The sequence below is a fragment of the Hippoglossus hippoglossus genome, chromosome 23 (assembly GCF_009819705.1).
Source record: "Hippoglossus hippoglossus isolate fHipHip1 chromosome 23, fHipHip1.pri, whole genome shotgun sequence".
NCBI lineage: Eukaryota > Metazoa > Chordata > Actinopteri > Pleuronectiformes > Pleuronectidae > Hippoglossus > Hippoglossus hippoglossus.
Window position 1 is genome coordinate 7,693,720 of NC_047173.1, and position 121,910 is coordinate 7,815,629.

The following is a 121,910-nucleotide window of genomic DNA, read 5'->3' on the forward strand; positions in this document are numbered from 1 at the left end:
TGAAATTCAAACGTTCAAATAAATAATAGGCTTTATATAGAATTGAGCCAAACTTATTTATTGTTTGACCAATAATGTCGACCCATATCAGCCTTTCACAGACATGTCGGTATCAGTGTTTATGTTTGCCGATATGAATTTTTACAATTAAACAATGCAGAAAAAATGCAAATGTTTATTTTCGTTAAACTGTAAAACATCAGACCTCAGTTACATTTTCTTTGTCATATGGTTTTGATGACGACATCTCAGGAACTTATTGCAAATTTTTTGAATAAATATGTATCGTATTGGAAGTTTTTTCCTCTCTCGTTTGTAAAAAAAAAATCCATCTTGGTCAGGCTCTTACATTAAAAATATTTGTAGCTTCTATTTCCTGTCAATAATCTGAATTGGACTCAGGAGTCATGCTCAGGGACTCAGCTGTGACTCATGGTCGTGCTATTGAAGAGGTTGATTGATTTTCAAGTTTTAAGTTAAAGCTTCACATTCCCCGTGTTACTCATTGGCTCCATTTCAGGAAGGATGTGGTTTCATGTTCTGGAGCTCTGCTATGAATACACGCAAGTTAAATGAGATGTGTTTTCTTTTTAGTTTTGTTTACAAACTGTTTTCATCTGTCAATAGATTTGTCTCGTTTTTTAAACTCAACATCCATTTATTGTGTGATTTCTTTTTCCATGTTGAGTCTTTAAAGATCAAAGGAATCAGTTTGTAAAATTTAGAAACATGGGTATTGGCTGAAAATAGAGCGGAGGGGAGGTGTGTCTAGAGGGGGGCTGGGTTGTGTGTGTGTGTGTGAGTGTGAGAGGGTGAGTGTGTACTCATATCAACTCCTAACTCAGCTGACTCAAATCCGGTGCGAACTGACCTCAACTGCTTCAGCCTCCATCTGAGTGGCTCTGTCCCTGAAGATAGAGCTGGGAGGGGGGGGGGGGAGACGTGGCATCACGATCTGAGATAATAGATAATCGATTGCATAACTTCCTTTTCCTCCCTCGGCATTTCATGCAAATACATCCCTGCCACCTGCTGCTTGTGCACGGCTACAGTTTATCCTTCCACAGGGATGGAAGATTTGTCTCTTAAATTCCTTATAGACTTCAATAACGATGTCTCTGCAGGTCATGGGCGTATGGTGTATCTTTACAGGAGGGAAATACATGAAATCTAAAATCGTAACCTCACACGATGACCTTATCAATGTGTCTTCAGCAGAGTTCCGATGTTCCAATGTAATCTGATGTGATTCTTGTGCTGTGTCCCCTGATTAAAACCACCCAGTGATGGCAGACGATAGACTTTGCTCTGAAGGGGGCAGACCCAGGGAAGCAAGGTGGGGGCTGGGCCTAAGTTTGGCATTACAAACCTCGCCCCTCTCTCCGCTTGTGTTAAATACTAAAACTTCAGCATTTTTGACAGATCAAATCTCCCGAGACTGCAGCTCCGGGCTGGAAACGAGAGTTCTGCACGACACAGCGATGAAGGGTGAGTGACGCATGTCAACAATTTCTCGTAGAAATAGATTTGACTGTTTTCACAGATTTTAGTTTATTTCTTAAAATTTGATTACTCCGTTTGTTTGATTTAACTCACAAGGATTGCATTGACCTTGCAGTAGTTCATAATGTACGCTAAGGTCAGAGTTTGTCTTCTTGCGATGGTTTTTTTCTACAAATTTCCTCATTAATGACTTGCTCTGCATTTACATATTTAGTTGCCGCCTCTGCAGCTGCCATTGTTTGGTGCATGACTAAGAACAAGGAGATCAGCTTTTATTCAGGCGACATCCTGCTGTGACACTTCCCCCTCTTCTCTGAATCTGCAGGAGACGTGGCCAAAGCAGGCGTCCCCAATGGTACGAGCCAAGCCATTGACCTGGTGCCCCACTCCGAGGAGAAGATGGAGGAGCGAGGCCAGTGGAGCAACAAGCTGGAGTTCATCCTGTCGGTCGCAGGCTCCATCATCGGCCTGGGCAACATGTGGCGATTCCCCTACCTCTGCTACAAGAATGGAGGAGGTAAGAGTGGGATGAAGGAACTCAAGTACTTCATTAACCACAGTGATTCTTCCTTTATTTTGGACGTGGCGGCGTGGCTGCGTGGCTGCTAAATTGGACGTCTTTGTCTCTCCCCCTCTCTCCATGGGGGGGCAGGGGTCAGGGGTCAGGGGTCAGGGCCGAACAGGGTCAGACAGCTGTTGTTGCTCCTTGCTCGCAGCAGCTGTCCCTGTGGAGAGACGGAAATCTGAGCACAGCAAACATCCTCGGCCGCCCGACGGGACGTCAGCCCGCGAGCTGAAAGAGAGACATGAGAGACAGGGATTCAGGCCCAAATATATTATACTATAAGAGAAAAGAGCACTAATGAAACATGTTTATAGAGTTCTTCCATGTAGTTATTAATACTTCTTAGTATTCGAGCTAAAAGTCGAGCTGCTGAGTTTTGTACAGACTGCGGTCATTTCAGTATTGTCAGGTTTAGAGCAGAGAAAAGGCTGTTGCAGTAATTAAGTTGTGAGATAATAAATGCATGTTTATAGTTTGTATCTGTGTGTTTGTGTTTTAAACTTAATCTGGTTGAAATCAAAGATCATTTAAAGGCAATCTCACAAAAACAGCTGCATCATTTAAAGAGATTAAAAGATGTAAAATTAGGTAAAAGAATGAACCTGTTTGACAATTTAAAAATAAGTTGAAAGAGAGAAACAATAAAAATGAAATAAATAGAACTGTGCACAACAATAAATTGAAAATAGAATAAAACCTGAAAGATACTCCAGGGGACTCATCATTGGCTTTTAGTGTAAATCCACATTTGTCGCGGTTCGAGATGACCATGGTGTGTGTTTTTATTTCAGCTCTGACTCGTCGTCCTCGTCGGGGGTTCCTCTAGATGCTCTGATTGCTCTGACTCCACTCATTTGGAATATTTCTGAGTATGTGTAATGTTGTACTTCATGCTTCAGTCACCTTGAACCCTGAATCCTTGGCTCTTCCTCCCCTCAGGTGCATTCCTCATCCCCTACATGATCTTCCTGTTCACCTGTGGCGTCCCCGTCTTCTTCCTGGAGACAGCCCTGGGCCAGTTCACCAGCCAGGGAGGCATCACCTGCTGGAGGAAGATCAGTCCCTTGTTTGAAGGTAAGAAGGACACATGTGTCACCTTCAGCCGCACGTGTGTTAGTGAATGAGTCTCCTGGACACACACTCAGGGGCACAAGGGGCCAGGGTGCCCCTGTGCTGGAGTAGGCAAACTGTTAACAAGCACACTACCACAAACAGGTGAGACAAAAAATGGCAACAGAGACAACAATCAACCGCAAAGAGAAACAAGACAACCACAAAGAGACAACCAATAACCACAAAGAGACAACAAACGACCACAAAGAAACAAAAAAAACACTAAAAGACACAAAATCACCACAAAATACTCTATACAACTTCGAACAGACAAGCAGTGACGACAAAGAGATTAACAATGACCATATCTTCTCAGTCTGGGGGTAGATATATGGAACATTATCATAATTATTTATGTTATGCTCTATATCTGACCTGTGAACTGTATTTACTCCCTGCAGGACTGGGCTACGGCACCCAGGTGATAGTGACTCTGCTGAACTTCTACTACATCATCGTTCTGGCCTGGGGCATTTTCTACCTGTACTATTCCTTCTCCTGGGACCTGGCCTGGTCGTCCTGCAACAACACGTGGAACACAGGTAACACATGTGCGTCAAAACACGACACGGGGTCCTCCCAATGTCTGTGACACATTTAATAATACTTTTTCTTTCTTTTTTCCCTGTTAGAAAACTGTATGGAGTTCCAGAAGAGAAACTTGTCTTCCAACTCCTCACTCAACGCCACCTCTCCTGTATTGGAGTTCTGGGAGTGAGTTTTCAGACTAACCTCTCACTAACGATGTATTACTTATATAATAATAATAATAATAATAATAATAATAATAATAATAATAATAATACGCCTCCGTTGCCTCTGCAGGAGGAGAGCGCTGAGAATTTCCCCCGGCATCGACCAGATGGGCTCTCTGAACTGGGACCTGGCCCTGTGTTTGTTCATCGCCTGGATCATGTGCTACTTCTGCATCTGGAAGGGGGTGAAATCCACAGGAAAGGTGGGTGAGGGGTGACTTTGGGTCTTGACCTAATTTGCATCTAACTGACATGTACAAATACATGTATTATAACAGTTCCAGGATGACATCTGGTATTTATTCTTCCTAGTTGGGATGTTTGTTGTTTCCATTTATAACGTGCGTCTGTGTGTGTGTCTGTGTGTGTGTCTGTGTGTAGGTGGTCTACTTCACTGCGACCTTCCCCTATCTGATGCTGATCGTGCTGCTGATCAGGGGGCTCACTCTGCCCGGTGCTGCGATTGGCATCAAGTTCTACCTTTACCCAGACCTGGGACGCCTGGCGGACCCACAGGTACCAAACGAGAAAATCTGTTGAATGCATATATCTGGTTTGTGATTACTATTAGGTTAACTAGTGCTGCGTCGGTTCTAAACCTGCCTGTTTGGAATGGGCTGCTCTCTTGTCCTGTGTTTAAGTGCTGGAGCGACTTCAGACTTATTCCCTGTCATTAGTGAGTCCTCCTCAAACAGTTCTACAATGTTATGTCACTGTTTATTGTTTCTGTGCTGGACTTTGTATGCAGAGCTTTTTTATAAACAGTCTATGGTGCAGAGTGAAGTTTGAAAACTGTGTGTTCATCCCACCAGGTTTATCTGCAGTGAAGAATTCATAGTCAGTGCTTTTCATTAAATTAAACAGAATTTGCTTTATTACTGTTCACGTGTTTGGTTCAGATTTACTGAACTGTTATGTTCTTATACATTGCATGTTGGCTATTTCAGAAATAAATAAAAGACACAATCTTCAGACCCAAGTTTACGACTTTTTTAAAGTAAAAGCTCTGAGTTCAAAAGCTCAGTATAAAGCATTGCAACAACAAAACAAACGTTGTGCTCTTACTTTGAAGGCAAATTGCTAAAGAGGAATTGATTCTAGGAAAGTTGCTGACATGACGGAGATCAGCTCCGGTGAATGTCTGACGACAGGGAGAAATGAAAATAATCCATTTATCAAAATGAACTTGTGGCAATTTACAATACACATGTGAAGTGTGCAGCCGATAAGATGAGCGGAACGTGACATATGCATCACATATACACACAGATTGTTTATACACTACTTACATCCAACCACAAAATCATAAAATCCCGAATGAAGGGGCCTGTGTGTGTTCTGGTCCCTGTGTGCGATGGCGCACCAGGTGCAGGTCTCCCATGGTTCTCTGCCGGGGAGCCTAGTTTCTGCTGGGCCCACCTGCTCTTCATGAAAGAGGCAGAGACCACAGGGATCGAACACAGGGCCAGGACGCTGCTGGGACTGTAAACATGAAGCTCTACCAGGACTGAGCCGCACACAGTCAGCTAACCAGGCTCAGAGAGAGTTTCAACCGGGCTCAAAACATTTCATAATTTTCTCCTGTTGTTAGATTCCTTTTTTATTTCCTCATCTTAATCTGGCTCAGTCTTGTCCCAGTTTATTATAGGGGTCAAAACCATGGCTGACATGTAATTTGTTTATTCTGTATGATAAAACATCTGTTTTCCTATTGAGCGCTCAATCACAGATCCTGCACTTTCTATATGTATGGAAACTTGGTTTGTTAATCAGTGTTTAAGACAGGAAGAGTTTCACCAGTTACTATGGTGCAGCAGCTGTGGTCAATGAGTCCATGTGTGACAACCAAGCACGTGAATTCCTTTGGATTATATAAACACTGAGCAGCACGTTTGCGTCCATACATCAGCCTGAGTATATTAGTACTCCCATGTTGGATGTACATGTATGTAATACATCACATGACTGTGAAGCAGCAGCTCAGCACCCTCTCACCTGTTACATGTCTCCTCTGTGTTAGGTGTGGATGGATGCCGGCACCCAGATCTTCTTCTCCTATGCCATCTGTTTAGGGTCGCTGACAGCTCTGGGCAGCTACAACAAATACAACAATAACTGCTACAAGTAAATACCCAATTACAGGAGAAATACTTCAAATCAGTAATTGTTGCTGAAACATAATTCTTCAGTTTTTGCTTTGGATTTGACCAAGATGAGAACAGATAAACATGTTTGGGAAATTCACTTGTTACAGCAGCCGATAGTCAAAAAGAGGTTGACAAGATAACAAGTGAAAGTACAAAGTAGAATAAAAATAGGCAATAAAATACAATGTAAGAAATATAGAGAAATGTACATAATATACACCTTTCCCTATAGACAGAATATTATGGGAAGTTGTGGAACAAAGCATTATTTTGCTCAGTATAGTATAGGTTGCATATTATGCAATATTGTCTTTGTGTATATATATATACACATATGTATAGAGAGAGAGACTGATATTCATTTATAGGAAGTATAGTACAGTTTGCAATATAATATGAATATCAACATTATATTGTGTGTATATTTATATATAGCTTTTGAAATAAGAACTCATGTCTGTCTCCTGTTTAGTGTTTTTATTCTTTTATAAATGTGTTTATACACATATGTTGTTTAAGAACAACATCGTCCTCCACTGAACAATATGCTCCAAAATGATACTGAAAAGTTTCCATGTGCATTTTCTATAGATTACAGTATATGTGTTCTTCTCTTATGTAAACAACTGTGCTGTGTTTTGCAGAGACTGCCTCGCGCTGTGCTGTCTGAACAGCGGCACCAGTTTTGTGGCGGGCTTTGCGATCTTCTCCATCCTGGGTTTCATGTCTTTTGAACAGAACGTCCCGATCTCAGAAGTAGCAGAATCTGGTGAGACTTCTGTAAACGAAGGAACAGCATCAATAATCCTTACGTTATCTTTAGGGTCATCATTTATTTTTTGTTAGCTCTAGTTTTCAGTCAGTTTTCATCTCTCTGTAGGTCCTGGCCTTGCCTTCATAGCTTACCCCCGTGCTGTGAGCATGATGCCCTTCTCTCCTGTGTGGGCCGCCCTCTTCTTCATCATGATTGTGTTTCTGGGGCTGGACAGCCAGGTAGACAACTGTGTGCTCATTCATGTTCACAAATGATGTTTACGGAACTTTTTATTTTCTGTAATATCAAGGATTACTGATCAAAAACTGTGTTTACCTGTCATCAGTTTGTGTGTGTGGAGAGCCTCGTGACAGCCATCGTGGACATGTACCCCGCTGTGTTCCGCCGCAAGAACCGCAGGGAGCTCTTCCTCTTGGTTGTTGCTTTCGTCTCCTTCCTCATGGGCCTCATCATGCTGACGGAGGTAAGTGGGGGGGTGTCACACTTTGGGACCACACACATACTCACACACGCACAATCACAGATGCATGCAGAGACCAAGATCTGCAAGCATCAACTCAGGTTTCAACAGGAAATAACAGTATTTTCATAGTAAAGGTAATAATAACTTGCATATTCACTGTCATATCAAATATTGTTTTAAATTCTAACTCATTATATTTGACCCAATATGGTGAAATTATTTCCAAAACAGAATTCAGATCATGTGAAACTAAAGCAAATGAAATATGTTACACACCCATATGCTCCAAACCAGGTTGCTGATGCTTGAGGAGGAGAAGGCAGCAGATGGTTGTTTAGAGAGGATTATGTTAAAATAGATTCTCACAGAGTCCAACACAGTTGACATGATTTCACCTCTGCACAGCTGGAAACATGAATCCTCTGCAGAGGTGTCAACAAGTCGCCATTTTGTAAGTACGAGCAAGTGAAAGGTTTTGTACAACATGGTGAGTGTCAAACGTTGTTACGCAGCCTGAGTCACGACTGAGGTCAAGTTTAAACTATGAATGGTAAATTAACTGTATTCCTGCTTTCTCTCGCAGAATAACAGTGACGTGAAAGTTCAAGAGCCATAACTCATCACATATTCATATATATAATGGATTTCAGGTCATTTTCTCTGTTTAATTATATCAATTCTTTATTTCCCTGTGTTTTTTGTGTTGCTTGAGATAGATTTGTTGCACCGAGCATAACCTGAACAAAATTTCTGCCTAGTTCATTTGATTATTTAATTAAGTATTTTATCCTTGTTTAATAATGACTTAATACTCTCTCTCTCTCTCTCTCTCTCTCTCTCTCTCTCTCTCTCTCTCTCTCTCTCTCTCTTCAGGGGGGCATGTACGTCTTCCAGCTCTTTGACTACTATGCAGCCAGTGGGATGTGTCTGCTCTTCATGTCCATCTTTGAGACTGTCTGCATAGCATGGGTCTACGGTGAGTGTGACAATAGAGACATACTGAAGGATTCACAAGTATTTTCCAAAGATCGTGTGCATATTAAAAGAAATGTCTTGTATGTGTTTTTGCAGGTGCAGAACGTTTCTATGACAACATTGAGGACATGATTGGGTACCGGCCAGGACCGTACATCAAGTACTGTTGGTTGTTCCTCACCCCGGCCACGTGCATCGTGAGTATCAACAAACAGCAGCCGCTTTCCAAAAATACAAAGGCCGACCACAACTCTTTTCTCGTACAGAAATGAAAAGAATTTATGGATTTTTTTGCCTCCTATATTTATTTAAGAGTGTGTTCTCACAGTTTGTTTCATCAACATTATACCTGGCTGGAGAATTTTGACAGACTTGTTGCACAAAAAAGTTTAAGCGTTTAAGAAAATAGAAGATCAGAGGAGAGCTGAAGCGCAGAAAATTTGTGCAAGTGCACATTGTGAGCACAAGCAGAGCAAATCTAAGCACAAGCAGAGGCTATTTGAATGTGAGGGCAGTGTTTTGAGTGAAAGCGTTTCAAGATCTGAACATGAAATTAATAAGTCCTGCTCTCAAACTGAAAGACCAAGCTCTAAAATAAGAAAAAAAACCAACATAAGAAATGAGATGTTTATTCATAATATTTATGCGCTTGTTTCTTCAGGGTACCTTTGCCTTCTCCATCATCAAATACACTCCTCTCAAGTACAACAACGAGTATGTGTACCCATGGTGGGGCTACGCCATCGGCTGGCTGCTGGCTCTCTCCTCCATAATGTGCATCCCGCTGTGGATGGTGTACAAGATCAGCACGACTCCGGGGACATTCCGAGAGGTAACGTTAAATCCGTAAAGCACTATGACGACTTCTCAGTGAAAAGACCCTGAGTACTTATTAACTGTGAAATGGTTCCTCTGGTCTTACTCTCGCTGATTTCATACATTTTTCTACAGCGCATTCAGCTGCTCATCACTCCCTCTGATGATTTACCCAAAACCAAGAGGGAGCAGGAGAGGCTGCTGGCCATCTTTGCTCCCGAGGTGGACGCCACCATGACTAAAAACGGCTACTGCCCCGTCTCAGACAAAGACACCACCGTATGAGGCTCCACTGGTGATACGTACGAAAGAGACGTGTGGGTGTTTTGGTTCCATCAATCACTTGCTGCATCCTCCCTCCGCCCCCTAAGATCACTGCAGGGAAAGGTGTAACAAAGTGTCACATCATCTACTTTAATTTGTGGAGGACTCAGGAGATAATAGGCCGACAGTGTTGGGTTTTGGCAGAGCCCGGCATTTCAGGGATAGCAGTAATATGATAAAAGACTGATACTGGAGATTAAAAAGTATCTTTTCATATATTGGATTATGTAGATGTTTTGGAGGGGACAAGGGCATTTTTTTCAGGGACAAAAGTGATTTGCTCTACTCAAAATGAAATCCATTAATATGCTGGCATGGATTGTTCGGCTCTGCATTTCACCGATGATGTAAATAACACAATACAATGTAAGGTGAAATTCATGAGTCATTGGCATTTTGGTTTCACAGGTGCCACTAAAACTTTCAAAAAAGGTTTTCTGCAAATGCATATGACAGTTAGAGTGCAGGTTACAACTGTTAAATGAAGTCTCCTTGTCTATCTGTAACATCACTTCATGGCTACTTGGTCATATTTGTATCATATATTGTATTATCATAACTGATTGTGGAGATTTTTTTTTGTGTTTACGAGAATTGAATTAAAATGTTATATTTTACGTGAATAGACTGTGGAAATGTAGAATGCCAGTGAAAATTATATATATTACTCTGTAGATGTGCAGTAGGTTGAGGATTAACATGGTACATACAGGGTAGTTTCATATTGTATAATATGAATCTTGTAAGTACATTTTTAAATAAAGATGCTAATTTTCATGTTGTGTTGAACTATTGTCCCATTGTTTCACTTTTTCACATTATTACGTTTGTAGAGTGTTATGTTCAAATTGGTAACACAAATCCTCTATTATGAGCTGTGGGCATGGAGTCTGAAAGGCATGGGTATCTTTATATACTTTATTTATTTATCAGACTGTGTGGCTCTAATGATAACATACCACTGAGTTGGATTGTGGGTCAATGCTGGGGCTAAAAGTCTGTATATTGCTGCTTGTGCTGCTTTAGGTTTGATCAGAGTTCCCAAGTTTTATGAAAGTGCTATACTAAATATCTGGAGTAAATAAATAATGAAACAATATGAATGATAGAATGTGATGAAAAATTACACTGAATTATTTCTGTATTTTTACATTTATTGATTCTCCCGTGTACCTGCCAACTCAAGACAGATGTTGAAGACCAAATGATCACAGTGCTACAACCAATCAGGCTTCAGACTGAGTCAAGCCCGTCGACCTGATTACCTAAACTACCTAAACATATGGACACAGAAAAACATAAAAGAATAAATGTAAAAGATATAGAAATAAATCTGTAAATAAATATATGAATAAATAAAGTAATGTAGAAATAAATAAATGTAGGAATACTGAAATATATGAATATATTTAGAAATTATTAAATAAACAAATGTAGCAATACAGAAAAAAACTAGAAATATATAATTGTTGAAATATATGAATAAATGTTGACATACAGGAATAAATGAGTAAATAAATATATAATACAAAAATAAATGAGTAAATAAATGTAGAAACATAGACGTATATAAATACATATTGAAATACAGGAATACTTGAGTAAATAAATAAATAATACATAAATAAATAAATTTAGGAATAAATGTAGAAATACAGAAATAAATAGATACATGTGGAAATTAATAAATACATGAATGTAAAACATTTATAAAGAATTAAATAAATAGAAACTGTATCTATTTTCATTCATGTGTGTATTTATTTGTTTATTCATACTCTTGCCATGTTTTCTTTATATATATATATATATATATACAGTCTATGGACTGTCAGTGTGGAGGTGGATCAGCATCACCGTGATGAGGCACTTTTGGAGCATTTCTCCAGAATAATAACTTTCACCGCTGGGTGTCGTCACACAGATCCTGCGCCGGACACGAGTGCGCTGATTGGCTGCGGCGGCGATGGCGTCGCTCCCTACGTGCCTCTGTGACGCCCCGCGCTTACCCACCATGCAGCGGGCGATGTCCGAGGAAAGATGGCGGAAGGAGGAGCGGCGGATCTGGACACCCAGAGAGGAGAGGTCTTGGCGCTGCTGAAAACACAGCTGAGGAAGGGGGACACTTGGTGAGGCCCGGGCTGAACGCCTTTCAGAGACGCAGCGGAGCCGTCGGCCTCCTCCGCCGAGGCTGTCAGCGCCATGGCGGAGGAGGAAGCCGCGGTGACGACCCGTGTTGACAGTTAGCCGCGAGCTAGCTAACGGGATCTTGTCAGCTTCATGTGTGTCGGTACGGCGGCGCCTGAGCTAACGCTAGCTGCGCGACTGCCAATGAAGAACCGCAGCTTGTCTTTTAAATGTTGTGTTTTGGCGACTGGTTTGAGCTCCTGCTAACCACCGCCTCACTTGTGTCTGATGGCGCGGCTACACATCGGTTATTAGCTCTAGTTAGCAGGCTAGTGTGGAGCTAGCCGGTTAGACCACCGGAGCTCCAAGCTGTTTCCCCGTCAGCGGGTTCATCTGTCGACTTCGGCAGGGCGGAGTCGGGGGAGAAAAACCACCTGTCAAAACCACAGAGCCAGAGAGACGGGCATGCAGCGACCTGAACTCAACTCCGGCGTCAACAGAGCTGCTGTTACATCTAACTATCTGTGTAATGACACAGGCACATTTACCTGTTGTCACTATATACATGCATACTAATAAAGTGTGACTCTTGACGTGTCTCCGTTAACAACCTTGCTGTATCTGAACTGATGTATCCCTGCCTGCCCCTCCCTGCAGGTACCTGGTGGACAGTCACTGGTTTAAACAGTGGAAGAGATATGTGGGGTTTGACAGCTGGGACAAATACCAGATGGGTGACCAGAATGTCTACCCTGGCCCGGTTGATAACGCTGGTCTTCTCAGAGGTAAGACACCTGATGATCCAGCTCTTTACTCAAATGACCTTGTTGCATTTATTGTTAAATAGTCTGTGGAGCTAACATTACTCCGTGGCCCCTCGGACCGTGTGGCTTATTCATTCTGGAAGTGGCAACAAAGAGTTCAGAGGAAAAGGGGGATGAAAACAACATTGTTGGTGAATGCTTTTCCGAGTTGGGGTAGGGGGCGTTCATAGAAAGCTCTCCAGCTCCTTTGTCTTCTTTTGTGAGACAGTCATCGCAGGGTCAGTAGCGTAAGGGACTAGTTATTGTAGTCTCACTGAATGTGCCTTTCTTCCTTCCCTCCATCTAGATGGGGACGTGCTCGCCATCAAGGAAAACCTCATCGACGAGCTGGACTACATCCTGGTCCCCACAGAGGGCTGGAACAAGCTCGTCAGCTGGTACGCGCTGACAGACGGGCAGGAGCCAATCGCGCGCAAGGTAAAGGTTCAATCATTCGCTCGGGAGTATGAATGGATTTTGAGGGAAAGAGCGTGTGCCAGTCGAGCAACGTGATGCCAGCAACGGTGGTTTTCTCTGATACATTATAATGGTTGTGGTTAGTAGTTGGTTGTGTTGAGTGTGGCTTGTGTCAGGCTGGAAGGGATAATGTGCGCGTGTGTGTGTGTGTGTCTCTACAGTAAAAGAGTTCTTGACAAATTTGAGTTCTGAATCAGGAAAATGATGTGTAACAGCAGAGTTATAATTCTTTATAATTGTATGATGTGGCTCCTCTGCTGCTCATTATACATTATATTTAGTTTGTGTTACGCCATTAGAGAATTGATGGATTGATAAGCTGGCGGATGTGTCAGTTTGACGTACAAAGATCCACTGCAGCATGAAACAAAGATAACATTGATCTAGTGGATATTTACTTAGCATCGACTGAAAGCAACATCAATGCTGTCTTTCTTTCATTTCATTCAGTTTCGCATTCATTTCTCTTTTCACTGTAAGGCTGAACGTGTGTGGTTAGTTTCGTCAGTGGAATACTTCATGATTGCGGCCACAACTCAACTGAACCCACAGTATCAAATCCCTGCCTCAAATCTCACTAGTCATGGCATCATGGCCGCGAGAAGAGGCTCCTCTCCCCCCTCCATCTCTATCATACTCTCTCACCCCCCCTTGCCTTCCATTGACCCTCCTCTTTTGCCATGTATGTAGTGGGACATATCGGGTGGCCGCCGGGTTTCTATTTTCAGGCATCGTTCTGGATGACTGAAAGGCTACATGGAGCGATCTGCAGGACACAACATGCAGGAGGTCCATTATTAGTCTCTTTCTTTTTTTAAGCTATGTGTTTCTTCTATGGGGTTGTCATCCTGAGGTGCGGGGGATCACGCGTTTAAAAAAGGATGTAGGAGGATTTTGGTTAAATGTTTGGTCCTATGTTCCCTTCCACTGTCCTGTGTCCCGGTCTGATTGCCAGCACCGGTGAATTGTTACTGCGCGTCCTTGTTTTTTGAAGTGGAGGAATGCCGGCTGAGGTCACACTGAGGGAAGCTTGCGAGATCAGTGCGACAGGCATAACCAGTATGGGAGGAGTGGGTGGGCTGACTGGTTCTGGCTCGGCTCTGATTTGAGAAATTCTTGTCAAGAGTTTGGCGATGAGTTGAGCTTTTAGCTCGGAGCTAAAAACACATGGGTGTTGTGCTAAGGGATAGGATGGGCCCACCGGGGGGATCGGGGCTTCTGTAGCGGAGGGGAGGGGAGGGGCTGGGGGAGAATATGAGCTGCGAGTGTGTGTGCAAGACTACTGCAGTTCTCAGGGACATTTGTGAAGTTGTTACCCTGTGTATGTGTGTGAGCGTGTGTGTCAGAGGGGCTCAGCGGTGAAATAAATAGGCTGGGACCCCTCAGCTGTTTCCACGAGGTGCTGCTAATTTAGGCACTTCAGTCTGAGTGTGCTCCTATCAGGACACCAGACGAGTGGCAACCAGGGCAGCAAACCCTGCTTTGTTAACCACAAGAAAAAGGCAGCGCATTCAATCCACAACTTAGCTATTTAATTTCAATGTTTAACATAGAAATTACGTAGAATAACATATAAGCGCTGCATCTGACGTGCTGGTAAAGTTGGAAGCTTACTACTCCTGGTGATATTCTCTCCTTGGTTACTAGCTGTCAAGCAAGACACTACTTTCTATCTGCTCAAGGGATATGTAGATGTAATATATGGTGGCATCAGACTTTTAGCATTTGTTTTGACTTTGATGATAGTAAGAAAGAGCTGAAAATACCTTGAATACTCTTTAGGGTTACTTGTATAGAAAGCTTACCTGTCATTAGACACATTAACACCTGTATAATTAATCATGGACTCAACATAGAAGATTTGAATAGTTAATAATACCCCCATTTCTTTCCTCCAGGTGGTCGAGCAGGGTATGTTTGTGAAGCACTGCAAGGTGGAGGTGTACCTGACGGAGCTGAAGCTCTGTAATGACAGCAACATCGACAATGTGATCACCAGACGCTTCAGTAAAGCTGACACAATAGGTAGGTCCGAGTCACTGTGATGCATCTGTCTTTAAACTTGCATGGTCATAGTTGATTTTCAGCCATCTTTATTTACCCTCTTTTCAACACACACATACTGACTAAAGGACACTGTGAAAGATACAGGACTTCACTAAAATATATTCACACTGGCTGTCTTGCTTTTTAAAACATTGCTCAAAACATTAAGTAACAGTGACTGTCATGATTTTGTTCATGGAATACAGAGGATTTGTAAACTCTTAACATATGCAGTCACAAGGTGCACACATTCACAAAAGGTAACAATTATACACAGTGTTCTTATGTTTTTTTTCGATGTTTGAACAAACATGCACAAGATTCTTTTACTGCTGTTATTTCTTTGTCTTCACCACTAATATCCCTTAATGAGCCATAAGTTAAACACAAGATTGCTTCAAAAGTCCTGATTTCAGTGCATTTATTTTTTTCATTTAAATGTCATTATATCAACCATGTCAATTCATGCTCCAAAAGTTCTGCAATTTTTGATTCAAACATGGCTATAGATGAATTTACTGATTACTTCCTTATGTGTGGTGGAACGGTTTCAACATCTTTTCACTTCCCATTTTCTAGGTAAGTGTTGGTAATCTCCTGCCTATTTCTGTTTTAAACCAAACTAATGTTTTCTTTTTCACACTCTGCTGCAGATATGATCGAGAAGGAGATGAGGAAGCTGTTCAGCATTCCTGATGAGCAGGAGACCAGGCTGTGGAACAGGTACATGAGCAACACGTTCGAGCCTCTCAATAAACCTGACAGCACCATCCAGGATGCTGGCCTCTACCAAGGACAGGTAGGAATAACCCGACATGGCTTATGACCAAACTGTTTTGATAAAATTGACACAGAGGTCTCCAAATATAACTTGCTTTGTAAACGGTTAGTATTCCTGAGCTCAGTGAAAGCTCTAGTTTAGCTTTTCCTCATTTGTCTTCTACCAGTTAGTCTTTTTTGGTCACAGCAGAGTGGAGATTAAACAATCGCGTCTTTTTCTACTTAGCTTGAATCTGTGTCCGACAGGTTATCTTGAACAGCAGAGGGCACAATGACTAATCAAAGTGCAATGTTCAGGCCCTCAAAAACTTATTTGAACATCGAGTCAAAGACGTGCACTCAGATTTTTCTCAACATACTACGAAATCTAATATCTCCCAAATTTCTCTCCTGGGTAAATGAAAAACCCAAATTTTAATTTATTTAGAAGAAAAATGAATTCATGTAATTATAATCAATCACCTTTGATAGTGAAGGTGGAGTTGTGCTGAGATCATTTGAGATTGACTGTCCTGTAAGGAGATGGTTACAGTGTCAAAACACTGTTTGTCAGCTGCCATGCGAGGGACACAACCTCTCTTCGTAAGCTGCTTTAACTTAACATGTATGTCTTGGCATCCACCTGGCAGTTGACTCTTAACACAGATTTATTCGGACACCTGGCCACAGTGAGGCAACAGGCCGTCCCGCTTACCAGCATCAGTTTCCTGAGGATCGCTAAGTCTTAGACAAATCCTCACCAAGGGAAACGACAGATAAGATCCCTGTCTTTGTCCCATTTGAAACAGCCACTGACATTTTAGCTGCAGCTGAAACAGGTTGTTACCCAATAATCTTTATTCTCAAAAAATCCAGCGTTGCATTTAAAAACAAGTTGTGATAAATGCATTTAACCCATTACCGCAGCGGATAAAAATGCACTCCGGGGTTTTCTGAAGAGCGGACAGAATTGCCAACGTTGATAAAAACCTTTAATTTCTCCGAAACCGATGGAGACATAAACATAAACATAACCTAAAGGGATAGTTCAACCAGAATTCTTCATTTTTGGGTGAACTATTCTTTTGAAACACGGTGGAAACTCGCTGAAATCCCCCCCTTCTTCTTTTCCGTCTCCCACAGGTTCTTGTAATAGAGCAGAAGAACGAGGATGGCTCTTGGCCCCGAGGCTCCACGGCCCCCAAGTAAGTGAATCGACACAAAACATCACCTGGCTTATATTTCTCTGTTGACAGAAGGAAGTTACCTCAGGAGTGGAATGCAATTTCCACTCTGTATCCAAACACGGCTGGTGATTTTTTTTCCAAAAGATTACAGATAGTAAGCAGTGAATTTTTTAATTGCTTAGGAATTTCTTTGTTTTGGTCAGTATGAAGGGATACAAATGTAACATGATGTGACACAGCACCAGAATTCCTTTTCTTGGAAGTTGTATTTTATTGCCTTTGCTTTGGAAATTGCAAAACCCTTTGTAAAGTTTCAATGCTCTGTCACTACAGCACCTCATCATCTTAAAAAATTCCCTCCTCTCTATGACTTCCTCTTTTGCTTGACGTTTTGTTGCTTACATATCCCTCAATTTATTTATTTGATCTCATCTCAGTTTAATTTAATGGACACTCACACACCTTTCTTGGAAAGGCTCCTTATTTTCTCTACTCTAACTCATGATCTATTCTTTATCTTTTGAAGGTCATCTGGTGCTTCCAATCTCTCTGCTTTGCCAAAGATCTCGCCTTCATCTCTCACAAACAATCATAACAGCACCTTCAACAGCAGGAAGTAAGGCTCAGTAGTGGGCTTGAATAGCTGAGGGGTGGGCGTGGATGTTGACAGCCAGAGATGGAGCCTTTAGATGTAGCTCAGTGCTGGCTTCCAAAGTGAAAGCGGGCTAAAGAAAGTCTGCGTTAATTCTTGCTGAAATTTAATGGATTAAGTTTGATTGATGCAAACTGTGTCTCAGCTCAATTTACATTCCACAAACCAGTCAAGCAGTTTACATTATCCCATGGTAAACTGTGTCATAGTTTGTTTTCTACAGGTCTATCTCTGGCTGTGGTCTGGGGCTTAAAACTCTCCTGATGATGCAGTTTCAGCTGATAGCAGGGCAGGGGTCGGGGCTTACATGGGATTGATCTCGTTGGAATTTTCTTCAGTGACAGCAGTGCTCTCTATAAATGGCCCACTGGTGCCTCAGTCAGCGTTTAATTGTGTTAAGTTCTTAGTTTGCATCAGATTTTCTACGTGACTGATTGATAGCTACGGCTCGGGCTGCATGATTATGGTTGATGTGAAAATAATTTTACCCATTAATCTGTGCCACAAGGTCTGTTCTATCTTAGTCTCATACAAGAGTTGATCACAACATGTCAGCAATTTGTTTAGCGATGCAATCACAAGTCGCAGAAAGACAGAATGCTTATACTGCTTGTTCTCTGATTCAAAACGTAGATAAATCCAAATCACACAACCAAATGAATCAAACTTAATTGTTTTCAAGCTTTTAGGGTTTGATTTACCTGAGTCTGATGAATTTTCCTATTGTGCTTGGTCTTAATTTTTTCAAAAAATGGCCTCTATGTGGTACTTGGCCTTCATCTCCTTTTTCGGCTACATTCAGACTCACTTAAGTCCTAAGGGGAAAAAAACACAATCTCCTTACGCCCAAGCCACACTTGACGCGTGAGTGGCGCGTGTGTGTGTTGTGCAATGTCTTGCTTTTCATTTCGCCCACGTTATCAGGTTCAAGTAGCCTGTGTGAGACACGCCAATCACTGTCAGTGACAGTGATTGTGACATATTGACATGACTGGAAGATACACAGCTTCATACCGTAGAGTCCTGGCAATTAGTTAAGTACATAGGCTGACTTTAATTTGAATGAGATACAGTAGTCATACTAGAAACCTCACCTACCAGCTCTGCAGCAGACAAGCTCCCGGAGTGAACAACCGACACCTGGGAGATGCAGCAGATCAGCCACACAGCTGTTATTCATTTGATTAGGCCAGTTTGGTGACGCAGCCAATGCAGGAAACAACAGGGCCATTAGGCATAAAAATTGACCTGTTTCACTGTGTGTTTCTACTGTTGCAGTAGATGTTTCTGTGTACTCTCACTGCTACCTGAAACAGAAGTCGAACACCAACGCAGCCCCTTATGTTGTTTTATTGCAGTGCTGTTGTATCTTAATGTGCACATAATTCCAGTACAAAGATAATGAAACCGTAATAGAGGACCTGCTCCATAATCTTTGGACCTATTTGTTATCTTTAATACCAACATTCTCCTCATGAAACTAAGTCACTGATTAACGAAAGTGTTTTCACTCAGATTTAGTTGTTTCTTCATTTTAAAAGATGAGTGCAGTACCTGTTCTTACCTGTCTGTTTGGAATGGGCTGTTTGTTTGGCTTGTGGTAATGCTGGTTGCATCTTTCTGTCTAAAGCTGTAAAAGTGACCTGCGGCAAGTGAAAACTGGCTGCTGGACTCCGCTGAACCCTAAAGCTGCACCACCACTGCTGCACAAAGTTTGGTGAAGCTCGAATCAGTGTGCACAACCCTGTAATGGAGAATCGGTTGCAGTTGTTGTGAACACACTGATGTCGAGATCAACAACTTGACTAAGGTTCTTTAAATCGGCTGCTGCGGCTACAGAGAGCTGGTCTTCTGTTTGTTCAAAGTTTATCAATATTGAACATATTGCCTGTCCAATACTGTGCTTCCTTAGGCCCTCAAAGCTGATGAGATGAACGGTTCTTGAGATATGTGAGCCACAGACAGGAATTATTTGATCGATTATTAGATAAATGGCCTCTTCAAGACTTGGCCGCTCAGATCTCTTTATCATTTGTTTTTACTCTAGTTTTTGTTGTTAAATGCCGCCTTCCCAGCTGTGTTTGAGAATCATGAGAGAGAACTGCATTGCATACCACTTGTGGGTACACACAAAACTGCAGGTGAAACTATGAGCTCTTAACTGTCTGCGTGGACAGTAACAACTTTATGGACGATAGACCGAGGAAGCGGTAGTACATTAGCGAGAGCGAGCACGAGGCAAGTAGCTTTCCTTCCACACAGAGCAAAACACCAAATTCTAAATCTTTTATGTTATTATGAGAAGTGGAAAACATTTTTCAGCTCATTATGAAACTGTGGCGGCACAAATTAGAAAATGGCGGGTCACCACAGTCCACAGAATTAATGGGAAAATCAGTGCTTTCAGAGATATCAAAAATTAATCAGACAAATAAAGCACAGTCTTGTTCAGCATTTAATAATCACTTCATGCTTAAACATGCAGCCCTAGAATGAGCCTACATTTTCAGATGCTTCATGGTTCTCGATCATCTTTACACATGAGGCAGAGGTGACAGGAATGTTGCAACACAAGTCTTGTTTTTTTTGCTCTGCCAAAAATGAATCACAGCTCAGTTTCTATTCAGCTTTCAGCTTTCAGTTTCTGTTTTCTGAAAACGTAACTGTAACCCGATTTTCCTCCCAAGCAATTGGGCCCCAGAGGATTTGTCAGCCCTCTGCTAGAGAGCACTGCTCGACTGTGGGTGGAGCGTTTGTGCCTCTGCTGTCCAGGAGACTGTTACTGTCCCCTCCTTCCACCTAATGTGTGTGAGATTTACTGCATGCTGGAGTGGGTCTCTGTGTGCGTCTTATATATAGACACTCTGCACTGCATTTCTCAATACTGTTGGAATTCATAAATAACGACCACAAGCTCGCCACCTAAAAAATCAATATTGATAAAGAAGGAAGGTGTTGAAAGTGAAGCGAGCCCACCCTTCCTCTACTTTAAACACCAGTTATTTTTCAGTACTGGCTTGTAGCTTGGTAACGTGGTGTCACATTGTCATTTCTCTGCATTATATTGTTTGATAGCAGCGTCACAGTTTCCTGTCGGTGGAATGCGTAGAGTGGGTGACTTGGGGGAAATTGGATCTTGAGTCAAATCAGCTCTCCTGTCCCTGATTCACTGTAGTGCCAGTGCTGTCGTTTCCTCTAAATTATGCATGGAGTCTGTTTTATTTTTTTCATTTGAAGTGTTCCCACATTACATAACACTTGTCCATTTGATTTGTGCGGTTACGTTGCGGCCAGTTTAGCCTCTGTAGCGATGCTCAGCAGCAGTAGCAGTGTCACCGTCTCGTGAGGTGGTGTCCCCAGATTCTGGCAGCGAGCTCCCCAGCTCTCTCTCTCTCTGTGTCCATGTATCTCTTGGTCTCTTTCCCTCTCCCCTGAACTCATTGCGATGCACATTCTGCAGTCTCTAAGTGACCTTCAGAATACATTTCATCTGCTCCTGCTTCCCCTCATCGCTTGCCTCCACACCCAGTGATGAAACCACCCCTCTCTCTGGGTCTTGTTTTATTTATTTAAACCCTCCTTTTAAAAAGCTCTCATACAGACACCCATGGCATATTAACAAGGAGGAAAGAGGTGTGTGTGTGTGTGTGTGTGTGTGTGTGTGTGTGTGTGTGTGTGTGTGTGTGTGTGTGTGTGTGTGTGTGTGTGTGTGTGTGTGTGTGTGTGTGTGTGTGTGTGTGTGTGTGTGTGTGTGTGTTTCGATGTGATATAACTGTCATATGGTGCATTTTAACAGCAGGAGAGGGAAAATAAGATCAGGAAATGTGTGTGTTGAGACGAGCTGCAGAGTAATGTGTAGCCGAGTGTAAGAAAAGGAGATAAATGTTGTGTCGACATGAGTGAACATGTTAATGTATGTAAGAGAGAGGGGTAGAGAGATACTAAGATAGAGTCAGGCCTGTGAATACTGCAGCCTCAGCTGGATGCAGTGGATCAGCTGCCCCCTCCATCCCCTCATTTCTCTTCTGTCAGCCTCTCCCCCTTGTACTGTCCGCCCCTCCCCCTATATTCTCCCTCCCTCTCTCTCTCTCTGTGCACCTCTAGCTTCAGTAGCGGTAGTCTTGAGCATCCTTGTTGCTGCTGATGCTGCTATAAATATCTGCTGGTAGCTGTAGCGCAGCAGAGAGCAGCAGGCAGGCCAGAGGGAGGAGCAGGAGACCAGAGGACAGGACGGGACGGGACAGGACATCCGAGGCAGAGAGGATAACAAGATGACAGGCGGTAGAGGCCGAAAAAGACGAAGGGGGGAGGATAGAAGAGGGATGATGCTTAGTTAGCTCTGAGAAAGAAAGAGTGTGTGTTTGTGTGTTTGTGTGTTTATGTGCGTTGTGGTTTGGTTGTTGGCCCGTGCTGGACTCGAAAGTCAAACGCAGGCCTAAACTTGATCTGGACTGTATTGAAGCTGCTGCAGGAGCTGCACTAGATTAAGCTGAGTTATCTTGAGGACTCAACAGTGGAAGACTGGAGCTGGACTTTACCTTCCCGGACCCCTCAAGCCCCAGGATTTGTATGCGTCGGACCAGAACCAAACCTCACCTGGGCTGCTGGTCGGTTAGTTTTGTGCGGACATGTGGGCCGGCATGGGCCGGGGTGGTGCTGAGATGTCATGCTCCTGTGTTGCTGGTGGTGCCTGAGACCGGAGGCGGTGGAGCTGGAGAGCAGAAGGGTGGATCACCGCGTGTTGAACTGCGAGGCCACCGCTTCCACCGCCATCACAGCTGTTTCCCTTGACCAGTGGGAGTCAGAAACTACCAATACTGACTTGCAGCCACCCCAGAGGTCTGCTGAGTGCTGCAGTTGGGGAGGCCCAGCTTTAGGCTCTATCTGATTGTTAAGAGAGCCTGAGCAAATATTTCTGGGGGGGTTATAGGTTTGGATTGTGGTTTGGTTGAGTCTTCTTTATTTTTCACCGACTTATTACCAACTTAACATAGATAGTAGTATGTAGTATAATATATCTGTGTAGAATCGATGTTCATGACCAACATCCACCCATCCGTATATAACCTGCCTGTTTGTGCGTTTGTATGTTTATTGCACAGTGTGAAGAACTCGAGCTATAGTCTGCCTTCCTACCACCCCTACAGTAACAGTTACGACTACTCAGACCAGAGCAGGCAGAGTGATCGCTCAGGCCTCTGTGGACTCTCCAACCTGGGAAACACCTGCTTCATGAACTCTGCTGTGCAGGTAAAACGCTGGCCTCCAGGGGGCTCTACACAGTTCTAAGAAGAAAGTTGTTGTAATTCTTTCCAAGTCTGCAAAGGTTGGAAATGTAGATGGGTTCATGCTAGCAGTCAGTGACAGCATGGTGGTTTGATCTCATGCAGAGCCTAAATTGACCCTCTTCTGATTATTGTCCTCTCATGCTTCTGCTCCTCCTTAGTGTTTAAGCAATATCCTTCCACTGACGGAGTTCTTCCTCAAAGACAAGTACACAGACGAGCTAAACGAGGACAACCCGCTGGGAATGAAAGGAGAGATCGCCAGGGCCTACGCTGAGCTTATCAAGCAGCTGTGGTCGGGCAAATACAGCTATGTCACCCCGAGGCCTTTCAAGGTGACTGCATGGAGACAAATACATGAGTATCTTTGAGTATTTCGTTATGTTAAGTTCAATAACAATAACACAATATTATTATTTTATTCTGAAAATTTGTTGTAAAATAGAGTAGCTGTTATCTTTCATATATCTGCAAAAGGATGTCTTTGCAATAAGTAATAGAAAGATACAAAAACACAAGTAGGAAACCAGACCATAATTTAAATAATCATAATAGAATAACCAGCGCATAATCCTACAGATAAACAAAAGTCTTGCATGAAACTGTGGGGGATGAATCACTAAATGTGTGGAGCTAACATTTAAAAAGACACAAAAACTAACAGGCTACACTAGGAAGTGTGTTATATTTTTGGAAATATAGAATTATTATTATTATTATTTAATCTTATGGTTGTCTAATATTGGGGGAGAAATCCTCTGAGCTTTTCATTCTTCCTTTTGTTTTTGTCATTTTTTTTTTTCAATCTGTCTACATGTTGTTATCCTCCAGACCCAGGTGGGCCGCTTCGCCCCCCAGTTCTCAGGCTACCAGCAGCAGGACTCCCACGAGCTGTTGGCCTTTCTCTTGGACGGCCTTCACGAGGACTTCAACCGCATCAGGAAGAAGCCCTACATCCAGCTCAAGGACGCCAACGGCAGACCCGATAAGGTCATGATCAGGACTTTTGGAAAATACCCCACAAAAATGTGTTAAATCATCTCCAGATCTGAAAGTGCTGTGACTTTGTGCCAAAGTTTTGATCAGTCCCTGTAAAAGATATGAATAAAAATGTCGTCATGTTTTTGCATCCGCGCCAGCAACAGCCAGTGGCCAGATGTATTGCGCTTTCGGGTTTTCCGTCAGTCCCATTCTCGTGAACACGTAATCTCAACAAATGCCTTGAGGGAAGTCGTATTCACTTAGACTCAAGGATGATCTGATTTGATTTTGGTGGTCAAGGTCACGGTGACCTCACAAAGCACATTTTTGTCTTGTGAATGCGATAAATCCGAAACGCCTCCAGGGAATTCTTTCACATTTGGCACAAACATTCACTGGAACTTGGCTTTCATTTTGGTAGCCAATGGTCAATGGTGAAGGTCACAATGGTCTCACAAAGTATGTTTATGGTTTTCGTGGATATTATATCTTAAGATAAGCTTGAGGGAATGTCTTAAAATTTGGTACAAACATTCACTCAAAGATGAATTAATTAGATTTTCGTGCCTGGAGGTCAAAAGTCACAGTGACCTCACGTCCCTGTGAATGTGATATATTGGGACTGTCAGTAGGGAATTTCATTACATCTGGCACAATTCACTTGGACTCACTGATTGGATTTTGGTTGTCAAATGTCAAGGTCACAGTGGCCTCAAAAATGTGGCATACAACCGTAGTGCAGTCATTCTAGTTATACAAGTTAATAATCTCCATTTAAAGATCATTAATATTTGATGTGCTTATTGTTATTAATAACTTAGTCCGCTCACCTTCTCATACATTGATTCTTCAAGCATTCAGATATTCTCTGCTAGAAAATATCCCTTCTCAACAGTTTCCATTTTGGATGCAAGTTTTTTTTATTTCAATTGTTAATGGTTTTCCAGTTTTGAGGTCTCTTGTAAAAGCAGGTTTGTGTTGTGCGCTCTCTTCCAGGTCGTGGCGGAGGAAGCATGGGAGAACCACATCAAGCGAAACAACTCCATCATCGTGGATATCTTCCACGGCCTTTTCAAGTCAACTCTGGTGTGTCCTGTGTGCTCCAAAGTGTCTGTGACCTTCGATCCTTTCTGCTACTTGACCCTGCCCCTTCCCATGAAGAAGGAGCGGACGCTGGAGGTCTATCTAGTCAGACTGGACGCTCTGGCCAAACCCACACAAGTAACATGCAAACACACGTCAGTGTTGTATCATAACATAATGATCTCATGTGAAGACAGTTGGGAGTAAAGCCCTTGTGTTTCTGTTTCAGTACAAGCTGACTGTGCCGAAGGTGGGCTACATCTCTGATCTGTGTACCTCCCTCTCCAGCCTGTCTGGGGTTCCTGCTGAGAAGGTATAATCATCGCAGTCAGCTCAGCTCCGCTCTAACCCTGTATTAGCCATTACATTCTAATGCTGAACATCTGCTTGGACAGCACAAAACAGTCCTTTCCCTTTTAAACTGACCCCGCCCAACTGACCCCAGCAGTGAGTGGAGAAAATGTTTAACCCATTTCCTTTTAAATGAATCAAAAGAAAAGGTACAATTAATAATCTAAGGGCTAGGTTCATATGCCAGTTTAGGTTTCTGACTTTTTCTTTCTTCACTCATTGTATTTCTATACGTCTCTAATCCTCCAGATGATTGTAACTGACATCTACAACCACCGTTTCCACCGTATCTTTGCCACCAACGAGAACCTCAGCAGCATCATGGAGAGAGACGATATCTACGTGTGAGTGTTGAGCATGGCTGACAAGAAAACTCTTTCATCAAAGTTTGATTACAGCATTATTTACATTCAGATTACAAACAGAGTCCTTTCATGTGAAGTCTATGGCCTTTGTTTACCATATTTGAGCACTAATTGTAACTAATTCATGGTACAATTTCAGATATTTCGCATTAATTCTGGCTGATCTTCAACGTAATGTTTACTGGGCAAAGTTAAACATATTAAACACATTCCAGTTTTTTACATATTTAAGATATTGCTTCCATGTCTCTTTGCTCCAAATTTACAAACCCCCTTTAGCTTGAATTCATCCACACACATGTTCAAACTCTACAACCAGCCATTGCCTTTGTCACTTCATTGTCTAAATTCTGTTGACAGGACATTATCATCCAGGGAAAGTGTTTTTGTACAACCCTTAGTTACTCAACAAAAACTGTGGTCAAAAAATCTCTAACAGACAGGTCAAACACCATATGTACTTAACTTAAATAAGTGTGGCTCATCAATCAGCTTCAATTATGACTGATTTGAATACATAAGTTCTCAGTAGTATCCAATAGATGTGACTGCAGAGATTTAAAATGTAAAATAGATGCCAGTCCAACTGTTTAAATTGCTTTATTTTCAAAAAATATAAATATAGTAGAAACAGGTTTCAACATTCACATCTGCTGCTGACTTCTCCAGTGTGACTTCAAAACAGACCTCACATGTGTTTGCAGGTTTGAAGTTGCGGTGAACAGGGTGGAGGACACAGACCACGTAGTGATCCCGGTGCACCTGAGGGAGAAGTACAAACAGTCGGGCTACAACCACACCAGCACGCCGCTGTTCGGACAGCCCTTCCTCATCGCTGTACCCAGAACCCTCAGTGAAGACAAACTCTACAACATGCTGCTCCTGCGCCTCTGGTAGGTCCACGAACTTGACACATTCAAATGCTTGTGTGTTTTGATGATGCCCACAAACCTTTCTTGTGAGAAAGTTGCTGTAAATAAAAATGTAAACATTCCTTTTGCAGCCGGTTTGTGCGACCTGCTGTAGAGGAGGATGAGGAGGATTGTGAAGAGACACAGCCGCCCAAACAACACACTGTCAATGGTAACGCCACTAATGGACTCCTGGAGGAAGGGTCACCAAGTGAGTGCTTTTTGTGTTGAGGGTCACGCATGCAAATGTATCAATGGTGAATCTTTGCCTCGCGTTTGCTTCCAGTTTGTCAGAGTGGCTTTGTGTGGAGTTCTACTTTGCATTCGTGTATGTGGGACCTTCCCTTTATTTTTCCTGGCTTGATTTAATTTGCTATGTTGTCCTGCAGGCGAGATGGAGACTGACGAGCAAGACGACGAGTCCAGCCAGGATCAGGAGCTGCCTTCCGAGAACGACAACAGCCAATCGGAGGACTCCGTGGGAGGGGACAACGAACTGGAGAACGGCGTGGTCGCCCCGCAGAACTCCACCAAAGGCCAGCCGACGGCCGAGCACAACAGAAAGAGACTTTTTACATTCCAGTTCAATAACATGGGCAAAACTGACTTTTCACTCATCAAGGAGGACACCAGGCAGATCCGCTTCGACGAGGGACACCTCAGACTCAGCGGTACGAAGCGGGGAGAAGAAAATAATCCACCCAAAATATTACCAATTTAGAATTCAAGCATGGTATATTAAGGTTCATCATTCAGTACCCAAGGGCTATAAACATATTTCAAAAATTATTGAATACATTTTCCAATTTATTCACAAGAGTCATTTTCGAAGCACCAGAGTAAATTATCCTGCAGTTAGATCCTAACAATGGTTTTAAAGAGTGTAGGGTCAAATTCAACAGTGACTCATCTGATTTGTCATCTCTTCACCTTTTTACAGACCGCTCTTATCTCTCTTTGGACTGGGAACCAGAGATCAAGAAAAAGTACTTTGACGAGACCGTTGTCGAGGTAACACCAATATCAGACTCTTTTGTCATTATCAGACCCAGAAATCTTGTATTACAGCATTAGTGTATCAGAGGAGCTGAATCACTTTATAGCACGTAGACTGTTAGTGTAGAGGAAAAGCAGTCTGCTGTCACGTAATGAAATATGGCAGCTTGACCCAGACAGGAGCAACAGGGAGTCGTGGTGACAAGCTTGAGCGTCTTGTAGTGAAAAGGTCAGACGTTTGGTGTCCGCTGCAGCTACTGCTTCCTTAAGAAAAGCTTTCAATGTCCAAGACACATTACACAAGTTTATACACAACATATCGTGTGTAAAACGGTTTTAATTAGAAATACGTGGTTACACACTTGATGAGAATTTATAGGCCTTCGTTTTAACATCAGGAATTATATAATACTAATATAAGGCCTCTCTGTGGTGAAGTGTTAGCAGTTTTTATTCTATTTTTGTACAAGGACGTCATCTATGTCCAAAGACACAGCGCTGATACAAGTAGTTTCCTTACAGTTGTGTGTGTGTGTGTGTGTGTGTGTGTGTGTGTGTGTGTGTGTGTGTGTGTGTGTGTGTGTGTGTGTGTGTGTGTGTGTGTGTGTGTGTGTGTGTGTGTGTGTGTGTGTGTGTGTGTGTGTGTGTGTGTGTGTGTGTGTGTGTGTGTGACGGTGGGCAGGACTTTGACAAGCACAAGAGCATGGAGTACAAGCCCCAGAAGAAGGCGTTCTTCAAGCTGAAGGACTGCATTGAGTTGTTCACCACAAAAGAAAAACTGGGAGCAGAGGACCCATGGTGAGAAACACACGCCACACTTTTGAAAACACAAGTTACAAGCATGTGGCAACACCAGCGTCTGATCGAATTCTGCATTATGACGCTTTTCTTAAACCGTGTGCACTTTCGCAGGTACTGTCCAAACTGTAAGCAGCACCAACAGGCCACTAAGAAGCTGGACCTGTGGTCTCTGCCGCCAGTGCTGGTGGTCCATCTGAAACGCTTCTCCTACAGCCGCTACATGAGGGACAAACTGGACTCCCTTGTTGACTTTCCATTGAGGTACACACACACATACACAAACAAACATGCTCTTTCATCCCCACTTCTGTTTGTGGCCAAGCCTTATTAAGTCTCTGGACCAAGTCGTGCGTGAGTTGCCGTGTCCGGGGGAGACACAGAAGAAGAGTTACAAGTTCCACAGACTCGCTGCAAATCAAATGTTTGGCAACACTTTAGATTTTCCAAGAGAGAAGGACAATTTTAAATATTGAAATTTAAATGACGAAAGGGGAAACACGTGTGAACATCGTTGAGCCATTTAAACGGTGTAGAGGCAGGCTTTCAGACACGCACTGAGCTCCACGGTCTCTCTGTATTTTCTCCGGAGGAGATGCATGTGTGAACACAAATGTCCTTGTGAGACACACCGCAGTTTCTTTCTCTGCTTGACCCAAGTATAAAGTCTGTAGAAATCCAGGAGAATTCGATGTGTGAACACAGCAGAGGAACCACCACTCGATTCACTGTGAGTGAGTGGGGGGATTGATGACGCTTCTAACACGCGACAGATGCAAAAATGAAAAAAATCTAAGTGAAAAAGCAGAAACACACACGTAGAAGACACCGACGAAAACCGACACCGGTCTCTGTGTGTTAAGAAAATCTCGTGATCTACGCAGCAGAGTTAATGCGTCACTTCCTGCTTCTGCCTGCTGCACCCGGCTGCTCCACCTCTCGCCTGAATAATGCGAAGGATTTGTTGCTGTTGTGAACGCGTCTGTACAGAGAACCTCCCACTGTGTTGTGCATATATGAAAAGCAAACTGCGGGTAAACTCCGTAGCCAATTCTCCAGATTTTACCCGCAGGTCTTGTCTGATAACGGCGTAAGAGTTGTCTCCGGACTGTGGGCTGCGGTGACCTGACGCCGGTACGTAAAATTCACTGAGCAGGCAGCAGCCAGTCACGAACACCAGTGGTGCGGCAGTCATGGGAGGGGGTGTATTTGTTTTCAAGTATCAACAGTCGTTCCTCAGAATTACTAACTCGCCCTTGAAGAAGAACCATATTGATTGCGTCGCATCATATCGCATTGAATCACAACTCATGTCATATTGTACTGTGTAGTCAGGATGAATTGTACAGAATCAGATAGGTAGTTTCTACGTATGTATCTATAATGTATTGGATCGTTGGCGTAGCTGCTGTGCTGAGGAGTGCTGGACATTTATATAATTCCTCCTTTTTATAAAAAATGTTATGCACATGACAACCTTTCTGCGTTTTTTCCTTTAGCGATCTGGACATGTCTGAGTTCCTGATCAACCCCAACTCTGGGCCGTGTCGCTACGACCTCATTGCTGTGTCCAACCACTATGGCGGAATGGGAGGAGGCCACTGTAAGATTCACAAACACAATTTATCACAGTCACTGAAATACCGTCTTTCAAAATGTTCTCACTTGTCAATGGATACGCTTTTCAGAGTAAAAGTTTGTGTGTGTCACATTGATTCTCCATACACAACTTAATCATGGTTGTGTTGATGAAATGTGTCAGCACTTTATAACACAATAAACCAGTGCGAGTATATAAAAGTGCAGTTATGAAGAGGAAAACCTGTTTAACAGTCTTGTACTGTGTTTAATATTGTATTCTTCTCTTGGTCCTGCTCAGACACTGCTTACGCGAAGAACAAAGACGACGGAAAGTGGTACAACTTTGATGACAGCAGCGTGTCTCCTGCCAACGATGATCAAATAGTGGTGAGTGTCCCCATTTTGTAAAGCCAGGCAGCCGTCCCACTGTACTTTCATCAAAAACCAATTCACTGGAAACAGACCAGAACATTTCATTTCATCAAAGTAATGTACTTCTAAGGCTGTGACGAATTGGGATGAATTATTATTATCTCAAAGATTTCCAACTGTGCTCAAAAAGCATCAATACGTTGCTGAGGACCCTGATTTCCGTGGTCATAGGTATTTTGTTGCTCTTACGGTCGTTCACATGTGCAGTAATTGTTAGTAAAGTGACAGTGGAGTCGGAGAAAGTTTGGAAAGTCTTTTACTACGGTGGCCCTGAGGGTCAAAAGACAACAACATTAGGGAAAAAACACAACATTTTGGAAAAAATATTCCAGGAAAAACAAAACAACTACATCATCATCAGACTCCAGCTTAATTTGAATTAATAGTTTTGAAGTGTTTAAAAACTGGAACTCAATTTTGTGAATTATCTGCAGTATAGCTGAGTAATTTGTGTGTGTGTGTTTCTAGTCCAAAGCAGGCTACGTGCTGTTCTACCAGCGGCAGGACACGGTGAAAGGCACCGGCTACTTCCCTCTCGACCGCGAGGAGGAGGACGAGGAGGAGGAAGAGGAGGAGAACGAGAACGAGAACGAGAACGAGAATGAGAATGAGAATGAGAATGAAAATGAAAATGAGAATGAGAATGAGAATGAAAATGAGGACGAGGAGAGAAGGGAAAAGAAGAAGCCCGCCTCCTCCACTCAGGCCGCGGCATCCGCCACTGCCGCCTGTGCTCAGAATGACGAGGAGGACCTGAACGAGAACCGGCGCAGGAAGAACGACAACGAGCAGCAGGAGGACGAGGAGGAGGAAGACGAGGAGGAAGACGAAGAGGAACAGACGCCCACTCGAGATGTCACCATGAAAAACAACTGAAGTGGATGCAGAAGATGCGGATAAATGGAGAGAGAAACTGGGATCTTTCCATCCAAAGCCATATGGACAGCACAGCATGGCAGCGGGCGCCACCAGTCCCACCCAGCGGCTCGGACTCGGCCGCTCCACAGGCGGAGCCACTGCGGCGAAGACGCCTTTTTAGGTCAGGGAGCTGCCGCGGTACACAAATCTACTAACTACGAAATCAGGGCCCTCCTCTGTGGTTGTATCACGGTGTGCGTGTGCGTGTGTGTGTGCGTGTGTGTGTGCATGTGTGTGTGTGTCGCCACGTCCATTTGTCTAGGATTTGCTTACTGAACGACACCAGGGATTGATTTTTTTATTATTATTATTTTATTTTTTTCGAGGCTTCACAGTACGTTAGTGTAGCACTTTAAATCATCCTCTGCTGTTTGTGTTCTGTTCTAATTTTATATATTTTTGAGAGCAATGCATTGTTGGCATATCATTTTTAGTATCATTCAGATATTTTGTAAATATTTTAAACACTGAAACGTTTTTGAACTTGCACAATCACCAACCATCCACTTTGGGTTTTTTTATGTATTATTGCCACGCACACTGCAGATGTTTAACAGTGAAGTCGTCTCTTCAAGGTTTTCCTCACATAAAATGCTTAGGAAGCTCCTTTAGTGATTCAGTGGTGAGACGCGTCTGCAGTGTAGACTTAAAGGTTCAATGTGTAAGATTTAGGTGAAAGGGATCTATTGGTAGAAATTGAATATATATAATCCTAGTGATATTTTCACTAGTGTGTTTCATCTAAATTGTACGAATTGTTGTTTTCTTTACCCTAGAATGAGCCCTTTACATTTAAATACTTTATATTTACATTGTGAGCAAGTCCTCTCTACGGAGGCTGCCATGTTGTTTACAGTAGCCCAGACTGGACAAACTAAACACCTTTTGAGTTTTTATGACAACTGAAGGCTTCCACAGGTTCTCTTTCATGTTTGGAAGGGGAGGGTGAGGTGAGTAGTATTCAGCTGCAACATGCAACTTCACCACTAGATGTCACTAAATTCTACACACTGAACCTTTAACATATACAAGTGATGTGTGATTTTAAAGTGTCACACAGCCAAACTGTCCGAGCTTTGTGCTACTGCTGCTGCTTCTATGATCTCGCTTTTTTAGTATTTAGTAAACTGGCACCAAACTTAATGATTTAAGGTCCTGCTTCTGCTGTCTCTCAATCTTGGCTCCTCTGATAATGTATTTCTGAAATCATAGAAATACAGAAGGATCAGTATAGTGTCCAGCTAGCTTTGCAGAATAACCAAACAGATTCTATTTGTGCAATGTTTTAGAATTTCCTGGTGTTCAAATTTCTGTCTTAATGAACTCGGCAATTGCAACAGAGACCCTGTTCGGGTATTAACATCTGTCCTGAGTCAGCGCTAAGTTCTGGGCTAAACCCAAAAGCTGATCAATCAGACCACAATTGGGAAGTGGTCACATTCTTTTTGCTGTGTGAACGTAAGTGTGACCTGGGCCTCCTACTCAGCTGGCGTCCTCTAACACACTTCAGCGCTACAGTTTCACAATGAATCAAAAGTATTGTAACCATAAATTGATTAGTTTGTCGTCACAGACACACGGCAGAATATCAACTCAACACAGACCAACACATAATGATTTCTATTTCCATTTTTTTTTTTTCAAATGAATGAAATCTATCTTCATAGTAGATCTGTGCAGAGCCCCTCCTGACTCCGCTCGCATCTATCAACTCATACTGAACTCAAATCTGGTCTCTACAAACTTAAAAAAACAAATATTTATTTGCTTACATGGGATCCGACCACAGGAAATCCATTCAGGATGAAATCCATTCAGGATACATTTTATGCCATAGACAGACTAAGAGCTGACTACTTGTGATCAAATCTCTCAGGACAGATGTTAATACCAGAACTGAACGGGCCTTATATTTGTTGTCTGGTTAGCTGGCAGACACGAATCGTCCTGTCACCTCTGCCCCTGTAACTTTGTAGGTGGTGTTTAATGCTTTACCGTGGCTCTGCACTCTTTTAACTTCTTCATATTGGAGGCGCTGTGAGATTGGGAACATGGGTGATATCGCCGACATCAGATGCATCATCTCTTGTTTGGATCACCTCGGCCTTAACTCTTGATCTCAGACCAGTCGCCTTTTCTTTGCACATCACTGTCACACCGTCTCCATTACACCGTATACACCAACGCTTCAGTACGAATGTCCACATTTGCTTGTTATATCGCAGCCACGACATCTCAGTTATTTTTTTTACACCCACAAGAGGGCCAGAATGTATGCTGAATGGAATGAACACTGACCAGATGTATGTGGTTGATGCCTTCTGATTCTTTATAGGGCCAGGTCTGTTATGTTTTTTGTTTTTTTTCTTCTTTGTTTTCATGGCTCCCTTTCTTGGTTTGGTTGAATGGGATGGTAATGGATTTCCTCACCTTTGATACTCGCTGTATGAATTCATGGGTACTGCTGAATGCGTCCCCTTCCAGAAGGGTGGGGAGAAGACAAATGCTTCTGTGTGGGCCTGAGCTCTGAGGATGGGTGAGGGAGAGGGGACATAATCTGAGAACTGTGGGGGTGAGTCTGTCCGAAAGACCGATCAGCTTTTTCGGGATCATGATACAGTGAAATTATTTTGTGGCAGATTGTCGCAGGATATTCCTCCATCGATGTAACCCTATTCTCCATGGTGGAGTGTTTGTTTTCTTTTTCTACCTGTTCTTTCCATTGTAAACAGCATTAGCGTACCTGTACGCCTCAGAATATTACATGTGTACCATGCCTTTACCAGCGTCTCCGCGCTTCGCCGCCACGCCGCTGCCTTGCCTTTCGGGGCGACTCACCCCCTTTCCTGACTGAGTGAGATGTGATTGCTACTATAGGCTTATACAATACTGTACATAAGAGTTCACTCTGTGAGTGCACATTTGATAAAGTTTATTTATTTATATGTAAGCATTTAATAATAAACAGACAATATATTTAAAACCTTGGCAAGAAGTGAAGTGTCGGGTGGGCGGGGGAAATGTGGCTTCAGTCCTCACCAACGCGCCAGTTTGCAAAATCTTGCCTGCGCTCTTGTCAGGGAGGGAATATTTTTAAGAAAAAAAGGATGCGTCTGTTGTTTTGGGAATTTTTTGTAAAAAAAATAAGATAAAATAATCAAGACATCCTTGCATGATGACATAATGAGGGTTTCCAGGTTTGGCTGCACTTGAGTTCACTTGGGTTTACATTTGAAATGTGCATGTGTATTTATACACAATCTTCAATAAAGTTGTGTAAAGCTTCTTGTGCGTTCTGTGGTGTGTATGTGATGTGTCTCATTGTTCATAAATAATGGAGGATACACAAGTTGTCTCCTCAACTCATGGTTAACATAAAGGGAAATCTTTTGCATTATATCCAAACTGGATGATCAGTGTCAAAGCTGTTGTGTAGTTTGTTTTCATCATTATCATGAGAAGCAGCCCACATGTCACTGGTAATACTATAAAGAATTAAAAGCTTTTAATCATCTCAACTATATAAATGTTTTATTTTTCAGGAATGTAAATTAGTTTTGTAGTTTGAGCTTCTCATCTTCCCCACCCTGTCCCACGGAGACAGGCATTCAATCCACTTCTGTTATATTTGTTTTTTTATTTGTATAGCACAAAAACACAACATGGATTTACTCAAGACACTTCAGTTAATAAGGTGGATAAACCCAACAGTTCCCACAATGAGACTCATTTCATCAGGGAGAAGCCTGAAAGGGGAAGTGGACTCGAAGACAAAAGAGCAGAAACGGGGAGAGACAGGAGCCAAAGAGGAAGAAAATGCAAGGAAGTTGTGATAATTTTTGCATTATCACACCTTAACATCCTTTATGTTTGATCTATTTGCATTGACACCATTAATCACCTGTTATTATCCACTATGTGTCAATATGTGTTAAGTATTCATGTAATTGTTATTCACAGGGCTCAATTATTTAATTTTTACTCTGGGTGTTCCTGTCGGATCATGGTAGGGGCTCTCTCCAGTATTAGCAATACCAGTCGGGCAGGAGAGGAGATGTCCCTGGCATGTGCCTGGATCCCACTCTGCCCCCCTCAGGTAAATCCACCTCAACAGAGTTGCATTATATTGGCCCCCATGAGAACCAATCAGATTTCAAATGAGGTCAAATCAGAGAAAAGAAGCAATCCAGTAATACTAAGACAGAGATTCCACTTGATTCTTCTACATAAAAGATGATGGTTTCACAGATTTCTTTTGTCTGCCCGGACAGTCTCTGGTTTATCTCGGTTGCTGTCTGATAGGACTGAATAAAAATGTGCAATGGACTTTGGATTACTCCATTGGCTTTTCTATGAGTGCCTCTTTATGACTTCAGTAAGCTCTGAAACAACAGTGTTTTGAACACAGTTCTTTACCTCCTGTCCCAACCCAGGGTCATTTTGACCTTCCACAAAGTATAGGGATCGGTTGTTGGGTGCATGGTTGTTTGGAGACTTCAACTTCTTTGGTTTCCTCAATCCCAGAAGGTTTCTGGTTCTCTTCCAGAGTGAAGGATCCAGTGCATGATGCTCCTGAAACTCCTCCTTGAGTGAGAGCTGAACATTGAGTTTAGTTGTCAGCTCCTCCACCTTTCTCTGCATAAACATTTCCTTCTTAGCAGCCTCTTCATGCAGGAGTCTTGTCTGCTCCTCCATCTTTTGACGGGGAGCTTCCTGCTCAGCCATGAAGTTTTGCATCAAAAGCTTGTCCTCTGCACGAGACTTAATTTCTTTCTCAAGTTCACGCTTAAGGTCGTCGACCTCCTGTCTCGCTGTGAGGATTTGATCTTCATACCTTTTGCTGATCTCTTGGTTTGAAGCTCTCAGTCTATCCAGTTCTTCTTGGAGAACCTGGTTTTTCTCCTTCTTATCCTGTAGCGCTATGGTGAACTTATGATCGCTGATCATATGAGCCACCTTTAACTCCTCATAATCGTTGTGGAGATCTTTCTTCTTCTTCTGCTTGATGGTGTTGTTGACTTGAGAGGCAATACTGGTCGTGCTGAGGGTTTCAGGTTTGCTGTACTTCTGCAGCCTCTCGAGGTCTTGTCTTGTTTGTTTTTCCCTGTTGATATACATTTCTTTCAGGGATTTCTGTCTTTCCAGCTTTTGGCTGTTCTCAAGCAGCTCCTGCTGAAGCTGGATTCTCCAGTTTCGTTCCATTTGAGTGTTGGCCCTCTCCCGACCCAGCATGTCTGTCACATCTCTATTTTCCTGGCAAGGTATCTTCCACTCCATCCCGTCATCCTCATCTCTATGACCAACTCGCCCAGTGGTTCCAAAGAAATTAGCCATCGTGGTAGAGCTTTCTTTAGCTGGGGGAGTCAGGTTAAATCAGGGGTAGTAATCCTGCTGTTTGTCACTGAGAAAACGTTGTGTGCCTGCGGTTTGTCTCTTCTACTTTCTTTCTCTCAGTGGTGTACCACAGGCTAAAAGGTAGAAATTATTTGAGTAATGTGGCAACCAACATCAAAGTGCATTGACACCATCTACTGTGTTGGTGCACACTGGAGGTTGGTTGGTTGCCTTTGTCTGCTTTGATCTTGAGTCTTCTTTCATATTCTTTCCTGCAGTGAAATTCACATTCTGTGATTCCTAGGCAAACATCAAAGTTAATTGTTGTTTGCCTTTGCTTCAACAGTTTGTTTTCCCCTTGCGTGTTTATAGTCAAAATCAGACTCAGGGATTCCAGTGGAAACCCAAAAGCTGTTCCACCGTCAATATTGAAAATCGGTTTACAATGTGTGCCCTATGTGTTCAATAATAAATACCCTGATATTCCCTATCTTAGCTCGCAGCTTCTGGATTTGGAACCCAAGTTTTTAATGAACAGGTTTTACAGCAGTGGTCGCCAACCCGTCGATCGCGATCTACCGGTGGATCTCCCAGTCTTCACTGTCGACCCCCCAACTCTCTGGACTCACTGGCTGTGGTCGCGCCGCAGATCAGCTGTGTGTCGGTTGTCTGTGTGTCGGTTGTCTGTTTTTCACACGCGCTGTGTGTCCGCTACTGGCGTCTGAGCTGCTGGTTTATCTCCTGCATTTCCTTCAATACAAGTCGGATTATGTACGAGACTAGATGTCAGGACTCTACGGTCTGAAGATGCGCATCTTTCGGTCTGTCGATAACAATCAAAGACCCGTTGGAACAAATGAGTGGATTCAGAAGGTGAAACGCTGGAGTGCTTTTACTTTGAAACGTGTTCGGAAAGTGTTGTAAATACGTTTGTGTCATAGAGAGATAGACATTTTGGTTCACAGCAGAATAAACAGAGAAGATGATCTTTCACCTGAGTTTTAATGTTTATCTGATGAATTTATGTCACAAACAAATGGTTGCAACACTTTCTGTAAGCCTTTTCAAAAATAAAAGCACTCCAGAGTTTGTTAATGGAATCCCTTCCCTTGTTTAAAAAGTTTTTTTTATTGTAAAATATTTGCAGGAGCAGAAAGATGCACGGCTTCATACTGTGTAGTACTGATATTTATTTGAGTACAAGGGACTTCTTTCATACAGGGCAATAATCATATTTGTGGCCATATTCAAATCAAAGCCTATATGTAAAAACATTGTGCTGCAGTAGCAGCTCCTCTGCAGAACATGATGTGGAACTGAGAAGCTACATATTGTGCATTGTAAATATGAATTGATATTAATTTGAATATTGTCATTGAATAGAAAAAGTTGCACTACTGCCCTTCTTTGTGTATATATATTTCTTGTACATTTAGCCTTTAACAGAAATTGCAAAAAATAATAAATATGATCCTCCTAAGTGGGTGTTTTGGAAGATATCAGGGTGGTAGATCTCGGCTCACGTTTGGAATTAAAAAGTGATCTTGGGCTCGAAAAGGTTGGTGACCACTGTTTTACGGTAACAAAGATGGGTGGCGGGTAACAGGTGTTACTCCACACACTGAGGCAGAACCGTCAAATGAACACAGAATGGAGATTTACAAAATGCAGTTGTAATAGTACAGTTTATAGAAATAGGTGGACAGTTACAACAAGAGATACAACATGAGATGAGAGAGCAAATCCCCCCTAATAAACTGAACAAGCTTGAAATCGGTGGTGTCTAGTATTCATCATGAAACGGATACTCTGGATGATCTGCCCACCTGTTGAGCAAATAGAGAGAAACGGTCATTATCTATTTATTAGAGGAGCAGGGCGTCAGTCACGCAGTGTGCATCGCACTCACATGAGGAGCTCCACGAAACGAATATCCTTGTTCAACCCCTCAATTGCCTTCATCTCAGCCTCCGTCAGAGAGAAGTCAAATATCTGCAGAGTTTCAAAAGACATCGATCACAACTCGGTTCGTATTTTCTTCCCTGATATTTCGAGGTGAATGTTTTGGTGGGCCACACAAGCAAACCTGAAAGTTCTCCTTTATGCGAACTGCGTTGAAGCTCTTTGGGATGACCACCACTCCTCTCTGCGCGTTGAATCTCAGGGCCACCTGGGCTGTGGTCTTGTTGTACTTTTTGGCAACCGATACCAGCAGCTCATCTTCCAACAGTGGCGGGCATTTAAGGTTCACCCTGTTGGAAAGACTGGTATTTTACTATGACACAGCAAATTGCTTATCTACAGATGTGTGCCACCTTTAAATGCAGGGATATTACTGTGTGAGCATTCGTCTCCCATACCAGGATGAATCTCTAGATGTCCCCAAGGGGCTGTATCCCACAATGACAATATCCTTCTCCCGGCAGTATTCAATCAACTTTGGCTGAGTGAAATAGGGATGGCATTCAACCTATGTTTAGAAAAACACATGTTGATTGTTAGTTCCTATAGAGAAATTGGGGGTCTATGCAGGCCATGAAGTACAATTCGTTGGTACAGGCGCATCGTTACCGTGTCTGTACCTGGTTTGAGACTGGCTTGTGTTTCAGTCCAGGTTTGTTCAGAATCAGCTCCAGCTGTCGCTTGTTAAAGTTGGATACTCCAAGAGATTTCACAAGCCCGGCGTCTTTGCAAGCCTCCAAAGCCTGACAGAGATAAAAAGAGGGCACAGCCAGAGAGCAACAAGTTCAACTTTGGACCAACTGTGTGTTTGACAGGCACATAACACAGGCTGCTGTCAAAGGTATGGTTCCTGACCCGAGCCCATGTTTATGATAAAATGACATTTTTTTTGCGTTTGGCATTGTCTGTAAAAAATTAAGTAAACTAATTAAAGCTGATCTTTATAGTCAAATAAAAAATAATCAATGTATAATATATTAGTGGGGTGAGAGAGAGAGAGAAAGAGTGAAGGGAGTGAGTGAGTGAGTGAGTTACTTCGTGGTGAGAGGCTTATGAGTGAATTTTCATTTTTCTGTGAACTATCCCTTCATTATTCTCTGAGTTTAGACTCCACCGACATACTTAGATAACCGTGACATAGCCAGACTTCCCCCCCAGGTCATAAGTGCAAACAGAAATGTTTGAACTGAAATGCAAACAAGAGCTAATTTTAACTGACATGAGGCAGAATGTGACTAGAAAGACCCTCATGAATATGCCAATTGGTTATACAAACAGTTTTTAAACTCAGTTTTGCACATTGATCACACACGGTGCAGCAATATGTGAAGGTTAGGGGTTTGTTTTATTCTTGAATAGCAAGTAGAGGGCAAGTCTTACCTCCCATGTTGCACAGTGGTCAGTCTCATGATAGATATAGTTCCCACTGTCATCTCTGGGGTAGTATGTGTCCCCTGGCTTCAGAAAATAATAGCAATTTTGTAAAAATGACTGAGGAGAAATATCTTTGGCAGTAATGCAATGTTTACAAAAGACAAGCCATGTTTTCGTCCACAGGTGCAGAGGTTAATTTGTTTTTACCTTGAAAGCAGTCGGCATTTCCACTACATAGAGGTCAACATAATCCAACTGTAACGTCTTCAACGTTTGCTCAAGAGTAGGTCGCACTAATTCAGGAGGATGGAATGTGTTCCACAACTGCATGAGACAAAACAAAAGCTGTAACTTGTTACAATAAGTGTAGCGTTCACCGTGTAGCCAGTAAGCTGTAACTTCACAGACAAACAAACCTTCCCACAGTAGAAGATGTCTTCTCTCTTCATGGTTCCATCTGCAATTTTTTCCCTTATCGCTTGTCCCACCTCATGTTCGTTGAAATAGACCAAAGCCCCATCAATGTGTCGGTACCCGGTGTCAATGGCCACTTTAACTGATTCATATGCAGTTCCTTTAGGCGTCTGTCAGGAAATTGTAAAACTCAGTGAAATATAGTCTGCATGCCCCATGGGTAATCTGGGTAAATATATATTGTGTCTTACCGTGCGAGGGTCTCCATATGTCCCCAGTCCCATCAAGGGTATGCTGTTCCCATCACTTAGAGGAATGGAGTGGCTCTCAGCTGTGAGGTTCATTCTCATCAAAGTGTGACTCTTCGAGCCGTCACAGCTGCATGTGTCCTGGTTTAGAGCTCAGGGTTGAATACGTCATTCACAGCGACAAGATAATTCCTGTTCTGCTGCACTTTGACACTGTTGTGGCTCCTGATATAACAATATAAAGACTCTGACTCCTCCCAGGACGGCAGGGCTGGACTGTGACAGCACCTCGACTAAATGTAGGTTGAGGCTACAATTTAGGTAATGTTTGCAAATGATATGAGTTGAAATAATGTTGATAGATGTTGCTCAGGGCAAGTCAACATAAGGTTGTGAGCGTATTTAGCCCAGCGGTTCGCCAACTCCAGGACAGCATCCCCTGGGTTAATCACGAAAAAAACAGAGAAGGGTTCGCAATATGACAAATACTGTTTAAAAACTATTTTAAACAACATATTGACAGCATTTATGTCAATACCGTTTAAACTGCCAACATCTCATTATCCAGTGAAAATTACCATTTGGAATTTGCATGATATTTGCTCTGCAGTTTATCGTTTCAAACAGTGTTAAATTAAACAGAGTAAGACCTCGTCTTTCTGCTGGCTCTCGTAGTCCTGTCTCTTTCATTCATTTCATATCTTTTACACTTGGTGGTAGGATGTAACTAAGTACATTTACTTCATTACATTACTTAAGTATCTGTAATTTACTCAAGTAGATTTATTTTCAGGTACTATTCACTTTCACTCCACAACACATATGAGCAAATATCTGTACTTTCTGCTCCATTTCATTTTACAATGCATTGTGTTGCATGTTCACACTGTTTGTTTATTTTATATTTGTATGAGCAACCAATAAGAACTTGACTTACTTTTACTCAAGAAGAAAAGGTAATGTGGTGCTTTTACTTGTGTACATTTGTTTCTGTTCATTTGTCCTTTTACTTATGTAAAATGTTGGAGTAGTTCCTCCACCACTGTTCACACTTATATTGAAGGTCATTATTCATATATTTATGAATAATGACCTTCAAGATTTGGGTCAAGAGGCTCCTAAAAACAAGGTGTGTGAGATAAACTACTGCACAGCTGTGGTATTTAAAGGTCCCGTGTGTGAGATTTAGGTGAAATGGAACTATTGGCAGAAATTTAATATAAAATTAAATTGTGTATTTCATCTAAATTGTACAAATTGTTGTTTTCTTTACCCTAGAATGGGCCTTTTCATATTAAAATACTTTATATTTACATCGGGAGCAGGTCCCCACTATGGAGGCCGCCATGTTGCTTACAGTAGCCCAGACTGGACAAAACAAACACCTTTTGAGCTTTTATGACAACTGAAGGCTACCACAGGTTCTCCTTCATGTTTGCGAGGGGAGGGAAAGGTGAGAAACGCAACCTCACCACTATCACTAAATTCTGCACACTAAACCTTTAAGTGTGTCAAATACACAGGGGCCACAAAGGGTTAGGGCCACAAAACACACACACACACATACACATACACACACAAAGGGGGGAAATATGATTAGGGCTAACACTTTCTTTTAAATGCACTTTATTCAGGTCGGGGGGGCCAGCGGGCGACACCGACAAGGGCGGAGAAAGTCAATATTTGTAAATTACATAAAACATTTAGGGAGTAGCATTAAACCAGATAGAAAATAATTTTTGGAGTGATTGGTAAATTGTACTTTCTGAGTAGTTTCATAGAAGACCTTCGTTATCAAACAGCTGACCCACATGTATAATACCATTATTAAACAATTGATCATAAGGTAATGACTGGTTCTTGTGTGCGGTATTGGGTTTGTTCCAAATATAACATTATTTTAAATACTATAGTTTCATAGCAGAATTACTTTAAGAAGCAGGTTTTTTTAAATATCGCTTGATCCAGTTTATTTTGAAAGCGTTGTTGAGGGAGCTACAGTCTATAAAATTGAACCCACCGCTGGTGTTTGTATTCAGAACTACATTTACGCACAAAGAGGGGTTTTATTTTTAATTGTTTTAAAGGTTTACATGTCGCTTTGGGACACATTACAACGGGGGAACAGACCGCGACGCGACACCAGCACAGTCCTACTGTCTCTTTAAGACACCGCAGGGGCTTGTGGGTATGTACATCGGTTGTGTTGTGAGAAGCCAGCGCACAGATGGTCGCTTTTCCCCTGGACCCATGAGCCTCTAAACACTTTGTATGTAGCCTCATTTTAATTCACAAGGCACCGTGCGATATTAACTGTTGCCCGTGTTTAATAGGAAGCGCAACAAACGCGGGGAATTCATTATTTATTGACTCTCAGCATATGTGCACTTAAATCAAGCTAGCTCGCTAATTTAGCTTCCAGAACGGAAGTCACTCTCAAACCAAAGCGGTGAACGTACCGTCCAGTAAACCACATTTTGCCGTGTTAAAATGGCTGCGTCTTTAATGTTGTGATGGGCCGTGTCGGTGTTTATATCCCCTGTCGGGCTGGCTTCAGTTAAAGTCTGAGGCTCGCCTTTGTTTTCAATCGCACCGCTGTATCGATCGGTTGCCTGTGAAGATCGCTGATCGGGAGAAGACATGGACGAAGGCGTCGATAATGTCGACAACGACGACATTGTCATCATCGTGGAGAACGAGGCGGAAAGTTTGCCAGCCCAGGAGGAGAGGCTCAAGCAGCAGGGCACCACCGGGCTCATGGACACTTGTCCCAGCTGCAAGTTGAGCTTCCACAACAGGGAGCCCAAGCTGCTGCCGTGCCTCCACTCCTTCTGCAAGAGGTGTCTGCCGCCCCCCTTCAGGAGCGCCGACCCGAGGCGGGACTCCCAGGGGCAGGTCGACAACAACAAACCACGTGAGAACACATGTCCGGTGCCACCTGTCAGTGTCACGATGTAGCTGTGGTTCGTGACACTGGTAGATTGCGACGAAGCAAGGATAGGTGTGATGCATGCTGGGATATCCTGTATGTCTGACAGCAACACGTTAATATTATAGGTGCTTATCACTCGAGATGTTCCGATACTTTTCTCCTTCCCAGTACAGATCGGCTGATAATTATTACTCCTAAATCTTACAATAATTCTGCACACAGTCTTGTACTTTTGCCTTTTTCCATAGGCTAATATTTTTTGGCTCCAGATCTAATGTTTTATGGTCTTGACTCATCTCCGAGCGGGTTGAGCTGGTTCCAGGCTTAAAACTCTTTTTAGTGTCTGAACTATAAATGGAGAAAGGGAATGTGGAAATTAACTTCAAGAGCCAGAGCCGTTGTAAATGTGTGTGGTCAACAACGTTCAGGCTCCAGAAGCAGTACTTGCCAGTGGCCGTACAGCTCAACTGCTGTTTTGGAGCGGCAAAGTAGAAGTGATTTCCAGGAAAAGAAAACTGGAGTTTTATCTGGTTCAAACTATTTAACTTAAAAGACGTGTTATTGGATCAGTACATAGATTCATGTCCTCGCATATGTCCGATCTTGCATTTTAGGCAGTATCGGACGCGTTTCTCATGCTGGTATCATTGTCGGAATATCCTTTAACTAATAGCCAATGCTGTACATTTATTATAAAACATAATACTATGTAAGTGAATAGGATGTGACATTTTGAATGATGGATCTGGTCTCTTGCTTCAGTGGGCGCCATTCGCTGTCCGGTATGCAGACAGGAATGCTGGGAGATGGACGTGCTGGATAATTTCTTTGTCAAGGACTCTGCTGAGATGCCGAGCAGCACTATGGAGAAAACCAGCCAGGTCAGCCAGCCTGCACATCCTGCGCCTTTCCTCTCACATGAGCAACAATTCAGCTTCATGACACCACTCTCCCCAAAACTACATTGGTAGTTTTTAACAAATTGGTTGTTCTTTCTACTTGTGTTTAATAGGTGTGTATGAGCTGCGATGACAACACAGAAGCAACAGGTTACTGTGTGGAGTGTGTGGAGTTTCTGTGCTTGACGTGCATTGAGGCGCACCAACGGGTCAAGTTCACCAGGGATCACACCATACGACAGAAGGAGGAGATGTCTCCAGGTAGTGTGCGTGTGTGCACAGCAATTCTCTGAAAGAAAAGTATATAACCTAAAAGTCGTCATCTGCATTTTTTTTCTGTACTTAAGTTGGCACATTAATTATTCTGTAGTTAAGTGATAATATGAATTCTGTCAAATATTGATTTCTTTTTAATATTCTGCAAACCACTTAAGGTGCTGTGGACTGTGGGCTATATGCATAATGTCAGACTTCACTGAGGAGGGGTTATTTATACACTGAAGAAATTCACTGTGCATAATTAACAGTATGGTCAACATGTGAAGAGAAGGGGGAGGGTGTTGCATGTTCACACTGTTTGTTTATTTTATATTTGTATGAGCAACCAATAAGAACTTGACTTACTTTTACTCAAGAATGTTGACAATAAGCATACAAAGGAAAAGTTAAGCTGCTACATTTAGTTGTGAAAGTAAATGTACTGTTGGTTTGTATCCCAGAAGCAGTTGGCCTTTCCACACAGAAACCCGTGTTTTGTGACATCCACAAGCAGGAGCCCCTGAAGCTGTTCTGTGAGACGTGTGACCGACTCACCTGTCGAGACTGTCAGCTGCTTAAGCACAAGGATCATAAGTATGTGTCGTCCTTTTCCCCTTAACACAAAATAGTGTATTTTTCTTTGCATCTTTGGCTCCTTTCAGAGATGCCCTGAACTCCAGGTGATCTCCTGTCATTCTCCAGAGGGGCTGTATGTGAGAATGCAAATGTCAGAGTTGTCTGAAAAAAATCGGGATAATGTCCAAATGAGCTCATGTGAGAAAACAGGATCTGCAGGATTCACGGTGAGCAAGTGGGTATTGATGACGTTTCTAACAAGTGATGGACGCAAACATTTAAAGCCAAAAAGAATACAATATCTCAGGATGAAAAAGCAGCGCCCACACATGTAGAAGACACAGACTAAGATGTCAAGAGAGCTTTTGGTGAAAGGGCCCGACACCAATGTCAATGTGGTGTCAACAAAAACCGTGATCTCTGCAGCTGAATTATTACTTTACATCTGGCCTCTCCCTGCTGCACCAGCCCTCACCTGAATACCCCTGAGATTTCTGTGTTGCTGTGAATGCGTCTGAGCAGAGAATCCCCTGCTGCGTGGTCCCTGAGAAAGGCAACCTCCGGACCCAATTGTGGGGACGTTCTCCGGTTCCTTTTATAGCTTCCTGTGGAGAAGCAGCTTGTTACAACATTGTAGATAATTTAGCAAGCCTGCTTCCAATTTGAAGCAAATCATTTCCCCTTGTCATTCATAATGTGCTGTGCGTTAAAACCTGTTTACTGTCAGAAACGGATAAAAATACATTTAGGTGTCAGTATTTCTTTTAAAGCCCTATTGTCTGTTCCCAAAAAATACCCGATGATTAATTCAGGAGAAGGATTTTTTTTCTTCTGTTCATCACCCACTTTGATCTTCTTTGTGTCCAGCTACCAGTTTTTGGAGGATGCTTACAGAAACCACAGGCAGTACCTGGAGAACATGACGCAGCAGTTACAAGAGAAACGAAAAACCATTGAAGAAGTGTCCAGCTGTATCAGCAACGGGTAAAGTTTGTTTCTACAGCTGTGATCGTAATTTGGACTAATCCTGAATTTACCCAGATTACTGCAAATCCTGCTTCGTAGTACAGGCCTCTGGTCTGAACAGGATCTGTTTTATATGCACTGCAGGTGTAATAGAATGTGTTTAAAACTTAATTTCAGCAAATCACTTGCCCAAGAACACTGAAATGCTGCTTATATTCAATGAGACTTTAATTTCAGCAAATTTAACGATATTCAAAAGATGTTGGGTCAATGTAACGGATGATATTACAGCTATTTTTCATTTTCTGTTTGATTCTCTCAGACTTCAACAAGTTGAGGAAAACCGTAAGTCTGTAACGAATGAAATAAAGAAGTCCATCTGTAACTTGATCATGGAGATCAACAGGAAGGGGAAGATTCTGGTTAACCAGCTTGAGGTACCGTTTTTTTTTTTTTTTTTACATCTGCATAGTTTCAAAAAAATAATGACTTTTTCCAAGTCAATTGTGAGATAAGGTTTTTCTGATATTTCATGATCTCAGGGTCTAACTAAAGAACACGAGCTGGGTTTGAAAAAGCAACAAGACGACGTCAACTCTCTGAGTCGGCACCTCGATCATGTAATAAGCTTTACAAAATGGGCCACAGCCAGCCACAGTGGAACAGCTCTGCTGTACTGCAAGAGACTGGTGAGTTTTTACAATAATTACTTGACAAAATACGACAATTCTCTTATGATTTCAGTAACGCTTGTTAAATTTCCCTCTCTGTTGTCTCCTAGATCCTTTACCAGATCCATTACCTGATGAGAGCAAGCTGTAATCCCTCCATCGTCCCTCAGAGTACTGTTCGCTTCCAGTGTCGCTCCGGTTTCTGGGCCACTAACGTAGACCTTGGTAAGAATCACATTATCAGAAACTCTCACTTTAAGTGCAGTCAGCAGTGATGCTGGCTGACTGCAGAAATAAATAGACTTTAAATAAAGATTGACGACATGGAGGCTCTCCAGAAGTGAAGCTCAATGTGATTAAAGGTTAGACCCAGAATCCTTGATGATCTATGATGTTAAAATATCTACATCAGAGATTCTTTATTTACTCTACCTGGTGCTTTGGGAGATATACATATCAAATAGATTTTACATAGTGTAACATTTGGAGAAAATGTTAAATACATAAATACAGAGAAATAAGTGTATTTGATCAATGTAATGTTTTTGTGAGACCAGCACTAGACATTTTGTACATTGTAGAACATTGCTATAAAGTCCATTATTGATTGTTGATCGTTGTTTGGTCATTAATGGAGAACTTTTCCACATCAAAGTCTGTTTATAGTTTTTCAGCAGTTAACTGATTTGAGGAAGCAGGTTTTGACAAGAAAAAGATGAAATGTCAAGGTTGTGCTCCATCGATTTTAATCCTTTACAATAGTCCAAAGCTAAATCATTCTCCTACTCCAATGAACTGTGTGAGTCCCCATCAATCAGAGGACTGGGTTATTATTCATAGTTCTTATTTGCTTGTGTTGTCCAGGTTCTCTGACGGTAGAAAGGGGCCCGGGACGACCGCCCATCCCCAACCACCAAGCTCCTCCCAGAGCAGAGGCGGCCGCTGGAGGTCTGTCGCTCTCCGCTCAGCAGCGTCAGAGCACGCTGGCCCAGCTCCAGATGCAGGTAGTGGTTTTGATTCCCTGACAAGTTAACTAGTCATGTGTAAAAAGTAAGGGGATAGGGGTAAATATTTATTTGTACTCTTTGCTTACCTCTCGAGTACTGTGAAATGTTCTTCGTGCTCTTTATCTTTTAAGATCATAATTAAAGTACAGCCTCTTCCAGCACTGAAACTGTTCAACCACCCCTCTGTCCAAGGTTGACAAGCTTTCCCAACAGTCCCACAGACAGCCCCCTCCCAACCACTGGTCCTGGTACCAGAACGTCAGGCTCCCGGGACCCCCTTGCCCACCGCCGCCGCCGACCAGGCCCGTCCACGGAGGATCCTCCCCCTCCCAGGGACCCCTAGGTTTGCCACAACCGGGACGCAGGTATGGGAGCTCCCACCCCAACACGAGAAGTCCCACTTCCTCCATGCTTCACAACACGGGATTCACACCTGCTCAGGTAAGTGAGTGTAGGTTTGAAACTGGATGTATGGGTGTGTGTTGGAAATTGGACAAACTTGAGCTCCTTGTTTATTTATATCAAACTTATCAAAGATTGAAATAACAGAAAGACTCTTAAAGAATTTCTTGTACCAATGTTTTATTCAGTAGTGTGTCTTAACCTTTAATTTATAGTATTTTTAAATCCCTACAAATTAATAGGACTAACTGACACTAATTTATACAATCTGAACTAAGCTTTCAACTTATTTTTTTTCCACATCTAGTCACTGAGAGATCTGATCAATAGCTCCAGCTTCCCTCCTAAACCCGGGGATGTGTTGCAGGGTACTTCTCGCTACCCACAGCCTCTGTCTGCCGGAGCAGCGACACAGATGTCCCTACATCAGGTCTGTACCCGAGGGACAGAAGAGATTTTCAGTCTGACATTAGCAGGATTTTTTTAACGTCTTGTGTAATGATGACGTGTTAATTACACCCTATATTTGCTTTGTTTTCTTCAGAGGGGCATGCCTGAGTCCTCCTTCCTGAAGAGGAGTGAAGCCAGCGCAACTGTCCCCTCCATCTCCATCTCAATCCCCAAACCCAGCTACGTTCCAAATCTCGCCTCAGCATCCACAGATAAAACAATCACACTTAACCACATGACAGGTCAGTGTCTGAGCTGCAATCGAGCCGCAGCCGAAACAATCTCTATGAATATGATAAAAAAATTAATGAATCTCAGGTTAAGCTTTTCATCACAATTTCCAGATTTTTAAAGTTGTTTTTATCATCCTCTTTTCTCTAGTTCAAGGAAGGCAGAACTCCCCGATGGCCAAACCTTCGTCTTCAGACCGGAGCACAGGGTAAGAACAGATCCTGATAAAACAGGGCTTTTAAATTGTCAAAGTTTAGTTTTCAGGACAGTAATTGAAATAACAAATGTTGCTTTTATCTAATGCATATTCTCGACTTAGCCGTATCTCATCATGAAACTGTTGACTTTTGTCAGATTTTTTATTCTGAGGTTTGATTGAAATTATTGTAGATTGTGTCACTTTTTTGATAGCCGTTGTTTTCGTCACTGTTTACAATCATTATCTAAGCCTAGAATATAAAAAATACAAATGCAATACGTCCTTTTTTCGTCACATGTAACTTGACATTCAGAAGACAATCTGATCTTTTAAACCAGCTGAAGAAACCAAGGTCAATGTGTATTTTTTCATCTAAATTGGTCATTATCTTCTTCTCCTGTCTCTGACAATCTGTGCGATGAAGGACGTCTTCCTGGAAGCAGAGTTCTGAGCCGCCGTCTGCCCCCTCAGCCAAGCGACGAAGAAGGACGTCCCCTGGGCCCATTATCATCATCAAAGATGAACCAGAGGACGAGGATGAAGTTCATTTTGTAAGAAAAATTATATTTAGTTGTGTAATATGTTGTTAAAGGTGCCCTAAAGTGGCACAGTTTTAGTATGTAGTGGTTTGTAAAGCTGCTTTCAGGTGTCCAGTGAAATTTGGACATTTTCCTGAAATTTTGTGGAGGGTCTGTATCTGAGTCAGTTGCTCCAGACGTTTTCGTCTGCCAGCCCCCCAGTAAAAGGGTGTGTTGATGATATTTCTAACATGAGACAGACGTGAAAGACGCCAAACGAACATGTCAACTTTGAAAGACAACTTGATTTGAGAGCTTTTGGCGATACGAGCTGACGCTGGTGTCGATGTGCTAATAAACTTATTTATACGACATATCCAGATCAGATTTTCTTTACATTTTGTCTGAAAACAGCTAAAGTAAAGGACTATTCTGTCTCCTTCATTGTTAATCAAAAATAAAAAGTCCTTGCTTTCTAATTATCTATTTTTTTACTGTCAGTCATTGTAACTTGATTGTATATATCCTGCATTTTCATTGGCTACAGGTGCAGTCCAGCGTTGGGTCCAGCCTGCCCGACAGCAGCACCGGGGCTCAGTCAAATCCCCGGCTTCAGCAGAAGGTGTCTGTCCCAAACCTGGTCCCTGGATCAGAGTCCAACACTGGGAAAGAGCAGTGTCCTCAGCCCGTTGCTCAGCCAGAGTCTGTGAAGAGAGCGGAGCCGGAGGAAGATCCCAACGAAGACTGGTGTGCCGTGTGTCAGAACGGAGGAGAGCTGCTGTGTTGCGACAAGTGTCCCAAAGTTTTCCACCTGTCCTGCCACATCCCCACGCTGAACGAGTCCCCCAGGTGAGAGACAAGACTGTCTCGCGGTGACACGGGGATGTCAAACATTTACAGCGTATGTTGGGTGCCACCACAGGAATTAATAGGAAGAAGTTAATAAATAATATGGTACCCGATGGAGAGTGTGATTTTTGAAGCTTTCCTAGCTGCACATTTTGTCTAAAAAACATTGATCACAGTTATCCATCCATTCACTTCTCCAGGCTCAGGTCCCAGAGGTAGGATATCCCAGACCTCCCTCTCCCTAGCCACACAACAACTGTAAACAACAGTTAGTTATCTTTTTTCAATTATTTCTTAATTAGTCTTCAACTTTTTAAAAAGACAATCAACAGACACAATAAAGGAAAAGAAGAGAGGAGAAAAAAGACATCTCATTTATTTTTCAGGGTATAGGTCCGCCGTTCCAATTGAACGGTTTGAATAGATAAAATGTCGAGCGTCTCTGAAGCGTCCAATCGAGCATGATGTATATCTTTGCTTTGTATATTATACCAATCCGTTTCATAGAGGGTGTAGTGTTCCATCGGTGAAACGTCCAACATGTAGCTTTCCTAGGAATTCCTTCTAAATAGTTCCAGTGTTATTGTGTCCAGAACATATTGTGCTGTGGGTTTTTAATCTGTGCTGGAGCTCTCACAGCTGCCTTGTCACAGCTCTCACAGTCGTTAGTGGTCACTGGCTGACTTCAACATCTGCTGCTGCTCAGTGGCTCAAATTGAGCTTTGTGGGCTTTTGACAAAGTAAAATAACAGACGAAATAAGATGTGACGTTTGATGATGCTCACTTTCATTCCACCGAGACCTGACTTCCACGGCTTGGTAATGTGCACAACTTCGTCTAATTCCAAAACAAAACAGGAGGTTGAGGGAGTATTTCCAGCAAGAACTTCAATCTACTTTCACTTACCTTATCATTGTTGTAAATGCCATTCATCTAACAATATATAGAATATTTTCAGCAGTGTGAAAGTGCAAAGTGAAGATAACTAACTAACTTTCAGTATTATTAATGATGAAGTACAGAGATTATATGGGTGTTGGTAAGTGATTTCAGGTCAGTTTCACTTTCCCTTGTACTTACTTATTTAAACTTGACAGCTCAAGTATTTCCTTTTTTTTCGAACAACTTTTTAACAATTACAAAAATCAGAAAATATACCTCCGTCACATTTGATTATATTAAAGGATTATGAAGGAAGATCTGGAAAGCACAGTAGATACACTAATGCAAACACTTGAGCAAAGAAAGTAAATATAAAATGTTTTCATTTATGTGCTGTCTTAAGCATTACACCTCCTCTTGACACAATAGTTCCTGTATTTCTTATCTCTTATTGTAATTAGAGTAGAACTAATTAGAGGATTCTACGTGAAGGCTAATGATGAAGATGCTGATGAGCTCTTCTCCAGGTCACAGACTATGTGCTGACGGCCCTGTGAGCAGAGTCGGTACTGTGTTAATCCTCACACGTGTCCTGACAGCTCTCGGTGTCCTCACATCTCTCCTCTCCTCAGTGGCGAGTGGTTCTGTTCATTCTGCCGAGACCTCGTCTCACCTGAGATGGTGTACGACTCCGACAGAAAGGACGAGGTCGTCTCTGATGGATTCTCACCGGTCAATAGAAGGGTACGCTCACTCGGTTTCCACATCTGCTGTTTATATAATAATCCTTTTGTTAGAGACCCTTATCTTCCATCAAAATCAAATGCCTTCTCCTGAACAATTTGCATGAATGGAACCTAATCTTCCCTCCTTTTATTTATTCAGAGCTGTGAGAGGTTGCTCCTGCGTCTGTTCTGCAATGACTTCAGCACTGACTTCCAGCAGCCTGCTTCTCCATCGGTGAGGCTCTGTATCCAGTGTTCTATCAGTAAAATTAAAAACTAAAACTCCACTGGTTAGAAAATAGAACTAAACTGGTCATGTGTCTGCTGGACATTTGATTTAAATATCTGATGGGAGGAGTGGGATGTATCAGTTGCATATTTTCCAAGTTTAGCCATCCCTTGCTAGCTTTTCCTGGATTACCAACCCTATCTCTAACTTTGAATTATTTTCCCCATGTAGGAGACCAAACGGTACAAAGAGCTGATCAAGACGCCGATTGATTTGTCGATAGTGAAGAGGAGACTGGAGTCTAAGTCGCAGGACGGTGAATATTATATGTGTCTGGAGGGATTTGTCGCCGATGTCAGGCTCATATTTTTCAACTGTGCAAAATATTACAAGGTAAAGATCACGTTTTTAAAAATAAATAAATTAACTTAACTAACAATCATTCATGGGCTCAAGTACAAACTTCCTCTTTCATTGTCCTTTCTGTGCACTGACTGTCCAGGTGACCTCAGAAGTGGGGAGCGCAGGCGTGTACTTGGAGGAATACTTTGAGGAGCAGCTGAAGCTCGCCTACCCAGATAAGATCTTCCCTGGTGGCAGGGAAGAGCAGATGATCCCTCCTTTAGAGGACGAGATCGACGAAGATGAAGAAATGATGACAGAAAATGTGGAGCCCATGGAGGATGACAAACCACAGAGTCCTGCAGGACAAGGAATCCCCCCTGTGGAAGAGGATTTGGCTCCTCTGGAAGAAGCGCCGTCCGCAGAAGAGGAGGAAAAGTTGGAAACTGAGGAGAAGGCAACCAACACGAGCAAGGAGGAGAAGGAGAAGGAGACGGAGGAGACGGAGACAGAGGAGAAGGAGACAGAGGAGAAGGAGACAGAGGAGAAGGAGACAGAGGAGAAGGAGACAGAGGCGAAGCAGACAGAGGAGAAGCAGACAGAGGAGAAGGAGTCAGAGGAGAAGGTGTCAGAGGAGAAGGTGTCAGAGGAGAAGGTGTCAGAGGAGAAGGTTGCCGCCGCTGAGGACGCCACTTCTCTTACAGAGGAGGTAGAGAAGGATGAGAAGACTCCCGTGAAGGAGGTGAAAAGCCCTCTCGCTGCTGATAGTGACACAAAAGACGGGGTCGCTCCCTGCTCCCCAGAGGAGGACAACCCTTACCTCCCTGCAGAGAAGACTGTAGATGCGGCCGAAACCCAGGAGGAGGAGGCGGCAGACACAGCCAAAGAGGAGTCAGCGTAGATGGTTGACAACGGAGAGAAAGTGGAAAAAAGAGGATTTTAGTCTTCCGCAGAATCGGCCCCAGTGGGGACCTCCATGTGCTGCAATCAGATAGTTTTTGTACTATGTTATATTTGCAATAGGGGGGAAAAGCCTCCTGCTTTACTGAAGAGACGTGTTTAGTGAGAGTGATGCACATTTAAGGGACTGAATGAGCCCTTTGTGTTATCGCTATACAAAGGTTACAGTTCTGTGATGATGACGACACTTAAGAAGCACACAACTGTTTGTTGATAGGATCATGTGTACGTTATCATCCGTTACCTTATCACTGTATATAATGACGCCATGAACTCAAGGCACAAACGCTGCAGTTGGAATAAGGAAACAAGACTTTGGATCAGAAATGCATGTGCGATGTCTTAATATAAATATTAATGCCTCTGTTTTTTTGTGTTTATAGACTTGTACCAGCCACCTGGCTCATAAGCAAGTGGTGTTTTATTGCAATAGTATTATTTTCTATTTTATTATTTTGATAAGCTTCGTATCCAACAAATAGGGCTGCTGTATATACTGTACAAAGAAGTGACCCACATATCAGTGCGACGATGAGATTGAAAACTTTGTGGGAACAAAACAAATTGTTATTGTTATCACGGTTAGTTTTAAAAAGAAATGTGGCCACTTCAAGGTCTCTCACTCCCCTGAATCCCAAAGATGATTCATCACGCAGCCGCCTTGTTGTTTCTTCACGGACTTTTATTTATTGAAATATTATCGCTCTGAGATTATTCAGAGACACAATTATCATTTTGTCCTTGTCAGCCTCTGACAGCGGTGTGTTTTCCAGATTGTGACCTTGTCCGTCTGCATCATTAAAAACATACTTTTATGTCATCTCTTTGTTTTGTTGTTCTCGCTGAAATCCTATTAAATTGCACACGTTTAGTTAAAAACCCTTTTGACTGTTAACTAAACCCTCCTGTAAGATCATAAACTCACCTGAGATAAAAAAAAAGAGTTATTTTTAGTCCTGTCATCACTTAATTACAAACCGACTCGGCACTTGATCTGTAAATGAACTCTCCACAATGTTGAGCATTAAAAATACCTGCCTTTACAATATTTGTAATAAACAGTGTTACATGGAGATCTGATCACTGTTCTCATCTTTATGACAATACACACACACACTGCATCTATTCATTGTGGACAGCCTAACATAAACACTGACCTCAACCACAAACCCAGAAATTATGTTTAGCCTCATTAGAACTGGGCTTTAGTCCCCATTAGGTCCACTGGTCCTGACAAGGTCGTAAAGAGGTTACTAAAATGAGTACAAACACACACACACACACACAAAGGGTCATATAGCTTTTAGTTTTGTACTTTACAAACATTTTTACTTATAACATTGCCCATTTAAGCCAAACCTTATTTTGAAAACCAGACCTATATAAGATACAATAAGGGAAAAAACACGTATGCTAGAATATGTGTATTTTATTATTATTTTATTTTATAGTTAATCTCACTGCAGGGACATTTGCAGCAAAAGGGACGTTAAAAATACAAACAGCAAAAGCAATAAATAAATAAACCTGCAAACAAAGGAAATTGAAAAATATATAAAATGCAAACTGATTATTTACAGTGTAACAGGATTGGACATTAGTTTGTTAAATTGCAAGTCACACAGACAAATGAGAAAACAGCATAAAAAAAAATGCACAAGCAAATAAGAAGAAACAACCAAACAAAAAACACAAGTAACAAAACTAATGAAAAAACACAAAACATTAGTTTAGTCTTATTTGCTATTGATTTGATTAAATGCTTTTTGTGGTGTTTTTGACTTATTGTAGTGTTTTGTGATTTATATGTTGGATGTTTGTGTCTATCTGCCTGTGTGTGTGTGTGTGTGTGTGTGTCCTGACTCCCTCCTCCCCGCCCCCAAATCTCAACCCTTACAGGTCTGAGACATGTTCTTCTTCCTCACACACACACCCTCTCTCTCTCTCTCTCCCTCTCTCTCTCTCTCTCTCTCTCTCAATCACCGCAAACTTTGAGCCATTCAAGAGACGATGGCGCAGTGGACGCTTCTCCTGTTTTCTTTATGCGGAGCTCTGCAGGGACAAGGTGAGAAAGTCACTTTTGCGTTTTAGGTGTGAGTGTGATTGTAAACTGCGCATGATTTACTGCGTATTCGGTTCTGAGAATAGCACAGCCTCCTCTCGTGGTGGTGTAGGAGTTCAGCTGCAGCCTTGTTTCCATGATCTGTGTATGTGAGAGTGTGTGACACCCCCCCCCCCCCCCCACCCCACCTGCATGCAATGTTTCTGATGTGTGTCTTAATAATAATAATCCACATGTCGTCATCCCCTCACTGCAGAGTCTCAGCCTTCCACTGTACAGAAGTGCTGCCAGAGCGGGAGGGACATGGCCCTGAGAAGACACAACTGTGCATTCCTCCCCCTCATCTCCTCCTCCTACACCTGCAGGTAAGAGACACCTGGTTTCTCACCAACAACACTGCTCCTCCCAGTGGGGCTCATGATGGAGGTTATGAGAGAATGCCACCCCCCTGGGCACAGACACATGAGAGCAAAAGAAATATATGTTGTTTGGCACAAATTTGGTGCTGATAATTTCTTTAACGTTGTGACATTTTAACATTTTTTAAATCATTATACATTATACATCAGACTGGATTCAGAAAAAAGTGAAAGTGTGAAATGTTGCAGTGGGAAACGCGTACGTGCTGTAGACCAGTGTATATCTTAAAAAGCAGGAAATAGCCGACAGGGCTGCGAGCCTGCAAATCATCTCCCCCAGCCCCTCAAAACATGCATCCCACTGCAGGGGAGGGTTTCCTCGTATAACAGGGCAGTAAGCGCAGGGCGTTAAGTGGCCCCCTGGAGCACTTTAAAACTAAAGGGCCCCCCGTTTGACTTTTAAAGAACAGGGAGGTGATGATTGCTGGAACAGAGGAACACCTGGTCAACACATGGAGGAGGTCAGGGGAGGGGACATTTGCCACAGAAAGGCAGGAAGAGACTGGAAAGAGAATTCAAATCAGCTAAATGAAGCATTTTCCAGTATAAAAAGAAATAAAAAGAATATGGTTACTTTGTGTCATAACATTTAGTTATATATGTGTGTATATATAAACCTTAAGTAGGTTACTTATAGTTGCAAGTCAAAATGCAAGGTATTTCAACACAAACCCACTTGATTCAACCCTATCTAATGTTAATATTAAGATTTTCTTTCCATGCTTTCTTACCCAGCCCCTCTTTCGGTTCTGGGTGAGGTTTCATGCCAGATTTTGTGCCGTTTATTTCCAGGATCGCTCAGGAGCGGTGCTGCGAAGCAACAGTCGTAGACAAGCTCTGCGACAGAGGCGTTCAAATGGCCCAAACTCAAGGGGCCTGCGAGACGCCGTTCTTCGAGGGAGACTTCAGGCAAAAGCAAATCTCCAAGGTGGCTCTTTTTCCTGATGTCAATATCTTCACCTCTACATTCTCCTGACACTTTATAAATCATCTCAAATTGCGTGTGGATTTCTTTTTTCTTTTCACTGGCTACCCGTGTAGATCTGCTGTGACTGCTGCATGCTCGGCCTGACGGGCCTGAATTTGTACTGCGAGCTGGAGGGTCTGAAGCTGGGGAAACACTGTGAACACACGGCTAAAACCTGCTGTGGCAATAACACGGAGGCCACACCAAAGCCTGAGGGTAAAAAAAAAAAAGCATCTGTCTTTAGCCTTTTGTTTCTTGATTAGCCTCACTCTGTGTTATCCTGCTTTTTACGCTCAGGTCAATGAAGACATCAGGAAAATAATCAATGGGATATCATTAGCACAGGCCTTGAAAACACTGAGATATTTAATGTATTTGTTTGAGGTAAATGGTTGTCATCCAGAGAGCTTCACTGTTTCCATAGAGGGCTGCTGAATAAACAGCCTTGGTGACACAGATTGCTTCCAACAAGTCGGCCAGACAACCAGCCAGACAAGGTCACAGGGGTATTCTCTGGGCTAAGCTGCAGACACGCTGCCAAATGGTGACTTGTTGCCGCTCACAGCTTTTGTCTCCGAGCCGGCTTCACACACGTAGGGAAGCTCGGATCTGCAACAACAATCCCGTCAGTGGAGAAAAGGCCGGGGGGTGATAAGGGCAAACAGAGATGTCGGTCGTACCTTGTGATGAGTTGTTTGACCTCTGTTCTCTTTAGGTATGCTGGGAATTTGACTGTATTTGCTGTAAAAAAAAAGAAGAAGTAAGTGGTTGAATGTTGAGGAATCCTGGGTTGTTTTGTGTGTGTGTCCGTCCCACCTTTGTGGACACGATATCTCAGGTAACGCAGTTAGGGAACCTCTCAAAATTCGCAACAAAGCTCAACTTGGACATAAGGATGAATAAATTAGATTTTGGTGGTTTAAGATTAAAGGTCACTGTGACTGCACACATCATATTTCATAGAATTCACACCGTAACGCCTTCCTTTACTGGCTCTTAAATTGTCTTGCACCCAAATATCTTTTTAGATTTATTGACCTGGTACGTGCTCTCTCGATTTCTAAAGGTGAATTCATGGTTAGCTTGGCTCCGATATTGTCCCCGTGATGCAAATGTTGTCATCCACCCACATTTGCAAAAGGAAAGTATGATCAAGTTCCCGTGAGATCTGCGGATGGAGCCCTGCTGGTGTTAACTGCCGAACCTCGAGAGGAAGTTGACACCGGTAGTTTGGGCACCTTCTTATCTTGTTATAGTAACCCTCTGTCTTCCATCAGCCAGTCACATTATTCCTGTGATCTCAGACAAACACACTGTACACTGAGATGACTTCTTCTTCATTTGTGTCTGTGATGTTTTCAGGCTCCTCTTGCTCTCAGCTGAGTGCAGCTAATGAATCATCTGCCTGCCACGATGGTTATCAGCTGCAAAATGATGAAGTGACATGTGAAGGTACGTAATACGAGGGGAGGCGTGACTTCCACACGGACTTCTTGAAGAAGGATTTTTCTGTATGTGTACAAAGATGGACGATGCGTCTCTACTTCCTCCCACTGCCCAGAAATGAAGCCAAAATATCCCAGATACAAAAGAAGTAATTGAAATAAAAATAAGCATTTGAACAAATACCAGTGTGATAACAGCTACCTTAAATTACAGAAACTATCATTGAGAAAAAACCTATTTAATATCTACTTTTTTGATTTTTTAGTTTGGTCCATGTCCCATCAGTTAACATGGACGAGGCGTGATCTATGACCTATTCTGCAGCCAGCCACCAGGTGGCGATCGAGAAGCTTTGACTTCACTTTTGGGGAGTTGTAATGTTTCATGTGAAAATGTGATGTCTCAATCCACTGAAAATGCTCCAGTATACAAGTGTCATATGATTTAGTGGCTTTCTCTCTCCTCAGATATTAACGAGTGTCAACTGGGCAGCCACAACTGCGTCTCCGGCCAAACCTGCATCAACACAGAGGGCTCCTTCCGCTGTCAGAGGGAAACCAGCTGTGGTACTGGGTACGAGCTCCAAGATAACAACAATTGCCAAGGTAACCAGTCAGGACCACTGTGGAAATGATATAAATATAATTGAAAAAAAAACTCAAATCACAATATGGCTTGCTGTAATTGCTACGTGCTAAAATTCCTCCTAATCCTGCAATTATAATCCACCTAAAATATAGAAAATAGAGTATTTGTTCAGATGCACTGTGTATTTATGATGCAATCATCTTGCTTGTTCCAGATATTGATGAGTGTGCTTTGGGGACCCATAACTGCGGACCAGACTTTACGTGCAACAACACAGCTGGCTCGTTCCGCTGCCACCCAAGGGAGCGGTGCACTGGAGGGTTCAACCAGGATGCCATCGGCCGCTGTATCGGTGAGTTTGGTGTCCCTCTTCAGTAAAAACATTCCACAGGTAAAAAGCTGAGCTGGTTTGCTGGATTTTTGTTTTGTTTTGTCGTCTCAGATATAAATGAGTGTGTGGCCAACACCAGTCCATGCCTGCCCGAACTCACTTGCATCAACACAGAGGGCTCCTACACCTGCCGCAGGAACACAGTCAGCTGTGGAAGAGGCTATCATATGATCAAGGACAGCACACGCTGTGAAGGTAGAAGCTGATACAACACATGTATGTGCTGTGTGTAAATCATAGACAGTAAATCATAGACTGTAAACTAGACGGCTGCTCTGAGAGTGCAAACCTCTGTCAAGGCTAATGCCCTTTCTCACCATGTCAAAGCAGTGTTTTCCATTAATTATCTCGATTCTACACTGTGGTGACTCGTCATGTTCTACTTTGTCCCACCACAGTTCTATAATGAACCAACATTCTTTTACACGTCATGATAACTAGGAGATCTATAACTTGGTGTTTTGCTCTGCCTCTACATCGTATAGCTGTGTGCATGCTTGTGCTATTGCCCATAAAGTTGTTACCATTCACGCAGACAGTTGTATGCCTGCAAGTGGCGATACACGCGTTCAACCAATTGCAAGTCAGTGTCCACTGTCAATCATGAAAACAAATTAAATAATACATTTGGGGAGCTCACCAACGTATGTTCAGTCTATGGCTTTATCATTGTATTTCACCTTAATCTCCATGTTACTTCCCTTCATCTGTCTCTCTCCCACTGGCTGGCCTCTCTCCTCACAGATGTAGACGAGTGTCATACAGGAAATGTGTGTGGTATCCACGGCTGTGTGAACCTTGTGGGATCGCACCGCTGTGAGTGCAGAATTGGCTTCGTCTTCAACAGCATCGCCAAACTGTGTGAAGGTACCGTATTTACCTTTTTTGTTTGAATTATAACATTGTGTCCTATATGTCTATTGAATTTGTATTTTCACATCGACAGTGCTTCAGATCTGTAATTCACGACCTGTCCTCCGCGTGCTATATAGATATCAACGAGTGCAGGCATTATCCCGGACGACTCTGTAGCCACAGGTGCGAGAACACAGAGGGGTCCTACCTGTGCAGCTGCACCAGGGGCTTCAGAGTGTCCCATGACAACAGAAACTGTGAAGGTAAACTGACTTAAATCACGTCTGAGCCTTTGTTAACTAAATACATCCAGTTAGGTGATCCAGTGTTCTGCTATGAATGTTATTCCAGTGTGTGATAATGTGACATCACTTCAACAACACGCTACATAGACATTTCCTTCTTGCACAGGATAGGGAAGTCAGTAATTGGGCGCCGGGTAAAACCCGATTTGGACGCAGATGTTTTCTTGTGTTCAAGTACAAGTTGTAAAGAAACATCTCGTACCTTTACCTCTTTTGCCGACAGATGTCAACGAGTGTGAGGCAAACCCTTGTAGCCAGGAGTGCTCCAATGTGTATGGCTCCTACCAGTGCTACTGTCGCCATGGTTACCAGCTGAGTGACATCGATGGGATAACATGTGATGGTTTGTTTTTATGGTTTTCATTGGCTGTTATTCATGTGGAGGGGAAGGAAATGTTTTCTTTTAATGTAAGAAACCTTATTGCAGGGTACTTTACTGGTTCACTCATCGATATGTCTGTCTCGTCCTCTCAGATATTGATGAGTGCGCTCTGCCTGCTGGAGGTCACGTGTGCTCATACCACTGCTCCAACACCCCGGGAAGTTTCTACTGCACTTGCCCGTCCACTGGCTACACAGTAACCCCCAATGGACGCACATGTCAAGGTCAGCAGAGGAAAAACCTTAACATCCACCGGTTTCAGACATTTTCAGCTTTCAGGATTGGATGTATTTAAAAGGAATCTCAGTATCACCCCTGTGTCTGAGCCTGTCCAAGATTCTCCATACTGATATGTTTTTTTATTTTTGTTATTTCCTGTCTTAACGTTTATTTCCTCCCGTGTTTTCAGACATTGATGAATGTGCAGCAGAGACTCACAACTGCTCTGTGTCTGAGAGCTGCTTCAACGTCCAGGGAGGATTTCGCTGCCTGTCCCTCCAGTGTCCTGAGAACTTCCAGCAAGCGTCAAAGGGGTGAGAGCTGAGAGCTTCTTGGTTATGACGAGCTGTTGAAATGAAAGGGTCGATTTGTCCCCCCCTGAGCTGTGCATGATGCATCTCACACACCTATAGTTTATCTTTAAGACTCCGTCCTGTCATCTTTTTCATTTTACACTCTATTTTTATAACATTTTTTAACTCCTATCTCCTTTGATGTGCCTTTGATTTTGGCCTGCTGTTGACGTTCTCCTGCAGCTTTCGTTGACAGAACATCTCCAGACTTCTCTCTGTTCTTTGCGGAGCCCTTCCTTTCATCTCTTCCCTTTCAGCCATTGTGAGCGCGTAACTTGCGAGTTCACGCGGGACCCGGCGTCATGTCTCTCGCTTCCGCTGAGAATCTCCTTCTACAACATCAGCTTCCCCGCCAACAGTCCCGTCCCCGCCGACGTTTTCAGGATGGGACCGTCCAATTCCGTCCTGGGAGACGACATGCTCTTGAGCATAGCGTCCGGAGACGAGGAGGGATACTTCATCGTGCAGCATCAGGCCCACGGAGGAGTGATCTCCCTGCGCCGTGCCTTGTCTGAGCCTCGGGACTTCTTTCTGACCGTGGAAATGAGGCTAATCCGTTACCGAACGGCACATCTATACATGGCCAAGATTGTTTGTCACACACGAGCAGCCAATCCGACCCTCGAGAACTCTGCCATATTAGAAGTCTGTGTGAAATGAATACAAATAACTAGAAAAACTAATAGTAAATAATACAACTAATATTTCAAGTCTTGTATCCACCACTCATCTGTGGTTTTCCTTTTTCATCACTTTTCTTTGCCAAATTAACTGCTTTCTCTTTTTTCCAAGCATACATTTGTAACATTTCTGACTAAATATTTCAACTAATCCTTATTTTGGAGTGTGTGTGTGTTGTCCAGGTATTTCTCATCTTCTCTTCCTTATGGCGACAAAAATAAATTGTCACATTTATGGTTAAAAAAGGCCGAATCTCACTGCACAGAAAGATCTGACATTTTGGAATAAACACTTCACTTCGGTGTCTTGCTGAGAAACTCATAGTAGTCAAGGCCCCTATATGCTGAAGTGTAGTAAAAAAACATTAGAAGATGAAGTAGTTTATTTTAATTCAGCTGTTGACTACTCTCAAGGCCTTTTTGTTATTTATTCTGGGATATGATGCAGCTGTGGGTATAATAGGACATTTCCTTCACCACTAGATGGGGCTCATAATCTGCTGCAGCTCTCCACAACACTATTGTTAATAAATTGGTGATGGAAGCTCAGTCTACCTCACGTCTCTGCGGCAGCTTCACTTTATTTGTGACTTCTATGTGACTGGAATTAAAAAAAAGTGACAGATAAAAATGGCTTTTCACTCTTTAATATCTAAGCACACGCACAGATGCAGCCAATGGTTTCTGCCACTACTCTCGTGCTTCCTCCTCTGTGGTCTTTTTTTAATGTAGAAACCAATTTTTCCTATGATCCACTCCAAGCGGCCTCACCGTAGGATCAAACAGGCCTCGCCTCAGCGGACGGCAAAGAAAAACAAGCGTGGCACTTATTTATGGGCACCTGGGGCCCGGCCAGCGTGGGCTCTCAATTAGTGGTGGAGCGGCATTACGGCTCACATGATGGATGGTGCGTTTAGTGTTGGTATTGGGTGGTTATCAGTAAATCTTCTGTAAATGATACCGAAAAGGCTGCTAGCTGCTCTGCTCTGGATAAATGCAACCACATACAATTTTCTGTTCCTCTTTCAGTGTGTGGTGAATGTAGAGCTGATTGAAAATGCATAGATGGAAGGATTTTTTGGGATTATATGACCACCTAATTTATAAAATGCTAAATTATTTAATATATACATGTATAAATAGTGAAACACTGTATGATGATGATAATCGCATCTCAAATTTTTTCTTTTCTTTTGGTAAGATGCTTCATAGCCGCCAATGATGTTATAATTTCACCCCTTTGTTTTCTTTGCAGTATTACGCAAAAATTGCTCAACCAACTGTTATTCGTATTATTTTTTATTATAGACATTTTTGTTTTATTGTTTGCTAGTAGAATTACGCAAAAACTACTGAACCGATTTCCACGAAACTCTGTGGTAGCACTCGGTATGGGTCAGGAAAAATGCCACTGAATTTTAGTGTGGATCCAGGATTTATTTTTGTCACTTTCTTTAACATTGTTGATTTCTCAGAGAATAATTCCTGGATCTTGATTTAAAAAGTCAGGCATGTTTGAGGGACTGATATTTATGAGTGTGTGCAATATGTTGCAGATCTCTGAATAAAAATCTGGATCTAGTGAATTTAAATGTGGTTTCATAAGGGGACTGTTGGGCCTTGGCGGAGGTATTGACTATATTGAATGCCCTTAAATGTATTCTGTCAAACTTTTTACGTCTCCTTCTTCCATCAGTGTTAATATGATGTAATTTGACCAAATCAAGTGACATTCATTCTTACATTCCCTCTGCTGGTTTTCTCCTAGTTTGTTTTCAACCACACAATCATCCCTGTGGCTTTGGCCTTTTAGCGAACAACTTGGACTCACCTGCTTGTTGCTTATTACACGGCTCCGCTCACGCTGCACTTTCTGAGGTTATGTTTGAAAGCGGCACTGTCACACTGGGGGAACCCTCACAAACTCGCTTGGTTAACCATAGAGGTCTATGGGGCTATTCAGGTGTTGCCAGGGTTTTTCTCTTATTGCTCAAGTCAACTTTTGGTCGAACTGCTGTATGTGTCTGTTTTCCTCTTGTCTTGGAACACGTCATAAATCCTTTTTCCCCCCATTTTGATTCCCTCCATTCTTTCTCATATTTTTTTGTATGATGGTTGTCTTTCTTTTATAGATCCAGACCGGATGTTTTGGTGGGTTTACGTTGTATTAAGGCCTGCCCGTTTGGGGACGCCAACTGTGCTCTGAATCTCATCTACATCATTACCTACAGCGTCCTCTCTCTGCCATACTTCCTAGACTGCAGCACACCCGAGGGTACGGCAAATGAATTTCTTAGAAACTGCTTTCTGACATTTACAGTTGATTATCTGCATGTGCCTTCATTAAGATGTTGGATCATATTACCTGACTCAGTAGCTTCTGAAAGCAATTATTTGCAGCCTCATTGAAATTTCCATCCTCCAACCTGCCACAGCGCATAAGATTCGATTACATATTCCAACCCACAGCACAATTGTTTAATTGCAGCACAAATATCTGATTTTGTAGAAGCGGATGCACTCTTGTGGTTTTTCTCTATTGGACTAATAAAAGCTTGAAACCCTTTCGCCCGACAGAAATTGTTTTCCTGCGGACGGTTGTAGCGGCTTACCCTGCTGATGCCAGCAGAGCGACTGATGTATTTTTTGACATCACTTCAGCTGATGAACAGTTCTCCTTTGACGTGGAGAAGCGCTTCCACCAGAACAAGATTATGGGTAAGAGGAGATTGTGCCACTTGGACCCAGGCAGCCGATCCTTTACCAAATCACTTATTGTATTATACACATTTACTTATTTTGTATGTATGTATGTTGTATATATGTGCCTATACTGAATTTGAGTCGTCCCTCAGGTGTTGTGCGGCAGGTGAAACCGATCATTGGCCCCCGGGATCTGGAGCTGAAGGTGGTTATGAATTATTTCAAGTCAGGAGACATTTCCCATCAAAATGTTGTCATCATACGCATCTTTATCTCTGAGTTCTGGTTCTGAGCCGAGCCAAGAAGGGAAGGAAAGTACTACATCAGGGAAATAACACGTAACTTGGCAAATCGTATTTAAATAATGCCACATTTATTGTGAGGAACATTACAGGCACAGTTGCAGTTTGCAACCCATCCAGGACATGAGTTCACAGCAGGTCCTTGTTTTTGAGATAGTTCGATGTGGGTCAAAGTATAGTCAAATTATAATTACCAAAATTTACTGGGTTTGTCCCTGACCCATACTGCATCCTTCCACCAAGTTTGTGGATATTGATTTTGTAGTTTTTGTATAATTCTTGCAAACAAACAAACAAACATAGAGGAAAACTACTTCCCTGAGGGCAATAACCAGCTATTGTCTCGTTAACCACTGTCCTTTGTGTTTAATTTGAATTCAGACTTAGTTGTCATAAGTGCCACTACTGTAGACAGTTGTTTAACCCTCTGGAACTATCTGATGTTTGCTTCATTTCATCTGCTTCAACTGACCAGCTCTGACATGCATCGTTTGATAAAAATGAAAAATAAAACTGTGTTTTGTACGGTCAGGCCATAAACGTGTCTGTGAATAATAAAGACTTGGTGCTGTTATTTGTATTCGTGTTTTCTCTGAGGAGAGCTCCACCACTGCTCCAGTCCTCTTCCAGTCGGCATAACTTAGGTTTCCAGGATTACTAAAACCTGAGAGGATGTCCTGTTTTTCCTGTAACCCAACTCTTCTGATTCTTCATCGCACCCTACACCACTTCCAGTTTGTGAGGGTATTTCCAGTTTCTCCGCTCAAAGGAGGATGAATAATGGGAGTCCTATACCGGGAATGTTTGCTTCTTGGAATATTCATCTCAAAGCTGACAAATTGCTTGAGGTGGATACCTCTTACCATCCATAATCCACCCTCTTCCATGTTGATCGGCCTCTCACCACTTCTGTGCTGCGCCCTGCCAGTGAAAACACAGGGGACAAGCATGTGGAGGAAAATCCTGTAATCTAAAATCCACCACTTTACATGGAAATCTCAAAGGCTTGTCCTGTGGCTTCTTTCTTTTTTTTTTTTCTGCAGCTGCAACAATTGTCCCACAACGTGTCCGGACCTCAATGAAACGATCGTCAGACCTTTTAACTGTGGCCTCAGGCGAACTGATTTAAGATGTGGCTGCAGCTGCAACTTGCAAAACTTCCACCTCAGAAATGAGTGGGTGTAATGTTGTGCAGCATGTTTAAATATAGCACAGGCAGAGATGATGATGTTTTAACCAGAGGTGATTGTGTTGGATGACGATGGATGAATGGATGCACTTCAAGGCTTTTGTCATGGTAGCATATGTTTTACATGTGACATGATTTTAATACATTTTTAATGTCTTGCGTTATTCTTTACACATCTTAAGGTGGGAAACACATCATATCAAGTCCACTCAGTGGAGGCTCAGTGTTAAAGCAGATTATAATGACTTAATATCATAATCCTATTTATTTTCTATTTACTTATTTAGTAGTTTATGTAGGTATATATTAATATATAGGGTTAATACAGTGTCTTACCTGGCTGAGGTTGCAGTTGTTGCTTTAACATCGCAATCTCCCTTTGTGGATAAATCTATCTATCTATCTGTCTGTCTGTCTGTCTGTCTGTCTGTCTGTCTGTCTGTCTATCTATCTATCTATCTATCTATCTATCTATCTATCTATCTATCTATCTGTCTGTCTGTCTGTCTGTCTGTCTGTCTATCTATCTATCTATCTATCTACCCCTCCTTCCTTCCTTTCTTTCTTTCTTTCTATCTATATTGGTTATACTACTTCATAGCAACAACAACAACAACAATAATAACATAATATCAACAACAATAATAAATATAACTGGGCAAGTGTTGCCGCCTGAAGAAAACAATGTCTTCTTTAATTACTTTTATACAAGAGGGATCCCACAATCCAGTTTTATTATTTCAGCTTTGTTCTTTCATGCTCCATATTCCTCTATGGAATATGTATTTATAATCCACTTATTATTGAGATGACTTGGGGTCAGGGAGTGTTGCACATTGCACATCAAGTATGATGAAGGGGGGGTTTTAATGAGGCTCCACCAACTGTGTTTTGACCAAATCAATCGCTGACTCCCATATAAATCCTCCCATCCCCTGGTACTGTGAGCAGCAGAGAGTAGCACCGTCATCCCAGCAGCTGTCCGTCACATCTGGCTGCACAGGAGACGAACAGCTGAGTGAAAACAGCAGCACATGCTCTGACTCCGCCTCCGTCCCCGGGGCTCAACCAATAGCGCGGCACATACTCACCCGGAAGTCCCGCCCACACGCTCGAAAGCAGGCAAACATGGCAGCTGAAAGCAACCAGGACATCTCTGCGTCTATCGGCGGCCTTTTGAATGAAAAGCCCCGCGCGGAGCACCTGCAGGTGTTGAAGACGTTCACGGCTGCGTTGCGGGACAGAGAGTACAGGTGAGGACATGTTGTCCAGGGCCTGTATTCAACGGAAACTGAGGGCGTTAGCTTGCAGGCTAATGTAGCCTGGAGTCACTGCTCACGTCCTGAGGGCTGCTCCGTTATTCACAGTGATGTGGTCCAGTATTAGCTTTGTGTGTATGTGAGTCTATTCAGTAATACGACTACAACGAGGCTGCACTCTAAGAATAACAGTAGATATTCAGGTCACAGTTTCCACAGCAGACATTTTGGATTGTCATAGCAACAGAATGAATATCACTGATGATGCCAGTATCCCAGCAAAGAGTGAAGCTTCAAGAAGAAATGAACTGTGTAAATTCAACTTCAGTTTCACCCCACATTAATTTCCTTGGCTTTCACCATGTTTAGGAACCACTGGCCTGAATTCAAACTGCTGTCTTCCTCTTCTTTGTCTGTCCACTTCCTGTCAGGGATGCCGTGGAGGAGCAGGCGTTCTCCAGTCTCCTGCAGGTCCTCACCAGGCTCAGCGACGAGCTGCAGGCCGCCGGAGAGACCAGCGAGGACCTGCAGTCTGTCGGCCTGCAGCTGCAGCTGACCGCCGAGTGCTTCAGGGCCCAGAGGAACTCCTGTGTCCAGAGCACACGCAACCAGAGCCTGCTCAGGTGATTCCTGGTACAACGCAGTGTTGTTGAGACAGGAGGGTCTTCACCTGCGGATATTCTTTGCTAGTCTAGAAAGGCCCAACTCCGATTTTTTTCCTTCAAGGTCTATGGATTATTCCCTGGGAAAAAAGTGAAAATATCAAAATAACCACCCAATCCCACAATGTTCATTAAAAGCTAAAAATGATTCCCTGGATCCTCACCAAAATTACATACTTTCTTCCCTGACCCATACCACTACCACCCACATCCTTCTAGCACTTCTTCTTCTTGCAAACAAACAAGTCATTTGAGTTATTTGAATTAGTTTGTATAGTATAGTCTCACAAATTACGATTTACGAATCAACACGTCTTTGACACAGTCTCAACAAGATTTCAACATTATACTGTAGGCTTATAGTGCATTCCCATGGTGTCGGAATAATGGGAAAAATGTGTTCCTGACTGGGAAAATTCACGTGAACGTCACCTCAAGTTAGAAGAACCACTCAGAGCTGACGTCATCAATGAATGTTACAATCAGCCCTAAATAGAAGCTTTCCATCTCTCACAAGCACCAGACAGCAGCATATTTAGCCAATGCAGATGTTTTTATGATTAATGTGCATACATTTTAAATTACATATTTGCCATTCGCACCTGATCCAATGACACAGCACATTTTGTTGGAAGCAGTTCACTTAATTGCACAGAAAATGCTGTTGTATTAGATTGCATTAAATTTGTTCATGTTATTATGTCCTCCTGCCAATAACTTCTTTAACCAAAGAGATAAGCAAAGACTCATCTTAATATCCATCAAGCACAAAATAATCAAATTTTCTTCTTCTAGGGAGCTCGGTTTCATCGATGTATCACTTAAACTTCTGCGATTCCTTCAGAACACACATTTGGAGAGTACCGATGGCATATTTGAAAGTAAGTCCTGAATTGGGTCATTCATCCATACTAATAAAATCAGATGATCTTTAGAATGAATCTTGTACGTATTAACCTATTATACACCATGTCGTCCAGCTCTGCGTTGTGGGATCCAGTTCCTCGGTAACTTGGCTGTGGGACACCAAATGTGTAAAGATGACATTTGGCAGCTGAGCTTCCCAAGTCTTTTCCTGTAAGTTGTGTTACTGTTATATCACTAAACAACACTATTTAACACAGTTACGTCAGAAATATAGATTAGAAAATAATTCTAAATTAAACTATATTTACAATGAGTCGTGCTGAACATGTGTGAGCAGGGAGCTGCTCGGGGCTAAGGATGAGAAGGCGGTGAACTACGCCTCCATGGTTCTCCACACGTGTCTGGATGAAGCCAAGGTGGAGGACATGTCGGCGCCGCAGAACATCCAGCTGGCACTCAGGGTGATGGAGCTCTGTAGGACTCAACCTGACCTGGACTGGACGTACGTGTGTATATGTGTCTGTGATGGTGTGCGTAATGCAATATTTAGTTCATGTGTAAAGAGTTCACATTTTCCACTTCTCATTAGTAAAGTTTTAATTTGTATTTATGAATTTACAGGGTTCTCATTGCAACCCAGCACTTTCTCAAATCTTCAGCCCTGGTGGAGAACATGTACACAGGGATGTCTCACCTTGAACGGTACGTCACTTTCACTGCAGAGACAAACATGCATAGAAATGAATACGACTATCTCCCAAACTGACATGCTGGGAGACAGTTTTGTTAAATCTAGTTTAGTGGTTTCAGATTCTGATTCTGCAAAATAACCTGTCTACATTTCACAGAATACAACCCAGCACAGATACAGAAAACCAATGTTTAAATCTAAAATTGTGCTCGAGATATGTAACTTACAGATTTGTTGTTTTCAGAGTTACGTTGCTGGAACTGCTCTTTGCCCAGCTAAGAGAGGAAGACTCCGAGGAGTGCGGCGTCCCACCCAGCGTGGCTCGTTTCGTGGCTCATTCCTTCCAGACAGGTTGTGGAGCTGTGCTCACACTTGCCACTGGTACTGCCTCCAGCAATGAGGTACGGAGATACAGATAAACATAGTTTGGATTCAAACTATGTGAAACTTTTAAATGGATTTGTTTTTAAAAGTCCACATTCTCATTTTTTGGAATGTTTTTTTTCCAATAGCAGTATTACCATTCACATCCTTTCCTTTAGTGACTTACACACGTTGGTTGTAATCCCCTGCAGGTCCTGCAGGAGGCACTGACAGTGATCAGTCTGCTTGATGTTTTGTGTGAGATGACCTCAGACCAGAAACAGTTCATGTTCCTGCAGGACCACCCTGACCTTCTCCCGACCACTGTTGGTAAATGAAAACACACACACACACACACACACACACACACACACACTCACAACCTCACTGACCGGTTCCACAACTGGAGTCTGTGGGTCAGATTTGGCTGTCTTAGGGTAAATATGTCAGCTACACACCATAGATACTCTTTGAATGGTGCTGTGGAAGATCCAGATCCCCATTAAATCACCCACAGGAAAACAAATAAAATTCCTGCTCGCAAACGCAGATAAGTTTGACAGAAATCACATAATTGGTTATTTAAACAACATGTCGAAAGTCAATTTATCTGGAAATCCAATTCCATCTTCTGAGTGAGGAGCCGTATTGGTTTCAACTAAAGCCTGGTAAATAAAATGTTGTATTTTCTCCTTTTCTCAAAACTTTCTGCTTTTCCCCATTTCCGTTTTCCCTGCAGAGCTCCTGAAGCAGGTGCACACCATAGGGAAGGCCAGTAAGAATATGTTCAGTGCTGCTCAGAACTTCTCCTCCCTCGGTGGAGATGGAGACTCTTCTCCTGTCATCGGCTTCAAGGCTCATCTCATCCGGCTAATAGGAAATCTCTGTTACAGCAACACCAACAACCAGAACAAGGTTTGGATTAAAAACAGATCCATTGATTATTGATTATTTATATAATCCCTAATAGTGCTTATAATGATGGTTGTTAAAACGAGTTAAAGATATGAGTGTATTTTTTGGGTTAAAGAGAAAGAGAGGCCCTTTTATAGTTCTGTCAGGAAATTTGGGTTTGGAAAAAAAAAATATTTGACAGAAGGGAAATTAAGGGACTTGATATTATTTTTAATCAGAATACTTGTTCTTTTTCATTGGGTTGTTTTCTTTTCTAATCCACCCTTGATCAGTCGAAGTTAATGGGGTTAACGGTCAAGGAAAGAATGAGGTTTCAGCCGTCTGAGTCAGCTCTACATTCATTTGCATCTTTTTTAGAGTCTAATCCTCATCAAACAACGTGACGTCTGAGGACTGAGAAAAACTGAGGAGCACACATTAGAGTAATATCTAATGGAGCATGAGGCCGTGTGTGTTCCTGTGACTGCGAGTTTACCAGCTCTTTCAACACAACTGCTTGGTTTTGTACTGTAACGTGAAACATTCCCTCCGTGGTGATTTTATCAGTTTGTCTGCGTCTGTCAGCATCTGACTATTAACATAAAAAACAGATAAATAATGAAGTGGATGGGGAGGATTTGGCCTCTATCTATCATACATTATAGACTCAGTCCTACTTAATAGAAACAGATTTGTGGAATGCTTGTGGGATGGCCACCCTCAGTTGGCCTCTCTATAATATTTATGGATGCTGATCTGTGGTCTGTCAGTGGTCAGAAATCACCCCATATCTGTTTTCACTAAGATCTCTTCCAGTAAACGAAATGTCATTCTGTTCACCTTTGGGAGATATTGTAATATAAGATGTGCATGCAAAGCACTGAACTGCCTGTACCGAGCTGAAGTCGGGGTCCAGTCACTTGTTATTCATCTCTTTATGGGTTTGGACATAATGTAAGCAACTTAAGACAATCCCAGTGAAAGTGGAAAACGCAGACCTGGGTGCTTGTGCTCGTCAGCGACTTTGTGTCTTTGACAGCTGAAATGCCATTTACATTTTCTGAAACTCAGCAGCTCGGCGGTGTTCTGGAGCTCCCAGTAGTGTATTTGAAGGGTGACCACAAAGGCAAGAGGAGGGCAACAGTAAGCAAAGTCAACAATGGAGCCTATAGATTCAGACGAATGATACAGAGCAGATCACCCTGTTGTGACGGTCGCACACTAACCCACAACCACACTGCTGCTCCTGCATAGACATGAGGCTCCGCTCGGGACAGGGACACTCGGCTCAAATCTGTTTCTTTACATAATGAATTTGTACTTTGTTTTTTCTTGAAACAGTATTTGCTGGCTAGACTGCACCGCTCAACCAAATCCTACAATTCACTCAAATGTTTCTATGGAAGATTTAAACGGTGGTGATGAGAGCGGGCAGCCTGTGCCTGTGGTATGTTTGCTTTGTCAGACCACAGAAAGCATGGCCATCAGACAAAGCAAGCAAAACATGTTGCTGCTTTTCATTTGACACTCACCTATTGCTTTGAAAATGTGTCAGAAGGTTATCAAAACACAAACGTTGCTTTTCATAAATGTAACCTTAGGTTTTCTTTTGTTTTTGCAGGGTTATTTAATTAAAATTATTGTCTACAAATCTAACAATGAAACTCGAAGCGAAGAAATGTTGTCGTGTGTGTCATAACTGCTGGAAGAATGGCAGTAATTCTAACTGCTATTTGATTAATCAATACCAGTTCATTCTTTAACATGTCACTGAATTTGTTTTCCTCAGGTGAGAGAACTGGAAGGCCTCCCCCTCATCCTGGACAACAGCAACATAGACAGCAACAACCCATGTATCCTTTGTCTGACCTGGAAACAAAATGTACATAAGTTGCAAGTTTACTTAAATCCCTGCTCAAGTCATTTTAGTCATAGTGTCTCTTATTCAGGCGCTTTTAGATTTAGATTTGGCACCGGAAGGTTGGTGAGTTTGCAAAAGCATGCAAAGCTTTGATTGCTGCAGTTTGTGCAGGCTGGTCAACCAAACATGTTGAAATTTTAATATATATTTTTTGGCCGCATTTGAATGAATCAACCAGCATTCAGTGTCGGTCATTTGATTTGCTTATAAATGCTGCTATTAGCTGGTTCTGGAAGTTCAGTTGTAGGTAAACAAGTTCCCGGTAGCACTATTTTACTGGTTTGTTTGGAATGCAATTTGCATTCTGTTTTTTGAAGCTTTCTGTATATTGTTGCATTTTTCTACCACAGTGGTGCTTTTGTATTAGATTGCATATTGATACGCTTCAATGTTTTATCAGCCTCACAGACACTGAAACGAGAGGAGCAGAATATTATCACACGCTTCACTATGATATGATTCAATAAAACAGCACCACTAACTATGGCCTCAAAAACACTCTCCTTGACACACTGTCAACAATAAGAGAAGAGTGCAGGCTTCACAAAGATGGGATTTATCGAAGGACTGTTTTATTGGTTTGCATCAGATTGCTCTGGTTAACCTGATACAGTGAAAACTCTGCACTGTCACTGGAGGCTCCGCTCCCACTGCAACTTGATGTGAACCAGCAGAGTTTGACCTTTGACCTGGGAGAGAGTGTACATATGTGTTTTTGTGCAATTTTGAACTTGGGTTTCAACCACCTTCTTATCCTCGGCCTCTGCTTGGCATCCAGGTACCAGTTGATATCGCAGTGTTTGCTAAGCAGTGGGCAGTGTGCCTGGCTGTTTCTGAACCAGGTCAATAGTCTGAGCCCATCTTCTGTCCCCATGCACCCTCTTGTACATGCTTACACACACACATACACATGCTGGTCACCCCTTCCACTGGTTTCATGTAAGCATTTGTCTCTGTTCAGAGACAGATTGGCAATTTAAAAAGTGAATTGGATTTCTGCATGAAACTTGAAAGGGATGAGTTTAGCTTGTTTGGTTGTTGTGGTGTCTGTGTCCATTGTCTGGTTTGGTTTCTCCAGTTTGTGTCACAGAAACCAGAGTGATGCTGTTGGACAGGACTTGCATTTGCTTATTTGAATGCAATTTGATTGGGTGCCTGTGTGGCCGCTTGAAGGTTTGAGCTTCCACCACATGCAACACAAGCAAAGCGACAGAACCACAGTACAGTTTATATTGCCTGACATCACCCCATTCAAAGTACATTTTGCGTTGAAGCCTCCACAGTCATGTAAATGCACTTTTATAATATTCTGATGATTTCCTTAACTGGGTAACCTTCAGTCATCAGCCAGTGGGCCATCTTTGCCATCAGGAACCTCCTTGAAAACAACGTGCAGAACCAGGAGCTGGTGGCCGAGCTGGAACGCCGCGGCCCCGCTGACTACTCTGCTCTCAGGGAGCTGGGATTCATGGTGGAGGAGCGAGGTGGAGGTTTGCTGCTCAAAACTGTGAGGAAAGACTCATAAAAACCTCGGAGCAGCAGCCAGGAAGACGAGAGCCTCGACCCACTAGCAGGTTTTCATGTGAAGTCATTGTTCAGAAGGGAATAAAGTACATGTGCATGCGCTTGTGTGAACATGTACTTATAATGTACTGAAGCCTCCTTGATGTTACCCAGTATTTAAGGAACAAAAAGATTTGTGCCTGTCCAGAAAAACGTGACAGCCATGCCACAGATAAACGTAAACTGCTTTTTAATTTAAATATATCTATAGTCAAGGTCAAAGAAGAAGTAGTAGTAGTACTAGAAGTAGTACTCATGCTCAGAGGAGCTTAAGAATATTCTTTACATTCAAAAGGACGTCAGCAGCTCTCGCTCTGTCGTGACTGGAGTCTGGGAAATGAAGAGTTTAAGACGGACAAGCTCATGCTGGTACCTTTTTGGCGAAACTGATGCTTTGTGGTCTGTCCAAAGACAAAAAGCACCACAGTGTCCGGGTCTTTTCACTTTCCACTGACACTGATGTTGACCAGCAGGGGTTGGGGGTTTAATTCCAGGCCCGTAGTGACCTCTGCAGTAACCGTGAAACAGAGAACAACCACAAAAACTCAATGTAATTAAACCCCTCACCACAACAGCTGATTAAATGGTTGTGTCTTTACCAGAGGGACAAAGACATTTTCCTTTTTCCTCTTTCAAACTCTTAAAATACCTGCTTATTTAAAGTGACATAACATTATTCATATTATAATCTAAGGACATTGCAAAAGGCAATAACAGAGTAAACTATGCATGTTTTGTAACTTAACAGCAACGCTCAGTGTACAGCATGAGTCTGTCACTATACCTGTGCTGGCTTTTGCAGTGCTTCTTCTATTAACAGAGTTTTATACTCAACATAGTTTAGTGAATTCATCCCTATTCATCCACTCACTCTTAATCTTCTATTTCTATCTTATTGCAGTCATATAGATAAATAAACCATGAGGGCTTATAGCGAGCGTCATCGATCGTTAACCATCTTTAAACTCAGCACGCTGAGTTCAGGTTTTATACCTTTAACTGCTTTTTCTTCAAGCTTTTACTGGATAATAGACTTTTGTAGAGATTTATAGTAAATTCTGTAGGTGCTATTTAGCTGAAGTTGTGTGAGTGTGTGTTTTAGCTTCTTGTGTTGATCGATGATAGTGGATGAGTGGTGGATGGATGAGAGTATACTAACTAAAAGTGTGAGTGAGTGAATCCGACCAGAAGCATTAGTTTGCAGAATGACATCCCTCCGTGCTCCTCCCGTTGCTGGATAAGCTGAATGGTCCTGACACCTCAACAATGCAGCGGTTTACGGGCCTGCCCACACCCTGCTCCACCCTGTTTGCTCTGCCTCTGATTTTTAATGACAAAATGTATTGAAACAATCGGCTCGACTCTCCCCTCAATCCACCGGCATAGTGGAGGGAGCTTATGCGGTTCCGGTCCCCAGGATTTCAGACGGCTAACAAAACAGCTGTTACTCGCGCTCGACTGGCTGGCTGCAATGCTTTTCAGCCCCACAGGAAAGAGGCTGTGCGAGTCAGCCAGGCTGAATGAGGTGGCACGGCCACGGTCGTCTGTTCACCTCCTAACACATTAGCACCACATCAGTCAAGGCCAGAAGTTCTTGTTTCCCATATCAGCGTTTTATCCAGCAGGCCTCAGCCATATTGTCTCTGTGCCTTCTGGTTTGATAGTGACCTTAAAGAGGAAAAACACAAAAACACTCAATCAGGGTGCAAACCACATGCTTCATGTTCCGGTCAAATATGTTTATAAAATGCCCAATAAAGAACTGTGTGAGTGACAAACAGCTTTTTGTAATGATTTTAATAAGGAGGCCAATAAACTCCAGATGTGACATGAAACGCAAGAGGCATTAAAAGGATACTCAGATTTTATTGGTAAAAATAGAAAAAAACAAACCGTCCATATTTGTAAGTGATGCAGACTTTGTTTTAGCCACAGGACAATAAACTTAAATTAGCTGTATTTCAAGTCATAACTACACTTTTTTTAGGAAAGCAATGAGCTGCTCCTTGTTACCGAAAGCACCATTAAGACAACTGGAAACAATCTCCTTCATCTAACGCTTCCAATGTACTATCTACCATCAACTTCCACATATCTACTCATGTACAATGGTTTTACCGCCTGTGAGCTACTTTGAGTTGTGAAGCATCGCGTCGAGATTGACGATCGGAGCTACTCGGGTAATAAAACACACAGAGTATTTACAACTTTAGGAACTTTGATCAAAGACATAAATTCCCAATAATTTATAACTCTCAAATCTGAATACAATGACATTAGAAAACACTGGTAAATAGCAACTTTGTTTCCCATCTATAAATGACATAAAGTGCCACGTTCCTCATATAAAAATATACTCTTCAAATTGTTTTGTAAGTTATATAAAGCCTAAATAAACATTTCTGAATACATTAAGGGTGCCGTCCAAAAATAGCTGTGAGGACTTTGATCCTCTCGTACCCCCTTCTGTGTGGTTAGGGCACATGCCATCCACCCAGGCAGGCCTAAACCGCGCTGGAAGGCCTTGTGTAAGCAGAGGCCACCATGTGGAATTCCACGTCTCCGCTGCTCATGGGAACGTTGGCTGTATCTGAACCTGATTGCACCTCTATGGAGTTCCACTGAGGCTTACACGCTGTTCTCAGAAGTCAAGAGCCCCTCCGAAAAAAACAAAACAATGAAAACAGTCAGGATTTTAAGTGACGCCGAAGCTGACAAGTCGGATACTTAAAATAGCATGTCAGTGGTTTCTGCCTCTTTGGCTCTTGGTGCAACAAAAGGGGGTCTGGCCCCTGGTGGGAATACGTCCATGAGAGAGGGCCCAGGGCAGCACTCGACAGCACCAGCCCACCAGGAAAAAAAAAGGAAGAAGTGTGACTATGAGAGTGCAAAAGAAAAATAATTCAAACATAGCAAAGTACCTTTCTGACCACTGATAAAGTGAATGAAAAAAGGGATTTAGCTGCAGCTTGAAAAACGGATCTGCAGCAACTGAAGATCATTAACGAAAGGAAAAATAGTTTGCTATCCATCCTAAGACTTATAAGACATAAATAATCTTGTTTTATTTTCAGTGTTCAAACAAAATACAGTGTGAGCGTACAGTTAAAATATTCCACCGCCACCTTTTCAATATTCGTCAGGAGCCGGATCTCCTCAGAGCACTTTGCTTCCAGTTAGCGTGTATCCGCTCTTTTCTCTCACTCGTGCACGATGTCTGTAAGTGATGTGTTTGCAGGATGTTGCTTTTTTCTGGGAAAGAGGAGATTGAATCCCCTCACCTGCAACGCGTTTTTTCGCTTCATGTCACAGTCACATGTTTTGGACACGCTCTCCAGACTTCATGTTCCATTTCACGCGTGTCTTTCCTTTTTTTTGAAGAATTCCAAATAGGATGTAAAAATGTGCAAAATGTTGAATAAATACTTCCAAGTCCTTCACTTCAAATTCCACTTCGTCGTATCCCCCTGACCTTCGACCCCTTGTCTGTTTCCCATCCTCAGCCACTGTCCGTCTCTCTCGTTCCCTACTTGCAGGTGAAAACCTCAGATTTCTCACTGCAGGTGTTGCACTTGACGAAGCAGCACCAGTGGAACTTGCAGTTGCACTGCCACACACGCGTGTAGTGGTGTGTGTTGTAACCCCGGCCGCAGCACATCACATTGCAGCTGTCTGTGTGGGTCGAGGTGCCGTTGCACAGCCTGCCCCTCGTCCCCGTGCTCCCCGTCGCCGTGTCCTCCTCGCAGTAGTTGGGCGAGCGCTCCAGGTAGACCAGGTCCGTGTCTGTGGGCTTCTGGTAGCCCCGGGCCTCTTTGAGACGCAGGAAGGACGGCTGGCGGAGCCGCGAGGCCCGAACAGGCTCCACTTGAACCGCTTCGCTGTAGCGCTCCTTCAGCAGGTAGCCAATCTCTCTGAACTTTGGTAGGGTGATCCAGCAGGTCTTAGTGGTGCAAGAACCGGAAACGCCATGACACTTGCACTCGAGCTTCATCCTCTCCTCCAGGATCTGATCACAGAAAGAGTACAGGGTAGGTCAGAATAAAGTAAAATAGCTTGTTCTCGTTCTGCTGAAATTGTCATTTTGAGTTTGCGTTCATGGCTCGAATTTGAAACGGTTAACAGTAAACACATATCCTTGTAATCTGGCTTTCTGCAGGCATTTTGACTTTCAGCACGCTAACCAGATGCCAACTTTGTGTCAGAGACCTGGGGAAAATAACTCATTCCCCAAAGCTGGAGTCTCTAATTAGCTTTACCTTTCCTCAGACCACAAAGTAGCGTGACAGCCCAGAGAAAACTGACCAGAGCTGTTGTGCAACCATGCACGTATGGAGTTACACTGTGGTTTGAACCAGATTTATATTATAATGCCATGCAAAAATGTTCAGATGACAAAACTGACAGGTGACCGTTTTCCCTTGGGCCTGAGCTTGAAACGTAACCTTGTTTTTACAGCAAATTAGTTTCATTACCTTTCGCCCCGCCTCATTGTTGTGCAGGTTCATCAGCCGCCGGGCGTTTTTCTTGATCTCTCGGGCGTCAACAAAGCGCCGCGAGAACTCCACGCCGTACTTAACGTCGGCCGAGCAGCCTCCCCACTTCCAGCCCTCCTCTTGGTCGTGGTAGCCCTGCTTCTCGCGGTCGCAGCCACACTGGCTCAGGTTGCCTTGGCTACAGGCTGCCGTCACTGCGTGGGCCACTCCGGCTGCGGTGATGGCGTATGTGAACGCTGCCTCCCTGCTGCCTGGAGAGAATGGAGAAGAATCGGAGTAAATAAAAGTAACGTTATAATAACACTTGACCGAGAAGGTGTACCGGTACTTTTTTGTAGAAGTTCTAAAATCAGTAATTGTTGTACTTCCCTCAGAAAGGAACGGATTGTATACACGCCATACAGTTTTGCTGGAGACTTGGCCTGTGAAAACAGTTGTACAATGTCTTCTTGGCTTGAAACTTCACATTTTTAGCAGAAAGTCTGAGTTGGGTTTGCAGAGGTCGACAACTGAAGGGTGCCACTTAGATGCATTTCTGGAAATTGTAGACATTTCTGGACTCATTCTAGAAACTAAACTCAGACTATCTTCACTTCTGCTGCAGCCACGCTGGTATTTCTTCTTATTCTACCTAATCAGACCTCAGGGAGAAGTTAAGCTGCAGCTACTTGACTTCACCAAACCTCATTAATCAATAAGACTGATGAAGTTATAATTTCTACCGTCCAAACGTGCCACGAAACTTATTGGAGGGTGAAATATCAAAATCTGTCCACACCCACAAAGGCCTTATCTGGCAGAATCAGTGTTAATACATGTAGGTGGACTACACTACACTTTAGACTTTTAACTGTTCTGGGTTTTTAAACTGCCGTACGACCTGGGCCTTTCTATGTGGCGTTTGCATGTTCTTTCCATGTCAGCGTGGGTTTTCCCTGGGTTCTCCAGCTTCCCCCCCACAGTCCAAAGACATGCAGATTAGGTTTACTGGAGACTCTTAAGCCTGCACTGTAGGTGTGAATGTCTCTCAGTTCTGTGACACACTGCCGACCTGTCCAGGGTGTTTTCCGCCTCTCGCCCAGTGTCAGCTGGGATTAGATAAATGGTCCGGATAATCATAGCATTGTTTTACTTTGGAAAATACCTGCAAAATGCAGATATAAGTGCATTTCGTCCTGCCAAAGGATTCAAGAAGCCTTTAACTGTGCATTAGACGGCAGAGTGGGGGTTTTCTGATATAACGAGTAACTACTAGTACAATTAGTGGTGGTAGATAATTAGGGATGATAGCTGGAGTACTGATCCGGCCATGGCATTCAGAGAGAACTGTCTATCAAGCCAGTGTGGGTGAATCGCTGCAGCTTACCTAGTTCCTATTCCAACACAAATCTTTATTCAGGAAAGAAATAAGCAGTCTCTCATTAGTAGATAAACTTATGTCCGCCTGTGATAAATTGCACTGCTCCTTTAAAGAAAGATAGCCACCACTATGAATTACATGACTGAATGGAACTGGGATTGGAAGGTAGTGAATACATTTTTTCATTTTATGATGCATGTGTTATAATGATTAAAACATAGAACTAGTACTTCCCTTTCACTTGAGGAGTTTTCAGCAGAAGTACATTTACATTTATTCTGTTCTGTTCTGAATATAGTACCCTTCTGCATGTGTTTATAATCATATAATAACGTGACCGTTCTGCCTTGTTTCATACCTCTGATCTGCATCAGTGGAGTCTCTCACAGTTAGAACAGTAATAACTACAGTGAAGAAAACACAAGTGACATCTACTGGCCGACTGGAGCAGCTCTGTCTGTGCCGGCTCACGTCGAGCTGCTGCCTCTTGTTGTTTCTCATCATTGAAATTTCTCACACGGCTTAAGTGTCATTCCGCGTCCGTCTCCGGCGCTCCACGTTATTACAGCAAATGATACTGCTGCGTTACATGTTGAAATAATCTGTGGCCGGCTCTTGACTGAGATGTGCCCATTTCCAAGCCTTTTGTATGTCACCATTTGAACTTGAGAATAAACACATTTATATTTATGGCGGGGAGGAGGAGGGGGATGAATTTATTGGCACAACCATCGGTAACAGGATATCCTCTAACCAATCAGGATAATGCTGGGTCTTTGTTCTTCTCAACAGCCCAGAGTATTAATGCGTGGCGTCTCTGGTATAGAGGCGATTCTAATGGCTCCTCTCCAACCTGACAAAACTCGCTCGCTGAAACCATCGGGCCTGCGGTTCCCTCAGTCCATAACTCATAACAAACTCTGAAGTCTTCTCTCATCAGCCCCAGATCCACGACCCACTCGCGTACGTTGTATGGGGGTGCGTTTCTTAAGGAATCAGGGGTGCATGCAATAGCCAAGCAGCCATCTCCTCGCGCTGTGATTTGTTTTGATTGTACAGCAGTGCATGCTGGGTCCCATTGTTGCCATCCAGCTGCTGGAGCTGACTTCAATTAGTGGTTTTCATGAATCTCTCTGGTCTTTCTCAATCCTTAATGAGTTCACAGGCCTGGCGGGTCGATCAAATGAAGTGGCGGATGGTACGTTAGCGACACGAGCGGAGGCATGTCACTGGCTGACATCTGCTTTTTGAAAAACGGGCAAGAATGGGAAGAGGAGAGCAAATGATCCATGAAGACGCCTGACACATTCTACACCATCATCATATTTGTACAGATTCGATTAGATTTAATCTTACAGAAAAGTCTTATTCGGTAAAACTGTCTTCACGGAGAAGACGAGAGGAACAAAGTGTCTCCTCGACCTCGTTTACACGCCACAAGAGAAAAGAGACATTTCCTCTGACAAAAGAAATAAAGGGATCCAGACGTCTGCCTGCTCTTCTCCCGTGTAGACCAAAGTGATTGCTCCCAGAGCTGCTAGATTAAACATGGATCCAAACCCACAGCAAGACCGCAACAAAACAGTTCGGAGTGAAATGCAGTTTATAACCGGAGATTCACATAGGAGCGAATGGACTTCTGTGAGAAATCAGATGACCAAGAATGTTTCCTAAAACCAGGGAGATGTGTCAGTTTCTGCGTTTTACAGAGTGCGGTTATAAATCCTCTCAGTAGATGGCACACCCAGATAAGCCTGAGACACCAGGAAGTCTTCACCGTCCATTTACGGCTGTGACAGTTGTGTTGCAAGCACAGTGATGTTCCTTACATCGATTACAAACTGAGCCTCCTCTGGGGACACTAACAATGGCAGTAAACTTTTTTTTTCTGTTTTAAGTGTCTCAACAAGGCAAATAATTCATTGAGGTCGTTGCGTTTGTGGTTCCAAACAGAAATGGCTTCACTTAAAAGTTTTGCCACCCATCTCGAAAGTCTGTTTTAATGCCGCTCGGTTGTGCTGAGCTGGAGCTTTTTTCTCATGATGCCACTGACGAGATTTTACAGGAGGTCTGAGGACGACAGGCCGATGTCAAAGATGTCAGCACAGGTCTTTTGATTTCAGTCATTTGGAAATCAGGCCTGTTTTTTAAATGAAACGAAATTCAAATTTCTTTGTTTTCATTTGAGCCATTTGAGGAGGCCATCTTGGGCTCAGGGCGACACCTCTGAACGTTTTCTGACATTTTAAGGACCAAACAACAAATCGGTTAATGAAAAAAATCAACAGATTTATAGATCATGAAAGAAATCTTTAATTGCAGCTCTAGATTTAAGACACTGACCATGAACTCCAACACCTCTAGTTTGATACCAGCTAAGGTCATTTCCCATCCCGCTTTCCTCATCTTCCACACTAAAGCATCTACATGTAAAGAATCTGAATTTCAAACAGACTGACCTACTCTCAGCTCTTGTCCAAAGACGGTCCTCTCGCCCAGGGCCGAGCAGTTCCACCGGCCATAGCGGAACTGGTACTGGCACTCATTGATTCCCAGCTGGGCGCCCTCGCCAATGACGATGATTGCGTCGGGCCGAGTCTGACACAGGGCCCTCTGACGGGGGGCCAAACCCGGTATCTTGTTGCAGATGATGTTTGCACCCAGGGCTACCACCGAGGATAGTGCCCTGTATATAGAGATGACAGAAGAAAAAGAAACAGATTTTACAAGAAAATATAGATGCGATTCTGTCTGACATGTACCTGCCACCATCCTCTATATTTGCAGAAGTTTGGATTTAACTCTGTGTCCTGGTTGGACAGTCCTTGGCTGTTATTCAAGCAAAAGAAGTTATTTTTCAGTTTCAAATTCAACAAGTCCACATCAGGAGATACAGTAAAAACATTTTCTCCATCATTCATCCTTTTCCCAGATTCCATCATGTGTACTTTAATGGATCGTCATAAAAACATGCAACTGAACAACAGAAAATCATGGAAATGGGACTGAACCCACTTAATTTATTTCATCCCTTCTCCTCTGTTACAGAAAACATACATTACCACAGCTATTTTAGGTTTCCAGGACCTGCCCTTGTTATGAATGAGAGGCATGTATGGTGCAGCAATCATCCTCTTTGTGAGGGCCTGGGTCTTTTAATGTCATGAGAAAGCTTGTTACTATATGCTGCTCCTATAGAGAGAGAAACCATGAGGTTACTCTTTTCCATATGTTGCTTTATGCCAGGTGCTGCCATGACAGAGTGGCTCTGGTGCAACGTGTAAATCCAAGAGAGCAGGTTACCTCATCAGCAGCACACAAATTAGGAGATATAAAATATCATGTAGATTAAATATTGGCTTCATGCACCCAAATCTTCATTCACTGGATTTATGGCACGGTGTTAAAATAAAAAATGTAATGAGGAACAGTCTGCAGCCCTCGTCCCGTGGTATAGTCTTTGATTCCATTATGGAATAAAATGTAATTGATTGAACGACACAAATTACGCATATCCTACCAATGGCTCTGGATATTCCAACGTTTTTCCAACAGTACCAGAATCACAAGGGACATTTTTAAATATAGCAATTTACTCCAAATAGCGAGGTTAAATGTTGGCTTTAAAAGTAAAGAGACATGTTGCACGCTCTTAAGATAACATATTAACAACACTAGAACCATTTAACGCGCGATCTAACTTGACTTATCCAATTTCTCCCTGTGCGTAATTGGCCATTTTTACGCACAAGGAACAAGCATTTGCACGCGTCAGGGGACCGTCACGTAAAAAGTGACTCACGGTTAAAATAGGGCAAGTGCATTTCATAAAGAAACCTACAGGTAGCTACCGCTGGTGAGGATGAGGAAGATCTGTGGGTAGTAGACGGACAGCAGCGCGCTGCGAGAGGAGATGATGAGCATGGTTGCGCATTGAACACCGCTTTTGCTGCGCTCTTGCGGTTTGAAAAAAAAAACACGCGGATGGAGAAAAGAAAAAAAGAGGATGAATATATCCTTTTCTCTGAAGTCCAGGAGTTGGTTTGACTTGCAGTCGTCGCTCCTGCGCGCTGGTGGTGGTGGTGGTGGAGGGGGTGGTGTCTTCAGCAGCTATAGTGCAGCCGTGGCGCGCTGCGGCAGCTCCGAGCTCTGCTGTCCATGTGTGAGGAGATGAGAGGCTGCATCCCCCGGCCGAAGTGCGCGCTGCCACCTGGTCTGTGAGAGGACTGGGTGGGAGAGGGAGAGGGAGAGGGAGGGAGGGAGGGAGGGAGCCAGCAGGGTTCCGGAAGTCCGATTCTAATAAAGGAGCTGCTCACACCTCCACAAGTATCTATCTATCTATCTATCTATCTATCTATCTATCTATCTATCTATCTGTCTGTCTCTGTCTTTTTCTCTCTAATGCTCTATCTATTTCTCTATCTCTCTAACCCCCTTCATCTCTCATTCATCCATCCATCCATCTGTCCGTTGTTGAGAATCTCACCAGCACAGTTTTTATCATGTAATATATATACCCCCATATTTTACTGTTATAAGTATTGAAGTTAAAGGTTCAGTGTGTAGAATTTAGTGACATCTAGTGGTGAAGTTGCATGTTGCAGCTGAACACCCCTCACCTCACCCTCTCCTTCCAAACATGAAAGGGAACCTGTGGTAACCTTACCAGCTGATAAATGCTAATATTCATTCATATACACAACCCATAAATGCATATACATACATACATACATACATACATACATACATACATACATACATACATACATACATGCCTATGAGGAAATATTCAATAAACTTTAATATTAATTAAAAGCTAAAACCGGAAGATGAAATGTACGTTACTGACCAGTTACATGTTCTTGGCAGTAAAGATGTCAAGAGCTGAAAAGATTAGTGAACTAATTCATTAAACATACAGCAAAAAAAATATTATTTGAAGTGTCGATTCATTATTTCAGTCACTTTTCATCCCCAAAAAAAGTGAAATTATTTATTAATCTTCTGCTCACCTTTGTCTTTTATGGCAGTAAACTGAAAATATTTGCATTTTGCACCTCTGAAGAAGTCACATTGTGCTCCAGGCAATCTGTTACGACCCTAAGGATGACAAGAAGACGTGTCACAGTTATTATGATGTTATGTGTAAATAATTCCTGGTGAGAAATTCAATTTTTAATGCTCATCACTCCAACATCGGACCCTCAGTTTCTCAGTTATTGGCTCGTCAGTGGGTCAGAGGCATGTTGAAATGCTTCAGACTGTCAGTGGCTCTTTCAGCTCACATGTGCTGCTGGTGGATCACAGACAATACGCCCTCATGTGGTGGCATGAAGGAAGAATTTCAGACTCAATGTCAGTTTAATGCACCAGGTGCAGCATCTGTAGAGTTAATGTTGATCAAGTTCTGAATTACTGTCTGTCTGTCCATTACTCTATCTATCTATCTATCTATCTATCTATCTATCTATCTATCTATCTATCCATCCATCTATCTGTCACATTTTTCTATGCAGTGAACACTCTTGTTAAACCTTTACAGTCGTTGAGGTGCCCTATAGTGTAATTAGAGGAGAAGGCCGACAAGGGGACCACTAGAGGATTTGTTGCCGTTTCTTCCTTTTAAAGCTGTTCCACAGCAAACACAGGCCTGTTTGAAGTGAGCACCATGGGCGGAGACGCTCCTGTTCACTTCCATAAGGCACCTTCAAAGGACAGTTTTTATTGGTCTACTTCACAGAGTGGGCCGAGGACAAAGTGCATATTTTCCCCGCTTGTTGTTGACATTTCGGAGACTGAAAATCGAGACGTCCCAAGCTTAACTTGAGCCCAAGAAACAACCACAATGAGATAGTATTAATACAATTTGCTGCAAAATGAGACATCAGTCATGTGAACAAAAGTGAGACGCTCTCTTAGAAAAATGACCCGAGGGAAGTATTGTGGACGCAAACCTTTTCATTTAAATTCTCAGCGGCTGCCAACAGAGCGATTTGAGAGATAGCAGTGATTTTGGAGGAGAATAAAATACCGTTCATTCTTTGGCTGCTATAAGATTGGCCTGATGCTCGTGCCCACTCGGACTGTGTGTAACTGTAGCTGCAGTCACATGTACTCTGAGCTTTGGAGAATGAGAAGCAGCTTTGCCACTAAATAGCACCGTGTTGGCTGTTTAAACCTCAACATGCAGCCCTTCCAGTGGACAATTCGCAGATAATGTCTCTGGCTCGGGGGCAGCAGAGGAAGAACCCCTTTGTGTTTGTGTGTTCTCTGCGCCTTTTACTGCGTCTCTTTCTCAATCCCTCTCTCTTTCTGTCCAAATAATCCTCCTAAACCACAATTTCCAAAGCCAAGATAGCACTTAAGCAGCGTGCACTCACTGTCCTGGCGTTCACACAGCGATATCTGTTTCTTTTCATTTTTTTTTGGAGCAGGAGAAGAGGTGAACAGGGAGACATGGGAAGTGGGGAGCTGCACAGGAATTTGTTTTTACTGCCGAACACGCAGGACGTGGGATCGGTGATGACAGTGGCTGTGATACTTACAGTAATCTGTTGAGTTTTGACAGAGATGGTTTTGAAAACCTCATCCGCATTATAAGGATGAGTGACAGGGCTGGAGACAGGCAGGGAGAAGCTGGAGCTGCGATGCAGTGAGGCCTCCAACTGGAAAATAAAAACACAGATTAATAATGGTGTCTTATGGCTCTGTGGGATTTGGGGGGGCTATCTTGTGCCTGAGCCCAGAATCCTGAGTAGTTGTTAAGCAAATGGTTGTTTTTAAACATCATAGTAAACGTCTAATAATTCATCTTAAGTCATGTTTTTGTCACTGCCAGTCCCATCCTCGTGTAGTTAGTGATACAGGAGAAGGTGCTGCAGGAAAGGTTAATAGTCAAGTCAAGTTTATTTATACAGCACTTTTAAAAACAACTGCTGTTGACCAAAGTGTTGTACAATAAAAGAAGTGACAGTGCGAAATATAAGAAGAGAATAAGATAACATATAAATGAGGATAGAATGAAATAAAATAAAATAAAACCAGTAAAAAAATTACTAAAATAAAACAAATAAAAACAGTATGATTAGATGCACATCAGACTTTTGCAAAAGCTTTAAAAAAGAGAGAAGGAGCTAGAGAGATATTGTGTGAGTTCAGAGGGAGTTCCAAAATGTTGGAGCTGGATGGATGGAATTATGAAATGATGGATGGATGCTTCACAATAATTATAGGCTCATTCCCAGCCATGTCCTTTAGCTAATCATTAACTTCAATCACATTAATGAGGGATGGTTTCCATGTGTTGCAACCAATGTTTTCACCCAGCTTATAATTTTCGTTTAGTAGTTGAGTAAGATCCAAATTTGACACGTCATTCAGAATGAGTGCAAGGGATGAGCAGGACAACAGTTTGTCTTTTTCTATGTTTATTATTCCATGTAATCTGTTTGACAATTGTGCTCCAATAAGAAAAAGGTTGTAAATGAAGACCATTCTATTTTGTTCTTGTGACATGTTGTTTAGTGGCATGATCAGCAGTCAAAAGCTAAAATCCTAACCAATGTCTTCAGATTGAGATGATTCAAAGTTGACAAACAAACAACAATATTACATTGTGGGACAGAGGACGTCTGTGCCTAAAGGCCGAACATTTTACTGCAACGAGGAATAATAGATAAAAGGAAACCCAATGTTCTATTTCTATCATCATTATTTACTTAGACCATGTGAGGAAAAACATGCGAGAACACCCAAGAGCTGCCCCGCTGTTCTCTGTCACTACATGTAAATTTAGACTGCATTTAAAAAGACTACAGACAGAACCGAGACACACTATTGTCACATTATTGGTTTGAGTCTCTTCCCAGGATTTGTTGACACTGACAGAAACACAGATTAACACCAGCCTCAATCTTCAAATGTGACACTTAAGCTTGAGCTCGATGAGGAAAGACGTTTCATGAAAGGTTCTGGTCCTAACGTGGGTGTGTGATCTGTGAAGAGCCCTGATGGGTTCCATTGGGTTTAGGTCAGGCAAGTGCCCACGGGCCATTTTGTCACATAGCGACATGCAACTCAAGTGGCTTTAAAGCTTCAACCACAATTGTTCCGACTTTAATATGGCAGCACAAACACATGGGGCCTGTGTGTGTAATGGGGCGAAGGGCATGCTGGAATGAATGAGAAATCTGAGTGTGGTCGGTGAAAAACAAAAACTACACCGAGGGGGGGTTTAACGGGCAGAGAGTGTATTTATGACACAACCGAAAGAAACTACTTTGTAATCAAATCTAATTTACACTGTTCAGAGCGTCCACGAAACATGAAAAGATGACAGAGGGGAAATTGTTCCCATGTCGCGTAAGAACGGTTCCACTTTTGAGCGATTGCTGTCGTCGATTTTGGGGCGCAGATGAAGGGGTTTTCGACAATGCCACGAGGTACATAAATGTCTCGAGAGCAGAGCCCTTTTCATTTAAACAGGATTTATGTCTTCGGTGCAGAAATGCAGATTTTCGAGGAGCAAACATGTTAAAGATGTTGAGGAGAATGGATGTGCAGAGTCACCAGAGAAGGTTTGGAAAACAACCCAAGAAAGGAAAAAGTGAGAAGGAATCTATAAAGTGACACCTTCAGCTTGTTATTTATTTGAAAGTCTAAATAATACCTCGCTATTTTTCACACCTTTAGCTCCTCAGTCTGGTTTTTGAATGGCCTCCTCCATTTGCCTTTACTCACTTGTAACTGCAGAGGGAGACAAAGCACTGGAGAAGATCCCACCTTCGACCAGCCTTCTGCTTTGGGTCAAATTTATTCCTTTCACACCAACTTCACACCATCCTGTCTCTAATGGCATGAGAACAGCATCTGTAATATGTTTTCTCTAAACAGACACATCCATCACGCTTTAAATATTTTAGAGAGGATTTATCATCATGTTGCAATAATATCTTTCAGGCCCAAATTACATATTTTGCTGAGAAAATTCCTCTTTTTGCACAAATGTTCGTCTTATTGTTTAAAAATACTTAGTGTTGAGCCTAACGAGAGTTTGATGTTACCATGTGTCAGCAGATTTAGAGTCACCAGTAACATATGAAGTATTTCATTTCCAGATCCTCAAGGGGGCTCTTTACTCCTGTGTTTCACAGTACAGGAGGAGAAGCTGTACAACAGCCCTGTCACTCCCAACACTCCTCAGTGGTTCCACCATCTTGGTTCCTACCATCGAAATGTCGAAATTCAACCGTCGCATTTGTTCGTGTGAACACGGGACGCATGACGTTTATCTATGAAATCTTTTAGTGGGTATCATCAAAACACATTTTGTTCTTTGCTGGTTTCCTTAAAGCTGAAGGGTTTTTCAAACGCACAAATCCAGAACAACTGAATCTTTTTATTTCTACACTTTATTCCCCCATCGAATACATCTGCAAGGATTTGAATTCTGTGTTCTAAGTTAGAGCAAGGCTTCACAGGGGAAAGAGGGATATGTATACACTCACCTATGGACACATTGTCATATTCAGACTTGTAACTTACAAATGGAAACATCATCCAGCTATTAGTAATTGATAGTAGGATTTAAAAGCCATTAGATCTGCTGAAAGGTCCAAAGTAACGACAGAATAAAGTGCTTTTCTAAACGCTGAGTCCTGTTACACTGCAGTGCCACATTTGTCACATCAGGACATGCATGAAATATTTATGAGTAATATTAACTCAAATTAAAAATCAAATAAAAAGTTATGGTTACTAAAAAAGTAACGAGTTAGGTGTATGGGTGTGATTATATGTGGGGGTCAATAGCCCCTCACTCCTCCAAATCTGCTGTATTCTGTCCTGGTTTCTCTTAAATGCAAAACACTGTTTGGTTCAAGTCATATTTATTCATATAGCACATTCATTATCAACAGGAGATGAGCCAAATTACAATCATGGCAAAAGAAGGTATAAAATATAAGAAATGCAATGTTAGAAGTAAAATTTGTAGAAAAGAAGTTTTAGGGTCGGAACAGGACCCCAAAACCAAATTCTAAATATTTTTCTAAATGTAGTTATTTTTGTCTCTTCTATTTTGTACTCATGCATTGTATTTATTTACAGAAAAATGTGTTAAGGAAAGGTGAACCGCTGCTCGTGTGTTCTCTTTGTTGATAAATTACCTACTTTTTGTTAGGCAACTTGGTTAATTACAGACTTAATCGTTTTTTTTCATCTACACCACCAAACATTGCAGTTCCACTGCAGCTGCTGAGATCTCCAGCACAAGTTGATTTGATGTGTTAGTAATTCGTATGTGAAGAATTATTGCACTGCGGCTCTGGGAATCAAACATGTGTTGCACTTCTGTAACTTTCTATTCCCATGGAAATACTCGGCCCTTAATGGGTTAGGCATCGTCGAAACACTAGAAAAATGGCTCCCACTCACTTTTCTCTCTTCCTCGCTCACGCTCACACGCACACACACACATGTTGATGTAGCCGCGACCTCTTAACTGGTTTTTAGCAGGCTCTAATAGCTCAAATCAGAGAAAGTGAGGAGAAAAAAAACTTCTCTCAGAGTCACATCATGTTAGTGCTGACCTCGCTGATTGAGTTTGCTCACAATCACACGGGTCAAGGCTGGGGTGAGGCCCATGGATCATTTAGTTTAATGGCTGTTTCCTGCCTGCTCAAAATGTATGTGCCACATTGTAGGAAACGAGGAGATGTAATGTGATGTGCGACCATTTTATTTACAGGACATGATGCAGAAGTGGGGTATATAAAAAAATGGTGTGCAGGGACAGAGAGAAAAGCAGGAAGAAAAAGCGCCAACAGAGGGATGGAAATATAAGGAGTATAGAGGGAAAGATCAACAAGAAAGCGAGAGGGGAAGAAAGAGAGGGTGACAAAAGGCGGAGGGAGAGAGCTCTACTAATTTTGTGGCCTGTCTATGTCACCAGCACCCTGTTGGGACGACAGATGTGCAGATGATGTCATGTAGAAAGGAGATAGGGCGGGAGGGTGGAGCGAGCGGAGAGCGGGAGGACAGTGGACAGGCGGAGCCTCGATCTGAGAGAGGAAGGGAGGGAGAGAGGGAGGAGGACTGTGGCCTTCATTGCCCTGCAGTCACGCAATTATTCCGTTTTCATAAGATGGGACTCAGTAGAGTATAAAACGTGCGACTGCTTTGTTTCTTTTGCAGTTAGTTATGTGTTTGGATCAATGTGAGCAATAGTAAAAACGTCTGTACTTGATGTGCCGTCGTTATTTTGCTCTGCAGAAGCAACAAAAGTGCTGAAGTGGTGGTTTTCGTCGCCGGGACCTCTCACAAAGCCAAGCCTCTCCAAACCACACAGGCCATCGGAGCTATAATTTACTTAGTGCAGTCATTGCCGAAGTTTACCCTCCCATCCCCTGACCAGCCGCAGCATAAGAACCCAATTGTTCTCACAGTCTGCCAGTGACAATGGCTGTTTGTGATCATCTGGAGGAAAAAGAAAGTGAGAAAAGGGATTGAAGAGGGGCAGAGGGTGCAGCCACCCGATCTGGTCATTTGTACCGTTCACTGCTAAAGATATAGCCGGGGTCAAGTCGGAGTCTGGGAGGGGTCAGAGTGACCACTGAGGCCTGCAGGGATCACCTCAAGGACACAAATTTCCCAACAGGCCGCCCTTGTCCTGCGCTGTAACCCATCTACACCTGAAACATTTAGAGCAGTGTGTGACCAGCTTAGACCGGCCTCCTCAGCCCCCCACCTGCACCCTTTCAGGCCAATTGTGCTGGCATGGCAGAGGGAGAAATTGAATGAATTAAGCGGTCGGATGTTGCCTAATGGTTGAACTGCACAAAACGCAGCCATTCCTGGCATTGTTATGTGTTGGGAGGGAGACTGAGAGGGATTGTGCTGCTCGGTCCGGTGCAGGAAAGCAGCTAATAAGTGAGACAACCTGTGGGAATCGGCCCAAACCCGAATAAGAGGACTGAGGCAGTTTTTTCCCTCCCCTGCTTTACTTTTCTTAGCTTTACTTTTCTTGGATCTGCTTTCAAACAAAAATTATAAAGAAAGGAAAACAGTCCAGTCATTGATCCATTGATTGAGTCATGGCCGAACACGTTGCACTCCACTTAAGATGAGATAATCCTGTGAAAAATGTAGCACCACCTTGTATAAAATCACTGCTTGGAAAAATAAAACATTTCATAAAATGCTGCACAAACTGCTGAAGTGTGGCTGTGCCCCGACACAATGCAACGGATAACTGCTCAGGTCTGGAGTTACAGATGCCAGCTGCAGCCTAGTGTTGTTGTTGAAAGCAGCTCTGACCTGAGCTTTAGGACACCCTTGGCCCTCTGGGTAAATCATTTAGCTGTTACCTGTGGCAACCAAGCTGCAAAACATACTGTACCTCCACTCGACTGCTGATAATAAAGTGATAACGCAGGGAGGATTACATTCGGACAGTAACGCGTGTGCATGTGAGCTCACACGGATTTCTAAGAGATGGAATCAGGTGTTAAGTTACACTCGGGACATGCACTTGTCTCGATAAGCCCAGTGAAGAGCTATTATCCCTTACTTATTTTAATTATTTGATTTAGATAGATGCTCAGCCAAACTAAACTTTAATAAAAGATTTTCTTTATGTTTTGGGGATTTTTTTAAGGTGAGGTAATATGTTTATTACAATGGCAGCACTCTGGGCAGGGTAAGATAGTGCCAATTAAGATAATGGGCAATTGAAGAACATTCAATTATATTAAACATGTGAAAAAACAGAAAGCAGGGGTGGGGCCAGGGGAAAATTGGGTCACTTACCACCAATAAATGTGACAATTTGCTCAGAATTTTCATTTTCTAAGCCTTTTTGAAGTAATCTGGACCAATAAAGCGGCCACAATTTACAAAGAGGGGGCAATTATAAGTCTAACATCCATTAAAATGTCCTGATTCAGTAAGATGCACATTTGCTTATTCACTGTTTGCTCTATAGCTTTGAGCAAAGCAGCACGTCATTGAATATATGTTGAAAATGTTTCCTTTTTCAAGCACTTTGTGTTGTGAAATCAGACTTCAGCTGGGGACATTGCCCCCCCGGCCTCACCCTGGGATCCACCCCGGTTTTTAAGGTACTTAATCCAGTGTTTATAGGATCTGTGCTAGATGATGTACCTCATATGGTGCATGTCCAGTAGCTAAACCGAGCCACTTAGGACTTTATCAAACTTAACACTTATCTTGAATCATTTTACCCAGAGTAACTAAATATGGTGAAGGGGAGAAGGGTGTGATCTGCTCTCCTGGTCCGAGCTCTGCAGATCGATCCAGTCTCGACTCTTTTCATGGTGCTTACTTGGGCGTGGCACTGCACTGCAGAATGTCTGAGGGGACCAGGCCGGGGTACCGTCCAAAGAGAGGAAGGAGCAAGCAAGCAAGAGGGGAGTAGGTGGCGAGGGTGGGGGAGAGGGACAGCAGTTTGGCCCTCGACAAAAGCCTCCTCCTCCTTTTTTTTCCAAACCTCCCCTCGCCTCTCCTCCTCTTCCTCCTCTTCCTCTCCTCTCTCTAGGTGCTGTGTTTTGGGTGCTCCATGCAGAAGGGTCTGTGTCTGAGAGCAGTGGCCTGAAATAAGACTAAGAGGGTTCTCGGGCAGCGGTGAATGCTACCTTTGTCTGAGCTGCCATCCACACTGTCTGGAGACATGGCAGGGAGAGAGAGGAGAGAGTGTCTGATTGCAAATTAGTAGAGGCAAATGGAGAGACCCTGCCACCTCCATGAGACTCAAGCTCTCTGCTCCTCTCCTCTTCATCTCCCCTCGTCTCCTGTGAAAATAAAAACTCATCTGGTAGCGGAGTCAATCGTTTTCTCTTGTCAATACCTCTTTCTTAATTGATGTGAGTGAGTGATGGAGTTCATGTGCAAATCATATGAAATGAAAGATTGATGAGCATGGAGTGCTGAAGTCCATTTCGGTGTAAGGTTTTGGATGATAAGTGCTTAATACCATATCTACATTACATCCATCAGCGTGACTAACGTCTCTTAATATCACACTTAGTGATATTTTATAAGCCTATGCATTCTTATTAAAGTTTGTCCACTTTAGTAACTGGAAGGAAAAAGTAAATCACCAAATGTTTCCTGAAGTGGGAGATCTCTTATAGCTTCAGCATACAATTTTAAATACATTGGAAAAAATATGAATAATGTCCCTATAGATAACTGGAAAAAGACAAATAGTTTCAATGAATTACTTTATTATGAGTTTTACTTTAACAAAACAAGATGAAATGAAAAGAAAATATATTTAGTATTCATGGATCAGATTAATATATTTGCATATGCACTACATTTTTATACTTGCTAAGATTACACCAGTAATATAAACCTCAGTTACCATGATGTGTAATATTTCTCAAATATAATATGTATGATTACATACAAGACAGTAGAGGCTTGTAAATGTATCTATATATGCACAAATTCTGTTTAAATGTTTAACAATTTTTTATAAAATAATCTAATCAATTACATTTAAAAAAAAATGTTACTCTTCGAGAATAAACATTTTGTGTGTATAATCTTTTACATACTGTGGGTAATATTACTCTTATTTTGAAGCATTTATTTAGAATAGGCAAACATTAATTTGAATTATATATTGTGTGTGTGTGTGTGTGTGTGTGTGTGTGAGAGAGAATCTTCATCTGCATGAACTTGTGTCACATTCTAATCCCTATTATCTATAGCACCCATGCTCAGCCCATATGCATTTGAGCTGTAGGAGCACCACACACACACACACACACACACACACACACACACACACACACACACACACACACACACACACACACACACACTCAGACACTATCTCTCTCTCTCTCTCTTAAGCCTACCTTTCCTAGTGAGTGTGGGTGTAACACCTGTGGACACAGATTTATCCCCCATCAATACACTTGCCTCTGTTGAGCAGTTTTGAACTGGGTCTTTTGCTTCGACTAAAGTGTACAGAGACAAAAACAAATACACACACACACACACACACACACACACACACACAGTGATTTGAACATTAACATCTGCATAAACAAGCCTGTGTCAAACCAAAGAAGAGAGTATTCCTGTTTTACTTAATTACTAATTTCAAATAAAGCATTTCTGTTTCTTCTATAGGTTATTACAACAAATCAGAAAGACATAACATTTATTTTAATTACTGGCTCAGCTATAAAAAACATTCCCATGCAAACATAAAAAATATCTTAAAAGACAATACATTTTGTAAATGAGCTAAACTGAATTTCATAATAAATAGATTTAATTAACTATTTATTTCATAATCAACTTGAAATTTTACCACATATTCAGAAATGTATTTCTTAGTGAAGGAGTGTGCAAGGAGTCTATATTGACATGTAAATATTATTGACACCTTTTATTTATCTATATATACATCTATCTATACATCAATGTCACCAGCACGTAACCAAATGACTTATATTTATACATGGTACTTTATACATAGAGTACATTATTGTTATATGTATTGATGTTAAGTGAAATTATGTTTTTCTTGCAATTTTCTTGCAAATAACTTTTTTATACTGGGTGTGTGTGAATATATATATACACACACATCAGCTGTGATATGGGTTTTTTAAAGCAATAACAATTTCCATCCATCTATCTATCTATATATGTATAAACAAAATAGATAGGGTGAAACCCCCATTCAAAGTAACTTAAATAACTTTAATAATATTGTCAATCACTTACAAGAAAATTTGAAATGGCTGTATTGTCAAACAAAAATAAATGTTTTTTACACAGAGATGTATTGTCATCTACTTCTTCTTCTTCTTTGCTCGGTGGAGGAAGTAGATGACGATACATCTCTGTGTAAAAAACATTTCTTTTTGTTTGAGAATACAGCCATTTCAAATTTTCTGGTAAGTGATTGACAATATTATTAAAGTTATTTAAGTGACTTTGAATGGGGGTTTTCACCCTATCTATTTGGTCTTATAAACCAGTATAAGCTAATAAAAGTGTCTATAATGCTGGGGATGATTTTTAATTATGTGTAAAATGTGGGAGTGGTCCTTTAACAGCTCTGTCTCTCCTCCTGTCCATGGCTGGTGAATGTGTGAAGTGTCTGTAGAGCTCATCAGGTTGTGTCTGCAGGTCTGGACCTGTCTGTGATTCACCTGAGGATCGAACCCCATCACCCGAGCTTCATTAACCTTCAGCTGACCGAACCAGCCTCATTATGGCAGGCAGGCTAACAAACAGGTGTGACTGTGCGTTTATTCACTTCGCCGCCTTTCATTAGCTAGCACAAACAATTAGCTCCAGAACTAAAGCTGTAGCTACCATAAAAGATAAATAATGATTTGGGAGCTGAACTGGCTAGCATAAATACGCTTTGGAGGTAAACCTGTAGCGAGCATAAAAAAATAAATAATGATTTGAGAGTAAACCTGCAGCTAGCATAAATTAGCCTGGGAGGTAAACATGTAGCTGGCATAAAAGATGAATAATTATTTGAGAGCTGAACTGTAGCTAGCATCAATTAGCTTTGAATGTAAACCTGTAGCTAGCATAGCTTAGCTTTGGATCTTAACCTGTAGCTAGCATAAAAGACTAATAATCATTTATGAGCTGAACTGTAGCCAGCATGAATTGTCTCTATAGCTAAACCTGTTGCTAGCGTAAAAGGACAAATAATGATTTGAGAAGTGAACTGTAGCTAGCATGAATTAGCTTGAGAGCTAAACCTGGAGCTATCATAACAATACAAATTATAAGCTTAAGCGCTTAACCTTTTGCTAGCATGAATTAGCCTGGAGCTAACACTGTAGCTAGCATGAAATGATAAGCGGCTTTAAAGCCAGAATTAGAGATATACACAAATTCGGGCTAACATGTGTTTGTGTGTTATTCAAACTTTTTATTATAATTTCCTGAACTTGACACCTGCTACTTGTTGACACATTTTTCGTGTTTTAGTACATTTAGGACTTTAGTGGCTGTATTGAACATGTGCAGGCCTGTTTAACACTGGGAGTGGTGGGGTGACACAAACTAAAACAGGGCCTATTATTGCAGCTAATCCCAGATGGAGCTGTGCACCACATTAAAACTGTGAATGTGTGGAACCCTTGTTGTATTTTATTACATTTTAATCTCTAAATTCACAAATATGAACTCGGTGCAGGTAAGGATTCTGCGGTGGTAATTGAGGCTTCTTCTCCACCACAAAGCCTCTTTTCCACCAGGCTGACATCAGGTGAGTTCAAATGAGAGAATGGTGCTTTTTACCCCGCGGAAGGGGCCGGAGGAGAGAGGAGGGGGCCATTAAATAAACGATCCAACACAGCCTGCTTTTTTTGTGGATGTTCCACCGGGCTCTCGCCTCCTCTCTCCGCTTTAGGAGACACTAAATAAGCGGCTCGGTGGCGGCTCACGGGCTGCCTGCCTGCTGCCCGCCCGGGCCGGTTGTATAACGGCCGTGTCACCTCAGCTGAACCTGACGCATCTGGTTCAGCGGCGGCGGCGCAGTCTGCAGCCCCGTGTCCCCGTTGAACCGAGCTGCACGGCCGGCGAGAGAGAGGCAGCGAGGGGCGGGAGGAGAGCGGAGGAGAGGGAGGGGGACAACTCTTTTTTATTTGTCCCGCTACAGCTGCTCTCTGGAAATTGTCCCCAGCATGACGATGTCTCCTGCGTCGCAGTCCTCAAATATTGTCGCTTTGTGTGTCTCCCCTGCTCGCCATGGGTCCAGGCCAGCCACGGTCCAGGAGGCGTGAAGCCCACGGAGTTGGAGGAAGAGACCGTCCAACTTGAACTTGACATTTACTGGTATGTAGTTTTATTTGTAACCTCTTTGTTTTGTTTAGTGGTGTACGTTTGCGCAAAGTGCGTAGAAGTGTCAACGAGGACGCGTCTTTTTCTAAGCGTACGGCTGTGTTTCCTCCAGACTGGGTCACTGGATGTCCACGCTGTTGTGACTGAAGCGATCCACGGTCCTCGGGGGAGAAGTTGTACAGGGTGCCGCTGAAAACAAGCACGTTCGGACTAAGAGCTTAACAGCTTAACATAATCGTCTGTGAATTTGAAAACAAGTCGCGAACATCTTTCCAGCGCTTTAGCGAGGAAATGAAATGGACGCCGGGCGGCACATTTCTCCCTCTTGCGCTACAACAAGGAAAGAGAGCTCGCCTCTCCGTGGCCCACTTTCCCTCCGCAGACACTGAGGCATAATCTTCCCCTTTGTCCCCGATGCAGGCACAGATACAGGCAGCATCACGTCGAGCCGGTGGGGAAAAAACATCACCGCTCTCCAAGTGAGCAATTTGTAAGATTTCAGCAAAAACGTGCATTCAATTAGAAACGCGGCGCTGACCCTGTTCACCCCGAGATGATCAGTGTATGTAAGACATGAGAACATATGGTGGAGCTGTGTGGTTTCCCCTGATGTGTCACTGTGGTTTCCCTCAGAGAAGTTTCTGATGAAATTAATTCTTTGAAATCTGAGAGGAGCAGACTCAGCAGTAGCTCAGTGTATTTTTTAATGGTTAGAATGGATGTTTCCTGGCTGCTTTTCAGGTGTGCTGTGAGCTTAAATATCAAATATTAAAATATAAAAAAAAGACAATTAATTAAATTCATTTGAGAAATGAAATTGAGGATATATATATATATATATCATGTAGATTTCCACATTAGAGAGCAAAATAAAAGTTTTGAGGTTCTTATCAAGTTCATTATATAGCTTAAAGCTTCTTGTGACTATAGATGATAAATGAAAATTTCCATGAAAAATGATTAAATTTGAGCCGTCATCTTGCTCCGAGCAACTAGAGCAAAACGCACGAGTCCACTTAAAATCATAGAAACATTATTGTTTACAATAGAATCACATTGTTTTTTTCCATTTTGTTATGTGACCTGGTTTTATGTGAGCTTAGGACATTGTCTCTTTTTAGTTTAGTTGTATAAGATCATGCCACGGCTATTGTTCATGCCTAAGATAACTTCTACCCACAGCACATCAACACCTTATGCTCGGGACAAGTCCCAAGTTTATCTTTAGGATTCGTTAATCCTTTGAGATCATCAGTCATCCTGCATGCATTTCGCTTGGTATGTGTGTGTGTACGCGTGTGTGTGTGTGTGTGTGTCTTCGTCTGCAGGTTGGCCGTCTGGATAAGGTTCTGTTCGTACCGGAGTGTCAATGGAAATTGCAACGCTGCAGTGTTTCCCAAGATGAGATGTGTGTTGGCTGACAGAGACATGGTGTTGTGCGATTACCACGTTGTCTGTTTTTCTCACCCTTCAGCTGGAAGGAAAAACTGAACTGTCAAAAGCCGGAATATGAACAGGGTCACAACGTCCTTTTGGCCGCAGCCCTTGGTTGCAAACCAAGCTCTATTATGTAATGTATTAACACGCTGATATTGCATCTTGTTTTATAAAAAACAGACACCCTTATAAACAGGAAGATTCCATAGTACATTTGAGAAAATGGAGCAGAAACACAGGTGTTCCTCAGACAATGGTCCAAGTCTCATTTCTCTTAGTTAGTGGGACAGGAGAGAGCACACGGCTGTAGTGTGAAAAATGGCGATATTATTGTCTGATTTAACCTGCCACCCTGGTGCTGCGAGCCCCTCATCGTGGGCAGTATCCGCAGTGGCCAATATGGAGGAGACGAGAGACCTGGATTCACTCGTATCTCCTCTCAATTGCTTTCAGAACAGTTTCATCCTCTGTCCCCACTTTCCCTCCCACTCTCTCATATCTCAATTGATTGAAACCTTAAACGGCGATATTGGTCATAAAGAAATCCAGCCTTTCTATGAATAGTTGATTGGATGTGATTACGATGCAGTGTGTTGTTTCTTTAAGGGCATTTCAGGTCAGAGGGCGGGAGGCGGTGGTGGTGGTGGTGGGGGGGTTGCTGGTTCGGTGTGCACGGCTGATACTGCAGTGTGGTGTGTTGCGCTGTCCCGTTCCTGTCCTGAGCAGCGTTGTGGAGGCGCACAGAGACTCCTGTCACTCCCTAATCAGGTCATCAGGCGTTTTGAGAATGTGAGCACGTACTGCTTTGGTCTCGTCCCGAGAAGAGACTTAAAAGGTGTTTCTGTTAGCCTCTTTTAGATACGCATCATTTATTTTTATTGTGTGTGCCTGAGCCACCTTGTCATGTTCTAATCTGCACAGATGGAGGGTGAATTAACAGTCAGAGCAGTGGGCGTCTGTCAGATTATTTCAGTTTTTTTCGGTATACACAATGTGACGAGCTATGATTTGGTAGCTAGTGTGAGTGTAGCTAGTGTGTATTTTCAAGTGCAGCCAGGGCAGTTGTGTGTGTAAGTGTTTGTTGATCTGGTTTTGCCTTTGCTGTCCCCACCAAACACTTCACGTTTTAAATCTCTGCGCATCTCAGTGCAGGGCATTTAAGTGCTTGACCTAATTTCTCTGGCAGCAAAGAATCCACTCTAGTGAAGGCCTTCCTCTGTGTGTATTTGTCCGTGTGTGCATGCATGCGCGTAGCTCTGGGTGTTTCCTCCTTGCCTTTCTAACAGGAAGCTGATGTGGAGTTCAACTGAGGACAGGGAAAAGGCCTTTTCTTTCCACTGTGAATCATTTGAGAGCGAGAGAAAAAAATGAAAAAAAAGGAGAGGGGAGGAAAAAAAGAGACCAGGCCGCTGCATTGATTCAACCCTCTGCAATCTGCCCTGCTTTTCTCTCATTTTCTGTTTTTCCCTCCCTCTTCCTCTACATTCTCTATACCATATTGTCCTATCTTGTCCTTTCTTCACACCTATTTAGTTTCATTTCTAGTGCGACTGATGTTGGATAGAAGGCAGAGTTCTGCAGGGAATCGGCGAGTTTATGGAGAGTTCACGAGTCCTGTGAGAACGTGGGGAGGGAGGGAGGGCCAGAGGAAAGGAGAGACGAAAAGCAAATGAAGCAGAGCTCTGTGGGGAGCAGTGCAGGTTCTTCCGGTTCAGTTTTACCATACCCGCAGCAAAAAGAGGCTGCCTGCGTTATGTACTTAGGGGGGAAAAAAACATAAAACACCTACACAAACTGGTTTTATTAAAGCCAATGTTGAGGCACTGTGGAGGATTCTGAGTCCCTTTGTATTCCCTAAAAGTGGGGTATGGAAAGAGCAGGCGCCAGAAATAGCTGACAAAACCTTCTGGGCGGGAGATAAATGGCTAAAATATTAATATTGAATATCATCTTACTGGCAGAACAAAACTTTGGTTTGAAGGTCACTGAGATTAAATTTGCTCTCAGTCACGTTTCATGTCGGACAATGCTTGTTCCAAGAATCAAAAACAGGCCAAGGCAAATGTTATAAATGTTTAAATAGCATGACCTAAACCCGAGGTGTGGATAATCTCATCTTCAAGGTTTGGTTTACATATTGCAGGCAAAGGTTGTTTTGGAGTGGGGGAATTAAATGAGACCAGATATTGTAACTGAAACCACCTACTAAACCTTTTTTATGTGCTCGCAAAATATTTAACTGTTTGGGTTGTATGTCTGCAATATTGAACTAGAACATAGCTGCTATAGTACGACAGAAATACGTATATTTCGGCAGTGGAGATGCATAAACGTACAGTTCATGAAGAAATGCGGTGGCAGTTTGGTTGCTTTATTTCTTGCGTGTATAAAGACGTTTGTATCAATACAGCAGAGGCTGATTTGCTCTGAGAACTTCTCCATTTAAGCCTGTGTCTTATCCACATTCCCATGAGCCTGACTCAGAGTCAGAGCTGTGGCTGACTTTGTGCTCTGACCTTCGTAAAGGGCAGAGAGTGAATCAGTGAAGTGTTTTATTGTAATACTCTCTGAATGGACACAATTTCTTCATGATAAATGTCTGCTCCTTTTATAGAGATACACTGATCCGTTTTTTTTTTTCAGTACGGATACTGATCCTGATATCTGGGCTTTGGGTATCGGCCGATACATATTACTGATCTGATACCAGTGTGTAATTAATAAGCTGCATGCCTCGCTGTGTGGAAGACTGGGATCATTCTTTTTATGAGTAGATTAACATCGGCTTGACTTAAATCCTAATTTTCTAACTTTGTAAACAAAAATGCAACTAATAAATACATATATATTTAAATGTACCGTTAATTTACATAATAATGAATTGTGCACCAAGATCTTCAAAATTAACGGCGATTACAATTCACATGTAAATCTTTACTTCAGCAACGAAATGATCAGTAATTAAAATTCCAGTTTGAAACAATAGAACTATAAATTGAGAACTAACTATAAACATTAAATCACAATGAAGCCACAAGCTAGTGCAAATTATATAAAATCACAGATCACACAAGTCATAGCAACAAGTAATTTGCTGAAAACAAAACGTTCAAAATGAATATGCTCCATGCTATATTAGCTGAGCTCTCCTTTTTAGCTAAATGTACAGGTGTTCTGCTGAGCTGCTGGCACACGATGTAATACGTAGACGTAAAAACAGAATAACATGAGATGCAGCTGTTTGAGTCAGTATAGAACCAAAATCCAGTGTCAGTATTGGGTCTTTGCATCCCAACTCCTGCATGAACTCCATTTCATTTGTTTTAAAAAAGATATTTAATGGTTCTTATGCTATACATTGAATCCGTTGTGTTGTCATAGATTGAAATAAGAAACTCAAAGATCATCACTGATACTGTAAGTTTAGGTTTCAAAAAAGAACGAATGAACTCAAGCTGATTCTGTGCCCTACACCACTGACATGCAACAGCAGAAATGTTCTATTAAGAATGCCCTGTTCTTCTGTTGTACTGGCACAAGCTGTGGGAGAATGACCTGCAACCAAACCGTGCTCCACACGTCCTAATCAATCACAGCTCTTGATCAGTGTTAACAGTGCAGGTCGAAACAGCCGAGCTGTGACCTTCCATCCTCTTTTCGATTTGTGATTTGAGTCTTTTTCCTGTGTGTTTTTTTTTTGGGTGCAGGTCAACAGAGGACAAATGTGGATGTGGAACCACAACTTCTCAGACTCTACAAAGCATGTGAGTACACTGGGACTGTAACACACACACAAATGTCCTCTGAGGCTGTGTATTGAAAGATATGGGCAAAGACGAAGTTTATGTTGCTTAAAAATTCAGCTTAAGTCATTTTGGTCAGACTTTTCCTTAAAATGATTTAGGATTCAGCTTGAAGGACATAACGATTAGAGCTACCTTATTATGCTTCTTCAGCAAGATGCTGATTATTTGTTTGATTATTAAATGAACATATGTATGCACCTTAATTTGAATTTTGCATTAATTGGCATGCAATATCTATTTGAATCTATAAGGGACTTACTAGGTTATATGAAGTTTAAAGAATAAAATAGAAATGAAAAATGTATGATTTTTATCAATAGAATTCAGGCAGAATACATCATTCCACAGTGCGTGCAGTAACACCATCAGCACTCTGACTTTACTGATGAAGGCAAAAGATGCCTAACTTTAGTTTATGAGCAGTGTTACTGAGTAGAAGGATAGTTTTATACATTTTATCATAATGGATAATATGTAACATGACTCTCTGAGAACAAATAAACCAATTTTTATTTTCTTCCAAGAAGTTGACAAAATTACATCTTTGACTCGTGCTGTAGTCATGGAATTAATGCAATTTGAAAAAGGGATTTTAAGTATTGTTTTTTACTCATAAAGAAAAGTGACAGTTTTAATTAGGCTTAATTGTACTGGATCAAAAGTTAAGTAAAGATTCATGACTTGTGTTCAGAGAGACGTTTGTGACAACAGTGTTGAATGACTGTGCATGTGCTAAAATAAATTCTTGACAAAAATACTTGTAACTCAAATACACCACCTGTCCCTGGCCAGGGTTAAATCCTAGTTGCAGCTATTGTATCATGTTTGTTTTAACTTGCATGGGCTACCAGATGGGTGGAGTTTACCGGTGCAGTATAATTCCAGTAGTGCAAGATCAATAACAGGCTCAGAAAAGTTCACTGAGTTCACTGACGCAGCTCGAAACCTGATGTTCCTCTTCATCTAAAGTAAGAAACAACCCCTCCTCCTGACAGTCACATACAAACTGTGTTTTGTATGTAGGACTTCACTGGAGCCACAGCATTTAATTCTTGTATTGAATGAAGCCTGCTGTCGTTTTGATTTCCCACCATTGCATCTAATGGAAAAACTCTGTATGTCTCTCACATCAGTTTGTACCCTTTCCCCGTAATTCAGCTTGACATAATGACAAGTATGTTTGGAAACATTAGGAGCTTCACTAGAATATGAAATTAATTTCTGCGGCTTCGAGGGATCGGGCGCAGGATTTGCTTGTGACTGATTGAGTGAGACAGAATAGTGTCCTTAAAAGTTTTATTTTGTTGTGGCAGCTGCATTTTCCTGTGTGTTCATAGTTGAAATTTGACTTGAGTGCACTTCAGCTCTTCTGTCTTGTCCAGTGGGATAAATAAATATGCATCAAATTGTTTTTTAAGTATAAAAGTCAAAACCACTCTCTTGATAAATTATTGATTAAAGCAACATTTAAATTTGTCTTATGATTTTTAGTTTTGCATAGTTAAAAGAGTTTAACTTTATATTTTTTCACATTTGAAATATTTTATGAAAGCTTCAATTGTTAAAGTAAATACTAGGAGACAGAATAAGGGGTAGAAAGTTGAACAAATGTTATGTGGTGTATAATAGGAATAGCTTCCGTAGTAATACAGACTGAAAGTAAAAAATGTTAAGCCTCTACCTATACTGACTATCAAATAAAGCAAAATCTACAAAAGTTATATGAATATATAAATCCAAAATGACGCATTCTTCTTCTTGTTTTTTAAAAGTCTTGCATTCATTGTGTTGATCTGTGTAACAAGTTGCTCAGACCCACAAAACAAGCTTTAACAGTCCATAAAAACTGTTTGTAAATGCTGTTCGACTAAAGTCTGGCTCTGCGGTAGAAAACTGGAATCACACAGAAGTATCTTAACAGAGAGGTGGGTAAGGTGCTTTGTTGCTTCTTGTCTCATGCTTTTTGCAGAAAATACACTGGAACATCCTTTAGGAAATATATTGCCATCCCAAACTGTGGCAGCAACATTTATTTATCAATAAAATTCACACTGGCATAATAACGTAGCCGACAGTCGGTCTTATCCTAACTCGTTCATCTTTCCATGACCTCATGGTGTTTTCCATCAAGGTCAAAAGTGTTTCGTAAAGGAAATGGGGTGTTTTTTTTACTATTCGACCGTAGCTTAGTTGTCACCTCTCTCTCTCTCCCTGGCGTTTCTCTTCCCTCTCCTCTTCCTCTGTCCTTCTCTCTGCAGAGGTATGGCTCATGTGGGACCTCTGCAGGTGTTGCGTCACACACAGCACGGCTGACCGACAGTAGGATGAGTTTACTTTTCTTGCAAAGCTTACAACTGAAAAAGCAAAAATGTAAGTTTCCTAGAATAAGAAAAACCTATAGAGCTTATTTATAGATACAAAAGCAGTTCAAGTTGTGTAACATAATGGATTTATATAATAAAATCCAACATGGCCTTTAATAAATTTAATGTCAATTTTAATGCCCAGAAAAATTTATGTTGCTTTCATTTTTGTTCAAGTTCTCTGATTAGATTAATCCAGACAAGAGTAATAAAATCAATTGAGCCAATTAAAAAGGAAGTGATTAGAGTAAAATGTTTCATAGAAATATTTATTAGAGTCAAAAACATTATTCTCTCAGTATTAATATAAGATCATCACATTTACAGTCAGATGAGCTGAAGAAGACCCGAGCCTCTGTCCTATACACATATATACAACACCATATTTCATTTAAATGTGGTTTGTTTGGCATTTTAATGGATATTTTCATCCCGGAGCCTCCCACCCACAGTGCCTCGACGTCTTTCATTTTTAGCATCAGAGGCTGCGTTTTACATGCAGAAGAATTTTGTTTTTGTAACCCAGTTAACCAAGTTGTGGGCTGACTCATTCAAATCTCCTATCTCCGTTGGAATAGCTCTTTCTCATGATTATGGAAAACCTCAACTGGGCTATCTGGCATTCTTCCATTTCTGTGGCATGTAAATACCCTACTCACATTTTAGCAACCAAATGTACAATTCTGCATTATTGATAGATGAAATATTGCTTTAGAATTAATCTTTCATAATATTTTATAGGGTTGTTTGTTATTTAATTTTTCTATTTGCGATTACCACTATACTATACTTCTTCTCCTCTCTTCTGTCTTTTCTGCTTGGGGTCTCTCCACATTTCTTATTCTATACCCCGTGGGCAGATAGGATATGATGTAAGCCACATGGACACACTGAGTATCCTTGCAAAGGCCAAGGTGGATTAAGCAGTGTCTGATTATCAAGTATGACTGGTGCTATGCTTGATAACAGTGCGTGTCCACTGGCATTTATAGTCAAAAACTATTTCTTATAGGGTTCAGAGCAGTGTAACAGTGTTAATGAATTAGTTAGGGCAGAGGTGTGAGGTAAGTTTGTGTGTGTGTGTGTGTGTGTGTGTGTGTGTGTGTGTGTGTGTGTGTGTGTGTGTGTGTGTGTGTGTGTGTGTGTGTGTGTGTGTGTGTGCGTTTGCGTTTGCGTGTGTTTGTGCTCATGAAGGAGAAGTAATGAGAGTGGATGGTTTCTCTCCACCAGACAACCAAAATGAACTGTGCAATGGCTAAAAGAATCTGTCTCTCTGGTTCTCTCAGTCTGGGGCCTGCTTCCCCCCCCCCTCAACAGAGCGCTTGGCCACTGCTGCATTGTGGTTCCGGGGCCTCATTTGAATGGGCCTTTAGTATTTTGTGTGAACAAGTCAGCGCCATTTGCATTTGTTCCAGTCACAAAGGTTTAACAGGTCAATAGGGACTCCCTGGCAGAAAACTAACACACTAGGGTACCTTTTTTTTCTCCCTCCCCTCACGTCTCCTCCATCGCTGGGGTTTTCAGGCTCCCAGCTGGCTTGTCCTGGTTGTATATAACTCAAGCATGTGGCGTGTACAGTATCTATGTGTGTACGAGAGAGTGTGTGTGTTTTAGGACATGATTGGTGACGAGAGGGTGTCAGGGTCAGAAAAGAAGAGCAAATACTCTCCAGGCTGTTCAGACAAAAGTTTAATTAACATACAACCTATAGCAGGAGCTTGTTTGAGTGACAGACGGTGTTTGTGTGTGTGTGTGTGTGTGTGTTTACACGAGAGAGAGGGTAGACTCTTTGTCTCAGACACACAACCTTAATAAAATTTCTTGAACAATACCAGACATGTGGGAGCTCATTGCACCTCACCATCAACAACAAGTGTGATGGCAGCACACATGATCATTGTGCCATTAATAGTGATAAACGTAAAAACTTAGTTTGAAAATATTTTTTGTTCCATCTCCTCTCTGAGAATATGACACATTATTGTCTCATGTTTTGTGTGTAGAGGCAAACAAAATACTTTTTTTTTCTTTTTAGCTTTGTTGTCATTCCTAATGAAAACTAGTGGAACCCAGTAGATGAAATATGTTGAGCTAGCTTAGGGCTAGCAGGGCCCATATTCTTTAAAAAGGGCACTGACTTTGCTGACATGCAGTTTTTCAATTCAGTGACCAGTGGCGGGGGAAGTAGTCATGTAAAAGTACAAATAAATTGACAAAAGATTAACTTAAGGAAAAGTATAAGTACTACATTAACACTTCTACTCAAGTAAGTAAGTACTTGCTTTTAAATATACTTAATGTATTAAAAGTAAAAGTACTTGCTGAATAAAGCCTATTCTCTAATGCAGCAGTCTGCTACATCATTATGGCGAAGTCTTGCTGCTGTTGCAGGAGCAGGCAGGGTCTGATGTTACCTTCCGAGTATGGACATTGAACCAATTCCCCTCTCGTTATTGATTACTCTTAAGAATATGAACAAATAATTTAAACATATTACTTGATGTTTTGTAAAAATATTGGAGTAGAAAGTACAGATATTTGGTGACATATGCAGTGGAGTAAAAGTGAAAAGACTGCAAATATAAATCCACTGAAAACTAATGAAAAATATATTTAAGTATCGTAAATGTACTTCATTACTTGCCACAACTGTCAGTGACTTCCAACACAGAAGCGTCTTTGAAGCACCAATTCTAGCAACATATTTAGCAAAATTGAAACAAAGGCTGTTTCTGTATTTCTGTTTTTGGAGAATATTTAGAGAGGACAGAGTATCCTCTCATTAAAGATTGATTGTCATTTTTTGGGAGGACGGCAGAATTGACTTTTCATGGTTGTGTTCTCTCCTGAGTGTAGCCTCTGTTGCTCGCTTGGGGCTTTCCAAATCCAAAACCCCAAAAAGCCACAGCGAATATTTTTTGTACGATATGCTTATATATAATGATATTTTTAAAATTTTAATTTAGCCAAAAGCAGTGGGTAGTTGTAGAATAATGCAGCTCCTCTGCAGCATTTCCATCCACTTCATGTGGGTTGTAAGTGCAGTCATGGCTGCGGGGTCTGTTAGTGCTCACAGAGTTTGTCCTGCGTTTAAAAAGTCAGCAGCCGCCCCCTCTTCACAGCCAGGTGTGCTGCTGAAGGGTCCTCAGGTAGGACAGAGAACCCCCAACCTGCTCAGTCACTCTGGGTGAGAGGATCCACCTGAGTGGATCATGAGTGAATAGACTGTAAAGCTTCAGTGTTAGACTTCACATGTTTTTGCCGATTCTATATATCCATTTTCATAATTATGAGGAATGGAACGATATCAAAAATGCCTCTTTTAATCATTACAATGGGATTTTATCAAAAGCTTAGTGTGGCACAGTTACTATTATCACAGTAACATTCCCTCACAGGCTTCTTGTGTATAATGTGGTGCAGAATGAAACTAAATGCCCCATTCAAGGTCAAGTCTTTGTATAGTTTAAATATAGTCTCAGGAGTATGTACTTTTTTGCACATTATTTGTTTTACACCCGTGTACGTTTGTGTGATTGTCAATATTGAAATTGACTCTTGGATTATGTGTCATTGACCATGTAAATCTTAAGAAAGAAAAGTATTAGTGTGTCACAACGTGCAGTATATGTATGTATGAATAATGTCTGCAGAAAAAAGTGGTTGAGGGCAGACAAGTAATTTTTATAGAGAAAAAACAATTTCACTCTCAGGAGACTTGCATGTAAAGTTCTATATTTTAGTGTTAAAGCTTGTTTCTAGGCACTTGCTAGTTTAATCACTGTGTGTGTACACTTACATGTACAATATAAGGAGCTTGTCTTAGTTACTTGGCGCACGTCGCATAAATATAGCAAGATATTCAGACGCACATAGACACAATGTATACAGTCGGCTACAGAACTATGTACACATCATGCACAGCTGTACACATGATTAAAACACTCATCATTTGTATTTATATCAGAGTATTCAACAGACAGCAGAGGAGCGACAATTCAAACATTTTGTGGCAGACCTGGAGTAGAAGCCATGCTTACAATTTTGCTCCTGCCGTGCTGATGCGAACCCGCCCGACCGCCTCACTGTGCTCACCTCTCCTCTTTACTGTATTTTGTTACAGTTGTTTTTGTTGAGCAGTGTGACCCACTATCTGCAATTTCTGTTCCATTATTATCTTTTAAAACCTGCTACACAGAAGGCAAAGTGTGAGCTGCAGCGTCAGGTGCTACAAGCTGCTAGCTACAGGCCTGTAGCCAGGCCCAGAGAGCCAGACCTGGCAGCTCCGAGGCTGCGACGTGTGAAACGCTGCACACAAAGGAGCTCGCTCCATCTGTATGCACCCTACATAGGCAGGCTTTTGTTGCAGCCGACAGGCACATGACTGCTAGCATCTTAACCCCTGAGAGCCAGCGTCTCCTTTCCCCTCTCACTAGACTGCACACTGCAGCAGACACCACAGTATGTTTATAGAGATTTATGTGTTTTGTATTTTTGCGAACATTTCAAACCTTAAAACTGTCCGGAAAATATATTTAAGAAGAAAAGGTTATTACAGATACATTTTAGGATCAATAAAGTTAAAATTCTCATGTGTTCATGTCCAAGCAAAACTTAGTTAAAGCAAAATGAATGCCATACATTGTTTGACGAATTGGATCAGGGCTACGTTTTTAACAATGATTTGAGGTTAATATTGAGGTCAGCCATGAATAGAAAAGGAGCAGAGAACAAAACCAAAAAAAGTGTTAAGTGTTTTCACATGAAATGTATGTAAAAATATGCAGATTAATAATTTCTGTACTGTTGTATGGATTTAACAACAATTATGAAGGTCAGATTTGCGATAGTTTCACATTTCAGCTTTAATTGCATTTCTGATAACTGCAAGGACATCTTTGCTTATTTGTCTGTACATTTTGCTTGAAGTTGTGTAGGGACAGTTCAGAAATGAGTCCGCAGCTTCCCACTGGGAGACCCCTCTGTAAAAATCCAATTAAATATAAATCACAAGCATCAAGTCTCGATGGCTGCAGCAGTTAGGCGATGCTCCGACCTATTATCACTCTTCATTTTTCAATTTTAGCGTGCTACATGCACGTCCTTGAGTGGATCATTAAGTCCCACACTCTATGGCATGTTTTTCTTATTAAACCACAACCAGCAGTAAAAATATACACATTATCTCCTAATTTATAGAATTTACTGATAAATCTCAGATAAATAGATACTGATATTTCATGAAGACATGTGAATAATATCACTTTGTGTAAACCAGACTTGTGCATGTGTGTGTGAAGCAGAGAGCATGTGTGTGCATGCTTGTGCTAGATATGAAGTCAGACAAACACTCGCGACTCGGTGAGACAAGTGTCGGATTTTTTTAAATGAGAGGAGAACAGAGGGAAAAACACAGGCACAGGAAGGAGAGAGATTTTGTAGTTTAAAAAACTACACACACACACATACACCACCACCACTGCCATCCTTGTATGAAATGTGGGTGTACGGTCCTGTTGGGGGCTGGGGTGCGAATGGCTGCTATCTGGGCTGAGCTAGGTCACGCCAGGACCATCCGGGCTGCAGTGTCTCTGTGACGTGGCATTAAAGCAGAACCGACAGCAGGTCCGAACCCTTTAAGAGGTAGTACCACTCCCTGAGAGTGCCACAGACCTGTTTGTGAATCGTGTTTTATAAGAGCCGAAAAACAATCATTTATAAATGTGGAATGGACCCTGAAATATGAGCAGTAAGTAGAAAGGCAGCAGCAGGAGGAGTGTGTGTGTGTGTGTGTGTGTGTGTGTGTGTGTGTGTGTGTGTGTGTGTGTGTGTGTGTGTGTGTGTGTGTGTGTGTGTGTGTGTGTGTGTGTGTGTGTGTGTGTGTGTGTGTGTGTGTGTGTGTGTGTGTGGTTTTATAAAAAAAAATTCTAAAATTAGGTATTTTATAATTTTTTTGCCTGTCTGCTGTTTGTAATTTACCTTCTTTTTATGCACTGTTAAAACGAGTTATCCAAAGTAAGACTGAGCTAAAAAATGACATGTTTTAGATGAAATGTTTCAGCCTTGAGAGCACTTGACTTCACATTGGAAGCATTTTCCTGTGTCCTCTAGCATTGTCGAACATTGCGATGGCTCACAATCAAAATCTATTTAACGGAAGTTGAATAACATTGAGGATTGCAGCTTTAATTTAGTTATAAATTGGTTTTTTTTTAAATCATACTCACAGTTATTACAAATTATGGAGAGAAAGCCTGCTTTGCCAAGGATCAGAGTGGCGTTTCTTTGTCCCCTGGATAAACATCCCTGTAATTACATATTTTGAACGTCCTAGAGATGGGCAATCTATTCTGTGAGCTAAATTAGAAACCAATCTTTTCCAATAAACCTGACAGTTCCAAAATGACCTAGAAGGGGGAATCTCATGGTTAACTGAAAGTAGGACAATGATTCTCCCAAAGCACTGCCCTTGCTTTAATGAGAGATGAGCTACAAAAAAAGGAGGAATCATGAGGCTGTCAAAGTGCTGCTGTTTGGGATTTATGAGTTTTTAAAAACTGCTCAGGAGACTTGTGTGGAGCGAGTGCAGGTCCACTTCATCTCTCCTCTTTTCCAACCTTTGCTCTGCAGCCGAATGTGCTCCCTCCACACAGAGACGCTGGGTTTTCAGAGGTGAGTGGCTTAATGATTATCAAAGAAATGCGTCTGAATCAAAGTGCTCGGTTAGTGCCCTTGATAAGTGTAAACCGTGTTCGCAAAACACACTGAGAATGTTATTCTGACCTTGCAGACTTCTTTGTTTATTTAGTGTTTCGGTTAGATACTCTACACTCCTGTATAATGATCAAATACAGCTTTTAAAATAATTTTTTTAATGTTAAGAAATTTTATACATGTAGTTATTTATTTTTACATCTTACATTTTAAAATGAATTAATGAGAAACATCTTTTCATAAAATCAAAGCAATTTACAGTCATATTGCATCTTATTACACACACACACAATGTCTGAAAGATCACACATTTTAGATGCATAAATGGTCACTTGCTCTTTTTACAGTTCCAACATGTTTTTTATTATTTCATCTATTTAAAGAGATTTAAATGTTTTCATCTGAGTAAATTGTGACTGCCGGATTACAGCCTTCTCAATAAACTTCACTAATAAGTGGAGAAATCTCTATTCCTTTTTTAAAAGTTTTAATCTGAAACTAAAGCTTCAGTAGTTTATAAAATAGCCACGTCATAATTTTAAATCAATAATAATAATAATGTATTTTCTAATATCAATTGATGCTGATAAAGTTTTTAAAAAAGGAGAGCTCTCTTTTCAACTTTGCCACTTGATTTTCCAGAGTTCAGCTCATGAAAATGGGTCAGAATTGAATTCATAATGAAATTCTGTCTGACAGATAGCAGAAAAAACAAAGTGATCATCAGTTTGTTGTTAAAGTATCTTTTCAGAATCAAAGTTTGATCCTTGGGGAAAAAGCCCCAAAAAAACGCATGTTATGTTTGAGTTTGAGTTTTATCCTATTAGGTTACATTATAATTTAGAATTGCTTTTTTCAACCTTTTCTTTTAAACTAAACCAATATATTCTGTCAACTATTTTTTTTTAATGAATTCATAAATGTATTCAGAGTTTTTAAAAATGTGTCAGTAACAGAAAAAAACTGTTCAGTAATTTTGCCTTTTCACTGCACTGAAGGCAGATTATACTGTCTTACATTACAATTAATGAATCACTGTGTGGCTTTTATTTTTACTCTTAATTAATTATACTGTCCCTTCGTATAAAAATGTGTATATATATTGTATATCCATATATGTATGTATACACACACACACACACACTTTCTCACACACACATTTGAATTGTCTTTTCTTGTTTTTTAAATAAGTGTTTTCATATTCAGTATATACGTTTATATTAAAAGAGAAAGAAAGGCTTTAATAGTTTACATTCTTTTACCTTCATAAATAATTATACTCCACATTTTTGTAAACTTTAAAATACCTGAAATACATTTTTGTGCCCAACCATCTGATGAGCTTAACAAAACAACCATTAAATACAATATGAACAAATCAAACAAAACAAAGAAAGACTCTTGTTTCTCGTCCCTTACACACTGCACAGGGTTAAATTCTGTATGTTTAGTACTCAAGTGACTGAAGAAGTAAAGAAATGTATCTCCACCAGCTAAGTCTTTGTACAATTATGTTTTGGTGCTTGCTAAAAAAAAAAATTGTTTAAAATCTCGTCATATATTATGAAATGTAAGTTTTAGTCGGAATTTGGCAAATTACAGTCGGTGTGTGTGGGTGACAGACTTTTAGACCGCCATGTTGTCTCCTCCTGTCCTCCATTTTGTGGTTCTGTCTCTTGGTTCCTGCTCACCTGCCTCTATCGAAGTTTTACCAAACTTTCTGGGGCTTTTTTCAAAGTGTAAAAAATTATTCTGTGGCTTTCACATGAGCTATAAATTTATATTTAATTAAATTAATTATTATTTAATTTGACCTGTCAGGATTTTGTTTTCATAGTGAGACACCTAACCGGATGGATGATACCTGCTCTTTGCCTTCAAGTACCTTCCTTAAAGACTCAAAACTGCCTCTTACTGCAACAGGTTGAAAGCTTCCTGAACAAAACCCCTCACAGGGAGGACTGTGTCTTTTTTGACATGGCGTTTACCTCCTAAAACAATGTCTCCACATAATCAGCAGCAACCGTGTGAGACACTGCATGCAATGTTAGTTTTTACAGCTCGACGGTGTGAGTGACTTTGACCTGTAGCCCCATAATGGCCGCCGGGGGTCACGGAGGTTAATAGAGACTGATGTATGAGGCCCCAGAGTGACATCCCAAAGGGGATGGCCCCTTAATCCTTATTAGGCCTCTGTGTTAGTGATCCTTACCTTTCAAAGCAAACAGCACGCTCCCTTTGCCGTGGGTCCCCAAGCCTGCCCCCGGCATTACACTTCTGACCCCAGGGTCGTGGCCTTTGTTCAGAACCCTTCAGAGACTGACCTTAGGGGTCACGGCTGTAATAGAGAAGTTGTTGAGGCGCGTGCTGCTGAGGGGCCCCTGCGCAGACCACCACGTAGAGAGAGCCGGCCCGCCGCTCTGGTCACCGAAGTGTGTGTGTGTGTTCGCCAGAGTGTAAATGTATAGATATCTGTCATTTATAGTCTTTTAACACAACAGGGATTATTTGTGTGAGTTATTACCAGTCAGGACAGTGTCACAAGCTTTTGAATAAGACTTGAACTATTGCATTTTAAACACCATACATTCACAAAGCTGCTTACGGAGGGTTCATCTCTTTACTGGCAGGTGGTTCTACTTATTTAACTGCATATTATTCAGTGCTAACTAAAAGCTGCAAGCTATAGATTTAAAATATTGCATTTTTGGGGGCATAAATGTATTATCATTTTTCATTTCTTTAATTTATTGTCTTTGTTTTAAGATGAATTTTCTTCAAAAAGCAGGCTGCTTGTCAGCAAGTCTGCTCTTATTCATATGAAAACCTATTCATTCATCATTTCAATACAACTTGTGCTGTTTTGTTTGTATTTATTTTTATACTATATTTACAATGTATAGTTTTTGCCCCTGAGTATCAACATTTTTGTGACTCGTATTATTCTGAGATACTTTGTGTTTTTCTTATTCCAGTGCTGTACAGCATTGAGGTGTGTTTGTGTGCGTGTGAATTTGTATGTGGCAGTGTGCACTTGCGGGATGATTCATAAGGATGTGAAGGTGCCGGAGGTCTGATAAGGCCACTGAGTCAACAACTCCATTGTTTCAGCTCATGAGTCCACTATAACTCACTTTGACTCGTTATCACAGTGCAACATGAGTTGTGTATTACTGACACATTTACTGTAATATGTCTATTTGATAGTGATTTGTATATAATGCCCCTCATTTCCATGTTTTTTATTTATGATATTTGACAAAACGGTGTGGTACAGAATTGCTTTGCTGCAGCTTCTCTTCTTTACTGTGTCGGCTGATATATGCAGATTTTTCAAATGCGACTTGCATGCATGTCCAATATCAACAATGCAATATGCCTTAAACACAATAAATGTAGGGCCGGATATAGAGGGGTTTGAATGTGGAGGTGAAGCGGGTTGACGAAAGGTTTATGGTCAAGGTGTCATAAATGAGGTTGTTAATATTGGAGTTTCATCAATGGCAGCATTGCGCAGGCCGCTCCTGCACGGGTGAGGCCGTGCAGAGGGCTGCAGTGTCAGAAGTTGGCAGCTGAGCCAAAACCAGAGCCGTATCCTCAAGTGAACTCTCCACGACGTACGGTGCAACAGGCCCTGCCAAGTTTTTTGAATTCCTGCCACATGTTAAATGGTAAACAACTGACTAGCAGAAACAGTGTCTCCGATAGACGAGGGAAGCTGAGGGACTCTTCACACTGCAAATGAAACATGCATTTGTTTACAGTATTGTTAGATTGTTAGGCACACAGCTGTTGTGGCGTTTTTGTGCTCGCGGTGATTGCGATTGGTTGAAAAACGTGGCGAGATGTGACGTCATAGGGTTCAATCAGATAACCAAGCGGTGCTCGATCCTGTTTTTTTTTTCTTCATGAAGGGGGACAAATTAATTTATGTCTTGATAATGTGCTCTTGTCGAAACCCTCCAGTCACCTGATTCCTGTCTCACATTTTTCACGGCTGCAAGTTTCCATGTTGGTGTGTCGTGTGTTTTTTGATATGCGGATGGTGCAGCAGAACACAGAGCATGGAGAACCTGAGTATTTATTTGAGACTGGAAAGCTAAGGAGAGTAAGGCAAGACAAGTGTACTTTCTCTCTCTGAGTCGGTCCTCGGAGGTTGAAACACACACACACACAAACACACAAACACACACACACACACACACACACACACACACACACACAGCAGCGTAACGCCTTTTTATTTCAGCATCCAAGAGTAAGGAGGTAGGAGAGACTGCAACTAAACAAGCGGCCATATTAGTTGCTGTTCAGTCGCTCATGTTCGCTCTGTTCTTTCTTGTCCACAGTAAAAAACACATTAGAGACAATATCTAAGTGCACACAAGGAGCTTTTCCCACCTTTTACTTGTTTCACTGTGCTGATTTCCCCTTCAGATGTGTGTGAGCAATAAAGACAGATTGAAATCAAGACCAGCTAGCCTTGCTCCATGATGTGAGATCTGTTGTGTTTTTGGACAGTTTTTCCTTTTTCCCCTCTCTTTTGTGCAGCTGCTACTTTTGAGGAGAGAGGAGGGGAAAAAATTTGCTTGTGCTGCTGAGTTCTAGGTTTCTTTTGGGAAAGAAGACGGAGGGGAGTGGAATGGCATCCAAATGAGAGGAAGTTGGGTTTTTTTCTAGCCATGAGGGAATCTGTTGAAAACAACCAGGGGGCATTACAGCATTTTAGCGACATAGAGGTTCCTTTTGCGGACAAAAGTTGGGGCGGAAACTGCGCGGGTTAGAATAACCTTCAGCACGCTGATGCAGAGGTTGGTAGGTGTGCATGAGACAGAGAGAGAGAGAGAGAGGGAGAGAGAGAGAGGGAGAAAGAGAGACAGCAGGGGTGGTATCTGGCACAAAAACACAAAAAAGATCCTCCTCATGCAGGCTTAAATTAACACTAGCTGTTCAGAGCGGGGCTGTTTATTACTGTAGGCTATAATGGTGCTACTGAAAGGACAAGAAAGGGTGGGAGACAGAATAGACTGGACACCGAAGGGGAGGCGAAAAGGAAGGAGGGTGCAGGACATGAGCAGAGTCATCAGCAGAGTCCATTTTATCATTCGGTTCTGCCCCGAAATTTCTCCTCTCATTCGCACGCAGAACCGCCACGGTTGCTGCAATTCGCGGCAAGGCAACGGTGGCCTAGTAACGGCACATGGCGGGCGCACTGCGGTAAAGATTGCAGGATTTCGCAGCACAGTCCACTGTTGCAATCATGGCAGAGCAGTCGCACCCAGGTGCGTATCTGGTTTTAACCGCGTGCCAACGCAGTCGATAGCTTTTCAACTCATTAATATGTTTGTGGTCAAGAGAAAGAAGCAGTTATCAAGACAATATTCATCTGTTATCATGCCAGACGTTATTTTTTGGGCCTCTAGAAGATTCCTGCTCCAGCGTCTCTTTGCTCTCCGAGTTTTGTGACAAAGGACATGTAGGTCAAAGACAAATGTCTGAGATAAAACTCCCAGCTGCTGTGGTCTGAAATAAAAAAACATGATTCGTTAATGTTTTACATGAATCTCAAAGTTAGATGTTGCAAGTTTTCCCAGAATCCTTTAATCATTCGTGAGGGTATACTTCTCCTCCTCAAAAGTGTGCACCCCCCTTCCTCCTGCACCCCCAACCCCACCTCGTGCACACGCACGTCGTGCTGGTCCCAGTGATGAAACCGCGTAGTGCGCACTCACTCCCACACGTCCGTGTTTCATCATCAGCTGAGCCCCTTCTCCTCCACTCACAGATCTTCTTCCCTCCCTCTCTCGCCCCCTCCCCTCTCTGCTCTTGCTTCTTTTTCTATCCATCGCTCTCCTCCTCCTCTCTCCCTGGGTCCCGGCCACATGCGAGAGGGTAGGCTAGGACGCTGCTGCTCTGAAAAAAAAGAGGGGAAAAACGCTCTGCTGCTATTTCTAAGGCGGGCCCTCCCCTTGAGCTAGTCTGTGCCAAAAGAGGGAGGGATTTTTTACTACTCCCAGTCCCAGAATTTTAACCCTCTGCCTGCTCTCACTTCTGTCTGCAGGATCTGCTTCTCAATATCATGCAACAAGTGGCTTTGCTTTCCCTCAGCTTCAACATCGCTGCGCCATTTGCAAAGACGTTTTCCAGGACCTATATTTGCGTCACTTCGCAGACATTGATCACCTGAATCTGGTCAGTTCTGGCTTCTTCTGGGTTGTCCTCGGTGAGGTTAAACTGAACTGGGCAGAATCTGTATTTTTTTTCGTTTGGCTCGTGCCCTAGCGTGATGCAGAGGCTTTTTGAACACGTTTCTTGATTGATCGCCATGCTTCCTTTTCGCCGTGAATCCTGCCTGGAGCGGAAGGACGAAGACAGCAGCTTGTTTTTTAGTATGTTGTTTGAGCAATTGCTTGATTTCATGTTACCTGTGCGTCTATCTTAATGGAAACCGTTGATTTCTCGTGTATTTCTCGTGTTCTCTTATCTCCTTTGCCCTCCACCTTCTTCACCCTTTCCATCTCCAAACCTCTCCCTCTTTTGGGTTTTCTGCCCCACCCTCTCTTCCTGACACTCTCTCTCTTTCTTTTTTTCTCTCTCTCCCTCTCGTGGGCAGTCTCCAGTGAAAGGGGAGCAGGAGGGCGGAGCGGCAACAGGGCTTTTTTCTGGGACAGGTGCCAATTTCAAACAAAAGACACAAAAAGCCAAAAAGAGAGAGATAGTTCCCAATGATTGCGAGGAAAGTGGCATGTTTTAAGAACTGATTTGTAGTAATTACATGTGTGCATGTGTAACTCTTCTCCTCTTGCAGGACTTTTTTTTTTTTATTGCATGACTGAGTAGTGGCAGAGATCTTGAATCCTCTAGCCCCAACCCCCCCCCCCCCCCCCCCCCCCCCCCCCCCCCCCCCCCCCCCCCCCCCCCCCCCCCCCCCCCCCCCCCCCCCCCCCCCCCCCCCCCCCCCCCCTCCCTGCTGTCTTGCTCCCGTGAAGGCATTTGAGTTTCGAGCGGGGAAAAGAAGGAGGGGTGGGTGGAGTTGGGAAGGAGCAGTGAGAGGCGGAGCCTTTGCCTCCTCTCCTCCCTGTCGAGTCTTCTTGCATTATTCATATGCCTGGGCCAGTGCTGCGATCTGACTGGCTGCCTGGCTTAGCATTCACCCGACATTCAGCGGCTCTGTTTGCTAACATTCCTCATTCAAAGCCTTGTTAACTGCCAGACGGGAGGAACACGCGACTCCATGGGAAACCCACATGGCCTTCTCATTGTGGCGGGCCCTGACAGTCTAGGACTAGGAGGTGGCAGACAGAGGAGCGAGGGGAGCCAGTTTGTAAATATTACAGAGCAGTTAGCTGAGGTTAGGCAGGTTACCGGCGGCTTAGAGATGGGGTTTGGGGTGAGGTGGCCAGATTGACAGGGTAAAAACCCAGACAGAGGGGCAGACAGATGGGCAGACAGACAAATAGACAAGGCGTTGAGGCACAGAGGGAGGCTGGCACTTGCTGGGACTCTGAATGGGTCTCTCGTTGGCGTGCCCGCCTACTCCTTGCAGGGAGTGCAGAGCTGTGTGACTGAATCCAAGCTCCTTCTCTGCCCTTCTCTACAGAGAGGATATGTGGACATACTGTGTGCAGCTACAGGAAGACCCAGCACAATGAGCGGCGGAGATTTCAGCACTTTACCCCGGATAGCTGATGGCTGTGGTGTGTGTGTGCCAGCTGCCTCAAAGACTCAGTGGGTAAGTCAAAGACTATGTGTGGGTGTGGAGGTAAGTATGTGTGTGTCTGCATTTATACTTATGCGTGTGGAGCACAGACACATGCAGAGGTATTCTTCTGACAGAACGATGAAACACAAAGACGAAACAAATGGCAGAGAGTGGCTTCGTTCGACCCGATCTCCGCGTTCGTGTGTTTAAACGTTGTGTCTTCGTGTTGTTACCTTCAGGGCTACACGACTATCCAGAGAGAGCAGGCTTAACTATATGTAGGTGAACCAAGGGGGGAACTTGGCATGGGCTTTGAAATTCGGACAAAACCGAGCTAATCTGTCCTCTGGTGCGTCCCTACCTGCAGTTTTGCACTGCAGGTCGGCCTTTTGTGTGAGACGGTTGTGGAGGGAGCAGAGAGGAACCAGTGCTGTAATGTTGGGCTGAGGGCCAGACAAGGCCTGCTACACAAGGCCGAGCCGCACCACAACGCTCCCTCTCTCTCCCTCTCTTTTTCTCTCTCTGTCTCTCTGCGTCTCTCTCTCTTTTTCTCTCCTTGTCATCTATCAAAAAACTATAAACTGCAATTCTCATGTTGAGTATTCTAATGAAAATCTAATTTTGGTGAATGTGAGCGAGGTCTAGGATTCGTAATAGAGGGTTAAACATTGGAAAAGAGGTCAATGGTGACACGTGGCCACACGTAGCTTTAATATGGCTCAACCAGGCCTTTTAGACATATCGATTATTAAACTTTACTCAACGATTCGTTTTAATTTCTTAAATTTTACTCGACGTGTGTAAACAAGACACATGTTTCAATGGGTTTAAATGTGGAAATGTCTCTTTAGTTTGATCATACGGTTTGAAGACTTAAATTTAAAACAATGTAAGATACCTACACATCATTAGGCTTGTGTAATTCAACCAGAATAGCTCGGTATATTTCAAAAACTCGTATATTCATTAACATGAGCATCAATTATAACTGCTTCCTCCCTGAAGAAGAATATCAGCTATAATTCTGACTCTATTATATCATATTTTCCACATAATTAAAAAACTCCACATGCCACACCCCTCATCAGTGCCATCCAGCAGGGCATCTTTTAATTATCGCCCATTATTCAGTTTTTCCAAGGAGCTCTAATTGAAAATCGTACCTATCTCCCCACATTGCCTCTCAATATGGTTTCATGTTGAACACCTCAGCACATCAGAGTCAACCATGACCGATAGGTAGGAGTGGAGGCAGCGTGAGTCATCACAGATAGCTGTGCTCATCCCACCTACGTCCTACAGGCCAATTCATCCGCCACTCTCACACCTCATAAGGGGAACGGCGCTGGTCCTGCCATTGCTGTCGCCCCGTTAGGAGACCCCGACGTTGCTTTCTGTATTTGGCATTTCCAAAAAAACTGTTTTCAGACACTCAAGCCAGGTAAAATTATGAATGAACACATAAGAATTTGGAAAAGCAACAC

At 42.3% G+C, this 121,910-nt stretch overlaps 7 protein-coding genes across 22 annotated transcripts; 5 read left to right on the plus strand and 2 right to left on the minus strand.

Annotated features, from left to right (window-relative positions):
• Positions 1-1,346: 1,346 nt before the first annotated feature.
• Positions 1,347-9,397, plus strand: LOC117757640 (sodium- and chloride-dependent GABA transporter 2-like). The gene is made up of 15 exons (XM_034578959.1): positions 1,347-1,488; positions 1,829-2,020; positions 3,008-3,142; positions 3,583-3,723; positions 3,814-3,895; positions 4,007-4,139; positions 4,318-4,452; positions 5,957-6,060; positions 6,728-6,852; positions 6,964-7,076; positions 7,184-7,321; positions 8,195-8,297; positions 8,393-8,493; positions 8,958-9,128; positions 9,248-9,397. Exons 1-15 carry the CDS (start codon positions 1,482-1,484, stop codon positions 9,395-9,397), a joined length of 1,830 nt encoding a protein of 609 aa, XP_034434850.1. The 5' UTR covers positions 1,347-1,481.
• Positions 9,398-11,455: 2,058 nt separating this feature from the next.
• Positions 11,456-34,473, plus strand: LOC117757639 (ubiquitin carboxyl-terminal hydrolase 15-like). Of its 9 annotated transcripts, none has more exons than XM_034578951.1 (23): positions 11,459-11,565; positions 12,221-12,348; positions 12,674-12,804; positions 14,742-14,868; positions 15,543-15,688; positions 16,792-16,853; positions 17,362-17,451; positions 22,590-22,737; positions 22,934-23,107; positions 23,604-23,762; positions 24,750-24,974; positions 25,066-25,149; positions 25,437-25,531; positions 26,257-26,445; positions 26,556-26,674; positions 26,853-27,134; positions 27,404-27,474; positions 28,142-28,257; positions 28,372-28,521; positions 29,757-29,860; positions 30,137-30,225; positions 30,739-30,861; positions 30,910-34,473. In XM_034578951.1, the coding sequence occupies exons 1-23, from the start codon at positions 11,477-11,479 to the stop codon at positions 31,144-31,146; spliced, it is 3,138 nt and encodes a 1,045-aa protein (XP_034434842.1). In that variant the 5' UTR covers positions 11,459-11,476; the 3' UTR covers positions 31,147-34,473. The 9 variants fall into 9 exon arrangements, with proteins under 9 accessions (XP_034434847.1, XP_034434842.1, XP_034434843.1 ...); XM_034578952.1 differs by having other exon boundaries at positions 30,916-34,473; XM_034578955.1 differs by having other exon boundaries at positions 30,739-30,855; positions 30,916-34,473.
• Positions 34,474-38,099: 3,626 nt separating this feature from the next.
• Positions 38,100-40,955, minus strand: LOC117757641 (aldo-keto reductase family 1 member D1-like). Its single transcript, XM_034578960.1, has 9 exons — positions 40,524-40,955; positions 40,275-40,442; positions 40,066-40,182; positions 39,865-39,942; positions 39,105-39,227; positions 38,883-38,992; positions 38,609-38,774; positions 38,432-38,514; positions 38,100-38,348 (listed from the first exon to the last, which is right to left on the minus strand). The coding sequence occupies exons 1-9, from the start codon at positions 40,620-40,622 to the stop codon at positions 38,306-38,308; spliced, it is 987 nt and encodes a 328-aa protein (XP_034434851.1). The 5' UTR covers positions 40,623-40,955; the 3' UTR covers positions 38,100-38,305.
• Positions 39,146-54,437, plus strand: trim24 (tripartite motif containing 24). Of its 7 annotated transcripts, none has more exons than XM_034578942.1 (21): positions 39,146-39,325; positions 43,129-43,434; positions 44,215-44,333; positions 44,465-44,612; positions 45,071-45,203; positions 46,053-46,169; positions 46,474-46,588; positions 46,694-46,840; positions 46,933-47,047; positions 47,687-47,826; positions 48,022-48,270; positions 48,539-48,661; positions 48,776-48,923; positions 49,063-49,120; positions 49,536-49,662; positions 50,177-50,478; positions 51,994-52,105; positions 52,247-52,321; positions 52,547-52,708; positions 52,818-53,231; positions 53,322-54,437. In XM_034578942.1, the coding sequence occupies exons 2-21, from the start codon at positions 43,161-43,163 to the stop codon at positions 53,556-53,558; spliced, it is 3,315 nt and encodes a 1,104-aa protein (XP_034434833.1). In that variant the 5' UTR covers positions 39,146-39,325; positions 43,129-43,160; the 3' UTR covers positions 53,559-54,437. The 7 variants fall into 7 exon arrangements, with proteins under 7 accessions (XP_034434833.1, XP_034434835.1, XP_034434832.1 ...); XM_034578944.1 differs by having other exon boundaries at positions 39,195-39,325; positions 45,074-45,203; XM_034578941.1 differs by lacking the exon at positions 39,146-39,325 and having other exon boundaries at positions 42,173-43,434.
• A 1,157-nt stretch (positions 54,438-55,594) lies between these two features.
• Positions 55,595-65,863, plus strand: LOC117757642 (fibulin-1-like). Its single transcript, XM_034578961.1, has 16 exons — positions 55,595-55,682; positions 55,936-56,044; positions 56,891-57,026; positions 57,140-57,281; positions 58,428-58,517; positions 58,979-59,116; positions 59,314-59,451; positions 59,542-59,685; positions 60,235-60,357; positions 60,483-60,608; positions 60,874-60,993; positions 61,125-61,256; positions 61,442-61,565; positions 64,417-64,559; positions 64,862-65,002; positions 65,140-65,863. Exons 1-16 carry the CDS (start codon positions 55,628-55,630, stop codon positions 65,277-65,279), a joined length of 2,001 nt encoding a protein of 666 aa, XP_034434852.1. The 5' UTR covers positions 55,595-55,627; the 3' UTR covers positions 65,280-65,863.
• A 1,701-nt stretch (positions 65,864-67,564) lies between these two features.
• Positions 67,565-75,108, plus strand: atxn10 (ataxin 10). The gene is made up of 11 exons (XM_034578603.1): positions 67,565-67,731; positions 68,169-68,360; positions 69,195-69,280; positions 69,380-69,476; positions 69,604-69,768; positions 69,888-69,968; positions 70,202-70,358; positions 70,533-70,650; positions 71,060-71,235; positions 73,004-73,067; positions 74,476-75,108. The coding sequence occupies exons 1-11, from the start codon at positions 67,607-67,609 to the stop codon at positions 74,658-74,660; spliced, it is 1,446 nt and encodes a 481-aa protein (XP_034434494.1). The 5' UTR covers positions 67,565-67,606; the 3' UTR covers positions 74,661-75,108.
• A 1,440-nt stretch (positions 75,109-76,548) lies between these two features.
• Positions 76,549-84,511, minus strand: wnt7ba (wingless-type MMTV integration site family, member 7Ba). Of its 2 annotated transcripts, XM_034578605.1 has the most exons (4): positions 84,393-84,511; positions 83,011-83,237; positions 79,171-79,442; positions 76,549-78,704 (listed from the first exon to the last, which is right to left on the minus strand). In XM_034578605.1, the coding sequence occupies exons 1-4, from the start codon at positions 84,473-84,475 to the stop codon at positions 78,225-78,227; spliced, it is 1,062 nt and encodes a 353-aa protein (XP_034434496.1). In that variant the 5' UTR covers positions 84,476-84,511; the 3' UTR covers positions 76,549-78,224. The 2 variants fall into 2 exon arrangements, with proteins under 2 accessions (XP_034434496.1, XP_034434495.1); XM_034578604.1 differs by lacking the exon at positions 84,393-84,511 and having other exon boundaries at positions 83,011-83,406.
• Between the last annotated feature and the right edge of the window lie 37,399 nt (positions 84,512-121,910).

Coding starts and splice junctions, on each gene's coding strand:
- atxn10 (XM_034578603.1), top strand. CDS start 67,607: ATGGCAGCTGAAAGCAACCAGGACATCTCTGCGTCTATCGGCGGCCTT. Junction 68,361..69,194: donor CGCAACCAGAGCCTGCTCAG/GTGATTCCTGGT, acceptor TTCTTCTTCTAG/GGAGCTCGGTTTCATCGATG. Junction 71,236..73,003: donor ACACCAACAACCAGAACAAG/GTTTGGATTAAA, acceptor TGTTTTCCTCAG/GTGAGAGAACTGGAAGGCCT.
- LOC117757641 (XM_034578960.1), bottom strand. CDS start 40,622: ATGAGAATGAACCTCACAGCTGAGAGCCACTCCATTCCTCTAAGTGAT. Junction 40,443..40,523: donor CATATGGAGACCCTCGCACG/GTAAGACACAAT, acceptor ATTTCCTGACAG/ACGCCTAAAGGAACTGCATA. Junction 38,515..38,608: donor GCATAAAGGAGAACTTTCAG/GTTTGCTTGTGT, acceptor GAAACTCTGCAG/ATATTTGACTTCTCTCTGAC.
- LOC117757640 (XM_034578959.1), top strand. Junction 4,453..5,956: donor GACGCCTGGCGGACCCACAG/GTACCAAACGAG, acceptor CCTCTGTGTTAG/GTGTGGATGGATGCCGGCAC. Junction 8,494..8,957: donor TCACCCCGGCCACGTGCATC/GTGAGTATCAAC, acceptor TTGTTTCTTCAG/GGTACCTTTGCCTTCTCCAT.
- wnt7ba (XM_034578604.1), bottom strand. CDS start 83,323: ATGGTGGCAGGTACATGTCAGACAGAATCGCATCTATATTTTCTTGTA. Junction 79,443..83,010: donor TGGACAAGAGCTGAGAGTAG/GTCAGTCTGTTT, acceptor CATTCTCTCCAG/GCAGCAGGGAGGCAGCGTTC. Junction 78,705..79,170: donor ACAATGAGGCGGGGCGAAAG/GTAATGAAACTA, acceptor TTCTGTGATCAG/ATCCTGGAGGAGAGGATGAA.
- trim24 (XM_034578942.1), top strand. CDS start 43,161: ATGGACGAAGGCGTCGATAATGTCGACAACGACGACATTGTCATCATC. Junction 45,204..46,052: donor CTTAAGCACAAGGATCATAA/GTATGTGTCGTC, acceptor CTTTGTGTCCAG/CTACCAGTTTTTGGAGGATG. Junction 52,106..52,246: donor TCTCACCGGTCAATAGAAGG/GTACGCTCACTC, acceptor TTATTTATTCAG/AGCTGTGAGAGGTTGCTCCT.
- LOC117757639 (XM_034578949.1), top strand. CDS start 11,477: ATGGCGGAAGGAGGAGCGGCGGATCTGGACACCCAGAGAGGAGAGGTC. Junction 15,689..16,791: donor CTGGCCTCTACCAAGGACAG/GTAGGAATAACC, acceptor CGTCTCCCACAG/GTTCTTGTAATAGAGCAGAA. Junction 25,150..25,436: donor CTGGGGTTCCTGCTGAGAAG/GTATAATCATCG, acceptor CTAATCCTCCAG/ATGATTGTAACTGACATCTA.
- LOC117757642 (XM_034578961.1), top strand. CDS start 55,628: ATGGCGCAGTGGACGCTTCTCCTGTTTTCTTTATGCGGAGCTCTGCAG. Junction 60,609..60,873: donor TGACAACAGAAACTGTGAAG/GTAAACTGACTT, acceptor TTTTGCCGACAG/ATGTCAACGAGTGTGAGGCA. Junction 60,994..61,124: donor CGATGGGATAACATGTGATG/GTTTGTTTTTAT, acceptor TCGTCCTCTCAG/ATATTGATGAGTGCGCTCTG.